This window comes from Convolutriloba macropyga, chromosome 5 (assembly GCF_964194025.1).
Source record: "Convolutriloba macropyga chromosome 5, txConMacr16.3, whole genome shotgun sequence".
Lineage (NCBI taxonomy): Eukaryota > Metazoa > Xenacoelomorpha > Acoela > Convolutidae > Convolutriloba > Convolutriloba macropyga.
Window position 1 is genome coordinate 70,244,686 of NC_134472.1, and position 144,179 is coordinate 70,388,864.

General features: G+C 36.0%; 6 protein-coding genes across 9 annotated transcripts in view; 5 read left to right on the forward strand and 1 right to left on the reverse strand.

The window, feature by feature from the left end:
- The first annotated feature begins 28,331 nt into the window (after nucleotides 1-28,331).
- On the forward strand, nucleotides 28,332-30,177 carry LOC142339602 (endoribonuclease LACTB2-like). Its single transcript, XM_075389753.1, has one exon. The coding sequence runs from the start codon at nucleotides 29,190-29,192 to the stop codon at nucleotides 30,096-30,098; it is 909 nt and encodes a 302-aa protein (XP_075245868.1). The 5' UTR covers nucleotides 28,332-29,189; the 3' UTR covers nucleotides 30,099-30,177.
- A 267-nt stretch (nucleotides 30,178-30,444) lies between these two features.
- On the forward strand, nucleotides 30,445-31,367 carry LOC142340213 (PIH1 domain-containing protein 1-like). The gene has a single exon (XM_075390730.1). It carries the CDS (start codon nucleotides 30,452-30,454, stop codon nucleotides 31,340-31,342), a length of 891 nt encoding a protein of 296 aa, XP_075246845.1. The 5' UTR covers nucleotides 30,445-30,451; the 3' UTR covers nucleotides 31,343-31,367.
- Nucleotides 31,368-33,517: 2,150 nt separating this feature from the next.
- On the forward strand, nucleotides 33,518-62,974 carry LOC142339603 (ubiquitin carboxyl-terminal hydrolase 2-like). The gene is made up of 9 exons (XM_075389754.1): nucleotides 33,518-33,724; nucleotides 34,090-34,301; nucleotides 40,160-40,339; nucleotides 46,688-46,798; nucleotides 50,997-51,168; nucleotides 51,849-51,941; nucleotides 56,506-56,698; nucleotides 57,512-57,650; nucleotides 62,390-62,974. Exons 1-9 carry the CDS (start codon nucleotides 33,587-33,589, stop codon nucleotides 62,478-62,480), a joined length of 1,329 nt encoding a protein of 442 aa, XP_075245869.1. The 5' UTR covers nucleotides 33,518-33,586; the 3' UTR covers nucleotides 62,481-62,974.
- LOC142339604 (histone chaperone asf1b-B-like) lies at nucleotides 53,765-112,777 on the forward strand. The gene is made up of 5 exons (XM_075389755.1): nucleotides 53,765-53,775; nucleotides 102,763-102,900; nucleotides 103,264-103,379; nucleotides 106,640-106,816; nucleotides 112,181-112,777. The coding sequence occupies exons 2-5, from the start codon at nucleotides 102,789-102,791 to the stop codon at nucleotides 112,511-112,513; spliced, it is 738 nt and encodes a 245-aa protein (XP_075245870.1). The 5' UTR covers nucleotides 53,765-53,775; nucleotides 102,763-102,788; the 3' UTR covers nucleotides 112,514-112,777.
- Nucleotides 98,384-100,283, forward strand: LOC142340214 (lipase maturation factor 1-like). Its single transcript, XM_075390731.1, has one exon. It carries the CDS (start codon nucleotides 98,416-98,418, stop codon nucleotides 99,988-99,990), a length of 1,575 nt encoding a protein of 524 aa, XP_075246846.1. The 5' UTR covers nucleotides 98,384-98,415; the 3' UTR covers nucleotides 99,991-100,283.
- Nucleotides 112,778-128,711: 15,934 nt separating the features above from the next.
- The window catches only part of LOC142339605 (gamma-aminobutyric acid receptor subunit alpha-2-like), a 160,507-nt gene continuing 145,039 nt past the window's right edge, over nucleotides 128,712-144,179 (reverse strand). For 2 of the 4 annotated variants that reach the window (XM_075389757.1, XM_075389759.1), the window contains 2 exons: nucleotides 143,724-143,753; nucleotides 128,712-129,284 (listed from right to left, as the gene is read on the reverse strand). In XM_075389757.1, coding sequence (XP_075245872.1) covers nucleotides 128,894-129,284; nucleotides 143,724-143,753 — 421 coding nt within the window. In that variant the 3' untranslated portion in view covers nucleotides 128,712-128,893. The remainder of the gene's footprint in view (nucleotides 129,285-143,723; nucleotides 143,754-144,179) is intronic. The other 2 variants (XM_075389760.1, XM_075389758.1) reach the window with 1 other exon arrangement.

The following is a 144,179-nucleotide window of genomic DNA, read 5'->3' on the forward strand; positions in this document are numbered from 1 at the left end:
AATTAATAGTATCGATTTTGTTCCTGCTCACAAGCAATTCAAGCGATTTATCAGTCTTTTTAGAGAGAATTTCACAGAAAAAAAACTTATCTTTTTGGATCGTCAAATGAAATTCTTAACAACCAGTTTAGTTTTGCAACGGCGTGTTAGTAAATCTTACAACGCTGTAAATTTTGGACGTCAGATGTTATTCTTCTATCAAACTGTATATGTAATAAGCTAACTTCAGATATAGGTGTTCTTCTCATAATTCTTTTTCTGTGACTTTCGGTTTTATTTATTAGTATCAGTTTTCCAACAACACGAGATACCTTTCTGTTCATCTGTTTATCGACAAATTGTTTTTGATTCTGAAAATTTGAATTTAAGTTTGTTATTAATCGCAAATTTAACAAAATTTTAACATCATAAACGAAATTGTTCTCGTGTTTCGAATCTTCAAAATTTTATTAAGCTCAATGATATCGAAAAAGATTGTGCCCATAGGTCTTCGGAATTGCCAGTGCAATGCTGCTTCGTTTTTCTTTATTAATTTTTCAATTTTTCAATTTTATTCCAGAATTCATTAAGATTTTGTATTTTTAAACAAACTTTATCCTTTGTCATTTTGTTGCGATTTTTTGCTCATTTTTGGTTCTTTCAGTTATGGTAAACGATGGAATTTCCAATGTTAGACAAGGGACAGGTCAGGAAATAGTTCTAACACAATTTAAAAATTAAGCTTCTGTTCGTTAGAATGTTTTCAAATTTGTTTTGTTTGCTACTGACTATAATTTTTTAAAAAATACAAAGGAACGGAATTGCAACCCGAGCCGGCTGATAAAATTTTTGTGAAAAAATTCTTGAACTTGACTTTTGTTATTCAATATACTTTGCGTTCTAAAAAAAGTATCGTTTGTTACTTTTTTTAATATGTTTGATGAATTTTTGTAAGGACATTGAATGGATTGCGTGACAAATTTTTCTCAAAAAAAATACCCGTGAAACATTTGAGATGCTGATATAACAAAACCAAGAAAATATAGATCTTTCATAAATATTTTCTTAGTTTCTGTAGCCTGTGATCCAATTTTTTCACCTCCTTTTTTGAGTCTTTAAGACTGTGTTGAAATATTGAGTTAACATTTGTGAGACCTTAAATATTTGTGCATTTTTAAAATTTTGTTCCTATTAAAATGTTACCAGATAACACGTTCCTACTATTGCAAAAAATGGTTTATTATTTTTTTAGCAATGTTCTCTTGTGTCTGCATAAGTAATTTCATCCACAGTTTTTTATTCTGCTTGCCAAAAAAGCATGATTCCAGAATGCAATTTTATTATACCGTTCTTGACCTCAATGATATCTGTGATGCTCCACTGGAATAGTCGGGTAATTGTATTACAATTACAGTTCAATTTGTAATGTAGTGGAAATGAATCGTGAATCCACAATCGAATGTGATGCTTGAGATCACTTCTCAGATAATAGGTGGAAGGCCGTTTCAGTTCCAGTTAAAATGATTATCTAAGAAAAGCAATGTCTTCTTACTCAGTTTGCTAAGTGAGCTCAAAGAAAGAGTGAGAGAAAAAAAACTGAAGTTTATTGCTTTTGTTGAGACATTTAACAACAGGCAAAAAAATGGGCGCTGTAAACAGAGTGATTTCCTTTAAAGAAAGAGTTAAACTGGGATGCTGTGAACAAATTAATATTTCCCAAATATGTCATGCATGATGATATAACGTCACAATTTGGTAAAGATTTCCAATCTGTAGCACATATCCGCCGCTTTACCAGATTATTGAACTCATCATTCAGATCCGTGGGTCGCATTTGCGGACCAATAATTGGAAAAATCGAAAACTTTTTCTTCTAACGGTGTTAAAGCATTTTCCAAGCAGAGTACCGACTTGTTCGTTCGTTGATCCTTATGTTGGGGAACAGTCTCAAACTCATTTACTGAGCGTACGGAGTCAGGTCTTCCAAATACATAATGAGAAGAAGAACGTCAATGACGTTTTTCTTATGAAGTTGACGGGGTTGAGGTAGAAAAGGCGGAGATGTTTGGTGTCGGGAAAATCGTCTACGAGTACTCAATGGTTGTCGCTTCGACGGTTTTTTTTCCAGACATGGATTAGGAGACGTTGCTATTTTTATAAAATTTCCGTGACATGTTCTCAGACTGTCGGTGTCTGATTTTTGGGGTCCCCACGATACCTTTTTTTCAGTCTCTGATATGCGGGCTAATTTCCCCCGTTGTTTCTTTTTATATGGAAGTGGTCTATTTTGTTGAGCAAATGTCCGGAGTCCTGTTTTTCTTTCGGCTTCAGTACGAATTTTTGCAAAGTCATTATTGCGCACTCTGACATCTGGTTGTTGTATTACTGTTGTTGCTGAAGAATTAAGGGATAGGACAGTGCCAGGTACAACTGTTTCATGCAGTCAGCGGAGAACCTTCATTGAGCGTTTAGAGATTTTCCTGTTTAATTTCAGTTCTAGAGTGTTCTCCGTCCAGGGAATGGGGGTTTTTTGCCTCCTTTTTTGAGATTGTGAGACTTCTCTGAAAATCTGAGTTTAAAATTTGTGGGACCTCCACTTTTTGTGCTTCTTTGATTTTTTGGACCCAATGAGGTGTTAAGAAATAACACATTCCTGCTATTGCAAAAACGAATGGTTGCTTAGTTTTTTATTATTTTTAGCAATGCTCTCCTGCATGAGTAACTTCTTCCAAATTTTTTTATAATGCTTGCAAAAAGCATAATTCCCTAATGCAATTTTATTAAACCGTTCTTGACTTCAATAATGTCCGTGATGCTCCACTGGAATGGAATAGCCGGGTATTTGTATTACTGTATTGCAATTACTGTTCAAATTGAAAGGGAGTGGATTTGTACCGCGAATCCATAGTCGAATGTGATGCTTGAGTTTCTCTGCTTGAATGTGATGCCACGTCTAATTCTGTCCAGGTTATTGTCTCTTCTATTTGTATGTCGCTTCTATCAGTGGAAAACCAGCCATTGTCGTCGAGTGAGTCGTCTACTGGAACTATGACTGCTTCAAAGAAATATTTTAGAACCTTTCCATACGTAAAGTTTGTGCAATTAGGTTTTGTACTATTATTGCTTAGTGGAGTTTTTGCTTTTCTGCCAAAGTGTACTTGGAAAGGTGATACTCTTAAATTTTTTTGTTTAAATTTGCCTAAATGATATACTATTGACTTTATTAGTTCTTTTATTGTAAACACGTTATGATTACTATCGTTTTTCATACATCTTAAGCGTCTTTTAATAGGTTGCATCAATTGTTCTACTACTCCAATAGCTCTTTGATCGTTTGCAGGTGCAGTGATTTGGCTAATATTACTAGTTTCACAAAAATTTAAACTTTGTATGCTATCAAACATCTGGCTTGATATAAACGCATATTTCATGGTACTTCGTGTATACGATCATAATCATCTAAATATTTATTTACTTCTAAACCGTTAGCTTGTTTGGATACTTCTAATGTTGGATATTTGTCAAAACAAACAATATATGCCGGCAAATGAATATCTTGATCTCTTTTGTTGGGTATTGGTCCTCCAAAGTCTATTTGTATTTCTTCTTTGGTACAGAGCAAATTTAACGTGGGTTCCACTTTGACGTTGGTACTACAGCTTTAAAAATGTTTTTACCAATATCAATCCAGGGTTTGCATTTTTCGGGATCTCCAGTTGCATATTAGGTCCAAAATGCATTTTTGCAGAATGAGATCGTCCCCCATCTACCCGTACGTGTCAGGTAAAAGGGACTCTGACACCGCTTCTTGAAATGGTTTAGGGATTGCGACACGTTCATCTATGCACACGTATCCCGAACGTACATGTAGATCCCGCGATAGGATTGCATTTAAAGGCTGACAACCTTAAAACTCTGCTCATCGTTTTGAAGAACTCAGTAGCGGACTTCCTTCAAAACAGCATCATTGGTCGTCAATATGTCGAGGAAGCTTTTCATAAATAATTGCGTTAAATTGATTTCAAACAAAACCTTCCATGACTATTCCAGGTTTGTAGACGTCGATCTATCTTCATTGGATGAACGCGTTACATTCACGTCTGAGTTCGGCATTGATTGAAACGTCACTCGTCTTGGGTTTTTTGCGGAGTTTGTTGCAATGTAATAGTACGACTCATGTTAGCTAAATTTTGAGAGTATATTTGCGCTGCGATTGCGGAGAGGAAATTTATCAACTGTTCTGTGAGGCAATTTAAGGCAAAAATACTTCGGTATGGTTTATTTGCCAAATATTAATGACGCGAACGAAACGTGCTTCATTTTTCACGTTTAGATGTTCCGCTAGGCAATTTGATGACGCGGCAATTTTATAAATTCTGGCAGTGCCGTCACGAATACGGTTAACTGTCTCGACGGCAATTCCGTCGACATATTTGTTTGTAACTTTTGTTTCCTGATTTGGTTGGCGAAAGTATAATCTGTTAGGCCCATTTTAGCACCTAAAATGTTTTCGATATTAAAATCATTAGAAAATAACCTGTAAACTCGACGTGTCAATAGATTATTCTAAGATTTCTTCGATAGATGGTTTTTCGTTATTGATAAATAAGTTCTATCATCGGTAATGACTCAGAACGATTTTCCAAAGATATAATATATAGAGTATTCTGCAGGCCAAACAACTCCTAAAAGTTCAATTTCCTTGACAGTTGTTTGTTCCTGATAGTTGGTAAATAAAAGTGATGCAAATGCCACTGTTTGCCAACCTGTTGGTGAACACTGTTCTAACGCAGCACCTCATCGATTGCGTGATGCATCGCATATAACGCTGGTTTCGATGTTCTGATTATAATGTGTGTTTCTGGTTGCTTCTGCTACTTGGTTTTTGAATGTGTTGAAAATTTGTTTCAGGATATTCATTGAATTCCAATTTAGTGTTTTTATAAAATTGGTCGTACAGAATAGCTTATTAGTAATCAAATTGGAACAAATTTTCCTAAAAAAACAACTGAATCTGAAACTGATCGTAATTGTGTAAGTTATTTAGGTGGTAAAAGATTAAGATTTGTAGATGTTTTTGATTCTAGTGGAGAGGCCTGATTGACTAAGTTTAAAACCCAGTTAATCAATTTATAATATACCAAAGTGGCTTTTTTGAGGTTAATTTTAGAATTGCTATCGTCAAGTTTTGATAGACTAGCTTTGGCTGACTTCTTTGGACCTATGCTAACAAAAATTATGTCATTTAAAAAGCGATATGTGTATCTAGATAAAATTAAATCCGATTAAAATGTAGTTGCTGGCATATCAGTGCGATCATAGAAACCATTAATATTTTGATAAATACCAGTGCAATCACCAATTATTATTTTAAAATTGCAATGTGACGTATGTTGGTCTAAATTCTGTTGACTGTATGCGTAATTTAAATCCAATCTTTTGAAATATGCCGTTTCAATTGATGCTTGTGATAGCTCTTTGATCTACTATCTCTTTGTTGTATGATAATTGTCGAATTGTTGATATTGGTATTGGATATTTTTTTAATGGATTTTTAAAACTTTTTAGAGTCTAGCTCAATTTTTGTGGATTTAATTTTTTTACAGTAACGACACTGATACAACAAATTTTCATTAGAACACCTTTTTACTTTTACGATATGTTTTCCTCTATTAATTTTTTAAGTTCAATATTGACTAATAATTAACGATTGATTGTTACACTTTTTTTCTGCGTTGGTCTGAAATCTTTGTCGTTTTTGTGTGTTGGCCTGAAATCTTTCTTGAATGTTATTTTTACGGTGTGTTTGTGGGACTTCCTGATTAGGGAGATGAGATCAGGGAAATTGATTGCTAATTGTGTCGTGATTGGACATTGACTTTGATTAACACTTAGAACGGGTTTTGTTTTATTTATTGAGAGGCCTAATTTGAAAAAGTGTGATGGTTTCAAAGAAAAATCAAGAAACTTAGACGTTCTTTTTATTAAGTTTTCAAAAAACAAAAGAAGAACTCAGCTGACGAACTTTGTTGCTATGTCGGTAAGTAATGGCCACAAAACTAAACTCAATTCTAATTTTGTCTTGGCGCTATCATTATCTTATTGATCTATCAATCATATGTCAGAAGTAAATTCTCCCACAAACAGAAACCTGATTCTAACATCCACTGACCTCCAACTAATGAACTCGATTGTACCTTGGCCATATATGATTCTCATGAAATATTGATGAAAATAGAAAATCACCTCCGGGATTTGGAACTAAGATCTATTCACATGTCAATCAACTAAAATATTTTTAGCTAATCTAAATTTTCTCATTATATTGTGGCACACATAACTACTATAAATACGAGCTAAATTTTATATTTTTTAGTTCCAAATTTAATTTAAAATTCAACTTACTGAATTCTTTTGACCCGTGTTTTCGACCACGACAATGGTGTCCAGAACAACTACAGACAGAAGAATTTTTGATGTACAGAATGCAGAACAATCTACTGCGTGGATTTTGTCTTTTGTGGAGAAATGTCGAGCAGAGAAGAAAGAGAACGAAATCAACACCGATGCTACTGTACAAGACTTACAGGTAACCAATCTTTTTCATAGTATGTGCGGGCAAGATGCAATTATTTAACCTAGGAGCCTAACTATCCCTAGAAAATTAAAAGACAGTCCGTATAAAGAGATCAGATTGGCGATTCGTCATTATATTTCTCTTAAAGAGAGAGAGTAGAAGCCGCAAAAAACCTAAATTTTTGTCCTTAGTACAAGGTGTAGAGGAGTCAGACGACGATTTCCTAGCACGTCTTAGAGAAGAAGCACACTATTGTGACTTCGAAAAACTCAAAACAGCGGCCAACCCCGAAGAGGAGTTGGTAAAAAGAAAGTATATCTCAGGTTTTAGGGACTCTGAAGTAAAACTTAGACGACTACTAGACTGTATTGTAGCAAAACCAACAATGTACATTACTGAAATGACCGAGTGCTTAAAGTCCAAAAGTCAAAAAATGGCTTTTGCAAGTTCTTCATCAGGTAATAGGCCTTTTACTGTGAAAAAAGAAGTTGCGTTCAACTTCAAATAGACCTTTCGAAAGCCAAATGAATCCTTTGCTGTTAATAAAAGCAAAAAAATGTGCACTAGGTGTGGAGGTAAGCAACATTCTAGTAGATCCTGTCCAGTGCTAGTAAAAAATGCAACACCTGTGAAAACTTGGGACAATTCTCAAAAATGTGTGGAAGCAAACCCCAGCCAAATTCAGGTAAGCACAATAAACAGATTAACTCTGGAGATGGGAATGTTTTATACTAAAGAACAAATCTTTAGCATGTCTGCGACATGGGAATATATCTCAATAAATTATTGCAAAGTAAAAATGCAGGTAGACACAGGTGCAGATAGCACAGTGATATCATCAAAAAAATTAACTGAGCTTGGTAAACCTCAGTTGAATGGTAAGATAAGACATCTCAAAGTTTATGATGGTAATCAATTAACGCTTCTGGGATCACTTATTTGTGACGTTGAGTGGAACGGAAGCAGGCTCACACAAAAACAACTAGCAGTTTTGCAGTCTGATAAAGAATTTGGTCTAATTGGTAGAATCCTTCTACCCAAGCACGGTGTGAACAACATCACAACCGAGCGCCTATCTGCTGTAAAGGGTTACAAAGCTCATGTGAAGCTGATACCAGGATCATAGACGATGTTCTGCAAAGCCAGAAAAATACCTCTAACTTTTCAAGACAAGGTCACAGAGAAGCTGGAACAGATGGTCAGACAGGGCAACCTTGAACCGGTACATCCAAGAGGAGTCACTAATGCAACCCCAGTGGTGTGGCAGAGAAAGAAGAGTGGAGAACTGAGAATTTGCGTGGACTTGAAGTTGCATATCAGTGACATGGTGATGGATGAGGACTACCCAATACCAGACATGAAGACGATCATCCAGAACTTACCTGGGGCCTCAAACTCTGGCAAAACTGACTTCTCAGATGCCTACTATCAAATTGAACTTGACGAGGAGGCAAAAGATATATGCACAGTCAAAACGTCTCAGGGACTGTTCAAGATGTGCCGACTAACTCAGGGATTGAAAAACTCTCCTTCAATCTTCCAGAATTGCATCGAATCAACACTCAAAGGAATCTAAGGTGTTATGATCTTTCAAGACGATGTGTTGGTGTATGGAACTACCAAGGAACAGTTCGATAGAGGAATGCTTGCAGTCAAGAGTCAACTACGTGAGAAAAATTTTCTACTAATGGGAGAAAGGCTAACTCAAAATTAGTCGATAGGGTTAGTTTTTTGGGATTCTCCATTTCAAATGAGGGAATAGCACCAGATCCAAAAAATATTGAAAAAGTAAAAAATGCAAGAGCACCAACTAACAATAAACAACTCGAATCGTTTGCCGGGCTAGCAAATTGTTACGGAAGAATAATTCCTGATTTTTCAACAAAAATACTACCCTTAAACAACATGAGAAATAGCTATTTCTCATGAAGCAAAAAGACCTTGAAAACATGAAAAACGATTTGTGCGCTAACCCAATTGTACAGCAATGTAGTTTACAAAAAAAACAACAGTTACTACTGACGCCTCTGAAAAGCCATTGGCGGGGTTCTTTCGCAAGAAGGACATCCAGTCATATATGTATCGAGAAAGTTGACTCCAGCGGAGCAAAACTCCTCCAACATAGAGCGGGAAGTACTGGTAATTGTGTTTGTGGTCACAAGATTGAAGCAATTCCTTCTTGGAGGACGATTTACCCTACAGACGGACCACAAACCATTCAAATATCTCTTTGCACCAGACAAGGAGATCCCGAAGACAGCATCAACCAGAATCACAAGATGGGCAATAGCTTTCATGTGCTTCGATTATGAGTTGAAGTACACACCAGGAGAGCAGATACCCCATGCAGATGCTTTCAGTTGAATGGATTTTGACGAAGAGGAATCCAACAACGATCAAGTGTGCTTCGTAATCAATAACATCTACTTGGCTCAGAGTGACTTGGTGAACCAAGCAGAAAAGGAAACTGAACTTGCAACAAACAGACTCTTCCAGGACATAATTAAACGAATCAAAACTGGCTATTAAAAACAATGTTCAGAAGCTGAAAAAGGATTTGAACATCACAAAGATGCGTGACCATACACAATTGAACCATCTTCAGAGGTGTTGTTCCTTTCATTCCAACCAAACAACAACACTTGGTTTTGGAAAAAGTGCATGAGACACATCCTGGGAAAAACGCAACTGAGGCACCAGTCAGATGATAGCATGGTTGCCTAGTATTACACAAGACGTTAAACATTTTGTTAGAAAATGTGAGTATTGTCAAATGAACAGCCCCAGCCTGGGAGAAACAGCCTCTGCCCGGCCAGAAGCCGACGTTTGGGGACGTCTCCACATTGACTGGGGTTTGTTTAAGGACCAAGGCAATATCTTAGTAATTTTTGACGGGTTCTGGTTGGATAGAAGCTTTCCCTGCAGGAAATAGAAAATCGGAAACAGTTAAAGTATATCTATTCAAAGACGAGGCGCAAAACTCCAGTTGAACGCACAGTGAGACTACCGTTAATAGCAGATTTCGACTTGTGCGAACCCATTCTATTCAAGGCCAATGAAAAGACAAAGACAGTTCCTGCTACCTTCATCATCAGAAAGAACATAAGCACATCTTTCTTACAACAAAACTCAACACGGACTATTCTAGTGAGTGACAATCAAATTGCGAGACTCAACTACGATAATGTGAAAACTGAACCAGTAATAAAGCAGACCTTCATATCTGAATCAGAATCACAAATTCAGGACACAGATGTGGGACCTTCACAATCAAGTGAAATAATGCTAATATAGCTAATCTAAATTTTCTCTGTATATTTTCGCACAGATAACTACTATAAATAAGAGCTACTTTTTGTATTTTTTCAGTTCGAAATTTAATTGAAAATTCATCTTCGAATTCTTTTGACCCGTGTTATCGACCACGACAAAAAAATCTAGACCAGTTAATGACCAATATCCGTCTTTTACAACTGTGCATTTAACGTACGTAACTATTCGTGACTATGAAATCAACGATAGTGATTATATCATTTGAAAACTTTTGAAGAACATGCACTGTTGAAGACTTCGCCCAATAGCTGGTTTTATTGGTCAGAGTCACCTTTGCTAAGCTTTTATGTATGAAAATGCAAACGCTTTCGTCTTTGCGTTTCTGAACTGTACTTTTTATGTTGACGGTTCTTCCTCTCTAAGGTTCTGGCCGTTCGATATTACTGCCTCATCGTTATCCGAATCATAATTAGCATCACAAAAAAATGTTGTTGTAACCTGTTATCTATTTGGTTAAGCTGATCATTGGCCGATGTTTCCACTGTTATAGCTTTGAATTTTTATCTTCAAGATGGATGACTAGAGGGCTTCGCTGACTGTTTTTTGGATTTTGAGCCAATTTAGGCAAAATGATTACGAATTCCACAATTTTTGAACTTCTTTCCTTAAGCTGCGCAATTTTGACGATGATTGAGGTTCACGAATTTTCACAAAGAGAACAATTGATTAGTTTGTTGAAATATCCTTGTTGAGCAGTGCGATGGTTGTTCCAACTACTCAAATGGGAGATCCAGATCCCTGGAATATTATTTAACAAAGGATTAGAACACGAGCCGCTTACAGTATATGCAGACGTTCCCGATAATTTTTTTTGATTTTGAATGCCCCTCTCTCTGTTATGTGGCTAACTCTTCTGTTTTTTCAGGTGTTATTTTTTCTTTTAAATAATCGCATTGTTTTGCTTCGTCCAGCAAAATGGCAATTACGACATCTCTGATATCACTCTTCGTGGTTACCGATGTCGCAATTGATGGACTGTTTGCGTGACCATCCGCAGAATTTTTCAATTGGTTTCTTTTGAGGTTTTTGTTGTTAGGAAGACATAAAGGTCTGAAGTTATGTTCTTCTGTTTTGTGAGAACAATATCAAGTGTAGTCCGCTTTTCCCACGTAGTTAAAACTTTTATATCGAGAACCGAATATTCTGCGACCTTCTCTAACACAACTTAGGTAGGATGGTGAAACTGCCTGACTATCACTGGTTTTCCAAGGACGGTCACCACACAAGATCCCGCAGCCTCACTCCTTTGGCATCTCTTAATCCAAGCGTTCTTCAGTTGTTTGTTTTGTATTCTGCAATCGTGTTCGATTTGGACAGTAGTTCCTTCAACATTTTCTTCGTAGAAATGTTCAGGTGGTAGGACTACTTTCCGCGGCAGTGTATGTCTTACGGTATCGATAAAGTTGCTGAAAGTTTAAGAATTGCAGTTGTTTCCAGTTCTAGTGGAGAGACCTGATTGACTAAATTTAATGTCTAGCCATTCATTTTCTATTTCAGCAAAAGGTTTTTAATGCTAATTCTATTATTGCCATCGTCAAATTTTTTAACGCATTGGTAGATTAGCGTTATAGTTGACTTCCATAGATCCGCTATTAAATTATTTTATATAATAAAAAAAATTATGTATATTATAAAAGACATATTATATATTATTATAAGAAGTATATTAAATATTATAAAAATTTTTATGTCATCTACAATGCAATGTGTGTATTCAAATCCGATTAAAGTGTAGTCTTTTACCTTTTGGAAAGTTGCAGGCATATCAGTGAGACCATAGAAACCTGTAATAAAAAAGTAGCATCGCATTCATCAAATAATTTATGAAAATTGCAATGGCGTAACGTATGCAGTTCAAAATTCAGTTGACAGTATGCGTAATTTAAATCCAATTTTGTGCAATCTGCTGTTGTAATATTTGCCGTTTCATTTGGTGCTTGTTCTAGCTCTTTGATGCAATATCTTTTTTCTGTAAAGGTATCTGTCAATTTGTCGATGATGGTCATTGAATATTTGATTTCTTTGAATGAAACTATATAACATGTTAGAGTCTAGAGCAAGTTTTAAATATTTATTTTTTTAAACTGAAGACAATGGGATAGATCAGATTTCATCAGAACAACTCTTTTATGATATGTTTTTCGTCTATTATTTTTTTCAAATTGAGTAGTTACTAAAGGTTAAAGATTGATTGATACACTTCGTCCCTTTTGGTGTGTTTGTATAAAATAATTGTTGAATATTGAATTAATTGTGTTTTCGGGACTTGATAATTCGGGAGATGAGAACAGGGAAACTGAATGTTAACTGTGTTTTGGTTGGGCATTGATTAACACTTATTACGGGTTTTAATAGGTTTAATGAGAAGCCTAATTGGAAAAGAGCTCCAGTTCGATAAATGACCATTGTCCGTCTTTTACTACTGTCGATTTGATGTTTTTGTCTGTCCAATTGTTACCTTTCACAGTTAGGACTTGGACGCCAGCTATCGTGATTATGTTTTTTGAAAAATATTGCAGAATGTGCACTGTTGAAGACTTTATCCAATAGCTGTTTTCATCGCTCATAGCCATGGCATTTGCTATTTCTTTTATGAATGATTGTGCAAACGCAGCTTGAATCCACCAACGCTTTTGTCCCTACGTTTCTGAACAGTATTTTTTATGTTGACTGATTCTACCTCTCTAAAGTATTGGTCGTTCGAAGTTACTGCCTCATCGTTATCCGAGTCATAGTTAGCACCATAAATTCTATGCTGTTGTAACAAATTATTTTTTTGGTTGATCTGATAATTGGCCGATGCTCCCACTGTTTTAGCCTCGGAGGATAGTTATCCTCAACAAGGATAACTAGTGGTTTTGGTTTCCAATTTTTTTTTTGGTTTTTGACAAAGATTGGCATAATGATTACAAATGCCACAATTTTTGAACATTTCTTCCTTGAGCTCGGCTATTTTGGGGGCCACGAACTTTCAAACACAGAAAATAGGTCATTTTGTTGACATTTCTTTGTTGACGAGAGCGATTGTTCTTCCAACTACTTACCAGGAAGATCCAATTCCTTGAATATTATTTACAAAATGATTAGACAGAGCCTCCTAGAAGAATTGCAGACGTTTGCGTTATTTTAAGTTGATTTTGAATGCCCCTATTTCTGTTTTGTGGCTAACTTTTTGCCTTTTAAGTTGTTGTTTTTCTTTTAAAAATCTCGTTTTATTTTTTTGTCCAGCAAAATGGCAATTACGACATCTCTGATTTGACTCTTCGTGGCTACCGATTTTGCAGTTGAAGGACTGTTTGCGTAAACATCCGTAGAATTTTTCAATTGGTTCCTTTTTGAGGTTCTTTTTGTAAGGAAGACATAGAGGTCTAAAGTTTTGTTCGTGAGAACAATATCAAGAATAGTCGGCAATTCACAGATAGTTAATTGGTCAACCTCGAAAGTTTTTTCATGAGAACCAAATATTTTGCGAACTTCTCTACCAACACTTGGGTAGGATAATGAAACTGTCTAACTATCACAGATATTCCAAGGAGGGCTTCTTCCACACAGGATTCCTCAGACTCAATCTTTTGGCATCTAATGAGCCGAGCCTTCTTTAGTTGTTCGTTTCGTTTTCCGCAATCGTGTTCAGTTTGGGCAGTACTTTCCTTACATTTTCTTCTGAGACATGTTCAGGTAATAGGACTACTTTCTCCGGTGTTGCCTCTCTTATGGAATCGATGGAAATTCCTTCTTTTGCCAGGATTGACAATTTCAGGATCATTTGCTATTGTTCCCATCGCAATTGGATTTGCAAAGTTGGCTTTTTTTCCGAAAAAAAAGTTTGACCACGAGGACACGCTATGCTGATGATGACTGCGCCATGTGACACTCCTTTTGAATAGTCTGGTAATTGTAATACATATTAAATTACAAGGGAATGGATGCGAACCGCGAATAAACCGTCGAATGTGAAACTTGAGTTTACTATTTCCTTAATTGTAGCTGGAAGGCCGTTTCAATATCGCTTAAGATTATTATCTAGGAAAAGCAATGCATATCCACTCAATTTGCTAAGTGAGCTCAGAGAAAAACAACTGATTTTCGTAGTAGTAGTAGTAGTAGTAGTAGTAGTAGTAGTAGCAGTAGTAGTAGTTGTAGTAGTAGTAGTTGTAGTAGTAGTAGTAGTAGTAGTAGTAGTAGTAGTAGTAGTAGTAGTAGTAGCAGTAGTAGTAGTAGTAGTAGTAGTAGTAGTAGTAGTAGTAGTAGTAGTAGTAGTAGTAGTAGTACAGCCCAAATTTTGTTGCAGTGCCTAGTATCCAACAGAACGTGGAGATACTCACTGGAACACATAAAGGCAAACTAGGACTCCTGGCAGAGACATCTAGCCAGTCACGACTAACCATCAGCACGGAGGTGCTGCTGGGAACGAAAAAGAAAGCGGGCTGGTTCGAAACACAAGATGGCCGGAAGTTAAGATTGAAAAGCTTAGCTGTGGCTAAGCCAGCGTTGGTAGCTTCACAACAACAATCTGCGGTAGCAGATTCAGAGTCGCTAGAAAATGAGAGTCGGTCAGTGGTGGCTGACCAAGAGTCTTTAAGATGTCAGAATTGTCAGCGGCAATTCAGTACAGTTACCGGACGCAAAGTGCACCAAACAAGATTCTGCAAAGCCGGTTTGTCAAAGAATGTCGTAGACAAGTCAAAGTTCGAGCAACTAGAGGCGAGCCTTACCTGTGACAAGTGTGAAAGAAAGTTCAAAACAGTCAATGGCCGAAAAGTTCACCAATCGAGATACTGTGGCAAACCTAAAGCAGTTGCCACACGCGTGATTTCCTGCAAAGTACAAGTTGTTCTCGGAAACGAGTTTGAGAACATAGAAGCGTTCAAGTATCTCGGATCATATGTCAGCCTCAAGCATGGAGACCTGCAGGAAGTCAATTGCAAACTTGCAGAAGGTAGACAACGGTTTGCTAACTTCCAAAATCTCTGGAAGAGCAAGCAGCTCAGCGTGCACCTCAAGTGCAATTTGTACAAAGCACTCGTTTTATCAGGGCTGTACTGCTCAGAGACTTGGACTCTTTCGAAATTAATGGAGAGAAAACTTGAGAGTTTCCACTGTGGTTGTCTTCGGAGAATTCTACGTGTGTCATATCTGGAGAAAGCAACGAACGAAGAAATTATGTCAAGATCACGAATGCCCCAACTATCCACGATGATCATGCTCAAACGGATAAAATGGTACGGACACATCCAGAGAATGGAACCAGGAAAATTAGCCCGCAGTGCTTTCGATTGGGACCCGCCCGATCAATACGTCCATGCTAGACGCGCTCCTGGGGGGCAACGGAAAACGTGGATGAGTCAAATCGAAGGAGACTGTGTACGAAACAAAGTATCGTTAACCAGATTGCAGGAGAAAGCAGCAACCGGGTCAAAGAATGCCTTCAACAATTTCGTCGTACAGCACTTCACAGAATAACCAAACAAATAACTCTTCTTGTTTTGTTTGTATTTGTGGCCAACCGTGCCTTTATTTCATATTTGGAATTAAAGTGTTGAAACAGTAGTAGTAGTAGTAGTAGTAGTAGTAGTAGTAGTAGTAGTAGTAGTAGTAGTAGTAGTAGTAGTAGTAGTAGTAGTAGTAGTAGTAGTAGTAGTAGTAGTAGTAGTAGTAGTAGTAGTAGTAGTAGTATTAGTACTAGTAGTAGTATTAGATTAGGATTCGAAATTCGTTCTTCAGGGTATTGCTCCCATTCAATTGTCCAGATTCATAAGCTCCTGATTAGTTCTGCAGTTTCCACACTTGCATACAATGCCCCAAGTGCATTTGTTTTCCTCTGTGTACTGATTGCAGAAATAATGCCAAAAAAATTTTGACACTGTATTTCTATTTACGCTTCTACCAAAATCTGAATAAACTTTGAGCCGTAAATTGTAGAGAATTCTGGCCCGGTAGAAAAAATTTTCGTCGCTTCTTACAAATCGATTTTTGTTTATTTATAGTTCTCCTCGGCTATGTTGACGAGCGCTACTTTCATGAATACTGACTAGGTTCGATAGTTCAACGTCCTATTTACCTTGTTTTAAAGGAATAAGGTACAAAAAGTCGTGCATTTCAATATAAAGGCTGAGAGGCAACAAATTCAAGGTAAAAAGTTGCTGTATTTAGCTCTGCTTTTCGCTCAAAATCCATTCTGTGGCAATTTTGGTAACTTTTCAATTTCTTTCATTTGCGATTTATTTGGAAACCATGCCTGTGAGCAATAAGTAACTATCGGTACAACGTAACTTAAATAAGCGTTCAGTTCAGATTTTTGTTCACCTTTTTGAGAAATATTTCTTCTGAGCTTGAAAAAAACACACATACCTTTTGGTTTTCTAAAAGAGCAGTTTTCATTCCAATTTAGGTTTTCTGAAACTTAGAGCCCAAGGTCTTGCTGATTTTTTACTTGATCTGGCTTATGGTTGTCAATAGACGCCGTTATATTTCCCTTGATTTTCAGGAGGTGAGTTTTGTTATCATTTAGTCTCATTTGATTTTCTTTGCACCAAGTTGACCAGCTAGAAACTCGGTTTCAGTAATTCCTTGTTTCTCACTTACCAGCTTCATATCATAAGCAAAACCATAGCAAATTACTTCAGTTAGGTGTTCAGGTAAGTTGTTGATGAAAATAAATGTGAAAAGAGGTCCTAATATGGAACCCTGTGGGACACCACTGGAGACCTCTATCAAATCAGATACCTCATTGTTGATATTCACATATCGTTTGCGATTCGTTAGGTACGACAATATCAGTTGAATTAACTTCCCTCCAACGCCAATGTTATAAAGCTTTTATATCAGAAAATTATGTGGTACAGTGTCAAAAGCCTTTGCAGAGTCAAGATATAAGATGCTTAGGTCTTTGATTGCTTCATTAGCAAACTTTTTGTACACTGTCTCAAAAAATAATAAAAGCTGCAAAGGTTGCGATCAATTTTTCCTGAAGCCAAATTGATTTTCACAGAGTTTGTGTCTTACTAGTTCGTATATTTTTTCAAAAATAATTTTCTAAAGTACGTTGGACATGCAATTTAAAAGACTTATGGGTCTGCAGCAAGTTACATCTGAGTTATTACCGTCTTTAAAAATGGGACTTATTTGGCTTACTTTCTAATATGTAGGATAGGTTCCCTTATTCATTATTGTTTGGTACAAGAATATGACTGACTTTGTGATTGAACTACTACAATTTCTCAGCAGTAAATTTTCAATTCCGTCTGGTCCAGTAGACTTGTGGATATTAAGATCTTTGCGCAGGTTTTCGACTTTTGTGGAAGCAACTTTGATGAAATTAAGATTTTGTTTTGAGCGTGTTGTTGGTATTTCTGTTTTTTGATTAAAGACGCTCGCAAAAAAGAAGTTGTAGCTCTCAGCTTTTTATTTATCTGTGGTTAGCTCAATACCCTTCCAAAACATTATAGGATATACTTGTGGATTTTTGCGAATTGATGAAAGACATTTTTGTAATTTGCTGAATTGTCGGCTTTCAAAAATTTTGGCTTCATAAACTGAGAGATCATTATCACCCGCTCTACGAACCTCTACTTCTAATTTTTTAATCTTCAGTTTGAGGCTGAGATTAGATTTTCCATTTCGCTCTTTAGTGTTATTCTTATTTATCTTATGGGATGCTACATTTGAGATCCATGGTTGTAAACTTGCCCGATGTTTAGTGAAAAGCTGTATATTCTCTCATATTTTGTTGCGTAGCCATTTGTAGAATTGTTCCAGAAGAAAATCGACACTACTGTAGCCAAAAGGAATGAAGGGATCAATTGTAAGACTGAAATTCAACTCTTTCCAGTCGGTATTTTCATAGGCAAATTTGTCACTCGCTTGAATTAATGGTGCATCAAGTAAGAGGTTTCTTTGAGTGCAAATTGGAAAACGGTCGGAGCAAGTTTTGTTACTAATACTACAATTCTTGAACAGCGAACGTTCGTGGGTAAAATTGAGAACTATTTCTGGATTGTTGCTTAGAAACACTTGTAGTTGACTTGGAGCTAGATTTGAGAGATTTTTTCTATATATTGATCAAAAATTATTTCTTCGTAGTCTTTTGTTAAAGACATATTTGCCCAAGAAGTTTCTGAAAAATTGATGTCACCTGTAAGCACAACTAAGGAATTGGTGTCCACTATAGAGTTTTTAATTTTTCAATAAGGTTTAGGAAATCATTTGATGCCCACCGGTAGTTGCTTTGCTCGGGCGCATTGTATATGCAACAAAATATAAGAGAAGACATTGAAAGCTTTATCTTAACAACAAAAAATTATCGTGGATCAAAGAAATATCCACATTTTTGTGTTTAAGGGATGATTTTACAGCAATTAGAATTCACCCATGTTTACTTTTGAAGTCAATGATTTTCCTTTTCTTTCGATATATAAAATAGGAGGACAGAAGTATTGCTTCGTTGGTGACCTCAGCAGTTAACCATGTTTCTCTTATGCACACAATGTCATAGTCGCAAGTTGAAAGAATATTAGCGAAACTTGTTCGTCTGTTTAGATCTAGCAGGCTTCGAGCATTCACGGTGTGTACTGTAGCGTTCCTATGTAGTCATTCTTTAGTCGTTTGACTTTCTTCATTGGCGTTTGGAAAGATAACCCAATTGTCGCCTTTTTTCTTCTCTGAGTTCAACAAAGTGCCGAATACGTAACAATTTTGAAACTATTCCGCTAGTGGTCAGTTCTCACCTTTTTATTAAAGTTTTGTTTTCTTTTTTGCGTCCTCGGGTGACAATTCAGGACTGATATAAATTGATCTATCGTTGTACTTATAGTCTGTCAAACGGCCTTCTGATATCAGGATGAGATCTCGATGTTTAGGTGCTCTAATATTTGCTCTACTTGGCAGAGGTCCTCTTGCATCCTGTCAGCAGTCTCCTTGGATTTTGACTCATTAATTCCCCAATGTTTTTTGACATTGAACACAACAAAATTTGTGTTTGTCGGTTTTGCTAGAGCAATTTGCACAACTGTTTCGTGTTTTTTGTTTGTTTGTTTTGCTCTTACTACTTTTAGGGAATGGCGTATTCTCATTGGGTTTTGTCATTATTGGAATGATTTTGCTTTCAAAAAATGCCTCCAAAATTTAGTCTTTGTCTTTGTGTAACCTGGAGATCGCTGCGGGCAAAGTATCACTGCAAGAAGGTCACTGGGAGCAAAAAAAGTTTCTTTCTTTGTCTCGATGTAACCTGAAGGTCACTGCGAGCAGAGATAGAAAAGGGAAAACAAACGCTTTGACTATCCACTGAAGGAACCACAATTGCAAAATCCGGAACTGTGGCACTCAATAGAAGTGTTGGTTTTGTCAACCAGGGAGAGAGAGGAAATTGAAGTTCAAAAATTCTAATTCCCGAGCTTGCGAATCGGCTATAAGTAGGTGGCTTGTGGGTGCAGGTTTGAACATATGATACCTCATTTGTTACATACAAGGCTTTTCTCTAAAACTTTCCTATTGGAAGTCTCCAGTACAAGACCTTTCATTCCAATTTTGAAAAGACACTATTTAATGTGGTCGGTGTGAACACAGTGACCTTTACAGTTGGAGGTAAACTAGGATGCTGTGAACAAATTGAAATTCGATGACAATGGCAAAACAAAACGCCGCAAAAACTTTCTTGCAAAGTTGCGGCCACTTGTCTTATTCCTTGTGTTAACTCTTACTCCCTGAGTCAGTTCAAACAGAGTCCTACTAATTTCCTGGTATCTGCCACATCAATCAAAGATTTTGAATTTGCTTATTCCTTGAGTCACTTAACAAAACGTTGCAAAAATTTCAAAAATGACATCGGTGAATGATCCTGTTTTTGTATCTGTTGCAAACAATGCATATGTGAGAAAACTGAAAAGATCTACTGTTCAGGCGTGGTCGATAAGATTTCCCGTGCTCTTCCGAAGCACAAACCAGCGCATGAACTCTCAAAAGGCTCAATCACAGCATCACTCAAGCGCTTAGCACCGAAGGAATCCTGGAGATCCAAAAAATGACATAAAGCTAACTCTTTGTTCCAACCAGCAAAGACCTCATTGAGATGCTGAACACGTGTGGTGTACAACCACTGCCCCATGTGTTTAAATAATAGACAATGGGAAGATTTGATGGCAAGCGAACTCAGTGAGGTCTTTGCTGGTTATGAAATAGATATAATTGAATGTCAGGGTAGCCGTGGTTGCCCTTTTGTATTGTTTATTGTTGGAGCTAGCGCATTACATCATTCTCTGTAGAAGTGGGATAACATTCGAAAACGACTCAAAGGGAAGGTTATCTCGAAACCAGGATACAGTCTACATCCAAACGCTAAATATAAGTACAAGATAGTTCAAAATCGATTAAAATGCGTTAAAATTAAAACCAAAATTATATTGTGGCACGATATTATCAATAACACGGTAACAAGCCCGAAAAGCGATAAGAGAACACCCCTCAACGGTGATCAATTAAAAGTTGAAATCGAACGTCTACAACGAAAGGTTGATATAGTTGGAATTGTTTATTGTGTCAGAGAAGGCGCTCCTGACGTCTACAACAAATTGAAAGAAACTAAGATACCGATGGTGCATATAGTCAAGAATCTTTTATCCCGCCGAAAGCAGAAGGATAAGAAAGTGTTGAAAAAGTACAGCAATCTTCACCTGGATCCATTTCTCGAATTGAAAACGCTCTTCTCAATCGTACGAAAGAACGGTGATTTGAAGCGAATTTGCAAAAAGAAAAATAGCAAACCCGCAAAACGACGAAAGAAAAACTCCGCCAACAAATAATCAATTTTGAGGTTAGTTTAAGTTCTGTGAAGTTCCTAGCGATTAAGTTCCTTGGTCCGGATCAGAACTTTTAACCGAAAGTCCCCGTCGTAATTTTCTTTCGAGAAATTCCTAGCGATTAATTTCCTTGGTTTTGCTCAGAAAATAATATAACACGAAATGGGGAAAAATTGTAAAACTTGCAAGAAGGCCGTTAACGCAAACGAAAAGAGTTATACTTGTGTGGCATGTAATTGTAACATGCATCTGACTCCTGAAGGTACAGCTCTTTCTTCAGCTGCAAATATTTGCATTAAAGAGCTTGGTATGGATGTGATGCTACTCTGCAATAATTGTGTTGAACAAAATGAAAGGGATAATTTTATTCGTTGTCGAACCCTGGCAAAAGTTGCTGAAAAATTTGATAGCTTGGATGTTGGGGAAAAACTGATGAATATTGAAAGGCGGCTAACGGACTTAGTGGTTGAGAAAATTGGGAACGCTACAAAAATGACGTGTGACAAAGTTGAAAAAACATATGCTGCTGTCGTTGCTGTTGAAACTACTTCAGAAAAACCTAGAGGAGTTAAAACTGATGAAAACTCGAAAAGTCACAATATCAATAAATGTGTAAGAATAAAAGGGATACCTGAGGATCCTAATAAAACGAAAGGGGAAATTTTTGTCCCAACAAACGATGAAGTTAGCGATCTGCTCAATTCGATATGTGCGAATGCACATGTCACGGAAATACAAAGACTTGGAAAATTTTGAAATGATAGAAAAAAGCCAAGGGCAGTATTAGTAAACTTGGCAAATGAACACGAAACAAGAATCACTCTTGCAAATGTCGAGAATTCAGAAATAATTTGGTCGAAAGAAACATTTAAATGCTGCCAGCGTTGACGAGGGATGACGCACTGAAAGAAAATCAAATGTTAAAAAAGCGAAGGGAGCTGCTTGACGGAGGTGTACCTAAGGAGAAATGGAAAATTCGAAATCTTGAACTTTACAATGATAGGGTCAAAGTGCAGTTGGATGTACAGAATGCCCTCTGACTAGGAGGCTTTCTCCATATCCTCCAACTATATACAAGAAGCTTAATAAATATCGAAAGAAGATCAAAATTCATAAATTCAGTAATTAACTCAAATTATAATGTTCTATGTCTTTGCGAAACCTGGTTGATCGATAAAATTCATGACTCCGAACTCTTTCTTAACGATTACAATATTTATAGAAGTGATCGGGCCTCGATTGAAGATAGAAATGCGCATGTAGGTACCCTCATTGCTGTGAAAAATACTCTGATATCGGAAAAAAATTCCACTCTACCCAACTCATGTGTAGTCGGTAAAATTACTCTCAATGACACTCAAGTACTTCTATATGCGTTCTACAGCCCACCCATATCAAGCTCATATCGATACACGATAGAGGACTTCCAACTGCTCCTGAGAAAAATTCTTAAAACCAAATCAGTTGTCATATGTGGAGACCTTAATTTTACAGAAGCAAACTGGAAGACACTGTATAGTCCCAACGAGACTGAAGACAAAGTCATCGAAATGTTTGAAGAGAAATTTTTTCGGCAAATTATCGACTTCCCGACATGTGGAAACAACATCTTGGACACTACCTTCTATCAAAATTGTCATCTATCCGCTGAATTAAACAAATCCTTTCCATCTATCTATACTCTAACTGACCACGAAGCTATTTGTCTATCCTTAGAAAACCCAGTTACTGAAACAAAACCATTAATACAGAACTTTAAAAAATTTGGGAATGTTGACTATGACGCTATAAAAGAGCATCTTGTTGAAAAACCGTTCCAGTCAATTTGTTACAACAACATCAACAAAATGAGCAAAGAATTCACAAGGTATCTCGACGGAATTTTTGATTTGTTTGTCCCGAAAAGAACAAGGCATAGACAATCACTGCCACCTTAGGTTTCCTGTGGTACTTCAAATTTGGTTAATAAGCTGAAGACACAGAAACGTTTATTGGAGAATAAACCAACATCTTACAGAAAACAATTGGTTAGTTGGTTCTAAAACTGGAAAACCAAGTCACTGATTCAGCTGGAGAAGACAGAGTTGTGTACCAAGAAAATTTACCGGGATCGAGAAATACAGACAAATTTTTAAACGTCTGAAAAGCCGAAACAAATCTGCCTGTCTGCCCAAAGTTTTGATGAATGATACCAAGCAAAGTTCACTTCAATGCAAACAAGTAAATATGTTAAATCAATTTTTTTCACTCCGTGTTCTCCCCAAAAACTAATTTCAGTTTGAAAGATTTCAAAGTACAAAAGCCCTCTCTTACAGATTTTGACATCTCGAAGAACACAATCAGAAATATAATGGATGATAATGATGCCACAGAATCAAGAGGACCGAATGGTATACCTCCGGTTTTTTACGTAAAGACGAGAAAGAATCTCTGCATCATCATGCATTCTGTCATTCGGAATTTAAAAAGGCTGCGGAAAATACCCGACAGCTGGAAAGTTGGTGCCATAACGCCTATTTTCAAAAAAGAGAAAAAAGAAAATTTGAAAACTACCGGCCTGTCTCACTATTGAACATTGATAGCAAGAGTCGGGGAAAATGTATATACATTGCCTTGCATAATCATTTTCAAAAGTTCCTAACTAAGAGTCAACATGGTTTTGTAAGGAGAAGATATGTGCAAACAAATATGCTGCTGTTTCTCAAAGCAATATATGAAGCTCTTAATCAGGACCCTCAATCAGAGACTATTGCTTTCTACACTGACTTCTCAAAAGCTTTAGACAAAGTTACACATTATGAGTTAATTCAAAAATTGATTGACATTGGAGTTGGAGGATGTTAGTTCGAAAATTTAATCGACTACTTGAGTGATCAACGACAATGTGCGTGTGGACAATACCAGTTCGAAGATACTCGATATAACAAGCGGAGTACCACAGGGGTCACTCCTAGGCCCAATACTGTTCTGTATATTTATTAATGATCTTCCAGATGTCCTGATGTTTTCTGAGCCCTTTATTTTTGCTGATGATCTTAAAATTCTGGCTGTACAAAGAATCTACAGGGAAGTCCAAGATGATCCACATGGGATTGAGAACTGGATAATCCAAAATAAAATGAAGCTGGCAATAGACAAATGTGCGTATCTGAATTTCAGAGGTAGAGACCAACAGTACAAATTTATGGGAAAAGATTTGGCGAAATCCACGACTGTCAAAGATCTTGGTATTCACGTGGCGGCTGATGTATCGTGGAAACATCATATTGAAGAAAGAATGAAGAAAGCAAATAAAGTTCTGTACATGCTTAAGCGAAATGTTGCAACTAAAGAAAACACGTTTGTGAAATTTGGATTATATAAGTCCTTAATTTTGTCGGTTTTGCTGTATGGTTTCACGTGCTTGACTGCAGGAAGAACTGCAATTCATATTCTGGAAAAGTTTCAAAAAAACGTAGTCAAATGGAAAACGGGAAATAAAGATACAGAATACAAAAGCCAGCTTCGACTATTAAACATATTGCCATTACCAATGTTTATCCAGCTTAACGATCTATTGCTGGTTTCAAAAGCTTTGAATGAAGAGAATAGCGGCATCGAGCTACCAGAAGTACATACGAAAGAAACAAGGAACAACAAAGTTTTCAAAATGACGAAAACTCGAACAGAGAAAGCGCGCTGCCAATTCACCTTTAAAACCTGTCGAATTGCAAACCGCCTAGAAAATTTAATAAACTTATGGGATCCACATGGACTGAAAAACCGAATATTACGTAGAATGTGGAATTTTTTCGAGAAGAAGTATTCTGAGCGAAATATGTGCACTTGGCAATTGGTTTGCGATTGTCAAAACTAGAAAGTATTGGACATTATTTTTTTGATGACTGGGACTTTAGACCCTTCAGCACAGCTGTAAATCCCCAACAACAACAACAACAAAACCAAGAACGTCGCTGATACCACTATAGAATAATAAAAATGCTTCTCCTAGCAATTGACAAGAAGAAAAGAAGTGTTAGTCGCAAAATTTCTTTACATTTTGCCGGGGGCAACTGAAATTAATCATCACGATGGCTCTGCAATTGCAGTCAATTCTCTCTCCCCTCAAGAAATTGCGAGAGCTCTGCCAGACAACTCCGTTTTTTGTCGATGAATATGGAAATTTCAATCACTGCCACTTATGAACATTATGGTTATTCTTAAAAGGAATTTTCTGAGTTGATGAACGCATTTTTGGCGAAAACCTTTTAGTTGTGTGCGATGATATAAATGCCTTTGATAACAATTGCAGGTCCCTTGTAAGCACAGGTGACTTTATGTCAGCCATCATCGATGCGTTTGATAACAGATTATTGAAGCAGGCAATTTTTTTCCACTTTTAAAAATGATAAACTTGACGTTGCCTACCACAAAAACTTCCTGGTTCACCCAATACTCAATATGACGTTTGATGCCATATATGACTGTTAACTGTTATTTTTCACTATATAGTTCATCTACTTGTTGAAAGCGCAGTGCAATATAACAATTCAGTTACGTAAAACTTTTGCAACTTTGGCAGTGTAAAAAACACGAAGTGGTGGAAGGGATGTGCGAATATCCATTCAAGCCCTTGCTCTAGATGAATATCGACAAAATTTGTGAACAATTCTACCAATACATTGAAAATGTCGTAGAAGCAGGTTTGCCTCGGAGAACTGTACTTAGTTAACAACTCCAACCATGGATTACCCTTTGAGTCTCACATTCTGAAGAAACTGCAGTTCTAGAGGAAACTGTTAGAATTAAAGCCCAACAGCTACGGCAGAAACATTTTCAGGAAAATGGAAAACCTCGTAGCAGAATTCTGTGACGTCGATAGAAATATCTTTCGAGACAAATTACTAGGATCAAGAAATTGTGATATGAATTCAAGCACAACAGAAGTCTGAATAAGTCAGTTACACTGCAAGGGATTATGGCAAAGGGCGAGCAAGAATCGGGTCTTTCCCATTATAGCCCCCCCCCCCCCAGCTTAGTGGTCAGATAACCTATAGCCCCCCAAACTTGGTAATTATACCATAATGGGGGGGCAATAATTTCATGGGGGGGGGGGGGGGGGGGCTATAATGGGAAAGACCCCAAGCATCAACCATTACAAATAAGAAGGTAATTAGAATCAACTTCTGGTTATATTTAGTTTATTCTGCAAAGCAAAAGTTGAGTATAACAGAAATAAAACACGAGAATCACTTACCCACGAATTTAAGTGGTTAAGCAACTTTTAATACGGCAAAGGCTGTACTCGCTGGTTTTTACAAAATCTTGTGCACAGAAAAAAAATCTCAGCAAAATTAAATCAGAATAGAAAACAGCAGCCATATCCCCAATACTTAATGAAAGATATCAGGTATCATTATGGAGCTAAACATAATTGCTCAAGACTGACAGAAAAGTTCTGGAGACTTGCATCTGTGTATCATTCTAAGATCACTTCGAAAAGTATCTCAGAGTCTACCATTATGACGTGACAAATACATATCAGTCGTCACTAATATGTGGACATAGCCTTCTAAACTGACTTTTCAAAAGTCTTTGATAAGGTACCTCACCGCAATGTCATACAGAATATGGCCAAGTTTTGCGTAGATGAATGTCTGCTTAAAATCCTGATTGACTGCTTGCAGAACGGAAAGCAGTTAATTAGAGTTGACAACGTCTCATCCTCAATTCTGGAAATGCCGCTAGCAGAGTCACACAGGGATCACTTCCCGGGTCACTAATTTTCTGTTTTTTATCAATGATTTGCATGATCAACTTCGATGCTCTGCGCCTTACATGTTTGATAACACCGTCGTACAGCGTGATTCCGTCCTATAGGAGAATAAGTCGAAAAATCTACGCACAGTGACTCGACAACGCTTGTGAACTAAAGACTTGCAAAGGCGAATACAGTATTGTTCATGGTGCGCAGAAACAGTTCTCACCTCACTAGAAAACAAGTGAAACTTTCCCTCTTCAGGACACTGTTACTCCCAGTTCACCTACGGCATGCAATGCTTTAGCTTGAACAGAGGTGATCTAAAAAAACTGAAGTTACCGAAAAAAAATTGTGATATGGACCATAAAATGAGATCAACAAAATTAATTTTGCGTTCTCAACCTTCTCTCTCTTCCACTGTTAATGCAAATGTCTAATTTGCTGCTACCTCCATCCCCCAGTGATACCTCCAACAGGATTTTGTTGTCGACAGAAAATATCCAAAGAGAAGATACACAGATCCAATACCTATTGGACCAAGAGATCGCCGGGAAATGAATAAGAAAATCAGATCAGATTTTGTCTTTCGAACATGTCGCCTGGCAAATTGATTGAATCACATAAGTCAGAACTGAAGTCTTGAATCCTAGATGTCATTTGGAAATTCGTGGAAAGAAAATTCAACAAAACTTGACATTCAACTGGCAGATCGCGATTGACTGCGACATGCGCAGAGACAGATGAACAATTACTTAGACTGATGACTGTGATAAAAACCCTTTAGCTGTAAAACTTCGACTCCTAAAATTTTTGGTCCACGAAGACATAATAATAATAATTATATAATCCTACCATCTATTAAGCCCATTGGAAATTACAGTTCTTTATTGTGCCCAAGAACAAAACAGACATCAAGTTCGTGGATACCTTGAAGGAGCTACTCCGACAAATAGCCAGAAAAAAGCAACATGCAGAGTTTGCCATCTATGCTGCCATGCTATTTCCACATCTTATACTGCCCCGCACCGAGAAGAGCAACGACGGTTTTGTCAATAAGGCCATTAGCAGACGACTCGATGTGGAGACAGGGACAATTAGATGACAACTTTTCTGAAAGCAAAGCCCTTCAGCTCCGACTACCAAAAGCTAGGAAGAACAATCAAAATGAAGTGCCCCACCTCAACCGCCTCATGTACCAAGGTAAAATCTCCAGCGCCATCCCGCAGCTAGAACCAGATCATAAAGGCGGAGTTCTATATCTCAGTCAGTCAAAAGGACCGTCCACTGTTCTAGATGTTCTCAAAGGAAAGTGCAAGCGAAGCCGACCCCACACTGAAACTTCATGTCGAAAATCCTGGTCTTCCTTATCATGCTTCAGTCTGTGAAAAAATTAAGCACAGAAAAATTAGAACAAGCTGCATTGAATACCCATGGTATCCATAAACCCTCAGGTTTTGATGCCGAGGAATTGCGTCGTCTACTTACTGCATTTGACGAATCCTCCACCAACCTTGAAAACTAAAGGAAAACTGGCATATGGAATTGCCATCAAAATTTTACCCCCACATCTTTTAGCGGCTCACAATGCCTGTCGTCTAAAGCCGCTTGACAATAACTCTGATGTCAGACCCATAGAAGAAATAGAAGTTTTGCGGAGAATGATCGGGCGATGTATTGTAGCGTAAGTCAAACAAGATATGCAAATTCTAGGAGGCAATGCTCAGGTGTCTTGGGCAAAAGTGCGGCATATAGTATGCCATTCACACGCTGAAGCTTTGCTTTATTGAAGACAATGCCCTGCCTGTACAAAAGGCGGGTAAACTCACATTTGCAATAACGAAATCCGAAACACGTTCGCGAGCCTGATGAACAAGGTTTCTTATGGTGTCGATATAGAGCCAAAGCTTCAGTCGCTTCAAGGAGAATCTTTTCGACATAAAAGCGCAAGCACTGACGACGACGCTCGACTGGACATTGAAGCTCGAATTGACTCTGGGAAACTCGATTTTCTAGGACTTCTGTCGATGTCAAAGTTTTCCACCCCTAACATCCTCATGCCCAGAAACCACTAAACATGTCTACTCATATCACGAACAGCTTAAAAAAACTAAAATATGAGACCTGCATTATCGAATTTTAACACAGATCTTTCAATCATCTAGTTTTTACCTGCACTGGTGGTGCTGGCCACTCCGTCACCAAGTTCATGAAAAAGTTAGCCGACAAGAAAAGTGAACGATACTCAAACACCATCAACGTAATCCAAACCAAGGTAAATTTAGGTGTCCTGCGAAGCTGTCTGTATGTCTCAGGGGATGTAGAGCCCGCAAGAAGTCAAACACACCCGCTGATTTTTCTTTGTTTGCAATTGTTGAAGAAGGAAGGCTGCACGGTTCATAATTCACTCGCCTCTATTTCTTGGTTCTATTATTTTTGGCTCCCTGCGATTTGTTTAACTAATTTTACTAGACAATGCTAAAAGCAGCTGTTTGATTCAGCTTAGGTGAATGACCTTTGTTATAAATCCATAGTGTTTACCTTCTGTTTAACGATGTTATGAGCAACTACTTGATTTCTGAAATCTGCTGATGCTTCATTGTTTCTTAATTTACTTTTTATACATTTAACGAATTTTCAAGCGTCTTTGTTTTGAGCATCTTTGCAAATTTCGTACTAAATGCAAATAGTCAGGAGCCTAACCTCATTGATACCTGATAAACTGATTTAACTTTTTTCTTGCCTTCGCAACAATTTTTTCAAGATTGTAATGAATCTTACAGCATTGGAGAACGTTTCAGTGCTTTCCAGCAGAGTTATAAGGATATTAGCTCAGAATCCGGGAGTCGGACCTTTACAAGGAACTAACACCTATTTGATTGGCACTGGCGCGAATCGCATCCTAATTGATTCTGGCGACCATCCTAATGTCAATCCTGCCGCTAATATAGAGAAATATCATCAACTCCTTAATGAAAAACTTACATCAGTTAATTGTAAAATCGATACGTTGTTGTTAACGCACTGGCATTCTGACCATACAGGTGGTGTTGAAGGAATTATTAAAAGCAGTCTAGGATTGGTGTCCCATAATGTGAACATTAGAAAATTCAGATGCGGGAAAGCTGAAGATGAACGACTTCCGTTTCATAATAGTTATACATCGCATCTTGTCGACAGGGAAGTTATTGAAACAGAAGGCGCAACGCTAAGAGTTTTATATACACCGGGACACGCAACTGATCACGCTAGCTTTTACTTGGAAGAAGATGGAATCTTGTTCACAGGTGATTGCATATTGGGTGAAACAAGCGCACTTGTTGAAAATCTGACCGATTATATGAAAACCTTAAATATTTACAAAACTCTTGATAAGCCGGTGAAGAAAATTTTCCCAGGGCATGGTCCCGTGGTTGAAAATGGAGCTGCAAAAGTTGAGGAGTATATACAGCACAGAATGAAGCGAGAGAATCAGATTTTGGAGTGCTTGAAGAAAGAGCCGATGTCTACAGATGAGCTGTTAGCATCAGTTTATGCGGGACTAAATGACAAGCTTAAGCCACTTGCATTGAAAAATATTGATGTGCATCTGGAGAAGTTGATCGACGAGAATATTGTTGAAGTACTGAGTAGAACCGAGCAACCACTGAAATATAAGATAGCTGATTGTAGACTTTGAACATGGTGCTTTTGGTATCAGAAATTAAATATATCATTTTGATAGATTAATATATTTTTCGAATTTACTATACAGACAGCTTGTGTTTAACCCATTTAAGTTTATTATGGCTCTCGAATCAGAAGCAATTATTGTAAACGTGTGTATTTTTATGCAAATTTTTTTGCTTGACCGTTTTGCGCTTTTCTTCTAGAATAGTCTTTGGCTTAAGTGACTTTCACGCACTTCTTGATTTTTGGGTGATTTCAATTGCTCTCACTCCGAAATAAAATTTGTTGTTGAACAAATCCGATATCTTTTCAAGATATGAAGGTTTTTATGGGATAGCTCCAGTGTAATTTCAGATAGTTGGGATGACTTCAGATTCATCTTTACTCGAAATTGACCGCAATTTGAGTGCTGAAAACAGTGAACTGTATGAATCAATATTGCAAAACCTTCAAACAAAAACTCCTACCTCGGAGGATCAGAACAGCAATGATGCGTTTTCAAAGAAAGTAATGCCTGCGGCGGGTTGTTGCATGAAGTGCAAGTCCAAACAGGGTGAAAAAGTCTTTGTCAACCTTTGCACTTCAGATTTGCTTCCGGATCCACCAGATGTAAGCGAAGATGAATTAGTTCAAATTTTGTCAACTGAGGATGCTCCTGAATTTCGAATGCCTATGAGCATTGGGGAACCTCACACGGAATTGGACAACGCTGGTAAAGGCTGTACGGTAATAGACGTGGTAGTGTCAAACGCCTTTTTCAAGCGATTGCAAGATCAAACTAAGCCAGTTTTAAATTCATTTTTCTGTACAGCTATGCTCGAAGGAATACAAGATAAATACAAGTTAGAACTTGAAAATGAAGTCAAGGTTCTTAAGCATAAGAAAGCTATGGGAACTATTCAAGAGCAACTTATTCGAACCAGAAGATTTGTACGAGAAATGGGCGATACGTCATTGAAACCAGTTCCAGATATCCAAAATTTAATCAGCACTCCAGATGTTCCAAAATATACTTTTGTCAAGGAGCCACCAACAGGACCCGTTGAATTTTTAGTTGGTGAGATTTTGCTGCCTAAATGTGCCAGTTCTAAACAGATCTTGTTGGACGTTGGGGGCGACAGAATTGTGCTGGACTGTCGACCGTTTTATTTCATGGATGTTTTCTTTCCTTACGAATTTAGTGTTGATGACGTTGGTGCTCAGTTCAATGCAGATAAACGTATTATGAGTATTACGATACCTGTAAAAAGTTGAATAAATTGTAGATAGTTTTGTTTCGTTCAAACTTTCCAACCCAGTTTTAGCGGTGATTTTACCAATTTTGAGAAAAATTTGTATAGGAAAGAAAGAATGAGAGTTGAACTTAAGAAGACTAAGAGAATCGATCTTTTGCGTTCACACCCATCAAATGATAATCAAGGTAAATGATGTAATAAATTAAAACCTACCTTCGCCCTCGATGTTAATCTGTTCCGCTAAAATAACCGAATCCGACTTCATTAAAAAGCGGTGAACCAATTTTTGTGAAGACAAATTAGGCCTCAATTTCCGAGTCCTCAATAATTACCAAAAATAGATTTTGATATTGTATATCAAGCATTTCCTCAATTTCTGAACTAAACTTAGCTATCACCCTTCTAGCGGTATTTGTCAAATAATTTTTTCTTGTGAAAGTTTCTTGTGAAAGTTGCGAAATAAATCAAGTGTTTGCGCAATTTTGTACTCAAATTGATGTTGTAACCAAAGCTATTTCACGGAAGTCTATTTCAGTGGAACAGATATTTTGATTGATTATCTGATTTTCGCAGAAAAGATATTTGCTTCTTTTTACTGTAGTTGACATCCAAAGTTTTTGAACGTATTTGAACACCCAAAGTACTTTGAGCGTGTCCTCATCTTCACGACTGTAACTACTACATTTTTTGAGGAAAAAATATTTTTGATTTTTTAATGACTTCTGAAACCAAAGTGAAATATATTTTCGTTTACAAAAACTTGCACTTTTGTGTACCTTAATTTTGTTTATTTGAACCTGTTATCAAAGCAACAAAAAACTGAGGAAGGTACTCTTGGTGGGGGGGGGGGGCAATAGAGAGGGGATAATTTCAGAGACGTATAATTTTAACCAAAGGCGCAACAAATGCAAGTAACGATCAATAATTCCTAACATTTTGTGAAAACAAATGTGTTCGATGCAAAAACCAATTACTACAGACTGGATTTTTAATAAGATTTCACTAAATAAGCATTTTGATCTGTTTATACACGAAATACGAGACCAGAAACCAAATATATTAAAAAGTACCATAAAAAATGCAAAAATTGCCTCCTTTAATCTCTCGAAATAAAAAAAATTAATAACTATCAAATAAATCAAGGTTAAGTTTCAATTTTGGATTATTAAAAAATCGTGAACTGACACCGCTAAGATTAATTAACAGAAGAACTAAAACGACAACGAAAAGAGGTGAAAGTTGAAAATCTCTGATATCCCTTGAAAGCAAGTGATCTCAGTGCTTAAGATAATTAGATTAGATAAGATTTGAAACAATCGAATCGATTGAATCATGCAATTTTTGGGAGCCAGTGAGGTCTGTGGTTCATGAGACTAAGATTTAGGACAACAAAAACTACCAAATTTATATCACGAACATTTAGAAGACAAATAGTCATATAATTCATTAGCTGCCCTTTGAGGAATTCAAAAATTTTTGCCGCATTAGAAAATATCGATCACTTCTTTGACGAAATTGTTGAAAATCAAGATGAAAAACAGCAAAATCAGAAGTTGTTGCCGCTGTTCATTGCCGCACTTGAGAAAAAAGTCCTTCAAAGATATGCTCAAACTTTGTATTCTCACTCCATTCAAAATTAGTTTGAATAAATTTTGCGCCATAAAATTACTAGTCTTTTGCTCCTTCTTATACATGAGCTTGAGGAAAATTACCACTCTATTTTGAGTTTTGATTGACATCAAATAGTCGAAAACAGAGAGATCAAGTCTTAACAAAGACATCACCTCAATAAAATTCAGTTCCTTGAGTTTTAAGAAACCAACAGAAAGGATTAATATCTCCAATCAGCTATCGCAGCCGTTAAAATAAAATTATAAAATGTACATAAAATATTAATAAAATGTGTATCTTTTGAGTATTGTTAACGAAGCTTGAAATGGTCTATCATGTTAAAAAAATTCGAAAAGTTAGCGCCTCAATGAAACCACTTTTGAATATCTCCCCAAAAGATATCAGTCGGCCAAATTCGACGTATCAAAAAAGGACTGGAATAAATTTCCTAGCCCCCATTTTATTGGGAGTTAGAGCAAAAATATAACGTGAATTCGGGACACCGGGGCGGAATGCGTGAGCACTTGTACCCTCTTAAGTCAGGTGTCATTTTGAATAATTGTTTGATATGACTTTCAGTTTGTCCTTGCTAGTTGTTGTCGAAAAGAGGTCATGATTTGTTGTGAGCACATGCCGCAGAATAATTGTGACAATGTCGTATCATAGTAGCACCTACTACCCCAGCAGCACTCTCAGTAGCCTGGGCGGTAGGGGAATTGGTGGAACTCGAACCTCCTCCGTCGGTTCCTCTACTTCTGCCGGCAGCTACACACGACACATACCTAGTGATGTTAGTTGATTAACTTCTCAAAGTTTTGGAAAGTTTATTATAGAAGCTTCCAACTTAACCCCCAATTAACAAAAGTTATACCACAAAACGGGTCTGTAATGGGAAAGGGTCTTAATTGCTTGGGACGATTAAAGGAATCTGAATATCATCATAATTAGTCTCTTTCTGTGTGTTTTACGGTTAATAAGACTGAAAAAATTTTCGTGTCCAATCGATGTAACTAGGTAATAGATGTAGGTTCTCAGACATGCCTGAGTATTGTTTATATTTTGACAGTTTCTTTTCTATTTGAAGTGGGCATTGTATTTATATTATGACAAGTTTTTTTCTATTTGAAGGAGTTTCGATTTCGATTGATGTTTCAGCGATCCTATACCTCCTCGAGCCGGACCAGCTCCATACACGGGATGCATGGCCTTAACACTGGGCTATCTCGTTTATCCCTGGACCATGGCTCGAGAGAACGGGCGAGTTACGAGAAGGAAAAGGGGACCTCTGGACTGGACAATCTGGGCAACACTTGCTTCATGAACTCAATTTTACAGTGTCTCATACACACACAGGCACTCAGGCAGAAGTAAGTTCAGGGACATTTCTTATCCACAGATATCATAACCATAAATGATTGATACTCTAACAATTTTATAGATATGTTATTGTTTGTAGTGATTTGGTACGTTGAATTCAGCCGAACGCATAGATAAGTCTCAAAAGACGGTTAGGTTTATTTCCTAAAGGAGTCTAAACAAATCAATTTTCATTTACAGCTGAAGAACGGAAAGTATGAGTACATGTTAAATTTAATGATAGGAAAGATTTTCGTCGAAATTTGAGAATTATGCCGGCAAATAGGTTGGATAAAACTTTAAGGTTTTTCGACTCCACTAGTGAACAAAGCTGAAAATTTGGGTGTTTGTGTGGGTGTGCTTAGGTTTTAATGTCTGGTCAAATAACGGGAGAATTATGATACTCATTTAACTTAAATTTGTATACAGTATTGAGAAGTTTTCGCATTTTAAAGTTAATTGAAACCAGACAGTAAAGGTTTTAAAAACTTTGCTGTTAATTTCATTGCTGTTAATTCTACCTTCGAGGTTTTGTGGGTCTCTTATTAAAAGGAAGTATATGAAAGTTCAAAATTTCAGTGATGGAGTTATCGAATAACATGTCGGCTGATTTTCAAGTTGTTGAAGTGTACCTGGGAACGGGTCTAATTAATTAAATCGTTTCAAGTAAAGGTTCAATTGCCCTCAAACAAAGTATGTAACGATAATATGGGTCCTTTAAGATTTTTTCCGATCAGAAACCGAGTACTGCTTGTCTTCAATTTAAAAAAATCCCCGAGTGTCACTGGAACAGGATGTAAGTCAAAGCTGCACGTGAAAACAAGTGTTATGGCCAATCTTCTGAGCACAATTTAAAAGCAGTAGACAAAGAAATTTGTGTATTATTCTGAGCGAGAGCAAGAAAAGGTTCCGCCCAATTGATTTTTTACAACTAATTGTGCTTTGGGAGTAGTTTTGAGCATTACCTTTATAAGCATTACTGAACTTCTCCTTTTGCCGTTTTACTGTTAGACTTTCAATTTTTGTTTTATTCTCAGCTCTAATTAGTCTGTGCGAGGGTTTAATCATTTTTTTTGTAAAATTGATAATTAAATTTGACATTTTTGAATTTTTTATAGCTCAGATGCTCTGAGCCGAACAGAGCTATATTGCGGCAATGTTTTTAATTGCTCTCAAACGAAAATTGTAGCAATTATATTAGTCCTGTCGGTCTTTTTTTATGCGACGCATTATCGGTTTTTCGTCTGACGCTTTTGACTTTTCGTCCTCAAAAACGTGATAAACAAGTAGCGCCCAGCGGGCATTAAGTGGTATAGAGCCGTTCAAGCTCTGTTTCAGCTCAAACTGTTTTGGAGACTTATATTTATGGTGTGAAGGGCGGTTCTTAGAGGTTGAAGACACCCCGACTGTTGACCACCCCCCCCCCACTATTGACCCCCACCGCGCTGTTGCCCCTCGCCCCACTGTTGCCCCCCCGCCCTGTGGCTACTGATGAACAATCGATCGCTAAAAACACGCAATTTTTTTTTATAATTTTCACAATTTTTTTCAAGCTTTTTGAAAATGTTTTTCATTTTTGAGTTCTTTCAGCCCTAGGTGTCAAGGAACCTTCTCTAGGGTTTTCTGATAGGTTACTACATAGTTTATAGTGGTAGTAGAATGGTTTCAACATTTTAACATCACATAATTTTGCATTTTTTGACAAAACATGCAAATTTTTTCAATTTTGACTTTTTATTATTCAGGTCTTTCCAGACGCAGGGGCCAGAAAACGTTCTTAAGGGTTTGATAATAAGTTACTGAAAAAAATTTATTCGCCATGGAATAGCTTTCAATTTTTAATGTAAAAAAATTTGCATTTGATAAAACCTGCATTTTTTCAAGGTTCAATTTCAAAGGAACTCAAAAGTGTAATTAAAGTCTGATGATTCTTTTACTACCTGAATTCTTGGAATTGACTTTTTCAATGACTTCAGTTACTACTGCTTTGCAGTTAAAATTTTGTGTGCGTGACGTCATTTCTGCTTTTAGGTCAATTGCGCGATTTGCCCCACTCAAAAAAATGACTTCTGAATTAACTTATGGAACTTTAAATGTTATGAACATTTACTAGATAAATATCAATAGTGTGCATCTAAGTAGTGCCAAATTTAATGCCCTAATTCTTGGGTATTAGTCTTGAGTTTTTGATTTCGAATATCAATTTTGAAAAAGCTCTTTTGGGGCTTTTTCTTTATAGACCGTATGTGTCATAAAATTGAGTCCGAAGCTAACCCGAAAATTCTAATGGTCTATTAAAGGACTAGTGGTCGATCTGACTATCTTATTTCTCTAGTTGTTTCAATTCATGGAAGACCACGAGCGTCTATCGCGGCTATTTTCCAGCAATCTGCAGGCTATGTTAGATGAATGTTTTTTACATAGCTTTTTGAGCGGCGCCGATAACTTTTTCAACTTAAAGTTATCTTTATCGATATTATACGGGACACAAGTCTATTTCGTAGCTGTTCTGGCACTCTCACGGCTATTTTTAATTGGTGAAATTAAAGCACCATTATTAAACTCAACTGTGTAAAAGAATCGAAATAAAAAGTTGTTCAGAAGTGATTGATGTCAACTCAATGGGCAATTTAATTCGTTCACTTACCTCTACAAAAGTTGAAGTTCGGCTGTAAATAAATCTCAATTTGAGCGTGATAAAATTGTAACAGTGGTGTTCGAGTAAGCATGCAGTTGTGATGAAGTTCCGACCGATAATTCGGAATTCTTGGTTGTCGAAAACGACTATGACCTTTCAGTGAACTCCGGGAAGTTTGCTCAGATAGTTGGCTGTCGTTGCCATTGGTGGCAAATAAAAAATTAATCGTGCACAAAAATTAATGATCTGCTTCACAAACAAGCAATTTGGAAATCGATAATACAGAATAAAGAATAATGTGTGTTTTGCAAAGTTGGCTTTTTGATGTAAGTTCGTGGTTTTTCAGTTCTTCCGTCATTCTGATTTCATGATCAAATATCTGAGAGCAATGATCGGGTAGCTCTTGTTGAGACTGGATTTATTTTGTTTTCATAATTGAACCTCTTCTGGGGCATTTTTTTTACCAGCCGACTTCACAGTCCCTTGATCAAGTAATCGTTAAAAGCTAAGAGTATAGAATTTCTTCTAGTATCGATAACAAATGATTTGCGGTGGCGTTCCATTCCTAACAATGGACATTGAGAAACCGAGTACTCTATGATCAGATTCCTCTAGATTCAGGACTTCAAGGTGTCCGAGATACCTTTAGTCAATGTCCTGTTGCCTTGGTCTATTCAATGCCACTTAGTCGTAATTAAATGGTCCAATATACCAACGTATTATTGCGTAGAAACATTAGCATGCTGTAATATCCCGAACTCATCGAGAAAACAACGGTAATCGAGAGTGATGTCGGTAGAGGAAGAGATTGATATATTGATTTTGCCGAGAATCAAAATTTTAATCATTTTTTACATTAAAGATATATCACTGACAAAATGCGGTATGTTTAATCTTGGCGGGCGATAAATAAGAGGCGTGCAGTTTTATTGTCGTGTATATTGCTCCTTTTGTTACTTTTCATCAAAAATTGCTCGAAATAAGCTTTAGTCCACTTTGATTAAATTTGCCGGAAGTGCACACAAACAACTAACACAATATTTTTTAAACTACTAAGGGAGGTAGTACTACTTTCGCTTCCATTGAGAGTAGTCTCAAATTATTGGCATTCGAAACATTTGGCTGTTCGCAATGGAAGAACAGCAATGGCAAGGCTGGTGCTGGTCCAATCTTGGACTGTTACAGTCCAAAATAGTTCGGATTGTAATCAGTCGGTCTTTTTAAAAAAATTGATCTTTTATGTTAATTAAAAAACAGAACAAATCAAATTCAAGCACACTGTTGATAGGTCCAATTGGCTTCCTAAGCAGTTTCAAGTTAATGTATCTAGTTTCTTTACTTGAAAGATTGTGGTCGGGTTAACTTTTAAAAGTGCTTGATTTCTCAACTTGTAGCTTAGGTCAACTTGTAGCTTAGGTCAACTTGTAGCTTATTTGGTCAACTTGTAGCTTAGGTCAACTTGTAGCTTATTTGGTCAACTTGTAGCGTAGTGGGCAACTTGTAGCTTAGTGTCAGCAACGAAAGAATGCTTCGTCTTCCTCTTCTTTCTACTGATTTAAATTTGATCTTTTTGCGGTTTTACGCGTTAAGTTATGCTTTTCTGGCTCTGATACTACTAGATTTCACAATTTTTTTGATTTTTAGTCATTGAACCATTTTTCGTTTTTCTCGCTTTGTGACATTATCACATTATTGACAGTTCAGATAAAACTTTATTGGTGTTACAAATAAGGCATAATTTAACATATAAAAGTTTTGAAGGCATGGAATATTCACGCCCCTTTTAGACAACCCTTTCTCGAAGAATTTAATTGAAGTTTTTAGATTTGTCTTTAACTGTCGTTTTTACTTTGTCTTGTTGGTCATATGAAATTTCCTGGATAATCACAGGTATCATTGGTTTTTTATTGAATAACAAATGAGCCTATATTCTGATATATCATGACAATTGTTTTCCAAAATAAAAAAAGCACTTCACATTTTTCTTTTTTTGTCTATGTGTTACATATTTTTGATAATTGCAGGTCATCTATGACATTATTTCTTTCAAGGGAAGGTGCAAGTGTGCAAAATCTAATGTTTTTAAATAACTCGTTTTGATTTTACTGGCTTCAGCGCGGTTTTTCGCAAAAAAAATTAAACTAATGTTTGATTTTTGCCTATCTTTGGCAATCTGTTTATGGACGTAAAACGTATTCTGAATAATTACGGGTCTAGGGCGCTTCCTTTGAACGAAGAAACGAACCTATTTAGTTATTCCATTTTTTAGCTAATGGCTTTCATGACTTCGAAAATGATTGTTTTCGAAAAATACAGAATTATTACTAAATTTTGCCCTTTTCTCTCCTTTTTTTGTATAATTGTTACCTATTCTCATTAATGAGAGGTCGCATACCACATTATTGGCGTTCGAGGAAGGCTCAATTGAACTTACTTTGAGGGGCAAAATCACGGCTTCGACAGCGTTCTCGCAACTTTAATTTAGTTTTCGTTTTGTCTTTGTTGTTCTTTTTGTTACCGCGTAAAAAATGAATAATGACAGGTCTTAAAGGTTGGAGGCCATCTTTTTGTTCATTATTTTTTTTTGTTTTGAAAAGTACTTGAATTTTTGGTGGTTTTATATCTGTTCCTCATTTGGTTAGACTTTTATGCGAAGAATGTGGATGAGCGGAGTCGGAACTTAATATGCGAACGCACATTACCGAGCCTCCTTGTTGCATTATGCGATTGATATCATTCTTTTCGTAGCTGTAGTGGACTTCTATAAAAGAAATAACTGCACACTTCAGCTGAGCTACGAAGGAGGCAGAACTTCGTAGTGTGCAGGGCAATATTTCTGCCTCCATTTAATGCCCTCCCTGTAACCAATTGATTTCGATTAAACTTACTTTTTCTTCGGTCTAATTAAAACTAGGCAGCGAATTTACCAATAGTTTACTAGGAAAAAACTTACTATTTTTAAATGAGCCCACACAATTGGGCGTTCAATTATAGTCTAATGGTCCACGCAATTGGGCTTTCATTCTGTACTGAGAAATCACAACACTCGGGTTTTTACAAACCCAGGCACTTGGGGTCGCAATTTTTGAAGTGAACATCTATTATGGTCAGTTTTCAACTTCGATTTTCAGCGAAGAGCACAATTTGACTCTTTTTTACGATCGTCATCGTAGCTGAATAATTCTAACTAGGAAGTTAATCATTCTGTGAACAAATTTAATTGTGCTTTAGATGTATGCTGGATTCGTCTGTGACTGTGAATTATTCCAGTACCATGAAGGGTAAATTGTTTCGCTCCTTTGCTAAACTTGTGAACAAAGCGTGGAATAACGAGACATCTGAGATATACTCTGCCTTGAGGGACTTCAGAAGCCAAATGACCAAATACGCCTCCATGTTCGCTGGCAGCAGGTCAGTTTTATACTCTTAAGTTTTTACAAGTTTTTGCATGCTTGTTGTGATACGATACTGTTCAGATTTAAGTTCAGTAAAAGACGAATCAGACTTCGATATTGCTACAAAGGGACTCCTTTTCAATGGAAGATCATTCGTTTTGCGATTGTTTGATTAATAGCCGCCCTCATCTTCTCAGCCGGCTATTATTGCGCTCGTATTTTTTTTTTTACTTCGAACTTTTTTTCGCTTTACCATTTTGCCGCTTTTTCGACATTTTGCGTGAAATCTTTTTGACTTCTCTAGGCTAGTTTCTCTCTTCTCTCATTCTGCTAAAAGTGATTTTGAACATCAGTTGCTCAGCAAAGCAATTCAAAATGAACAGAGTCGGTATAAAAAATTGAAGTCAGAAATAGAAACGGGATAAACCCATAAAGCCCAATTTTAGATGCCCGCTATTTGAACGTCGTTCCTATAAGTCTTATTTACCATCTCTAATGCTTATTGTTATTGATGGTAGCCCCTGTAGCCTCTCTCTAAAACAGAAGTATGTTCAACCACGAAATGCCATCAAAATAAATCGGACTTAAAAAATGTTTTTGTTCAAAAATCTTTTTTTTTCAATATCTTCTGTTATTTCAATCCCAATCATGCTTATTGGAATCAACGGCGGCTATTTTCCGGCAATCTGCCGGGTATGTTTAACTTTAATAGCTAGAATGAACAAATTTTTATGGTTCTGTCTTGAGAGTAGTGGATAAGAAAAAAGCTACTATCAGAGTGCCTTCTTCTCTCGCCTTCTTGTGATTTCCCGTCAAACGGATTACAAATCGTTCAAAATTGGGGGGTAACCGAAGTAACTCAAGGAAAAAACGCAGAAAACTTAAAATCTGCCCCATAGTTTTTTTTGAAAGAAGGAGCCCGCTAACAAAACCAAAAGCTAATTCAAATTAATCTGGGCACCAAAAATGTCAATTTTTTGTTTTTCCGCAAAAGCTTACACAATGGCATACAGGATCCTGCATCCAGGATGAGAATATTTTTTGAGCGAGCCATGGAGTATTTGAATAGAAGCAAAATGACTGTAGCAAAATGTACAAATTCTCCCTCATTTTCTGGCCAACATGTTTATTGGTCATTTTTTTTACAAATCACTACACAAGACCAAGAGCCTACCGAAACACACAAATTTTGATTTGCAATTGTACAAAAATTATATTCCTTTTAAAATGCCATTTGGTGTATTCGCATTTGTTAAAATAGAAATAAATTGTTTTGAACGAAAATTGAAAAATTGAGGTTTGTTGAAATTGCCGTTGATAATAATTATTGGCTTGCGAGTTTTTTTTTGCAGTTTGAGATTTTTTTGAAGTTGGCTCTGTTTTTGGGCAATTTAGATCTACTTATGTTCGTGTTAGGCCTCAGGTTTTATTGTTCCGACCCCTCTTGAGGGGGGAGGAACTATATACTCAAATGGGTTTTTTTTGTTCAGTCAATTTTGGCCGATCGATATATTCGTCGAAGAGAGTTAAGACTGGTATCATTAGAAAGCTTGTCCAGCGTAGAATATGGAATTAAAAAGATTTTTTTGATTTTCGTTTTTGACAGGGATATATCGAGGTTTAAAGTTTCGAGAAAATAGAGTGAATTCCGTTGATTTCACTCACCTTTTTTCGGAATTTTTGACTCACATTTTGCCAATTTTAATAAAGTTTAAAAAAATTTTAAAGAAAATGTTGATTTTACGTTTAAAGACAAAATATATTGTCGGCTATTTTTATTGAATTTTGTTTGGTCACAAATTCCGGTTAATTTCACAAAATTCAGACTTTTTCACCAAAAACAGCACGAAAGAAGTTTCTTTAGTCCACTCTGATTAAATTTGCAGGAATTGCACACCCAAACACCACTAACACAATCTTTGTAGACTGAAGAGGGGGCTAATTTCACTTCAACTTCCGTTGAGAAGGCTCTGTAACTAAAACTTTGCCGTTTTTTGCTAATTTTATTCGTTGATTATCAAAAACGCAGCATTTATTTTTGATTTTTTATCTAACAAAATATCTATATCAACGACATTCGAAATATTAAATTTTCCTAATGGACAATCAGCATTAGCAGGACTAGTTCTGTACCAATCTTGGACCATTACAATCCAAAAATAACTCGGATTGTCAGTCGGTTTTTTTTTTAAAAAAATCGATCTTCTTTATATTAATTAAATAACAGAACATTTCAAATCAAAGCTCACTAGTGATAGGTCTTATTGGCTTCCTAATTCGCTTGAAATTAATCTATCTAGTTGATTGCTTGAAAGCTTATGGTCGTTTTGACTTTCAAAAAGTTCGATTTTTAAATAAAAAATGGCTTTTTGAACTTTGCCTTCATTTTTCTCTTAATTTGGTCACCTTGTAGCTTAGTGCCAGCAATCAAATGGTGCTCCTTCTTTCTGCTGAAATCAAATTTAGTCTCTATTGCGGTTTTACGCCTTAAGTTATGGAATTCTGGCTTTGCTATTATTAGATTTACGTTTTTAATTTTTAGGTGTTTGCCCATTTTTCTTGTTTTCTAGTTTTGAAATTATCACGTTATTGTCAGTTCATATATCACATTTTTTTACGTTCAAATTAACTCACAATTGATAATATTTAAATCCTTAACGAAATAGATTGTGATTCTTTACCTCTTCGACTGTACTTTCGAGAAGAATTTAATTGATTTTTTTTAAATTTTGTCTTCAACTGTCGTTTTTTCTTTGTCTTTTTAGTCGTATTTAATTTCCTCTACAATGACCCGGTTTGATGACCCGATGTTCGTTCTGATATTAGAAGATAGATAATGGCTTTCATGACTTTGAAAACAGTTGTTTTCCAAAATGAAAAAAAAACATTTCAACTTCGCAATTTTGTTCCTTTTATTGTCTGTTTGTTACCTGGTCTCGTTAATTAAAGGTTAAAGATCACATTATTTTTGTCAAAAGAATGTGTCAAAAGGGATTGGTGTCACAAAATCTATTGTTTTTAAAGAATTCGTTATGACTTTACTTGCTTCCACACGGGCTTTTCACAATAAAAAGTAAATGAATTTTTGACTTTTATCATATTTGACGTTCTTTCTGTAGACGTAAGACATATTCTGGATAATTGCAGGTCTCAATTGCTTCCTTTGGAAGAATGGACGAACCTATTTAAGTTTTTCATTTTGTAAATATGGCTTTTATGTCTTCGGAAATAAACTGTTTTCGAAAAAAAACAAGAATTACATAATTTTGCATTTTTTTCTCTTTTGTCTAATTGTTGCTGATTTTCATTAATGAGCGGCCACATAATACATTATTGGTGTTTGACGAAGATGCAATTGAACATATTTTGAGTGCCAAGGTATGACTTTACGGCTTCCAAAGCATTTTCTTGCAAGTTTCAATTGATTTTTAGTTTGTTGTCTATTTGTTGTTTTTTTTTAACTGCATAAAAAACTGAATACCAAGAGTTCTTAGTTCCCTTCTATAGAAGCATTAGTAATTGTAAACCTGTGGGATATTTTAGTTGATTCCTAATGGCTTTCATTACTTTAAAATTAATTGTTTTTTTTAAAAAATTCAGCGAATTTTCAAACTTTAAAGTTTCTTCTTTTTTTTTTGTCTAATTGTTACCAAGCTTTATTATGAACTGGTGAATAATCATTTTTCTCTGGTGAATTACAAGTTATTTTGTTTTTTTCCAGTTTTATCTGAGGCTATTTTGACTTTGTTATTACGTTTTGTTTTTTAAAACGGACATAAGTTTTTTGATGTAATTAATGTTTGTTGTTGTTGTTTGATTTTGCCGTTCGTCTTCGCTGGTTTTCCTAATATCGGCATATCTCATAAATCTAATTCATCATTTTTTACTCCAGTGAGTTATTTGCTTTGGAGGCTATCTTTTCGTTCATACACCAGTTTTTTTTTGAAAAATACTTGAATTTCTTGTGTTTTTCCATCTGTTCCTCATTTGGTAGACAATTATGCAAAAATTGTGGTTGAGCGGGGTCGGAACCTTATGTGCGATCGCACATTACTGAGCCGTCTTGTTAAATATTATATCAAATTTTCATCGGGATTCAGTCTTCGAATTTAATTTTCTATTATTTATTCTAAAATAAAATTTGTGTCAATAATTTTGGGTACTGTTGGTCTTTCTTTTGCAATTTTTTGCCTGATTGTTTGTTCGAAAACGGATAAACAGGTTACATCCGTAGGGAAGAAGGTCGCTGAGCACTTCTCCACACAGAAATCCACCTCTGAGCTGTCTGAAGCTAGCCATTTCCGAAGCCAACCGCTCGCCTGTAGTTGGAGAGCAATTTGGGCGACCTTAGTTGGTTAACTGCCCCAAACGAAGCTCTTAGCAGTAATATTAGTTGTTCTGTTCTTTTTTTGTTTTTAATAGCCGCCCTCATCTTCTCAGCCGGCTATTATTGCGCTCGTATTTTTTTTTTTTACTTCGAACTTTTTTTCGCTTTACCATTTTGCCGCTTTTTCGACATTTTGCGTGAAATCTTTTTGACTTCTCTAGGCTAGTTTCTCTCTTCTCTCATTCTGCTTAAAGTGAATTTGAACATCAGTTGCTCAGCAAAGCAATTCAAAATGAACAGAGTCCGTATACAAAATTGAAGTCAGAAATAGAAACGGGATAAACCCATAAAGCGCAATTTTAGATGCCCGCTATTTGAACGTCGTTCCTATAAGTCGTAGTTAACACCTCTAATGCTTATTGGTGTTGATAGTAGCCCCTGTAGCCTCTCTCTAAGAAACAGAAGTATGTTCAACTACGAAATGCCATCAAAATAAATCGGACTTAAAAAATATTTTTGTACAAAAGTCTTTTTTTTTCAATATATTCTATTCGTTCAATCCCAATCATGCTTATTGGAATCAACGGCGGCTATTTTCCGGCAATCTGCCGGGTATGTTTGTGATTTTTCTTATTACCGACTTTTCGTCTGATAGATTTTTAGGCTGACCATTTAACTTTTTGTCCTTACGAACGGAATAAACAGGTACCACCCGGCGGGCTTTAATTCGCTTATAGTGCCTTACTAAATTTCAAGTACGCGATGCAAGGAAAATGTTGAGAGAAGTGAGGTGCAGACTAGCCTTTGACCTTCCCCCACTCTCAGCCCCAACCCCTCATTTAAGCGTAAGCTAGCTACTGACGAAACCAACCGCTCGTCAGTCGTTTAATAACAATATGACCGACGTTGGTCGGTAATGTTTGTTTTTATCAAAAGTTTCTAGATATATTTAACATCTAACATGTAGTCTCCTTTTTTCAATCGTACTTACTTGTGTAACTCGAGAAATAAACCTGTCTGACTTAAATTTATTTGGTAAGATAAACTAATGGAAAGCCAACGCAGAGCAGTTAAGATTCAGATCTATTGTTTAACAGTACTAGTTTAAATTGAGTAATACGGATGTTTATTGGTGCACGTTGAGTTACGACGTCAGTTTTTATTGGTGCACATGATCTCTATTTTTTAATCATCTTTACTAGTCGCTTATTGTTATTACAGATCTAAGGCGTGCTTTTCGTAGTTTTAATCGAGCAATCTGCACGTGACGTTTTTCATTGGGATTAGTATGTTTGTTAAGTTTTAAGTGCTGCTAACCTTTCTGTCTCCCATATATTTAACATATGTTAAGGATCCTTTCAACACTGAATAATTAACTGACCTGTTGTTTTTCACTTACTGTTTCTCAAATAGCTCTTTCTACTGTTAGGATTATCCTGTTTTGATACAAAATTATGGCAAGTTTCGGGTTTTTTTACTCTACTCCTAAAATTATTATTTCTTATATACCATATAATACCATGAATGGTTTTCTTAGGAACCATAAACTGACCATTCTGCCTTTCTTAGATACCTTGATCGTACCATCAATGGTTTTCTTAGATACCAAGGAGTTACCATTGATTGTTATCTTAGATATCATAGAGTTATCATTAATGACTATATTAGATATCATACACCCGACCATTTATGGTATCTTGGATACCATGGTAAGATCAGACACAAAAATTTTGCCCTCCCTGGATGGAACCATGAGTGATCTGAAGTAGGGAATCTAAGATGGGCCTACCCGGGAGGATTGATTTGTTATTCTTTCTTTCTTCTAGTAGGCGTGAGTTAACGGTTTGTGACATTTTTGTTCCCCTGTTTAATGTGGGTGGTGTATCGAGTGCAGCATTGTGTCTTTGTTCGCTACTCTCAAATGTATCAAAGATGTGCTTTGGTCAAAATTGTTACGCATTTTGTCTCTCCATACAAATTGCAATCATATTTTCTAAGTGAAAGTTCTGGATGTTTCTGACTGATCTCTCGTTACAGCCAACACGATGCTCAGGAGTTCCTGGTGTACCTCCTGGAGGGCATTCATGAAGATGTGAACGAAGTGAACAAAAAGCCTTATTACAAGGACGACATACCAGAAGACTACGCGTAAGTGCAAATCTTCGGTGGATATCCACTACTAACTTTTGCCATTTTAAACCTCGAGCTGGGATCTCGTTCCTTCTGCGCGCGGTGAACAAAATCTCAGTGTACTAGTGAACAAACTAATTACCGTTTGTGCATTAACAACAATTTACCCAATTCCATTTTACCCATCTTGCCATTTTACGCACTGCTATGTTACTCAATGTTTAATAGCCGCCCTCATCTTCTCAGCCGGCTATTATAGCGCTCCTATTACAATCCAAGAATTGGATTGTATTGGTGCTCTGTCTTTTTTTTTTATTTTTGTAAGATGTTTTCACACCTTTTTTCGTGACTTTGAGCTTTCAAAACGGGATAAACAGGTAACGCTCAGCGGGCATCAAGTTTCATTAGAAGCCCGTAGCCGCGTTTAGTAGTCCTTCAAGTACCTAGAGTGGTGAAGCTACTGGGAAGGCCGTTATTCAAGGTTAAAAGGTCATTTTTAGGAGTTTTTGAGCCTAAAATAATGCCATTTTTCGCTTTTTTCGTCATTTTTTGGATTTTTGTTGGATCAGCCTACAATTGAGGTTTGTAAAAGTCGATAAAGGGCTATATGAGCTATATGGGCTTTACGAGCTATATGTTTTGCTACTCTAAACATAAACATGGTAATTTATACCAATTTTTACCATTTCAAGTTTTTTGAAAATTTTTGGCGTTTTTGAGTTGCTTCAGCCGTTGGAGTCAATAAACCTCTTGTGGGGCCAAATAATAGGTCATTATAATGTTTCTAGTGGTAAAGAAATGGTTTGCAAAATTTTTACTTCACAAATTTTAACAATTTTTTTGATAAAAATTGCAGTTTTTTTCAAAGTTTCTAACATTTATTGTGATTATTCAAGTTTTCTAGCCCCAGTGGCGAAATACCTCATCTAGGGTTTGCTAATAAATTAGTTTATTGAAAATTTTTTATTGGCCTTGGAATGGTTTTATTGGTTTATTGAAAATATTTTAATATCACAAATTTTGCCAATTTTTTTTTTACTAAACTTGCTATTTTTTTTAATTTTAAAATTTTTTTGTGATTTTTCAGGCTTATCTAACCTAAAATTTGAGTGAATCTCCTCTAAATGTTGACAATAAGTTACTTCATAGTTGCTGGTGGTTAGGGGAATGTGTTTCCAGATTTTAATTTTACAAGTTCTATCGATTTTCAAATTGCAATTTTTTCTTTCAATTTCTGAAATTTTATTTTTTTTCCTCAGTGGCCAGGGAACCTCCTTTAGGGTTTGCTAGTATGTTACTGCATAATTTCTAGTAGCAATAAAATAGTTTTCAGTTTTTTTAATATTGCAATTGTAGGCAATTTTTTTAATAGAGCTTGCATTTCAAAAATTTTAATTTCTTGCCATTTTCTGAGTTTAGCGATCTGTACTGGCCAACGAAACATTAAATAATGCCGACTTGTTACAAGACAGAACTCCAGAAGACAATAAAAAATGGTTTCGAACATTTTTCCAGCCATATTTCAGTAAATTTTTCGCTTTTCATTTTTCAATATTTTGAAGCATGTGTTATATTTCTCAAGTTTATTTACCTTTTGTGGCAAATTGATCTGTTTCAAGGCTTTTGCGTGAGTTAATAAGTATATTGATTTGTGTCATATATATGGTATTCAGGTTAAAAGCTTCAAAAGTTCTGGCAGTAGTTATTTTTTTGTTTAGTACGTTTCATTCTTTTACTTTCTCAACTTTTGAGATTGTCTTTTTGGCTGGAATTGTTCAATTGATCTGCTGGTCAAATATATTGGGTCTGTTTTGCATTCAATTCCTTGGATTGTGTTTCAGGATTTGTCCTGCTATGTTTTTTTTTTTTACTTCGTCGAATAAAAAAATGTTTCGCTTTACCTCATTTTGCCGCCTTTTCAACATTTTGCGTGAAATCTTTTTGACTTCTCTAGGCTAGTTTCTCTCTTCTCTCATTCTGCTAAAAGTGATTTTGAACATCAGTTGCTCAGCAAAGCAATTCAAAATGAACAGTCAGTATAAAAAATTGAAGTCAGAAATAGAAACGGGATAAACCCATAAAGCCCAATTTTAGATGCCCGCTATTTGAACGTCGGTCCTATAAGTATTAGTTACCCCTCTCTAATGCTTATTGTTATTGATAGTAGCCCCTGTAGCCTCTCTCTAAGAAACAGAAGTATGTTCAACTACGAAATGCCATCAAAATAAATCGGACTTAAAAAAATGTTTTTGTACGAAAATCTTTTTTTTTCAATATCTTCTGTTATTTCAATCCCAGTCATGCTTATTGGAATCAACGGCGGCTATTTTCCGGCAATCTGCCGGGTATGTTCTTTGATCTTTCCGTTCAATTATCCGATATTCGGTTGTAATAGTTTTATTAATAGCCGCCATCAGCCTCTCAAACGGCTATTATTTAAGCGCTCTCTTTTTTTTTTAAAATTCAAAGAATTTGAATTGTGTTGGAGCGCTGTATTTTTTAAGATCCAATCACACATTTTCATGATTTTTTGAAGTCAAATTGGAGTAGTGATTTTGGTCACGCCGAAACAGGAAGCGGAGCGAAAAAGCGAGTGGTTTTGTGGCGTGAAATTTGTTTGCTCCAATTTTAAAGTAGAGTAAGAAATTGGTGTTTGAGCAAAAACTCGCTATCTCACTACTTTTTTCTTCTTTTTCTTTTGTTTTGAATTAGAGTGAGAAAAACGGTGTTTGAACAACAATTCGCTTTCTTGCTAGTGGTTTTTTTTGTTCACATGCGGCAATTTCACTTTAATTTTTACTGTTTTTTCGATTTTTTGGATAGGATTTTCTTCTAAATGGTTTTTCCAATCCATTATTGGTCCCTTCTAGCTCTATTTTAGTCAATGAAAATTCTTTGAATTGTACGCCAGGACTTGTCCTGCTATGTTTTTCAATTCGCTTTACCTTTTGATCACGTTTTTCGTTTTACATAAGTCACGACTTTCACGTTTGACTTCTGACTTACCACACTCAATGTTTCATATGAGTGGATTCTAAATTCTTTCACGTATTGAATTACGCAATGTAGTGAATACTGTCAATGTCAAAAGAGCAAAATCAAAAGAAACGGGATAAACCGATAAAGGCCGGCCATTAAGTCATGGTGCTTTAGGTTATCAAAGTTCATTAGAGTGTTTGCTAGCTGACATTGGTATTAATCTTATTAGCTTTCAGTTTAGAAGCTGAATTAAAAATAGTTTTAGAATCCAACTGAAACTGCACGCCGAATTAGATAGAACGTTTTTGACACTGAAAAAATAGAAAAAAAATTTGGTCAATTTATCTCTTCTTTTCTTTTTCTGTTTCAATCCCGATTTGCATCAAGTGCGTCAACGGCGGCGATTTTCCGGCAATCTGCCGGCTATGTTATCAAGTTCCACGGGCCATTTAGTATATAGTCGGCTAAATAGTTGTTCTGGTAAATTTAGCAGTAGGGTAAATTGGGCAAAATGGCCTTGGGTTAAATGGCAGGTTGGGTATAATGGCATTGGGTTAAATGGCAGCTTGGGTATAATGACATTGTTTAAGATGGAATGGGGTTAGTTGTCCTGACACCGTTTGTAAGAATGGGAATTAATGGTTTTAATAGCTTAATAAGAGATGGGATATCCCTTACATAGAAGTTAAACTGTTGATGCCTTACAGGTGTGGACGAAAATTCAGGGTTATTTTAATTATTTTGCTCCCAAAAGTTAGTGCTTTCCTCTCCTTCGTGAAAATCGATTGAATTGTTTTTAAATGACAAACAGACCCTGAATTATGTGAATAAGTTTGTTGAATTGAATGGTTCAAATTCAATTTAAAAGATGAGAGCATTTGGAGGGTATATATGTAGGAATTTATCAAATGTTGGTACGAATAAGCGAAGAATGAGAAAATTGATCGTCAAAGCCGATGTGACCTCTGATTGACCTTCTCACTGCTTTACGAGCGTTTTCTCAAAAGATACTTTTTAAAATTGACCGGCCAAGTCTAGAAATCGGGGAAAAGTCTTTGATGCTCATTGTACCGCTTTCTGCTCTACGCCCTTTCGGCTTTACCGACATCCTGCTTCTTTAATAACCCATCGATTGCCTACTACCAACAATGTTCCCAGTCGAGGTCGTAAAGTACTTGTCTAATTACTATGGTACGCCTATAGTAGTGGTGTGTCTGATATGTGATGCGTGTTTCAGTCCTCAACAGAAAGCGAAGGAGTCTTGGAAGAGGTACGAGAGCAGAGAGAAGAGCTTTGTGATCGACACCTTCGTTGGACAGCTGAAGAGCACCTTGACATGCCAAGTGTGTGGCTATGAGTCCGACACCTATGACCCCTACTTCGACCTATCCTTGCCAATACCCAGAAAAGTCAGTATACTACACAGAAATACTACACAGACAAAATAAGGGGCAGTTAGCACAGTCGGCAGTGCCTAAGGTTATGAAGCAGGAGGTCAATGGATCGAATCCTGGCGGGGATAAATGTTTTTCTACCCGCTTGTCGTCCGAGAGCAATTCTTCCGGCATTAGTCGGTTTATGTTTCTAATAAGCATCTGAATTGGCCATTAACTTGGTTATCAAACCTTAAGGTCAATAGAACAAACAAAGTCAGTTTATGGAACCGCTGAACAGTAGTTGATCTCACGATCGGGCCCACTCAATTTGAGAAAAGAAGATGTGTGCAAATGCACCCACGCAATCAGCTCTTTATTTTTTGTTCAAAAGTGGTCTAACAATCAACAACTCGAAGTCCCTATCGAATTGTAGACTTTTTCCAGACCTCGTAATTTGCTGTTTCTGACTGATTGAAAAATGAAGTATAGGTTGCAAAGGGTACAGTTGACGCGATCAATGTATTTTCAAAATTTGATGCTTTGCAAAATCTTATTAATCAATGACTTCGGTAACATTTTTGTTCTACAGGACATGATTTCTATTTGAATTAAATTTAGAGGTCTTTGGTTCTATCAAGCGGACAGTTCATGCTTAATGCAAAATGCTCAATGCTTGATCAGTTAACGGAGAGAAGAATAATTGTATGTTTCAGAGCATCAATTCTAGCACCATTTTCAACTGTAGCTTAGACGATTGTCTGCGAGAGTTCACCTCTAAGGAGACCCTCGACGGATTCGACAAACCGGTTAGTCAATCAGACACGTCTGTCTATAATAGTCACAACAGATAACTCTTAGCTCAGTAGGAACAGATGAGAACTGTTCTTCATCGTGGTATTAGTGTGGTATGAGTTGTGAGGGCTGATTTAAAGGCTACTGTTTCGAATAAATATTTGGCGATTGAAAAAGCTTTATCAGATTTAATTATTTTGGGTCTTTCGCAATATAGCCCGCTCCTCCATGCTTAGTGGTCAGAAAACCTATAGCTCCCAATCATGGTAAATATACCATGATGGGGGCTATAATGGAAAAGACCCAAATTCTTTCTAGTCGTTTCAAAGAAAGATGTAGTTACCTCAGTACTAATTTTCCTGGGCTCAAATCAATCTAACCAGAAACTTTTTCCGAGGAAAAACATTTACAAATTATGACTAGGTCTGCTAATAGTGAATCTGACCAGTTTGTAAGAATAGCTGACCCTTTTGCTGTTCCGTTATTTGAGTGGAGCTATTTTGGTCTCATATTTTTTGTTGAGACCTGTGTTGTGACGTTTTCCGCTAATCGCTGGTGTATTGTTATTTTTTTAAAAAATTGCTGTCACGTGAAGTTTTTAGCGCTTTTTAGTTTTGTGTCTGTTTATGTTTGTGTCTGTTGGTTGATCGATTCAATTTTTGGTTGATCATGCTTTACTTTGTCTGTTGGTTGATCGATTTAATTTTTGGTTGATCGATTTAAGTTTTTTCATGCTTTACTTTTTTGTCTGGAGTTTAGAATGCATCCAGCAAATTTGAGTGAATGCGTTCACGATCAAAAAGTGAAATTAAAATAAATGGCATAAACCAATTAAGCTCGGGCATTAAAACTTGATGCTTGAAGATTTAGTAGAGTAAGTTATCAAAGTTCCTTAGAGTTTACTGGTAACTGGTTGATTGCTCTAACGAATTCCGTAGCAATTGTATTTCTCCTCTGTTCTTTCTAATGCGTTCTTTCACTTGACCGATTTTTCGTCTGACCCATTTGACTTTTTGTCCTCAAAGCGGATAAAAAGCGCCCGGAAGGCATTAAATTCTCCTGGAGCCCTTCGGCTCACTAGACTAAGTATGCTGCTCACAGAAAGTGTTTGAAGATATAAATTCATGATGTAAAGAGCGGTTCTTAGTGTCCCCCACTTACTGGCCAACGAATCTTGGAGATGGTATACGTGACATAACTCCAGAGATAAAAAATGGTTTTGAACATTTTTTTTCACTGCGAAATCTGGACTCTGCTTTTAAATTTTGCACTTTTCAGTTTCTAAATGATTTAATTACTAACAAGGCTAGAAGCTGCAGAGTCGAATCTCATCGGGGGAAATGTTCCTAGCTCTCTCTCTCTCTCTGTGTCGGTTGCGGTTTCTTTACTTCTCTTTCTTGTTCACTTTATGTCTCTCTCACACTCTATCTGTCTCTTTCCTTTGTTGATGCCGCACTTCCGCTGCTGTCATGTCGCGTGCTGTCATCATCTTTTACCCCCATTAACGCTGAATTGCAGTAGAATTGTTTCAACATAAATGACTTAATTAGAACTTTTTAAGAAATCATTGTTAAATGCTCTCAAATGAAGTTTGTAGCAATTATATTTATCCTGTTGGTCTTTTCTATGCGATTTTTCTCTTGACCAATTTTTTGACCCATTTGACTTTTCGTCCGCAGAAATGAGATAAAGAGGGAGGGCCCTTCCAATGATCCTCCTCCCACCCCTCCCACTCAAAGTTTTTTTGTGCACTTGGAAATCTTGTTGCCTCTGTTAACGAGTAGATTTTCCGACGATCCCTCGGATGCTTCTGAGAGCTATTCAATAATAGCAAAATACTTATTAAATATTTCCCGAAAACTTGTTTTGTGGCCTGGTTTATACCATTTGAGATCAAAAGGGCCAATAACTGCTATGTCCCGGCAATCTGTCTTGATGGACAGCTAGATTTGTTCCGACCCTTCATGAGAGGGGAGGAACTAAATACTCAAATGCGTTTTTTTTGTTCAGACAATTTTAACCGATCGATATAATTGTCGTACAGAGTTTTGAGTGTTATTATTAAAAAGCCCTCCAGCGTAGAGTTGGGAATTAAAAAGAATTTTTTGAATTTTGTATTTTACAGGGAGTTATCGATGTTTGAAGTTTTGTGAAAAATAGATGGATTTCCGTTGTTTTTATTCTCATTTTCCGGAATTTCGCCTTAATTTTCGACAATGTTGCTAAAAATTGTTAAAAATAGTACTTTTGATTTTATTTTTAGAAACAAAAAAGTATTTTTGACTATTGTGATTTAATTTTTCTGGCTAAAATTTTGGCTAAATATTTCAACATTCATCAAAAATTGCCCGAAATTAGCTTTGTCCACTTTGATTAAGTTTGCCGATAGTACACATCCCAAAAACAACAAAAATAAACTGTGTAAACTACAATGGGAGCCAGTTTGACTTCCACTTCCATTGAGAGTAGTCTAGAATCTAAATTTTGCCGTTTTTGCTAACTTTACTCTATGATAATTAAAAACGCAGCACTTTTTTTTAATCTTATAACTAACAAACTATTAAGATATAAAGAAGTTGAAACAATTTAGTGTTCTAATTAGACGAACAGCAATAGCGGGATGGTTTTGGTCCAATCTTGGACTGTTACAAATAATTCGGAATGTAATCAGTCGGTTTTTTTTCGAGCTTATTGATGTTAGTTAAAGACCAGAACAATTCACATCAAAGATCACTGTTTATAGGTCAAAATGGTTTTCTACAGAGTTCCAAATTAATGTATCCAATTTCTTCACTCGAAAGATTATGGTCGTTTTGACTTAAAAAATATTTGCTTTTTAAATAAACAATGGCTTATTAGACTTTGCCGCTATTTTTCTTTTAATTTGGTCAAATTATATCTTTGTGTCAGCAAAGAAAGAAGCTTTTTGTTCCTCTTCTTTCAACTAAAATAAATTTTAATCTTCTTTGTGTTTTTACGCGTTAAGTTATGGTTTTCTGGCTTTGATACGACTTGATTTAACATTTTTTACTTTTTTTCTCGTTTTGTCTTAATATCACATTATTGATAGTTCACATACTAAATTATTGGCGTTCAAAATAAGGCACGATTGAACATATAAAAGTCTTGAAAGGCGAGATTATGGTTTTAAGGGCTTCGAGCCCCTTGTCGAGGAGTTTAATTGAATTTTTTTTCTACAAATGTCTTCAATTGTCGATTTTACTTTGTCTTTTTAGTAGCATTGAAAATACCTGGATAATGACGGGTCTCATTGACGATTCATGAGCGAAATAATGGGTTTTTTTCTGATTTGAGTAGATAGCTGATGGCTTTCACGACTTTGAAATCAATTTTCTTCAAAAATAAAACTTTTTAACGTTGTTTAACTTCGCAAATGTTCTTTTTTGTTTATTTGTTACCTAGTCTTGTTAATTACAGGTCACATATGACATTTTGTTGTCGAGGAAATGTGCAAGTGGTGTACCAAATCTAATGCTTTATAAGAATTGGTTGTGAATTTACTGGCTTCGACACGGGTTTTTGGCACAAAAAGTAAACTAGTTTTCGATTTTTGTCTATTTATTGTTCTTTTTGTAGACGTAAGACGTATTCTGAATAATTACAGGTCTGGAGTGCTTCCTTTGTACGAAAGACGAACATATTTATTTGTTTCATTTTGTAGCTAATGGTTTTCATGACTTTGAAAATAATTGTTTTCGGAAAAAAACGGTTATTTGTTTTGCCCCCTTTTTTCTCTTCTTGGACTACTTGTTACCTAATCTCATTAATGAGAAGGTGTATACCACATTTTTGGCGTTCGAGAAAGGCTCAATTGAACATATTTTGAGGGGCCAAATATGGCTTTACGGCTTCGACAGCGTTTTCTCGCAAGTTTTAATTGAATTTTTTAGTTCTGTTTTTTTTGTAACCGCATAAAAAATTGATAAAAGACAGATCTTAATACCCTCCTTTAGAGGCTTATGAGATCGTAAACGTTTTGGATAAACATATTGCCATCTAATGGTTTTCCTTACTTTGAATTTGATTGTTTTTAAAAATATGAGACAAATTTTTTTTATCTTCGCTGTTTTTGTTCTTTTTTGTCTAATTGTTACCGAGCTTTTCTATAGAGTGGTCTCATATCTTTTCTAGTGAAGTAAAAGTTTTTTTGATCAGTTTCAGTTTTATCCGACGCTTTTTTGAGCTTTTTAGTAAGTTTTTTTATAATGGACATAAAGTTTTGGATGTAATTAATTTTTGTTATTGTTGTTTGATTTTATTGTTCGTCTTGACTTGCTTTCTTAACAATGACTGATCTCATCATCTAATGCGGGATATTTTACTCCACTGAGTTATTTGGGTTGGATGCAATCTTTGTTCATACACATTATTTTTTGAAAAGTACTTGAGTTTTAGGGTTTTTCTATCTGTTCCTAATTTGGTAGATATTTATGCCAAAAGTGTGGATGAGCGGGGTCGGAACTTTATATGCAAAAGCACATTACCGAGCCTCCTTGTTAAAATAAATGTTCATTAATTCTCGTGGAGTGGTCAAAGTTCAGCTTTTGTTTTGTGTAGCGCTGTTCGAAGTGCAAGAAGCCGCAGCCGTGCACAAAGCAGTTCACAATAGAGAAGTTCCCTCGGATACTGGTGATCCACCTGAAGAGGTTCTCAATGAGGAACAGGTTCTCCAAGCTAGACACCAAAGTCACCTTCCCCATCACTGGACTCTGCCTCAGTGAGTTTGCCAGTGAAGAACACAAACAGAGAGGTCAGTCATTATTACATTACTATAATTAATGCATAATTGTTTTTTGTTGCATATTTTTAACGAGTTATTTGCTATACTGTGATACATATTTTGAAAATGGGGCCATATAACTCGAGGTAACGGAAAAGACCGTTGATTTCATAAACCAACCGGTGCCCGTGAAACCCGTCGTTTAGACCTGCAGAGGGTATGCACTATACATTGTCGAGGGCAACAAGGGTAACTATACTAAAGCAAGCTACCAAAAATAAGCACAATGGGTTGGGCGAATTTTCCTATTTATCCGGAGCAGGGTACAAGCTTTCTAGGTTCCTTAATTGCATAAATGTGCTTTAAAATTTAATCTTGAACTATTGACTTGTGAGTATGAGGGTGACTATCAGAAGTTGTTAGTTTGAAACCTTAAAATGATGCAGCCATCTTAGAACTGTCACCCCCCCCCCCCCCCCCCGGATGCAATAATTTCAATGCCATGTGTAAACAAACCAAATTGCGTTTTTGTGTTACGTTTTTTGTAACCTATTAAGAGGGGTACTAGCTATCACACTTCGTATAAAACATTATACTGCTGAAATATAATCAATTATTGATGGTCATATACTACTGTTGATGTAAATAAATGGAGTATACCTCTTAATAACTGTATACCTCTTATAAGTGTCTAATATTAGCAATTATAGATGGTCATATTCTACTGTGTTGATGGGGTAAATAACCGGATCCTTCCCAATTTTTCTCACCTGTCTGCAGCAAAAATATTTGATAGCGGGAAGCAGACCCTAATTATGGCAAACGTCTTAATGAATGTTTTAGCCTCTGATGGTGCATGCACGTATAACCTGTATGGAGTGGCCAATCACAGTGGGACTGCATTCAGTGGACACTACACAGCCTACTGCAAGTCAGAGGCGAGTGCCAAGAGAAACACATGGCACTCGTTCAACGACCGATCGTAAGTACTCGAAGCATCCAAAAATTTTTTCAGTGCATTGCTATTGGGTTTGGATGGCAAATAGATTATACGAAGGGCGCAACATTTTGATTTATTACTGTTTGGAGATAGGAATGGTTTAACTGGAGATAGGAATTAAAGGGTTATGAGGATCGGAATTTTTTTGCTGCTGGGAGGGTATTATAAAATGTAGGGGAAAGTTTCTCTGTTAGCAGTAAACTGAGAACGACAGAGCCTTAAAACAATTATAAGTCGTCCTCTTCGGGATTTAAAAAAATTGCTTCATTTTTTACTGATGTGTGCAAAATTCATTACGAAAATTAGTCAAAATCCATATTTTAAAAGGTAATTGCTCTAGAACGAAGTTTGAACGAAGCAATAATGGCAGCTGTGTGTCTTTAATGCAAAATTTTGCCTAATCGTTTTATTCTAAAATGTTCGTTAACTCGTGAAAACTATTTGACTTTAATCAAAAGAAAGTAGATAAACTGTTAATGACCGAGGTCACTAAGCTTTTCGTAGCTATCTTTGAGCTTCATTAAGCTCTTAAGTGTACAGTTTACCAAAGCTGTTGAGGAACTCTTGAGGAGGCAGAAGTTTATGGTATGACGGGCCATTTTAAACGAGTTTCTATGCACATTTCACCACTCACTGACCTCCCTAAGCGTAAGCTAGCTACTCCCTCACCAGTGTCTGAGAACAATTCACCTGACGTTAATTGGTTATAGGTTACATGACTAAACAGTCTATCGAGACTGTTATTTGGTATTCTGGAGGCTATGTTTGTGTGATTAATGCACTCAACATTTCTCGTTTTGTGCTGTTTATTACCTTTCTTTTTCTATAAATCAAAAGGGAGTCAGATGCGATTTTAGCAGCCCCAAGAAGCTGGTTATTGTAGAAAAGTGTATATATAATTCTTCAGCCGCTCTTAAACGAAGTTTGTAGCAATAATTTAGGTCCTGTTGGTCTTCCTATTGGCGTTAAGAAATAAGCTGAGGCAAAGCTATATTTTGATGTTCTTGGTTCCTGATAATTCAAAGAATTCGAATTGTTGGGGCTCAGTATTTTTGTTTAAGACGTGTTCACACATTTTGATGAGTTTTGAAGTCAAAGCAGAGTGGTGATTTTGATTGCGCCAAAACATGAAACATGAAAAGCAAAAAACTGATTGTCGCCGTTGAGGCACGAAAGTTTTTTGCTTCCATTTTGACAAAGAATGAGGAAACGGTGCTTGAACGACGACTTACTTTACCGATAGCAGTTTTTATTCACATGCAGTGCAGCAATTTAACTTTTGATTTGCACTGTTTCTGTAAATTTTTGGTCGCATTTTTTAAGTGATTTGTAAGGTCCTGTCGTAGTTATTCCATGGTCAAGGTTTTGTTTTATTTAAATTCTTGGTATTTTAATTGAATGCCTATGTTGTTTTAATTAGTGGTCTGACTTTCTTTTCGTTTAACGTTTTTTACGCTGCAAACATCAAAAAAGCAATTTTAGTAGGCTTTGCATGTCGCTATGTGATTGCTCTTTAGATTCATTTGTGTGACGTCATTTAAATGGCGGCGGATAGTTTTGAGGTCAATTTGCGATAATTTTCAAATCTAATTTTTAATGTTTTTTAATCTAATTATTAATTGCTCTCAAATGAAGTTTGTAGCAATTATATTTGTCCTGTGGTCTTTTTCAAAGCGATTTTGCGCTTGACCGATTTACAATCTGACTTGTTTCGCTTTTCGTCCTAAAAAACGGGATAATCAGGTAGCGCTTGGAGTGCAATAAGTGCTCTTAAAGCCCTAAGCCTTGCTGTACTCTAAGAATGCGATTCACCGAAACTGTTTTGATGACACAATTTTGTGGTGTGAAGGGCTGTTTTTAAACTTTGAAAGTTTTTAAAGTTTGACCCCCACAGTTACCTCACCTCCCCCCTCCCCGTCATCAGCACCTCCCCCCCCCCCCCCCCCAACAATCCCTTTGTCCACCACCCTCCTCCAGCTGGCGATTTCAACTCCTTCTTATCTAGCCTTCGCAACCTTACCCCCCCCCCCCAGCGCTTGAACCCACCCCCCCCCCCCCCCCCCCTAGTGCTAGCATCCATAATCCCAATCAATTTGCCCGACGTTAAACAGTTTTGTTAATTATTTTAAAACAAAGTTGACTTATTTTAACACATTATCACAGATTTCTCTTGACGTTTCTTTCAGCTTTTGTTCTTAAAACTTTCTTTCGCTAGATTGAGTGATTCTCTCGAGTGACTTACCTTGCTTTACTTTTTGAATTCAAGTTATTAATAAGCGTCCTCATCTGTTCAGCCGTCTTTTAGAGTAGCACACACAGCTCAAAGAATTTGAATTGAATTGGGTTGCTGTTTTTTGAGATCTGTTCATACATTTCGATGAATTTTGAAGTCAAATTGCTGTAGTAATTTTGATCACACCAAAAGAGGAAATGGTGAGAAATAGCGAGATGTTTTGTGGCGTGAATTTTTTTCACTGTAATTTGGAAATTTAAGTGATGAGACGGTGTTAGAACAAATTTTCGCTTTCGACCTAATGATTTTTGGTATTCATGCGGCCATTTGACTTTGATTTTACGTGTTTCTTCAGTGGGATTTTCTAAGTGGTTTACCCAATGCATTCATGGTTCAATCTAATTTTTTGCTTAGTCAGTAAAAATTAATAATTTTTATTAATAGCCGCGTCCTCAATTCCAGGCGGCTATTATAGCGCTCCTAATTTTTTACAATTCAAAGAATTTGAATTGTATTGGGGCGCTGTCTTTTTTTTAAGATCTGTTCACACATTTTCATGATTTTCGAAGTCAAATAGGAGTAGTGATTTCGGTCACGCCGAAACAGGAAGTGGAGCGAAAAAGCGAGTGGTTTTGCGGTGTGAATTTTTTTCGCTCTAATTTTAAAGCCGAGTGAGAAAACGGTGTTTGAACAAAAATTCGCTTTCTTGCTACTGATTTTCTGTTCACGTGCGGCTATTTCACTTTGATTTTTACTTTTTTTTCGGTGTTTTGGATCGGATTTTTTTCTTAATGGTTTTCCCAATCCATTCATTGCTCATTCTAGGCCTAGTTTAGTTGTTTAAACCAAGTTTCACTTTTTCGCTAGTGGTTTTTTTGTTCACATGCTGCATTTTAACTTTGATTTTTCGTTTTTTTTTAAATTTAATTTTTTTTGGAAATGGTTTTCCCATTTAGTTCATTCGTAGTCCTACTAGTTCTTGTCTTTTGTTTAGTCAATGAAAATTCTTTGAATTGTACGTCAGGAATTGTCCTGCTTTGTTTTTTTACTTCGTCTAACAGATTTTGTTTCATCTTACCTTGACTTCTTGGAATTGACTTTTTTGTTGACTTACCTCACTCAAAAGAATGACTTCTGAACTCACTTATGGAATTTTTATGAGCATTTACTTATTAAAGGTCAATATTGTGCATCTAAGTAGTGCCAAACATATATGCCCTAATTCTTGATTATTAGAGTCATTTTGAGTTTTTGATTTCGAATATTAATTTTGGGATCTTTTCCGTTTGTGCCCCCCCGGAACGTTATGCGCCCCCCAGTTACAGAGCACGTGCCATTACATAGTAAGTCCTTGTGTAAAAAATATTGCACGTGCGTCTGGGGGGTGCAAATAATATGCGCCCACTAAGCTGAGGGGGCACAAACGGAAAAGATCCTAATTTTGAAACGCCCTATTAGGGCTTTCTCCCTATAGAGCTTATGTGTCTCATAAAAATGACAGTCAGAAGCTAACCCAAGATGTCTGGTGGTCTATTAAAGGACTGGTGGTCGATGTTTGTTTTATTTCTATAGTTGTTTCAATTCATGTAACGCCACAAGCGTCTATCGCAGCTATTTTCCGGCAATCTGCCGGCTATGTTTTCGTAGACCAGAAATTTGTTGCTTTACCTTAGTTCATATTTTGCGTTAAATCTTTGTGACTTCTCTTTTAGTTCTTGACTCATTCTGGCCAAAGCCTTTTTAAACAGCAGTTGCTCATTGAAGCGATCTAAAATGAACGGATTCATAACAAACAAAATCATAAACGGGAAAAACCCATAAAGCCCAATATTAGTTGCACGCTACTTCAACTTTGTTCTCTACAGTCTTAATGCCTACCATCTAGCTGATGCTTCTTGTTATTAATACTAGCCCCTGTATTTTCTCATCAAGAAAAGGAGTATGTCCAACTACGAAGATATCAAAATAGTTTGCATTTTAAAATGTTTTTGTACAAAAATCAATTTTCGTTTTTTTTCTGTTCTTTCAGTCCCAATCGAGTTATTGGAATCAGTGGTGGATTTTTTAACGGCATTCTGACGGGTATGTTCTAAATTGCTCACCATTCATAAATTTGTGTGCGAGGGTATTAACTGTGCGTTGTCTGCAAGTTCTGAAGACTTAATATTTTAATGGTTAACGTCTCAAGGCTTTAATCACTAAGACCGCGGGTTGAAGCAACACCTCTGTAGGAGCCTTTGGAGTTTTTTGATGTTTCTAAATTTGATGTTCTAATTAGGCTACCCTACCTGTAGTCGAGCAATTCTTTTGACATTAGACGGTTTGTTTTAAATTCTCTTCGAATGCTATTCTTCAATCACTCCGTCTAACTTTGCAGTTTTTAACTCAATTTTGTCTATGAAAGCAGTTGTTGTCCATATGTTTTCTCAACTAGACCTTCAGATGAAAGTGAAATGCAGAAGATGGTATATCATTTTTTTTGTTTCAGAACTTCTGAGCTCTCGGATACGCGTCTAGTGTCATCTAGTGCCTACGTACTCTTCTACGAATTGGCCTCCTCCTCCTCCTCATCGTCTTAACCGTCTGCAATTAGCAATTACAAACTCTTCAACAACAACTAACGCCAACAGTGTGACCAATCATAGCCCAAACATTGCTCGCCTGACCCCTCTCTTTGAATCATTGCTTCCCGGTATTTTCGTATTCCCGATCTAATGGACCCATCAATGCGCATGGTCTCAATGGGTTCTCCCGCTCATTGCTTATTAACAAAAATTGTGTTTGCTATCATTTGGGAATTTTTTCAACATTAACCCACTCTACAATCAAGTATGCTGTTTTCATCTCTGTTATCCGGCAACAGCCATAAATTGAAATAACTATGCTAAGCCTTTGAGGTTCGAAAAAAAAATTATTCCGTCATATCGATCAAATTGCAATTAGATGACGTGACAATGTTAGGTCACTTCTCTAAGAACTCGAATTTCAGACGTACTCCAAATAAAGAAAATGTAGGAATGGTGCAGGGATAAATATTCAGTGTTGAAAATCTGGGTCTTTCCCATTATAGCCCCCCCCCCAGCTTAGCGGTCAGATAACCTATAGTCTGCGCAAAGTCCCCCCAATCATGGTAATTATAACATAATGGGGGGGGGGCTATAATGGGAAAGATCCGAAAATATTAAGTGTACAAATTTGGGTCTTTCCAATTATACCCCCCCCCCCCCCCCAGATTAGTGGTCAGATAACCTAAAGTCCCCCCAATCATGGTAATTATACCATAAGGGAGGGGGGGGGGGGGTTATAATGGGAAAGACGAAAATCTTAAGTTTACAAATCTTGAACTGGTCCCTATTCCCTATCTGTTGCTCCTGGTAGAAGCGACAACAAAACAATTCTCTCATTCGTGCTATTTCATCACACCACCACCTGTGCATATTGCTCTTATATCTTAGACAGAGTCAAATTAAACTGGCAGAATTAGATAGATAGATACTGTAGCTATTTCAGTTAGAAATTTAAAAGCCCACAGAACTCAAACCAAACTCGTATCGTGTGCCAGCACATTTTGAACAATCTCTTAGCTATTAAGGTTGTAATAATTTTCTCAGTCACCCGGATCTAGGATGACGTTCATTCAAGGAGTGCACAATTTAAATGATCTTTTGAAAAGTACACGCGCAATCGTTGCAATCAAAATTAACATTCGTAGAAATGACCTTGCCTTCGTGGAAGGTGCAACTTAAGAATGTTAAATATAGCTCCTGAAAGAAGCTTGAAGAATTTATTCTAGTCGTGTCTGTCTGCGCAAAATTTACGGTTCAACGTTTTTTTTTTGCGTATACGTAATTGCGCTCTCTTATTCAAAATTTGATCAACTGATTTCATTCGGATGCAGTTTTCTACTTGAAATCTAATAAGTCAGACGGAGTGGGTTCATTTGTTCAATGATTGTAGTGGACTTTATTAAGCACTATTGACATTTCGAAGTGAAGCCATCCAACCAAGTGTCCTGGCGTCAATAAGGTCGAGACACCGCCTCGCCTGTTGTTCGAAAACGATTCATCTTACGGTAGTGGTTAATGTTTTTGAATTGCTCTGAAACGTTTTGTCACCGCGTTTTCTTGTATGCGATGTTTTGTGGGACCGATTTGCCTTTTCAAAAAAAACAAACCTGATAAAAATCGAATGCATTAGGTACTGCTGCATTTTTGAAAAATTTTTATGAGTAATAGAAGAGTAATAGAAGACCAGGTTCCTGATTTTGTAGTTATGTCAAATTGTACAATAACGATATGATGGGCATGTTTTGGGTCACATTTTGATGTTTTCAGCGTTTTCATATTTTATTGTATTTATCCTCAAACTTCGCTTGTAGACTATCGAAGGCACCACCCGTCTTCTGAGAACAATTCGCTGTTTTTTAGTCGGCTGTGTTAATTTCGTGCTTTCTTGATAGCTACGGGACATGAGTAGTTAGTTAATAGGTTTTATTACGACTCGGGAACGAGCTTTTTTGCTACTTCAACGGAATTTTCTATTTTTCCATGGTTGTTATCAGTTGCATTCCTCTGATTTCAGATTGGATTCCACGAACAGATCGTTTGCGACTGATTTTCTGCAGAATAGGCAATATGACGCTTTTTAATTGATCGCTCTAACTGATTACCCTTCTGACATGCCATGAGCATTAACTGCTTCTATGACTTATGAGAAATATTTGCTAGGACTAAAACTGCTTAAAATCACTTCTCGCTACTACCGCACTACTCTTCAGTTGACCTCTTTTAGCACTTGTAAAATAACTAGGATTTAACTTAGCAGAAATCGGGTCGATTCATTTGTCTGAAATTCATTTTACAGTTATAAGAAATATTAATTTGGTCACAATTTGAATTTGGATTCATTTTCGACTTTAGTAAAATTTTTTATCGAAATTGATGTTTTCATTCCTTAAAAGTTAGTAGATCATTTTTTTCGGAATGTATGGATATTTTGAAGACCTAAGACACTAATTTGTTTTTCTGTAATTGACTGGTCTGGAGGAAGTTTTGCAAACTGTTCTTCCTTCAATGAGCGCAGTAATTGCACTGTAAAGTGAGGCTAAGTTTTGTAGAAGGGGAGGGCGAGCGAAAACATTGTCAGTTTAGATTCGAATCCAACCAATACTAGACTAAATTGCGATCAAATTTTGTCATATCTTAGTTTTTGCTAATCGATTTACCGCAACGATTATCGGAATTCACGCCAACAAAAAAAATTATGCAAAAGGTGGTCCAAACAAAGGCAGGCATATTATTGTTTGAGGTATGTGTTGAAAGGCCTTAGCTAATCCCACCTTGGTGTCATTATAGTATATTGCTGATCCGTACTATATACTTAAACGACGGGGTTAATCGCGGGACCACATGTATAACTTGAGAATTCAACGGCTAGTTCTCTTCTTGGTATATAGTTAAGGCTTAATGCAAACATGAATTAATAAACTTAAGCTGCATTAAATATTGACCACATGTATAACTTGAGAATTCAACGGCTAGTTCTCTTCTTGGTATATAGTTAAGGCTTAATGCAAACATGAATTAATAAGTTTAAGCTGCATTAAATATTGACCGAGCTTGAAGGGATAGAATAAGCAAGTCAATTGAAGTAAATACGATTGCATTAGTACAAGTTAGCACACGTTGATTTACTCTAAGTTAAATTGTAACTTAGATAGAATTTAAGAGATGTATATTGCACTTACCTCAATTCCATAGTGGTGAGATAATATTTTATTACAAAGAGAGTTCTTGGTTAAAAACTAGTCACGAAATGTTCTAATTTAACAGTTATTTCAAGTTGAATTTCGAGCAAGGGGGAATGATCAATGATTAATTGATACTCTCAAAGTGGTGTGTTTTTATCACATCAAGACTTCTCAGTCCTAGATTGTGACTTAAAATAAGAGTTGTTCAAAAATACGCAGTAATTTGTTTACTTGGACTTTGTCAAATTCGTGAGAAGTATAGTCGGTGCAAATGTGGGGGTAGGTTGTGAGACGCTTCTGATTGGCTGAAATTTTGTGTGGCTCAATAATCTTTGTAATTATTAAGTGTTTTTATTAAAACAGTACAATATTTAATTGGCGTGGGTACAATATTAATTAGTCTAATAATGTGCAGGGTAATTGTCACATCTTGAATTTTGGTTTTGAAATTTTAGGTCATATTAAATTATTGGATTAATTGGTGTGGGTTTTTAATTTCCCTGATTATCTCAGGAGTAACGATGTCACATCTTAAATTTTGGTTTAGAAATTTTAGGTCATATTAAAATGTGAAACTAATTGGCGTGGGTTTTTAATTACCCAATTATCTCCAGGGTAGTTGTCACATTGAATTTTGGTTTTGAAATTTTAGGTCATATTAAAAAATAGGGATTAATTGGTGTGAATTTTTAATTTCCCTAATTATCTCAGGAGTAATTATGTCACATAGTCAAGTATATGAATGGAATTTCCCGAAAAATCGAAACAATTTGTTCATTTCTTAACTATTGATTTATCATTGAAATTGTTTAATGTTTGTTATGTAAACAAGCCTCATCATCACTAACACAGATAGTTAAGTTGAAGTTAAGTTGTTAAATTGAAAGTCTTAAAAATACTTACTTTTATATCTCTAAATTCGCTGATGAGAGAAAATACTTGAAGATTGTCGAAAATCTGGAAAATCCTGAAACAACTTAGCAAAACTGAGCATGCAAAAATATAAAATATCTAATTGAAACAATTTGATTCTCTACATGTAAGAAAAACGAAACACGTTAGTCACATCTTGAATTTTGGTTTAGAAATTTTAGGTCATATTAAAATGTGAAAATATTTGGTGAGGGGTTTAATTACCCTAATTATCTCCAGAAGCAATTATGTCACATCTTGAATTTTGGATTTTGAAATTTAAATCATTTTAAAAAGTAGGTGATTTGGAGGAAGTGTTTGTTTATCTTCTGTTTCTGATTGTGTTTATTGAGTTACTCAAAAAGTTCGTTTCACTTTCGATTTTATTCTGCTCAAATACTGTTAAAGTCATTCTAGTTTTGTCGAGTTTTGTTAATTCTTGACTTGTCATTAAATTGTATGCAAACTCAAATTGTAAATAGTTCATTCATCTGTGTTCAAAGCTTCTATTGAGGGATTTCTTTATCGTTTCTCATCAGATACCTTGTGCAAAAACAGCAGCAGAATATTAGGTTAGTGTTATGAAGTTTTTGTTTGTTGATGATTTTTTGTGTTTGTGAACTCTGGGTTCGACAGGAGAAAAACTGATCTCATTTTTAGACATGGAAATGAAAAATGTGAAAAAGGGCGGGTTTGAGCAATAAGTTTATCTTGTCAACAAGAATCCCGATGATGTATTTATTGTACATGAAAAACTAGTGGACAACACTTGGATAATAATCGGAAAGGTTGTTATTCCTCGTATTGTAATGGAGAACTTCACTGAAGTAAACAGTAGTAGGAAAGAGACGATGATAGAGCTTCCCTACACACAAGTTGATCCCTGGTTTTATCGAATGCAGAGATCGGTTATCAATATATCTTTGGGAAATCTCCCCATTGGTTCAGCTATGTTGAGTGAGGGTGTTAGAGAGGAGTTTGCTGCATATCAACTTTCCAAATACCAATGTATGAGAACCAGTTAGGTTCTCTTCTTGATGAGGTTGATGTGAGGTTGTTATGGGGTCTTGGACCGCGAACGGAAAATGATAACGGAGACGTAAATACACCGCAAATGGACAAGAGTGAAACTTCATCGTCATCGTCTGTAACACGAGCACCCAAGAAAATGGTTCGCTTTCAAGGCGTTTCATCAAAATGGTTTTGGAGAGTTGATGAAGATCAGGAAACAGATGATGAATGTGAAAACTGGGTACAAATAGTGACAAAAGCTAGGAGAGGAAGACTTTTTGACTCGGATGATGAGCATTCAACAACCTTTTAAATAATTGAAACTACAACTGTTATGTTTATAGAGGATTGAAAAAATTGTAGATTTGAAAAAAAAAGAATTATAAATATTCAGCAAAAAATATCATTATAAAAGCATCGTCATCATTGAACAAGGACAATTTATTAACAGAACTTAGGCAAAGTAAATTGAATATAGTTCATAAATACTGTCATTTTGAAGTTTGAATGCAAAAAGTTTACGACTTTTTCTGGTGAACTTAATGTTTGCCAAGTGATTGATGTCTCTTCCAAGAGAGTCTCCCTAATAATAGTGACTGTTTTTTCGAGCTAATAGAATCCAGTGAATCCCACTTCCATTTGACACATCAGTGTTTACAATGTAGAAAATGTTTCCCGGTATGTCGTTATATATGTAGAAAGAGTTTTGCGGTAATAATTTCGAATGGTAGCAACCCATAAACTTTCATTCCAGAACAACTTTTTCTATTTGTTTGTTATCCATTTTTCGTTGCTTTTCCGTTGTTGTCGATAAAAAAGATGACGAACTATTCACCAGCTACTATTACCCCGTTAAATGTTCTCTGAAGTATAGCTCAAGTCTCAAGCTAGCTGAAATGACATCAGGATAGTGAGTCATCAGTTCCGATTGTTGTGTAGAGGTTAGATCAACGACCAAACAACAATGGTTTTCGTAATCATCAGTTTTAATGTTAGGACCGTCTTGGTAGAATTTTAAAGCTCTCATTGTTGTAATGTATGGAACACAATTTCTGCTACCCATCTACACAACTTGATTTCCTCTCGATATTTTAATTTCTCGTAAACCAAACTTTTGATAATGGAAAGGATTGCCACTTTTATCATCGGTGAAAGCACTATTTCTGTGCATTGCAATGGCGTGTGTTCAAATTGAAGCATTGTTGAAATTGTTTTCATGTATAAATTGGTTTTGACTCGCTGGAATAATAGAAAATCTGGGTTTAAAATCCAAAGGGTTAAACATGGCTGGAGTATCTACAAGTTTTTACGAATAATTTGAAAACTTCGTCGACTGTCAGGGTTCTTATTTTGAGATAGGTATTCGTTATAACTGCGTGAATTTTCTGATTTTGATGACATTAAATAGAACTGGGGTCGCGATCTGATTAATTAACTATGAACTGTAACGTTAGGTAGAAGAAGACCTCTACAGTTAAAAATTTCGATTGGTAATTACCATAAAACTCCATCTCCTCTAGATAATCCTTCTTTCTTTTCATGATTGCTGGTTCGTGTTCCAAATCGACGGTGACTGTCCATAGCGATAACCCTGACAACTGATAGATTCTTTTGTTCCCTGTGTACCCGAGAATTCGTTAGACATGAAATGAACGCTTTATGCGCGTAGAGACCGTTTGTGTAAACTTGATCGGTGTTAAATGTAACCTCACAGTTTGAAAACAGAGTGGATGAAGTTGTTAACTAAGCAAACGTCATCTTCCGCGGTGACAGGTCTCCCATCTTTTGACAAGTTTAACATTCAGATACATGCCAACTTTTCGAAGGTCGGTGAAAACATTTCTGTCAGTTACAAATGAAAAGTCAATGCTGAATTTATTGAGAGAATTTATTAGGTAAGTTTTTCGTTCATCTCTTGTAATCGAGTTCAACATTGATATTTCCTCAAAGATATCTAAGCGATCTGGTTGTGCAGAATTTGGAATCATCACTTTGTTTCAGGTAATTATTTCAAGTAATCTTGACGACTGGTTTGCTTACGTAATTTTTTTGAAGTGATCTTTTTTTTTATTTTGCGAAGTTTTTGATTTCTGCAGTTTAGATTTCTTTGCCGTTGAGGTCCTGCTACCAACTGTTTCGTTGTATAAATGAAAGGAATCAACTCTCCAGTTTGTGATCGAAGTTCTATTTTGATTGACTGAAACGAGTTTTTAAACAGATTTTGGAAATGAAGATTTTGAAATTAAGTGTAGCTCATGAATTTAGTAACCGATATATTCCCGTGTTGAGCTTTTTGGTTGAATTTTTGGTTTTCTGACTGATATTTGGACCTTTTGTGTATAGCCAGAAGTTGAATATGAAAACTAAGATTGATGCTAAATCTTGGATTGCAACAATTAACCGAAAGTTTTCTGAGGGAAGAGTTATTTTCACTTTGCTTGATGCATTATCCAAACTCCACCTGATGTTATCTTTCTTTTTCGGTCTTGTCTTTCCAAGAGCATCCTTCATCGAAAGAAGGATTTTTCTGCTAAAGACATTTCAAGACCTGGGGCAATGTAAATAGGGTCTAGCAAAATGCTTCACCTGTTTCAGGGTTGGTTTGCATCTCATCTCTAGGATCAGTTTTTTAATCAACATACCAAAGTTTACCCTCGGAAATGTTGTTGTACGCTGATGGGTGCAAAATTTCTAGAAGCGCTACTTCCCACTCACTCTCAAAGTTTAACTGTTCTGGTAAAAATTACCGTGAAGCATGAAATTGTTTTATCTGGATAAATTTTATCAGAAGCTTTGGATAGTAACTCGACAATATGGTATTCCATAATCAAATGATTGTTTTTTGTAGTTGTTGTTTGTAGTACCGTCCTTTTAAGGTTTCTCCTGTCTCATCTTTTGCTAAATCACGACAGGTCTGATAGTTGTTATCCGAACAATTTCTTACACATCGTTGCGGATTGTGCTTGGTACCCTTTGCGGAAACTTTTTTCTGCATAAGCTAAGCGAACTTTGTCACTCGGTTGTAACTTTGGTTTTCTTTGCTTCGGAATATTCATTTGCTGTCGACTGGATTGAAGAACTTGTAAATAGTGATAATTCCTAGCATCTTTTTGTGCAAGACCTGTTGTGTTGTTGACTCGACTGTTCTTAGTGTTCACAAACTCTTGATGTTTTTTATAGTGAGTGGTTTAGGGTTCCTCCAAGAAACGGTACAAAATATTTTTGAAGGACTGAATGTACCTCCCAGCAAACAATGCTCTCTTTTCTGTGTGAGTACTATATACTCGAATACCTGCATCCTTACAAAAGTTCTCAAAGTATGCCAAAAACTTTTCCTGAGTCTACCCAAAGTTTCCGCGGGAAAATGAGATCATTTTTCTCTGAACAAAGGTTGATGAAACAAGCTTTAGCTGTCTCTGCGCTTTTGCTTCGCATTGTGCCGAAACGTACAAATCGAGAAAATACATCAACAATTAGCATTAAATGTCAACCTGTGCCAAGTCCATGCACCAAATTTCATTAAAAAAAGTTTCTTTCTTAGTTAACCATTTGCTTTGTTTCTCCCATTTTTCAAGATCTTCTTACGGAAAAAGGGCGCAAAAAGAGAGTCCAATAGCCGTACCATTTCTTTTCATCCCAATTTCTTTAACGATACCGTTGGGGAATTGTTCCACATCAACAACTACTAACAGATTCATTTTTTCGGCTCTACGAATTATCAAATATCAAGTTGGTTGAATGAATAGTTTTGAAATGTTTTAAGGTATAGACAGTACAGGACTCCTGTCACGTGACCAAATACACACATATTCATCCAGTCAGGAGCATTCGGAATCATAGCAGTAACCGAGTCCTTCGTCATAACTAGATTTCGTAAAACCACATGCGCCGTGAATCATGGCATGCGTTCTCAAATTATTTGATCACCCAAAAATTTTTTCGAGCTGTGAATTCCCAACACCAATCATTCCTCCATGGGGACGTAATTTTTTCACCTGATCAATATCAACATCTGCTTTTATTGAAACAGAAGTTGCAAGAAAATAAAGCTTGCGTGGGCCCATGTCTAACCCGATATAGTCATTACTCAGTTTTCGTTTGTTGTAGAAAACTGTTTCGAGATTCATGTGATAGATTTATCTAAATCAATTTCGTTACTGAAGGTGTCTTCCTCAGGAATTTGATGGGTTTGAATGTACTTGTACAAATTCTTATACTCACTCTGTTAAAATAACTTTTTCGAAATTATCTTTTTTTGCACTGATAAACTATGAGTTTATACTGATTTTTGTTGAGTTTATTTAACTCAATCAATCATCTCCTGTTTTAGAAAGATCATTTGGTGAGACATTGTAACTCTCCCAGGAGATTTTTAGCCTTCAGAAATGTTAGTTGTAAGGTTTTTCGATGGTTTGCTAACTCAAAAGCTCTTAAATAGAATAGATTTTTTCACTAACGTTTTAAAAGTAACTATACGATTTTCTCCGATGTTAATCATACTACAATATATGAAAGAATGTTTTGGAATGAATATTTTATTAGTTTGTACACAAAGTCATTAGCATCAACAATGACAAATTTGTAATGTTCACATAGTTTATTCTTCTCCGTTGTTTAACAATGTTGTTGATGTTCTTCTTCGGATAGATTTACGCGCCATCTGCTCAATCATTGCATCTGAATCGTCAATCATTTTGTATTTCACCACACGAATGGTGACACATACCTTCTTTGCGAATTGAACATACACCGACTTTCTCGTAAACAGTTTGATTTAAAAGTATGTCCTGGAGAAGTCTTGTTTTTCGTACCAAACTGTTGACACTCGTAGTTTTTGACCAGCAGTCTCCAAGACTTCCCAATACTGATCACAGGACTCTGCATCCTGCTCTGGTGTTGGAAATCCGGAATCTACAGCTGCGTTACCCTCCTGTGCAATGTTGTTTGGATTCCTTCGGAATGATTCTTCAGCAAAACGCATTATTCCCGGCAGGTTGTGAACAAGTTTTTGTACCTCATAGATAGAGGAACCTGATCTGATGTAACATCTTTTTTTCTATTGTCCGACGATAAGTTTCAGATGAACCCAATTAGTGGGTAGATTGTTTCCATCGACTGGTTTGGGTAATGAAAGTTGGAAAAATCTTAGGATAAGCAATGAAATCAGCAATTTAGTCAGATTCATGGGCATCTTGTAGAAATTCAACATAGCGATATTTTTCCAACATCGATTTAGTATGGAAATAATTAACTTATCTCAATTTTTATTACCAGTATCCAAGGAAAACAGAATTAGGAATGAGATTCGAGTGAAAGATTGAAGAAATACTTTTTGTTATTCTGATTGGTTGATAAAATTAGAATGATGTTATTAACTAATTACCGATTGGCTATCGGAATCGGTTGCGTAATTATAGTACATCTTCCTCGTTAACCAATAATCTATCAGGTCATGACATCATCCTGTTTTTATTCATAACGTCATTAGACGTAAACAAAAATTCATGACCCTTTTAATCTATTGTATCATTACAAAGAAATTTAATATAAAAAAGAAAACAATTGTTGAAATGTTCTCAATAACTTATTATGGCTTGTGGACACTCTGAATTGTTCCCAGCGTTTTTCCTTCTTCAGTGATAAATGTGTTCTTCTCTGCACAGGTCTGAGACGTCCCATGTTTCTCGAAAGATTTGAACAGTTCTCATTATCTTCTCATTCATCATCTTCATGTAAAAACAGGAACTGTAACTTCCATACGCTTTTGTACGATGGATTAAACTCTATTCTTTCATCAGAAAAATTTGATCTTGTAGAATTTAGATATCAGACAGTTGATTGTTTGTTTACGGTTTACCATTACTATTTCAGAAACGTACTCAAACTGTTCCAAAAGTTAACTGAAGCCTCCGAATTTCATCGAAGTTTACCGGTTATAGCTTTGAAAAGGCCAAGTGTTGCTAAGAAAAGACTTCTTGTAAACGTTTTTAATTTTACCAGAAGTAAAGCAGATATCTATCATCCTCGAACACATGCAATCATCTTACTAGTTCAACTGAAGCTATTCCTATCTCCTTTTGTGACCTGTCAAAAATTTTACAATCAGAACTTGGAAGTGAGTTTCTGCAATTATTTTGGTCTACTTCCCAAGGTCAGAGAACGTTTGAGACTAACCATCTTTCTTTAACTGTCAAAGAATAATCATGGTCAAAAGTTTGGAAACGAAAAACTAAGAGCAATGTCGGACGCGGGCCCTTGTAAAAAAAAAACTTAACAAGACACCTTGCTTCTCATAGTCACCCTTTCAAATCTTTGTCCTGTACTTCCTCCTTCAATACGAAAGAAAGATTACTGACTCATGTACGAATACATGTCACGAACAAAAAATCCTCGAGAAATCGAAACGTTTTCAATTGTAGCAATTGTACGAATACGTAAAGCACGTTTTATCAATTTCGCAAACACATTTCAGAAACTCATAAGTTAACTATGAGGTCAGAGAATTTGGAACCCGTCGACTTGTCCGAATTGGATGACAATCCCAAACTAAAGTTGGAAATGTGCAGTGTTCAACATTTCTTACGTGACAGTGAAACGGAAATGATTCGTAAAAAATTTTTGTAAATTTAGAATCAATGAGACCGATACTAATGTCTTGAAAGAAAAAGTTGAATTTATCTACAATGAACTCTCATGTTCTGCAAATGGTATGTTGGCCTTTGGCTCCGTGCTACAAAATGTAAACGAAGAAAATACTTTCAAGTATTTTTACCCTGATAACAACACCATATTCCCCATTCCGGTAATGTTATCGAACTTCTCTGATTAGCTGTTATTCAAAATGAGATTGATACAAGCGAAATTTTTGAGAGTTTGATATCAAGACGATCAGATACGAAGTTGATTTTCCATTCCGTTACTCCTGTATCATTCTTCGTTTATCTTTTATTTGATGAACCGTTGGCTCATAGTCAAATCCACTTACCTGAATCGCTCCTAAGACACAAAGGAATAAAGTGTTTACCTCGAGACTGTAACAAGAAACCATTCCATGGTAAGTTTTGTTTTTTCCGTGCCGTTGCTTACGAATTGTCTGGTTCCCAAATTTTAGCAACAGAAACCTTCAAACTCTGAGTCTTTCATAAATTTAACGAATCAAAACCTATTCAATTTTCCCGGGGGTCTGTTCCAATCAGATATCAATTGTTGAAAGTCTAGTGAAGCGTAGTATACAGATGTTTGAAATTTGCTATGATTAATCCGGAACGCTCTGTGGATAACTCATTAGGAAGTCAGCACATACTTACCTGTAATCAATCTCTGTTTTAAAGTCTGATGATCACATCTGTTGGACGAGCCATATCGATACAGTTCTGAAGAGGTTCAGATGTTTGACTTGTGATCATTTCTTCAGTCAATCTCATATTCTTTTTAAACATGTTCCTAAGTGCCAGGAAAACATCAAACATTTTTATCCTCCAGTATCCTATCAACTTGAATCAACAATTTTTGAACGTTTACAGGATGTGGGTATAGATGCTGAAGCGGAGCATAAAATATTTAAAATTTAGCTGTTTTCGATTTTGAGTCTATAACGGTTAAAGATGATCAACTTTTTGACACTGAGAGAACGAAATGGATTGGTCGCCATATTCCAGGTAGTGTTTCTATAGCTTCCAACCTTCTACAAAAAACGGTTTTCTTGCTTATCGTATGCTCATTTTTAACAACCCTGGTGGGATTATCAAATCAAAGTTCAAACCACTATCGTAACCTCTTCAGAACACAGTTTGACGTCCTTGAAAGTCGATATCAAGATTTGAAAAATCGTCCTCCATCAGAAAACGATGGAGAGCATTCAAGTGAAACATCAAATTTTTTGAACTCAATGCCTGAAGTTGAAGATACTCTCGAAGTTAAGGAAGAAGATCGTGAACTGAAAATATTACGTTATGAACAGAGGACTTTGCAAAACTAAGGGACGATTTAATTGATTATGTTGAAACTGTACCAGTTTTTGATGTTAACAGTTCTCGCTACGACCTAAATTTAATCAAAGAGTACCTGATAGATTTTCTTTTGCGAGAGTATCATTGCACTCCTTCTGTTGTTCAGAAGAGTAATCTAGGCTTCAAGTGTCTTGGTATTCAATTTCTTAATATTTTGAAGTTCTTGGGAGGAACAACTAGTCTTGACAAGTTCCTCAAAGCCTTAGGGTTGTGAAGAGTCCAAAGGATTTTTCCCTTATGAGTGGTTTGACGATGTTGATAAGTTAAGTTTAAACCACCTTCCTCTCATCGAATCATTTTACAGTTAATTGTAATGTTCTTGAAAGCGATTTCAGGGAGTTTGAACGATAACTCCGGTGTGGGATCTGTGAACATGAGGTTTCGAAGAAACTCAAGTTAACATCAGTTCCCCTAACCAAGGAATAAAACTATGAGAAGTTACAATTTTTTTGGAGGGAACAAAACATGACATCTTTTCTTGATTTCCTACGTTGGTGCGATAACAAAGATGTTCGCGAAAACAGGAATGATGCGAAAAATTTTGTCCGAAAATTTTCCACATGTTACTTCCATGCGAGAAGATCGATTAGCTAACAAGATTTTGAGGAAACATTTTTTGGTGTGGTAGATTGTAAGGTCCAAGTACCGATTCATTTGATGAAGTTTTCAAAGTTTCCCCCTATTTTTAAAAACTGTAACGCGCCTCTGGATGATGTTGGTGATCATATGCTCAATTTTGCAATGGAAACGAAAATCATATCCCAACCTAGACGTATGTTCATTTCAAGCGTGAGATTACACCGTTGACCTCTCATTACTCCATTGCTTCTATTCTATTTAAAACTTGAACTCATTTTGAAGAAAGTTCACTTCTTTCTACAGTACGCACCTGTTAAGTGTTAACTCTTTTGTCCAATCGGTTGTTACTGCTCGGCGTGAAGGCGACAAGAACAAAAACTCGACAGTGATGGCAGAAACGATAAAACTTATTGGGAGTAGTGCTTACGGGTATCAAATTATGGATAGGATTCGTCTTAGTCGAACAAAATTCGTCCTTTGAGCAGCAGTCGACAAACTGATCAATAATCATTTCTTTCAGAAATTTAACGATCTTTCTAGAGAGATTTATAAAGTAGAATTGGGGAAGAGTCGAGTTGTGCACAGGGAACCTATAATTGTAAGTTTTTTTGTCCAATACGCCAAATTAACAATGCTCCAACTTGTATATGAGTTTTTTGACAAATTTTGTGATCCCTCCAAATATGGATTTATCGAGACCGAAACTGACTGTCTTTATTTAGCTATTTCGCAGGAAACAATTCTTGAAATAATCACATCTGATAGATAAGATGCGTGGACTTCGCTACGTTTAGCAGATTGTCGTCTTGACTTTCAAGGTGATGTACAATACAACCTTTTCCCTCGAGAATGCTGTGCGGAACACAACTACTTTAATCAGAGGACCTCTGGCCTGTTCAAAGAAGATTTTCGCTGGACGGAAATGGTGGCTCTGTGTTCAAAGACATATTGCTGTTTAGATGAAATCTCTGGAAAAGTAAAGATTAGTAGCAAAGAAATAAACAAAAACACTTTGTTGAACAATACGCCAATGGAGAAGTATTTGAATGTTCTGTTACACCAAACTAAAATTGAGACAGTAAATCGTAGTTTTGTATCATAAGTAAAATGTTCACTCACGAACTAAAAAAGAGTGGATTATCTAACTTTTACCCCAAACGAAAAGTAAAATATGATGGAATACACACTGGACCATTACATATTTTTTATGTTTGTAACATTTAAATTAAATTAATTTCGGAAGTTTACTTTTTAAGTCGTTAGAGATCAAGTACACTGTTCACGCTGACGCGTAGCACTCTAGTTAAACACAACCTAGCCTGAAAAGTAAACGGCTCTATCAGATTTGCTTTAAAAGTTAATTGAAGAATCATAAATCAAAGAAACATCTGGAAACCTGTTTCAAGATGTTTCTTTGGCAGTTATGGAATTTTTTTATCATTTTTTAAATCAATTTTTTATCAATTTGTTTTTTTCAATTTTTGATCAATTTTTACCCAAAAAATTAATTACAAAACACCCCGGAATCATGCGTGTATTATATACACTCAAACATGCCCATTTCTAGACTCAATGTTCAATTTTTTACATGATTTTTCAGCAGTTTTTACCCAAGAAATCTTTTAGAAAACATCCCGGAATCATGCTCTTATTATATGCACTCAAACTCATTTCCAGATTCAATCTCTAATTTTTGCATGATTTTTCAGCAATTTTTACCCAAAAAATCACTTTGAAATTACCCCGGAATCATGCTTGTATTATATGCACTCAAACGCTCATTTCCAGATTCAATGTCTAATTTTTACATTTTTGTGGAGTGATTGTTTATCTCCTTAATCAATTAAGAACCTTCTCTCTTTCTCTATACTACTATCTCTCTCTCTCTCTCTCTCTCTCTCTCTCTCTCTGTCTCTCTCTCTCTCTCTCTCTCTAAAGTAAAAACATCAAAATAAGTCAACGATTTATAAAGAAATATAAATTAATACAAGTCCGGGCAACTCTCCGAGCTTGCCTCCGCTTCAGATAGCGACTTCTCCTTTGGGGCCCTCTTCTCGGTTGATAAACCGGCGCCAAAATCCTAGCCACTATCCGAAGCTGTGGTGCACGTCAGTTGGGAGGTTCCTCTCGAAATGTTGCAGGAGAGTCGGAGGGAGGAATGTCCGTGGCTGACTCCCGACGCTCAACCACTGTCCCGCTCCTTCATGTCAATTCTCGGGTGTAGTGGACTCCCCGCTGCTGGGTTGTACCACCATATTCCCAACATGGGGATCCACAACCAAACACCAAATGGTGCACATATTTGGCAATAACAATCCTCCAAATCGTTAACCTTTTCGTGGAAAGTTCTCATTTTTAGTAATTTTTATCTTACTAACTTTAAAATCTATAAGTAACACAATGAAACTCTTTGTACCAAAATCATGATACAATCTATCACAGAAACATCTGCAACTAACTTACTGGGTTTCAAAAATTTCATATTACGCTTTCTTTTGTTCATCTAACCAGCTTTCTGTTTCGAACATAATCTGATCGAAATTGTACCCCCTCTTTTGTTTTTACTTTAAATAAAATTTTTGACACCTTCAGAGTAATCAAATCCACTCAAGAAACACTATTTCATTTTTTTTTGTGTAACCCATATTCTTTTTTTTACTTTAAATAAAATTTTAACACCTTGAGAGTAATTAAATACACTCGAGAAACTCATATAATTTCTTTGTATAAACAATGTTCGTTTAAATAACACACACGCGCAACAATTATATCCATAATAAATTTAGTTCACTTAGAGCATAATTTTGAAGCATAAGATTGTCTCACACAAACTTCAGACAAAAGTTCAGCCAATCAGAAGCGTCTCCCAATCTACCCCCCCCCCCACATTTGCACCGACTATACTACTTTTGTGTTAACTTAGACTTTGTCCAATTCAGGTTTGTGCTTCATGCACTATAACATAATTCTCAAAATAGCACTTAAGGTTAATAAGTTATGTTACTGAGTGTAGTACACTTCAGTACACCTATTCCCGGTCAATAGTTATCAATTCAAAACATAAAATTTTACACGGATAAATTCATTTAACCTAACTTCACAATACTCAAGTGCTAAAAGTTTTCGAGGTTGAACTGTTGGTTAAAGTTAATCGTTACTTCTTTTTATTGGGAGGCGTTCTCTTGGAGAAGAAGTAATGATGTCATATGAGTTACATAGTCGTACAAAATAGTATGCCCAATTGTTTGAGTGGCCTTTGTAGTGGACCGTTAGTAGATTTAGTAGTGGACTACTGATAGTGCACCATTAGTATATCTCTCTTTCTCTCTCGATAGAGTAAAAACAACAATATAATAAATTACTGATGATTTATAAATAAATACAAATTAATACAATTATATTTATATATATATATATATATATATATATATTTTTATATATAAAAATAATATATATCTGCATATATAAGTTTGTTTAGTTCTGTTGGGAAGATGCTGGGTTGTTCCACTATCTTCCCAACAGGGGGATCCACAACCAAACAGCAAATGGTGCACATATTTGGCAATAAAAATCCTCCAAATCGTTAACCTTTTCGTGGAAAGTTCTCATTATTAGTAATATTTATCTTAATAACCTTAAAATCTATAAATAACACAATGAAACTATTCGTACCAAAAACATGATACAATCTATCACAAAAACATCTGCAACTAACTTACTGGGTTTTTTAAAATTTCATATTACTCTTTTTTGTTCATCTAACCAACTTTCTGTTTCGAACATAATCTGAGCGAAATTGTACCCCTTATTTTGTTATTACTTTAAATAAAATTTTGACATCTTCAGAGTAATTAAATCCGCTCGAGAAACACTACTTCATTTTTTTGTTTAACCCATATTCTTTTGCTATTACTTCAAATAAAATTTTAACAACTTCTGAGTATTTAAATAAACTCGAGAAACTCTAATTTTTATATACACAATGTTCGTTTAGTTAACACACACGCGCAAAAATTATATCAATAATAAATTTAGTTCACTTAAAGCATAATTTTGAAGCATAAGATTTTCTAAAACCTTACACAAAATTTCAGCCAATCAGATGCGTGTCACAACCTACCCCCACATTTGCACCGACTATACTACTTTCGTGTTAACTTAGACTTTGTCCAATTCAGGTTTGTGCTTCACGCACTATAACATAATTCTCAAAATAGCACTTAAGATTAATAAGTCATGTTACTGAGTGTAGCACACTTCAGTACACCTATTCCCGGTCAATAGTTATCAATTGAAAACATAAAATTTTACACGGATAAATTCATTTAACCTAACTTCACAATACTCAAGTGCTAAAAGTTTTCGAGGTTGAACTGTTGGTTAAAGTTAATCGTTACTTCTTTTTATTGGGAGACGTTCTCTTGGAGAAGTGATGATGTCATGAGTTACATAGTCGTGCAAAATATACCCAATTGTTTGAGTGACCGTTGTTGTGGACTATTAGTAGATTTAGTAGTGGACTATTAGTAGCGGACCATTAGCATATCTCTTTCACTCTCGCTAAAGTAAAAACATCAGAAAAATAAATTACCGATAATTTATAAAATATATATAAAATTTGATCACGCTTGGAACAATTGCCGGATTAGTCACCTGGCATTTGTCCGAGCTTGCCTCCGCTTCGGATAGTGACTTCTCCATTGGCGACCTCGTCTCGGTTGAGATACGCGCGCAAAAGTCCTAGCCACTATACGAAGCTGTGGTGCTGTTGAGTTGAGAGGTTCCTCTGGAAATGTTGCAGGAGAGTCGGAGGGAGGAGGATCGGTGGCTGACTCCCGACGGTCAACCACTGTCCCGCTTCTCGATATCATATCTCGGGTGTAGTGGACTCCCTGCTGTTGGGTTGTACCACCATCTTCCCAACGGGGGATCCACAACCAAACACAAATGGTGCACATATTTGGCAATAACAATCCTCCAAATCGTTAACGTTTTCGTGGAAAGTTCTGATTTTTATCAAGTTTTAGCTTACCAACTTACCAACTTTAAAATCTATAAGTAACACAATGAGACTATTCGTACCAAAAACATGATACAATCTATCACAAAAACATCTGCAACTAACTTACGGGGTTTCGAAAATTTCATATTGCTCTTTTTTGTTCATCTAACCAACTTTCTGTTTCGAACATAATCTGAGCGAAATTGTACCATTCCTCTGTTAGTGCTTTAAATAAAATTTTGACATCTTCAGAGTAATTAAATCCACTCGAGAAACACTAATTCATTTTTTTTGTTAAGCCCATATTCTTTTGCTATTACTTCAAATAAAATTTTAATCTTCAGAGTATTTAAATACACTCGAGAAACTGTCATATATTTTTTTATGTACACAATGTTTGTTTAGTTAAGACACACGCGCAACAATTAGATCAATAATAAAGTTTGTTCACTTAAAGCATAATTTTGAAGCATAAGGTTTTCTAAAACCTCACACAAAATTTCAGCTAATCAGATGCGTCTCCCAACCTACGCCCCCTCATTTGCACCGACTATACTACTTTCGTGTTAACTTTGACCATGTTACTTAGTGTAGCACACTTCAGTACACCTCATCCCGGTCAATAGGTATCAATTCAAAACATCAAATTTTACAGGGATAAATTCATTTACCCTAACTTCACAATACTCAAATGTTAAAAATTTTCGAGGTTGAACTGTTGGTTAAAGTTAATCGTTACTTCTTTTTATTGGGAGGCGTTCTCTTGGAGAAGAAGTGATGATATCTTGAGTTAAATACTCGTAAACAATATGCCCAATTGTTTGAGTGGCCGTTGTAGTGGACCATTAGTAGATTTAGTAGTGGACTATTAGTATTGGACCATTAGTATATCTCTTTCTCTCTCGCTAATGTAAAAACATCAGTATAATAAATTACCGATGATTTATAAAATAATACAAATATATATATATATATATATATATATATATATATATATACATATATATATACATATATATATATATATATATATATATATATATATATATATATATATTTATATATATAACGCTCGGTTCACGCTCGGAACAATTGCGGGATTAGTCTCCGGGCAACTGTCCGAGCTTGCCTCCGCTTCAGATAGTGACTTCTCCTTTGGCGCCCTCGTCTCGGTTGAGAAACCCGCGCAAAAGTCACAGCCACTACACGAAACTGTGGTGCAGTTGAGTTGAGAGGTTCCTCTGGAAATGTTGCAGGAGAGTCGGAGGGAGGAGGATCGGTGGCTGACTCCCGACGCTCAACCACTGTCCCGCTCCTCGATATCATATCTCGGGTGTAGTGGACTCCCTGCTGTTGGGTTGTACCACCATCTTCCCAACGGGGGGATCCACAACCAAACACCAAATGGTGCACATATTTGGCAATAACAATCCTCCAAATCGTTAACGTTTTCGTGGAAAGTTCTCCTTTTTATCAACTTTTAGCTTACCAACTTTAAAATCTATAAGTAACACAATGAGACTATTCGTACCAAAAACATGATACAATCTATCACAAAAACATCTGCAACTAACTTACGGGGTTTCGAAAATTTCATATTGCTCTTTTTTGTTCATCTAACCAACTTTCTGTTTCGATCATAATCTGAGCGAAATTGTACCCCTTATTTTGTTATTACTTTAAATAAAATTTTGACATCTTCAGAGTAATTAAATCCGCTCGAGAAACACTACTTCATTTTTTTGTTTAACCCATATTCTTTTGCTATTACTTCAAATAAAATTTTAACAACTTCTGAGTATTTAAATAAACTCGAGAAACTCTAATTTTTATATACACAATGTTCGTTTAGTTAACACACACGCGCAAAAATTATATCAATAATTAATTTAGTTCACTTAAAGAATAATTTTGAAGCATAAGATTTTCTAAAACCTTACACAAAATTTCAGCCAATCAGATGCGTCTCACAACCTACCCCCACATTTGCACCGACTATATTACTTTCGTGTTAACTTAGACTTTGTCCAATTCAGGTTTGTGCTTCACGCACTATAACATAATTCTCAAAATAGCACTTAAGATTAATAAGTCATGTTACTGAGTGTAGCACACTTCAGTACACCTATTCCCGGTCAATAGTTATCAATTCAAAACATAAAATTTTACACGGATAAATTCATTTAACCTAACTTCACAATACTCAAGTGCTAAAAGTTTTCGAGGTTGAACTGTTGGTTAAAGTTAATCGTTACTTCTTTTTATTGGGAGGCGTTCTCTTGGAGAAGTGATGATGTCATGAGTTACATAGTCGTACAAAATAATATGCCCAATTGTTTGAGTGGCCGTTGTAGTGGACCATTAGTATTGGACCATTAGTATATCTCTTTCTCTCTCGCTAATGTAAAAACATCAGTAAAATAAATTACCGATGATTTATAAAATAATACAATTATATATATATATATATATATATATATATATATATATATATATATGTATATTATATAATATATATATATATATATATATATATATATATATATATATATATAACGCTCGGTTCACGCTCGGAACAATTGCGGGATTAGTCTCCGGGCAACTGTCCGAGCTTGCCTCCGCTCTCCGCTTCAGATAGTGACTTCTCCTTTGGCGCCCTCGTCTCGGTTGAGAAACCCGCGCAAAAGTCCTAGCCACTACACGAAACTGTGGTGCAGTTGAGTTGAGAGGTTCCTCCGGAAATGTTGCAGGAGAGTCGGAGGGAGGAGGATCGGTGGCTGACTCCCGACGCTCAACCACTGTCCCGCTCCTCGATGTCAATTCTCGGGTGTAGTGGACTCCCTGCTGTTGGGTTGTTCCACCATCTTCCCAACAGGGGATCCACAACCAAACAGCATATGGTGCACATATTTGGCAATAACAATCCTCCAAATCGTTAACCTTTTCGTGGAAAGTTCTCATTTTTAGTAAATTTTTGCTTACCAACTTTAAAATCTATAAGTAACACAATGAAACTATTCGTACCAAAAACATGATACAATCTATCACAAAAACATGTACAACTAACTTACTGGGTTTCATATTTCTCTTTTTTTGTTCATCTAACCAACTTTTTGTTTCGAACATAATCTGAGCGAAATTGTACCCTTTCTTTTGTTATTACTTTAATTAAAATTTTTACATATTCAGTGTAATTAAATCCACTCGAGAAACATTAATTCATTTTTTTGTTTAACCCATTTTCTTTTGCTATTACTTCAAATAAAATTTTAACACCCTCAGAGCATTTAAATACACTCGAGAAACTCTCATATAATTTTTATACAATATTTGCTTAGTTAACAAACACCCGCAACAATTATATTATAATAAATTTAGTTCACTTAAAGCATAATTTTGAAGCATAAGATTTTTTAAAACCTCACACAATTTCAGCCAATCAGATGCGTCTCCCAACCTACACCCCACATTTGCACAGACTATACTACTTTCGTGTTAACTTAGACTTTGTCCAATTCAGGTTTGTGCTTCACGCATTATAACATATTTCTTAAAATAGCAGATAAATAAGTCATGTTACTGAGTGTAGCACACTTCAGTACATCTCATCCCGGTCAATAGGTATCAATTCAAAACATCAAATTTTACAAGGATAAATTCGTTTACCCTAACTTCACAATACTCAAGTGTTAAAGGTTTTCGAGGTTGAACTGTTGGTTAAAGTTAATCGTTACTTCTTTTTATTGGGAGACGTTCTCTTGGAGAAGTGATGATGTCATGAGTTACATAGTCGTGCAAAATATACCCAATTGTTTGAGTGACCGTTGTTGTGGACTATTAGTAGATTTAGTAGTGGACTATTAGTAGCGGACCATTAGCATATCTCTTTCACTCTCGCTAAAGTAAAAACATCAGAAAAATAAATTACCGATGACTTATAAAATATATGTAAAATTTGATCACGCTTGGAACAATTGCCGGATTAGTCACCGGGCAACTGTCCGAGCTTGCCTCCGCTTCGGATAGTGACTTCTCCATTGGCGACCTCGTCTCGGTTGAGATACGCGCGCAAAAGTCCTAGCCACTATACGAAGCTGTGGTGCAGTTGAGTTGAGAGGTTCCTCTGGAAATGTTGCAGGAGAGTCGGAGGGAGGAGGATCGGTGGCTGACTCCCGACGGTCAACCACTGTCCCGCTCCTCGATATCATATCTCGGGTGTAGTGGACTCCCTGCTGTTGGGTTGTACCACCATCTTCCCAACGGGGGGATCCACAACCAAATGGTGCACATATTTGGCAATAACAATCCTCCAAATCGTTAACGTTTTCGTGGAAAGTTCTCATTTTTATCAAGTTTTAGCTTACCAACTTTTAAATCTATAAGTAACACAATGAGACTATTCGTACCAAAAACATGATACAATCTATCACAAAAACATCTGCAACTAACTTACGGGGTTTCGAAAATTTCATATTGCTCTTTTTTGTTCATCTAACCAACTTTCTGTTTCGAACATAATCTGAGCGAAATTGTACCCATTCCTCTGTTAGTGCTTTAAATAAAATTTTGACATCTTCAGAGTAATTAAATCCACTCGAGAAACACTAATTCATTTTTTTGTTAAGCCCATATTCTTTTGCTATTACTTCAAATAAAATTTTGATCTTCAGAGTATTTAAATACACTCGAGAAACTCTCATATATTTTTTTATGTACACAATGTTTGTTTAGTTAACACACACGCGCAACAATTAGATCAATAATAAAGTTTGTTCACTTAAAGCATAATTTTGAAGCATAAGGTTTTCTAAAACCTCACACAAAATTTCAGCTAATCAGATGCGTCTCCCAACCTACCCCCCCTCATTTGCACCGACTATACTACTTTCGTGTTAACTTTGACCATGTTACTTAGTGTAGCACACTTCAGTACACCTCATCCCGGTCAATAGGTATCAATTTAAAACATCAAATTTTACAGGGATAAATTCATTTACCCTAACTTCAAAATACTCAAATGTTAAAAATTTTCGAGGTTGAACTGTTGGTTAAAGTTAATCGTTACTTCTTTTTATTGGGAGGCGTTCTCTTGGAGAAGAAGTGATGATATCTTGAGTTAAATAGTCGTAAACAATATGCCCAATTGTTTGAGTGGCCGTTGTAGTGGACCATTAGTAGATTTAGTAGTGGACTATTAGTAGCGGACCATTAGCATATCTCTTTCACTCTCGCTAAAGTAAAAACATCAGAAAAATAAATTACCGATGATTTATAAAATATATGTAAAATTTGATCACGCTTGGAACAATTGCCGAATTAGTCACCGGGCAACTGTCCGAGCTTGCCTCCGCTTCGGATAGTGACTTCTCCATTGGCGACCTCGTCTCGGTTGAGATACGCGCGCAAAAGTCCTAGCCACTATGCGAAGCTGTGGTGCAGTTGAGTTGAGAGGTTCCTCTGGAAATGTTGCAGGAGAGTCGGAGGGAGGAGGATCGGTGGCTGACTCCCGACGGTCAACCACTGTCCCGCTCCTCGATATCATATCTCGGGTGTAGTGGACTCCCTGCTGTTGGGTTGTACCACCATCTTCCCAACGGGGGGATCCACAACCAAACACCAAATGGTGCACATATTTGGCAATAACAATCCTCCAAATCGTTAACGTTTTTGTGGAAAGTTCTCATTTTTATCAAGTTTTAGCTTACCAACTTTTAAATCTATAAGTAACACAATGAGACTATTCGTACCAAAAACATGATACAATCTATCACAAAAACATCTGCAACTAACTTACGGGGTTTCGAAAATTTCATATTGCTCTTTTTTGTTCATCTAACCAACTTTCTGTTTCGAACATAATCTGAGCGAAATTGTACCCATTCTTCTGTTAGTGCTTTAAATAAAATTTTGACATCTTCAGAGTAATTAAATCCACTCGAGAAACACTAATTCATTTTTTTTGTTAAGCCCATATTCTTTTGCTATTACTTCAAATAAAATTTTGATCTTCAGAGTATTTAAATACACTCGAGAAACTCTCATATATTTTTTTATGTACACAATGTTTGTTTAGTTAACACACACGCGCAACAATTAGATCAATAATAAAGTTTGTTCACTTAAAGCATAATTTTGAAGCATAAGGTTTTCTAAAACCTCACACAAAATTTCAGCTAATCAGATGCGTCTCCCAACCTACCCCCCCTCATTTGCACCGACTATACTACTTTCGTGTTAACTTTGACCATGTTACTTAGTGTAGCACACTTCAGTACACCTCATCCCGGTCAATAGGTATCAATTCAAAACATCAAATTTTACAGGGATAAATTTATTTACCCTAACTTCACAATACTCAAATGTTAAAAATTTTCGAGGTTGAACTGTTGGTTAAAGTTAATCGTTACTTCTTTTTATTGGGAGGCGTTCTCTTGGAGAAGAAGTGATGATATCTTGAGTTAAATAGTCGTACACAATATGCCCAATTGTTTGAGTGGCCGTTGTAGTGGACCATTAGTAGATTTTGTAGTGAACTATTAGTATTGGACCATTAGTATATCTCTTTCTCTCTCGCTAATGTAAAAACATCAGTATAATAAATTACCGATGATTTATAAAATAATACAAATATATGTATATATATATATATATATATATATATATATATATATATATATATAACGCTCGGTTCACGCTCGGAACAATTGCCAGATTAGTCTCCGGGCAACTGTCCGAGCTTGCCTCCGCTTCAGATAGTGACTTCTCCTTTGGCGCCCTCGTCTCGGTTGAGAAACCCGCGCAAAAGTCCTAGCCACTACACGAAACTGTGGTGCAGTTGAGTTGAGAGGTTCCTCTGGAAATGTTGCAGGAGAGTCGGAGGGAGGAGGATCGGTGGCTGACTCCCGACGCTCAACCACTGTCCCGCTCCTCGATGTCAATTCTCGGGTGTAGTGGACTCCCTGCTGTTGGGTTGTTCCACCATCTTCCCAACAGGGGATCCACAACCAAACAGCATATGTCGCACATATTTGGCAATAACAATCCTCCAAATCGTTAACGTTTTCGTGGAATGTTCTCATTTTTAGTAAATTTTAGCTTACCAACTTTAAAATCTATAAGTAACACAATGAGACTATTCGTACCAAAAACATGATACAATCTATCACAAAAACATCTGCAACTAACTTACGGGGTTTCGAAAATTTCATATTGCTCTTTTTTGTTCATCTAACCAACTTTCTGTTTCGAACATAATCTGAGCGAATTTGTACCCATTCCTCTGTTAGTGCTTTAAATAAAATTTTGACATCTTCAGAGTAATTAAATCCACTCGAGAAACACTAATTCATTTTTTTTGTTAAGCCCATATTCTTTTGCTATTACTTCAAATAAAATTTTGATCTTCAGAGTATTTAAATACACTCGAGAAACTCTCATATATTTTTTTATGTACACAATGTTTGTTTAGTTAACACACACGCGCAACAATTAGATCAATAATAAAGTTTGCTCACTTAAAGCATAATTTTGAAGCATAAGGTTTTCTAAAACCTCACACAAAATTTCAGCTAATCAGATGCGTCTCCCAACCTACCCCCCCTCATTTGCACCGACTATACTACTTTCGTGTTAACTTTGACCATGTTACTTAGTGTAGCACACTTCAGTACACCTCATCCCGGTCAATAGGTATCAATTCAAAACATCAAATTTTACAGGGATAAATTCATTTACCCTAACTTCACAATACTCAAATGTTAAAAATTTTCGAGGTTGAACTGTTGGTTAAAGTTAATCGTTACTTCTTTTTATTGGGAGGCGTTCTCTTGGAGAAGAAGTGATGATATCTTGAGTTAAATAGTCGTACACAATATGCCCAATTGTTTGAGTGGCCGTTGTAGTGGACCATTAGTAGATTTAGTAGTGGACTATTAGTATTGGACCATTAGTATATCTCTTTCTCTCTCGCTAATGTAAAAACATCAGTATAATAAATTACCGATGATTTATAAAATAATACAAATATATGTATATATATATATATATATATATATATATATATATAACGCTCGGTTCACGCTCGGAACAATTGCCAGATTAGTCTCCGGGCAACTGTCCGAGCTTGCCTCCGCTTCAGATAGTGACTTCTCCTTTGGCGCCCTCGTCTCGGTTGAGAAACCCGCGCAAAAGTCCTAGCCACTACACGAAACTGTGGTGCAGTTGAGTTGAGAGGTTCCTCTGGAAATGTTGCAGGAGAGTCGGAGGGAGGAGGATCGGTGGCTGACTCCCGACGCTCAACCACTGTCCCGCTCCTCGATGTCAATTCTTGGGTGTAGTGGACTCCCTGCTGTTGGGTTGTTCCACCATCTTCCCAACAGGGGATCCACAACCAAACACCAAATGGTGCACATATTTGGCAATAACAATCCTCCAAATCGTTAACGTTTTTGTGGAAAGTTCTCATTTTTATCAAGTTTTAGCTTACCAACTTTTAAATCTATAAGTAACACAATGAGACTATTCGTACCAAAAACATGATACAATCTATCACAAAAACATCTGCAACTAACTTACGGGGTTTCGAAAATTTCATATTGCTCTTTTTTGTTCATCTAACCAACTTTCTGTTTCGAACATAATCTGAGCGAAATTGTACCCATTCCTCTGTTAGTGCTTTAAATAAAATTTTGACATCTTCAGAGTAATTAAATCCACTCGAGAAACACTAATTCATTTTTTTTGTTAAGCCCATATTCTTTTGCTATTACTTCAAATAAAATTTTGATCTTCAGAGTATTTAAATACACTCGAGAAACTCTCATATATTTTTTTATGTACACAATGTTTGTTTAGTTAACACACACGCGCAACAATTAGATCAATAATAAAGTTTGTTCACTTAAAGCATAATTTTGAAGCATAAGGTTTTCTAAAACCTCACAAAATTTCAGCTAATCAGATGCGTCTCCCAACCTACCCCCCCTCATTTGCACCGACTATACTACTTTCGTGTTAACTTTGACCATGTTACTTAGTGTAGCACACTTCAGTACACCTCATCCCGGTCAATAGGTATCAATTCAAAACATCAAATTTTACAGGGATAAATTCATTTACCCTAACTTCACAATACTCAAATGTTAAAAATTTTCGAGGTTGAACTGTTGGTTAAAGTTAATCGTTACTTCTTTTTATTGGGAGGCGTTCTCTTGGAGAAGAAGTGATGATATCTTGAGTTAAATAGTCGTACACAATATGCCCAATTGTTTGAGTGGCCGTTGTAGTGGACCATTAGTAGATTTAGTAGTGAACTATTAGTATTGGACCATTAGTATATCTCTTTCTCTCTCGCTAATGTAAAAACATCAGTATAATAAATTACCGATGATTTATAAAATAATACAAATATATGTATATATATATATATATATATATATATATATATATATATATATAACGCTCGGTTCACGCTCGGAACAATTGCCAGATTAGTCTCCGGGCAACTGTCCGAGCTTGCCTCCGCTTCAGATAGTGACTTCTCCTTTGGCGCCCTCGTCTCGGTTGAGAAACCCGCGCAAAAGTCCTAGCCACTACACGAAACTGTGGTGCAGTTGAGTTGAGAGGTTCCTCTGGAAATGTTGCAGGAGAGTCGGAGGGAGGAGGATCGGTGGCTGACTTCCGACGCTCAACCACTGTCCCGCTCCTCGATGTCAATTCTCGGGTGTAGTGGACTCCCTGCTGTTGGGTTGTTCCACCATCTTCCCAACAGGGGATCCACAACCAAACAGCATATGTCGCACATATTTGGCAATAACAATCCTCCAAATCGTTAACGTTTTCGTGGAAAGTTCTCATTTTTAGTAAATTTTAGCTTACCAACTTTAAAATCTATAAGTAACACAATGAGACTATTCGTACCAAAAACATGATACAATCTATCACAAAAACATCTGCAACTAACTTACGGGGTTTCGAAAATTTCATATTGCTCTTTTTTGTTCATCTAACCAACTTTCTGTTTCGAACATAATCTGAGCGAAATTGTACCCATTCCTCTGTTAGTGCTTTAAATAAAATTTTGACATCTTCAGAGTAATTAAATCCACTCGAGAAACACTAATTCATTTTTTTTGTTAAGCCCATATTCTTTTGCTATTACTTCAAATAAGATTTTGATCTTCAGAGTATTTAAATACACTCGAAAAACTCTCATATATTTTTTTATGTACACAATGTTTGTTTAGTTAACACACACGCGCAACAATTAGATCAATAATAAAGTTTGTTCACTTAAAGCATAATTTTGAAGCATCAGGTTTTCTAAAACCTCACACAAAATTTCAGCTAATCAGATGCGTCTCCCAACCTACCCCCCCTCATTTGCACCGACTATACTACTTTCGTGTTAACTTTGACCATGTTACTTAGTGTAGCACACTTCAGTACACCTCATCCCGGTCAATAGGTATCAATTCAAAACATCAAATTTTACAGGGATAAATTCATTTACCCTAACTTCACAATACTCAAATGTTAAAAATTTTCGAGGTTGAACTGTTGGTTAAAGTTAATCGTTACTTCTTTTTATTGGGAGGCGTTCTCTTGGAGAAGAAGTGATGATATCTTGAGTTAAATAGTCGTACAAAATATGCCCAATTGTTTGAGTGGCCGTTGTAGTGGACCATTAGTAGATTTAGTAGTGGACTATTAGTATTGGACCATTAGTATATCTCTTTCTCTCTCGCTAATGTAAAAACATCAGTATAATAAATTACCGATGATTTATAAAATAATACAAATATATGTATGTATATATATATATATATATATATATATATATATATATATATATATATATATATATATAACGCTCGGTTCACGCTCGGAACAATTGCCAGATTAGTCTCCGGGCAACTGTCCGAGCTTGCCTCCGCTTCAGATAGTGACTTCTCCTTTGGCGCCCTCGTCTCGGTTGAGAAACCCGCGCAAAAGTCCTAGCCACTACACGAAACTGTGGTGCAGTTGAGTTGAGAGGTTCCTCTGGAAATGTTGCAGGAGAGTCGGAGGGAGGAGGATCGGTGGCTGACTCCCGACGCTCAACCACTGTCCCGCTCCTCGATGTCAATTCTCGGGTGTAGTGGACTCCCTGCTGTTGGGTTGTTCCACCATCTTCCCAACAGGGGATCCACAACCAAACAGCATATGTCGCACATATTTGGCAATAACAATCCTCCAAATCGTTAACGTTTTCGTGGAAAGTTCTCATTTTTAGTAAATTTTAGCTTACCAACTTTAAAATCTATAAGTAACACAATGAGACTATTCGTACCAAAAACATGATACAATCTATCACAAAAACATCTGCAACTAACTTACGGGGTTTCGAAAATTTCATTTTGCTCTTTTTTGTTCATCTAACCAACTTTCTGTTTCGAACATAATCTGAGCGAAATTGAACCCATTCATCTGTTAGTGCTTTAAATAAAATTTTGACATCTTCAGAGTAATTAAATCCACTCGAGAAACACTAATTCATTTTGTTTGTTAAACCCATATTCTTTTGCTATTACTTCAAATAAAATTTTAACCTTCAGAGTATTTAAATGCACTCGAGAAACTCTCATATATTTTTTTATATACACAATGTTCGTTTATTTAACACACACGGGCAACAATTAGATCAATAATAAAGTTAGTTCACTTAAAGCATAATTTTGAAGCATAAGGTTTTCTAAAACCTCACACAAAATTTCAGCCCATCAGATGCGTCTCCCAACCTACCCCCCACATTTGCACCGACTATACTACTTTCGTGTTAACTTAGACTTTGTCCAGTTCAGGTTTGTGCTTTACGCATTATAACATAGTTCTCAAAATAGCACTAAGATTAATAAGTCATGTTACTGAGTGTAGCACACTTCAGTACACCTCATCCCGGTCAATAGGTATCAATTGAAAACATCAAATTTTACAGGGATAAATTAATTTTACCCTAACTTCACAATACTCAAGTGTTAAAAATTTTTGAGGTTGAACTGTTGTTTAAAGTTAATCGTTACTTCTTTTTATTGGGAGGCGTTCTCTTGAAAAGAAGTGATGATATCATGAGTTACATATTCGTACAAAATATGCCCAATTGTTTGAGTGGCCGTTGTAGTGGACCATTAGTAGATTTAGTAGTGGACTATTAGTATTGGACCATTAGTATATCTCTTTCTCTCTCGCTAATGTAAAAACATCAGTAAAATATATTACCGATGATTTATAAAATAATACAATTATATATATATATATATATATATATATATATATATATATATATATATATACATATATATATATATGCATATATATATATTTATATATATATAATATATATATATATTTTTATATATATATATATATATATATATATATATAACGCTCGGTTCACGCTCGGAACAATTGCCGGATTAGTCTCCGGGCACCTGTCCGAGCTTGCCTCAGCTTCAGATAGTGACTTCTCCTTTGGCGCCCTCGTCTCGGTTGAGAAACCCGCGCAAAAGTCCTAGCCACTACACGAAGCTGTGGTGCAGTTGAGTTGAGAGGTTCCTCTGGAAATGTTGCAGGAGAGTCGGAGGGAGAAGGATTGGTGGCTGACTACCGACGCTCAACCACTGTCCCGCTCCTCGATGTCGATTCTCGGGTGTAGTGGACTCCCCGCTGCTGGGTTGTACCAACATATTCCCAACTGGGAGATCCACAACCAAATGGTGCACATATTTGGCAATAACAATCCTCCAAATCGTTAACGTTTTCGTGGAAAGTTCTCATTTTTAGTAATTTTTATCTTACTAACTTTAAAATCTATAAGTAACACAATGAGACTATTCGTACCAAAAGCTTGATACAATCTATCATAAAAACATCTGCAACTAACTTACTGGGTTTCGAAAATTTCATATTACTCTTTTTTTGTTCAGCTAACCAACTTTCTGTTTCGAACATAATCGGAGCGAATTTATACTCCTTCTTTATACTTTAAATAAAATTTTGACACCTTCACAGTAATTAAATTCACTCGAGAAACACTAATTCCTTTTTGTTTAACCCATATTCTTTTGTTATTACTTTAAATAAAGTTTTAACACCTTCAGAGTAATTAAATACACTCGAGAAACTCTCATATATTTTCTTTTGTATACACAATGTTCGTTTAATTAACAGACACGCGCAACAATTGTATCAATAGTAAATTTAGAGCATAATTTTGAAGCATAAGATTTTCTAAAACCTACCCTCACATCTGCACCGACTATACTACTTTCGTGTTTATTTAGACTTTGTCCAATTCAGGTTTGTGCTTCACGCACTGTAACATAATTCTCAAATTAGCACTAAGATTAAGTCATGTTACTGAGTGTAGCACACTTCAGTACACCTAATCCCGGTCAGTAGGTATCAATTCAACACATCAAATTTTACAATTATAAATTCATTTTGCCTAACTTCACAATACTCAAGTGTTAAAAGTTTTTGAGGTTGAAGTGTTGCCTAAAGTTAATCCTTACTTCTTTGCATTGGGAGGCGTTTTCTTGGAGAAGAAGTGATGTCATGAGTTACTTAGTCGTACAAAATAATATGTCCAGTTGTTTGAGTGGCCGGTGTAGTGGGCCATTAGTAGATTTTCTCTAAAAGTCGTTACTGTTATTACATCAGAATTTAGGTAGTTAAGTTTATGTAGATCGTAAAGCTCAGTGAAGAGTATAGTCGCTATTTTAATTGTCTATAGTGACAAGTAAGATAAATTAATAAAGAAATCCACAACACCATAAGAGTTGTTGTTTCGGAATTGATTTCCCAAATAAAGATTTGTTTCATAAATCATCTTTTTTTTGAATAAATGCTAAATAAGAATTCAATCGTCATAAGTTTTGAAACTGTATTTCAGGGAATTAAAGTTTAATGTTTTTTTATCTATTTGGAATGGTTTTTTAGAAATTGATTCATTTTGCTATTGGTAATCATTTGTAATGAATAACAATGTCTGTTCGGAATTCTTCGAATTGAAGTGACTTAAATGGAAAATCGGAATAATGTAAGTTAGAGACCGTGTAAGCTTTATTTGTAAAATTAATTTACTTATATACATTTATACTTGCGGATTCAATATGATCAGAAAGTGATCAATAATCTCTAATCCATTCAATGTCAACACCTCTGTTGACATATTTATTCGTCTTTGAAGGATAATAATCTCAATGTTAGCAATTGGGTGAGCAGCTATTGTGAATCGCGGTAATATTTAAAGTAATCTTTGAAAGAAACGATAGAAAAATTCAAACAGAAGTATGAGTACCGTAATATATATATATATATATATATATATATATATATATATATATATATATATATATGGTGGATGAAGATCGGAAATTTCTGTTCATGCAATGTTTTAATGGGATATTGGAAGAGTTTTTGGTCCGTGATTTGTTCATCTCCAGGATGCTGAAGACGTATGTTAATATTAGCAATCGTTGGAAGGTCATGATAACTTAAAATTTCGGATTTGTTATCCCTTCAAAAATAATTGTCTCGGTTTCTTGAATAGAGAAGTAAAAATCAGTGATAAGTTTAACGGAGCTATTAAAACGAATTATTTTGAATTGGGCAAACGTGCCTAATATCATGTGATTTGAAAGGTTAAAAAATGTTCTAAAGAATTGGATGTTCAATTGAGAAGGTAGCATTACTAGTTCTAAATTATTCAGGTTGAGTTCTCTCAGTATTGATATCAATGACATATATAGCGAATGGAGATCAAATTATCGGTCGTGTTGGAAATCGTGTGACAAAGTGTGTAAAAGTTATGCGTTTTAACGAGTTTGTTTAACGAATGTTTTTCCTCACCGCCGGAGAAAGAACAAAGAGTGCAGGAGTTACTGAACATCAACAACCACAAAATTATCTATTCCATGCACTGTGCTCAACGTCATGAGCGGAGGGTGTGATGATACTTCAGATTTACTATATCCAGTTGGAGCTGAGTGATTCGTTAATCTAGCTGTTAAGAACGTAGGCTTTCTTTCGGAAAACTCTGGCAGTATAAATCATTGGTGGAAAATATTAATTTTTAACTTAGTCAAGTGCAATGTATTGTTCAAAATATGCGGCACATTGTGAATTATTCGAACTGATAGATTTTCGGTTTACAGCTTTTGTGAAGACGAAAGTGGAGATTGAAACAGGGCCTGTCTCATAAAATCCGAACAGAAGCAAACGTTTCAAAAGTACTGGACGAAGATTACAAGGCTAACTTCAAAATTCTAATATGGATAAGGTCTGATAAGATGGAGCTAAACCGAAAAATCTTTGGCAAATAAATGACAACATTGATGCTCAATTACATGTCTGACGTTTTTGAAAAGTGTGCTTCTTTTTCAATATTATAAGACCGATACTACCGTAGTCAGCACCATAAAGTTGCAACACATGCGAACGTTTTAAGCTTTCTAGATATTCCTCAATGGTCTGAGATCAAATTTAAGCCATGCCTAAAAAGTTGGTGTGATAGACATCTTAATTATTTGTCTTTTATATGAGAATGTTGCAATTTGTTGCTGGAGTTTGAAAACTTGGTTGGATTTGCAGCTTTAGGAGGCAGTCTATACCACAACGATACAATCGTATGAAACCAAACACCAACTCTGCACTATGTTAACAATGGGTAATCGTTGATTGATAACTGAAGGTTTCCATACCATTATAGAAATAAAAGTTGCCGCACTTTGCCTTGTTCTCTGATAGCTACTGCTACGGTTATGCTTTTGCAATAAAATCAAATCGCATTAAATTCTTCAAACTAGTTTCTCGGATCACTGCAAACGTTAATGCCAACATACTTTAATGGGCATCAGTTTATTTGTTCTAAATGTGACAGCTGTGAATTCCCAGTGAAACGAAATTTGATACACCTTGATAAGACATGCATGATCTTGACATCTCTTGCAAAACTTGAAACAACCATCTTGAATGCCCGTACATATCTTGACGTTTTCTTACCAAGAATCTTACACAGATCTTATCAAGATTTGTCATGTGTTATCATGTTGCTTATCAAAATGTATCAAGTTTCGATTCACTGGGTTCCTTCACAATTGAGATTTCGTTAAATTATTTTCTCAAAAAGGGCTTATAAGTTTCATTAAATTTCCTGTCTCATGAAATAATGTCCGGTTTTGCAATGGTTCTGTTTGAGCTGCTAAACTTCATTACTTAGTTTTAATTTCATCAGCCTACAATTCAATGCTATAATTCTAGCTTAGTAACACTTAACCGTAAAGAGTTGTATTAACTCAGCAAAACTTTAATCTCAGAGTTGAGCTACTAAAAGCAAAGTTTTCTGTCGTTTTAGTCAGTTCTCATAAAAGTTTCAAAGTATTGTAAAATAAATTTTGTCGATCTCTGAATTGATTTGATAATCAGGATGTTGTAGTAAGATAAAAACCGTGTTTATCGAGACAAATAGATAAAAATGCGACTAAAGTGGACGAAAACTTTGCATTTTGTCAGCATTTTGTAAATAGTTTCTTCAATCGCAATTGCTTTCAACCATTTGTTATACAATAACACAAACAATTTTTTCTCTGCTCGAAGCTGTTGCTTGTTTGTTAACTCATGTTTTTGTATTATAAATTAAATTCATTTTTAAGTTAGATGATTTTATGAATGTTTAATTGAATTGAAGTGTACTTATTTTGTAAATTCCCAAGTTTAAATATATTTACGCTTTCATCAGCTACTACTCTTTTTTCCAGTCACAAGTTTTCAGAGTCATCGAGAAAACTAAGTGAGATAGTAGTTCTGAACCCATTTATTGTTGTTTGGTATTGTTACCAGTAAGCAGAAACCAGGAATCCGCTCTTTTTTGTACAGTTCCATGAAATATATCGGTAAGAAAAATGTTTTACTCATTTTTTCCAAGTCTTTTTATGGTCCTTCCAACTAATATAACAATTTTTAAGCTTTTTAAATGTCTTCCAACTGGGCGTAATTGTTGAAATAAGCGAGCGCATATTTTCTGGCGTTCATTTCGAAGCTGTTTGTGCTATAGCAAATCATGCATAATGCTGTGTTGTCCCTCAAATAAGCTCTGAAAATGCTTCCCGTTATTCGTGCAACGTTTCTTAGCCCTAATCTGCTGTGCTTAAACTGTGTTTTGTTTTCCTTTGGTGTGTTATTGATTACCGAATAACGTTTTCCAGATGTAGGCTATGCTGCATGAGGGACGTATCGTCCTGTTTCTGATCGAGAGAGGGGTCGGGTTGGTCAACCTGCTCGCCTTCCTCTCTTTCCTCACACAATGGAGAGGCCTCATATCTTCCAACGGGTTATCGCCTTTGAAACTGTTCCAAAAGAAAGTACTCAGAGCCTGCTGGGGCGATAACGACCGAAGAACTGAGGAAAGTTCTGCCAGAAGTTGGAGGGAATGGATGGCGGTGTTCTGCACTGTACCGAGTCTAACTTGGTTCTGCGCGGAGGATTGGTTTTTAGCTGGGCTGATATACTTAGGAATTTTCAGTAGTTTACTCACTATTATCAACTATTATGCCAAGCTTTCATTTCTGCTCTGTGCTGTATGTTATTTATCGTTGAAGTCAGTATCAGAACCATTTCTTAGCTTGCAAATGGATGGGAATTTAATCGAGCTTGATTTCCTATTTTGGCTCGGAAGTCTGTACGACACTTTTTATCCGTTTGTTCAAATCATGACGTTGCGATTCCATTTGTTCCGAATAATGGTCGCATGCGGATTGGTGAAAATTTTTGGAAGTCCATGTTGGCGAGATTTAACAGCTATGTGCTACCATTATTACACACAACCTCTACCGAATCCGTTATCACCAATATTTCACGCGTTGCCATCCTGGTTTCACAAACTATGCACTTTAATGACTTTCATCGTTGAAATTATGGTTCCGTTTCTTTACTTTGGACCAACTTGGGCCAGACTCGTTGGGCTTATTTTCTCAATGGGTTTACTAGTTATGATTAATATCTCAGGTAATTATGGCTTCCTAGGACTTATGACGGCCTTTGTAACTTTGAGCCTGACCAACGATTCGCATTGGCAACTTTTACTTACACCCAGCGATATTACCTCAATCACATTTTTACAACACCTCACCGGAACTTTTGGGATATTCGTAGTGCTTCTGTATAATTTCGTATGTCTGGCACCTTTAATACAGAGTACCAAGTACATTGACCCGCCATACTTTATCAACAAGTGTCATCAAATGCTGAAACCATTTCGTGTCACAAATTACTATGGCAAGTTTGGTTCTATGAGAACGGAGCGTTACGAGTTAGTTATACTGGCTTCGTCAGACGGAGACAACTGGAGTGAAATTGACTTCAAATTCAAACCGGGAAAACTTAATCAGCAACCCAAATGGGTTCCATTGGGTCATCTACCTAGGCTTGATTGGCGTACCTGGTTCCTACCCAGTCTCGCTGCACGTAATAGTGAACCCCCTGATTGGTGGAACAATTTGCTAATTGGAATACTATCACACAACACAGACATATTAGCCCTTTTGGACATGTCAAGCTACCCATTCTCTGCAAAGAAACCTCCGACGAAGTTGCGTACTGCAATTTTTATATACAATTTTGTCCAGCCGAACTCAAGTTTGTCGGTGGCCACTGTTGCTGATGATCAAAAGCAGGTTGAAGGCACTACAAATGCTGGTAGCTCAATCGAATCAAATAAAGTCTACTGGAAAAGAGAACTAATTGGATTTTTTGGAAATCAAGTTACCCGGACCGACCAAAATGTTGACTGAGTTTTGGGTTAATATCTGGAAGCGTTTCAATGCCGATATTGCTTGTTGCATTCTGAGATAGAAGTTTTTGTTTCGCAGCAAAAAAAAAAACAAAATTGCATCGAATGCAAGTAAAAATGTGCAATATATTTTATAGTTTTGATTTATTATTCTGCGATTTTGCAATGAAGTTTTAAATAGATGTTGTCGGTGTAGTATAAGTAGTTTTACACACTAATGAAATATATTTATTATATTAGAATTGTTATGCAACGTTGTTAAATGTTTCAACACAATAAAATTTTCTAAGCTAAGTTATTTTGTTTTCCGCAGAGGGTGTGATAAACTGAAAGTAGAGACGTTTACGACACACATTAGTTTAATAACAAGACGGCACGTGCTAGGCTGTACCCGATGCTGAATGTTTCAACATACGCCTCAAGTTTGCCGAAAACTTGTCTGTGCCATGAGAGGAAAAGTTCTTTTGACTATCGTTTGTTTGAAGCTCAAATTGAATCAATTTGACCGGAGCAACTTTGTGCGACTGTCTTTATTATGAAAAATAATAAATTCAGAACCCTAATTTTCGAATTTTAATTCATTCCTTGTCAATTATTTCGCAGCTTTTCACAGAAACTTTTTCTATTTTTTTCTCAACTAAATCAGTTTGACTCAGATTTACTTAAAAATTTTTGTGAATTAATTTTTTTTCCAAATGAATTAGTTTTTTTTCCAAGAAGTCATCAAAAATAAGTTTATTTCAAGCTATTTCAATTTCTTTTATCCGAACTTCTTTCAATTCTGTATAATTTATATCAAACCAATCATTTTTTTCCGCGTTAACAATAAATGAAAAAAAAATTGTCTTTATTTATGCAAAAATTTCGCGTGACTGTTTGGAGTTTTTAGCTCGATCATTCTCCTATATTTTTTCACTTGAGCAATTTAAGTTGACTTTCCGTCTTCAAAACGGAGTAAACAGAAGTGATAGGGCATTAGGTATCGTCCTCTCATGGTAGACTCTCCATTATTGAACTAACCAACACAAGCCAAAACCTCACCTGTCATTCGAAGAAATTCGTCCGACGTTAGGAGGTTACGTTTTTCATAGCAATGAAATGACGCTGGTGGATTGTATTTTGGTTATTCATCAATTTGGAGAAATTATGTTTTTAAGTCCACATGGGACATCAATTTAGAAAAATGGCACAGTCTTCAAAACGATAACATTTTTTGTTTTTCTCAATTTTTTGTTTTAATTAAAGCTTTTCAATGTGATTTATTCAAATTTTTTTCACAAAGTAAAGCAACCCTGCATTAACTGGAGGACATGTTCTGACGACTTTTTTGCAGTAATTTATAAAAATGTACCTAACTGAAAAATTATTTTAACCTGTTTTTATGATACGTAAACATAAAAATGACTCCCTTAGAGGTTTTGTTCAATGTGATTGCTAATCAAAATTATACGAACTGAACAGCGCAAGAATAATACTCACGTTAAATATCTGAATTCAAAAAGGTCAAAAGTTGAAAAAAATTTATTAGTTGGCTGCAATTTTTGCTATGCTTTTGAATGCATGCGCCTTTAAGAATCAACTGTGTTAGTCTACTGTCAAAGAAGTTAGATGCTTTTCTTATCAAATTTGTGCTCTTTACCATTTGTCGATTCCCATGTTTAATGAATTTTTCCTTCTTTGATTGTATTCGAAAAATATTGAACAAAAAATTGAAAACCTAAATTAGGTATTAAGAATCGGATAAAAAACCTGTGAAAATTAAAAACAAAATTTCAGTTTTATCTTTTGAATAGTTGTTTTTGTAATAGATATAATGTGAGTTTTATTTTGATTGTTTTTAAAACATTTTTTAATGTAAACCAATACAACTACGTTATTGTATTGTACCTGACGCTTTTGTAAAAATATGTTTTATATAGTTTTATAACCCATTTCTCCTGAACTCCCCAACTCCTTTTTTCCTGTTTCGTACAATTTTTTCTAAACAGCTCTGCTTTTTGAACATGCGATATTATTTGTTGTTTTGAGTTTTGTAACTTATTAATCAAAAGTATGTTCAAAGGGCTACAAAAATCATTTTTCTTTTTTCTCTACAATCCATGAACAAGAAATTCGATTGAATTGAAGAGGAGAAAGCCAGGCTCGCATAAATGTTCCCCAATTTTGAAAAATCGTTGGAACAATTGCCCTCAAAAGTGATTGCAAAAAATTTAGGATCATCGTGATCCCACTATTCTAATTCTATTTTTGTGACTATTTTCATTTCTTTACTGAATTCGTTATTTTAACCTCTACTAAGATTAATGTCGAGTTTCATAAAGTTTAAATGCAAGGGATATTTCAAAAACCTCTTGGCATGCATATGAACATCAATATTCCGATACATCTGCATGTTATTTTAATTTTAACTTTGACCCTTGAAGCGGTCGCCAGCGTGTCAACTTTATGATACAGACTACAGACCGTAACTGATCGATGTTAAGATAACCGCTAAGAAAAATTTTGGGAATTTCATTTACCTTCATGTAATCTTTGATGAGTTGTCGATTGAAACTCTCAAAATGGCAGATTTCAAACTGGCGAAGTGCGTATTTCAAGCAAGGTAATTTGACTGAAATCTATTCGAAATTCAGAGTTAGATCTCGAACCGCTTCACTGCTATTGATGAATGACAGTTTCTTCAGTGAATTAGATTCACGTAACCTATACTTAAATTTTGGTCTGTGGGTGAGTGCAGGAGTGTTGTCGGTCAGTTGACGTTGATGACATTTTCAGATAAATTTTTACTAAGCTGACAAGATGGTAAAGGGAGTAAACATCTGTGACGTCAAGGTGCTGAACAACCCAGCACCCTTCTTGGACCCTTTCTCCTTCGAGATCACATTCGCCTGCCATGAAAATCTTCCGGATGGTAAGTTTGGTTTTATAGCATTAGGGAAATTTGAGCCTCAATTGTATAGCTGTTTGTTCTGAAAAGGACTACTGCGTGGTCGTAAAAAATTTTTGAGATGCAAAATTCTCGAAACGATTTTTTTGGATTTTAAATTTTGAAATTGAAACATTCTTGGACTCGACGGGGTGGAGCTTAACAGCTTCGCAATCTCGCTTTTGATTCGAAAGTAATCATTTGGTTTCATTACGAACAAATTACTCTGAAACTGCTTAAATTCAGTAGTTGAATTCTGCTTTCAATGCTTTTTCATAGCGGTGCTTGTCAACTAGCTCAAGTTATTTAGAAATTCATATTTTTGATGGCAATTGTGTTTGATTGCAGATATTGAGTGGAAGATCATCTACGTTGGATCCGCAGAGAGTGAGAAGTTGGATCAGGTTTTGGATAGTGTCCTTGTGGGACCTGTACCCGCTGGCAAGCACATGTTCACATTAGAGGTGAGAGCGCATAGCGAAAGTCTTCACCCCCCTGCACCCCCACAAACGAACCAATACATGCTCTCTCTCTCTCTCTCTCTCTCTCTCTCTCTCTCTCTCACACACACACACACACACCTCTATAGTTTTCCCTCCCTCCTGAATAAAATTTGCAGCCTTTAGCCTGCGTGTGAAAACAGAGTAATATTGTAGTGCTAATTGTTTGTTAATAGCCGCGAAGCCATAGCGGCTATTATTGGGGACAAAGTGGTTTTTTAAAATCCAAAGAATTTGCATTGTGGTGGTGCGCTGTTTTTTTTTTACTATTCAAAGAATTTGAATTGTATTGAGGCGCTGTCTTTTTCGTTCACACAAAAAAGATCCGTTCGCACATTCGACTTCGAGTCGTTTCCGGAATTCTTTCGGCTATGTTTTTTTAAAGACCTGTTCACACATTTTCATTTGTGAAGTCAAATTGGAGTAGTGATTTTGGTCACGCCGAAACATGTGGAGCGAAAAAGCGAGTGGTTTTGCGGCGTGAAATTTTTTTGTTCCAATTTTTAAGTAGAGTGAGAAAACGGAGAAAACAAAACTTAGCTCACATGCGGATTTTTACTCTTTTTATTGATTTTTTTGGAAATGTTTGTTTGCTAATTAATTTTCTCAATCCATTCATAGTTCATTCTGGGCCTAGTTTTTTGTTTGAACCAAATTTCCATTTTTCGCTGTGGTTTTTGTTCGCATGAGGCATTTTGACATTAATTTTCTGTTTTTTATTTTTTTATCTGATTTTTTAGGATTGGATTTCCCAATTCACTCACAGTACATTTTAGGTCTAGTTTGTTGTTTAGTCAATGAAAATCCTTTGAACTGTACGTCAGGACGAGTCCTTTTGTTTTTTTTAAGATATTCTTAGAACTTCTTTCATTCTGTTTTTCTTGCCTCAAGAGCCAGGTAACCTCGAGGGTGTGATAGTATGTTATTACATGATTGCTGGGGCACTGGAATGGTTTTCAACTTTCCAAGAGAGCGAATTTCTATTTTTTGGATAAAATTTCAAATTTTTTTCCAAAAAAAATGCCCTTTGCCTCGTTTATCGATCTTTATGAGCCATTGAATTTAGAATTGGGTTACTGGATAGCCCCTAGAGACACAGAAATGGCTGGAAGATATTATTATCACAATTTTCAGCAACATATCATTAAAATTTGCAATCGATTTCAATTTTTTTGAGTTTTTCTCTCATTTTCTGAGGTAATCGATATTCAAGGGCTAACTAATTTTTTTCGTGTCTTGCAGTTATAATACTGGAGGGATTGCAGAAACAGAAATTGGTTTTTAACATAATTTTGAAATAGATATATTTGAAGGGATCAAATATACTTATTTCAAAAGTATGTTCTAGTTTTTGCAATGAGTATATAATTGTTTGTTTGTTTGATTATTTTAGTTTCTCATCTTTTTGCGATGAAGTTGTTTGAGTTTTGACCGGCATTGTTCTACTGATCTGCTGGTCAGGTAGAGTACTTCTACGTTTTTGATTCGTTTTTTTTAGATTGCATTTCAGGACTTGTCCTGTTAGGTTCTTTTACAATTCAAAGAATTTGAATTGTGTTGGGGCGCTGTCTTTTTTTTAAGACGTGTTCACACATTTTCATGATTTTTGAAGTCAAATTGGAGTAATGATTTTGGTCACGCCGAAACAGGAAATGGAGCGAAAAAGCGAGTGGTTTTGCGGCGTGAAATTTTTTTGCTCTAAATTTAAAGTGAGAAAACGGTGTTTGAACAAAAATTCGCTTTCTCGCTAGTGGTTTTTTGTTCACATGCGGCAATTTCACTTTAATTTTTTACAGTTTTTTCGATTTTTTGGATCGGATTTTTTTCTAAATGGTTTTCCCAATCCATTCAGAGTCCGTTCTTGGTCTAGTTTTCCGTTTAGTCAATGAAAATTCTCCGAATTGTACGTCAGGACTTGTCCTGCTATGTTTTAATTCTTCTTCTCCATTGATATTCTTGCAACCTGATTTCTTGGAGTTGACTTTTTCAATTTCAGTCATTTCTACTGCTTTGCGGTTATAGTTTGCGTGCTTCATTTGTTCTGCTTTTAGGTCAATTGCGTGACTTTGCTCGCTCAGAAAATGACTTTTTTGAACATTTACCAGTTAAAGGTCAATATTGTGCATCTAAGTAGTGCCAAACGTATCTGCCCTAATTCTTGAGTAAGTGTTTTGAGTTTTCGATTTCAAATAGTAATTTTGAAAGAGCTCAAATAGGATTTTTTCCTTATAGAGAGTATGTTTCTCATAAAAATGACGGTCCGAATCTAACCAAAAATTCTAGTGGTCTATTTAAGGACTAATGGTGAATCTATCTATCTTATTTCTCTAGTTGTTTAATTTCATGAAGGCCAAAAGAGGCTATCGCGGCTTTTTTCCGGCAATCTGCCGTCTACGTTTAATGTAGGCCAATGAGAGGACCATACATTAAATGTATTACCGGCGTAAGTTAACAGTTATTTTTACCTGGAGAAAAAGGGTTCCTAAGTACATTCCGAATATTGGTAATATGTTAACATTAAGTAAGGATCCATGTAGATGGGTAAAAGACATTGTATCAAGAATAGATGACATGGTCCCCATTAATGAAGAGGAAATATCCAAAAATAGAAAACAAATTGCAGTCGAGCTTCGAACTAGCAAGTATTGACCTGGCTACACATTTTATTCGTTGAGACTTTAACGCAAAAATTGAACTTCAGTAACAAAATCCTCTCAAGCCAAGGTTTGAGCTCTTATGATTTATCGCCAAAATTGGTTTAGACGGCTTTGTGGAAATGTTGAAAGCATGGAGTAATTATTGGCTGTTGATAATTTTATTAGATTACATGTTACGTTGACTTGCATGTCGTTCCGCATGCTTTTTGTTACAAATTGTTATTATTCAGGAACTATATTGCTAATTTCTGGACTCCGGAATTGAGCAAAATCGTCCTCAAAGAATTGCATAGTTGGTGACAAAAACTACATGGAACGACATGCAAGTTAACATAACATATAATCTATTAAAATTATAAGCAGCCAATAACAACTACTCCATGCTTTTAAAATTTTCATTTGTTTGGACTCTCATTTCTCGTTACCAATAAATTTGCATTGGTGTTAATTAAAATGTATCAATTTTGAGTTGATTATTTGCTTCTGCTACGTTGAGGGTGTCTACGAGTGTTTATTTTTTGTTTTTGTAACTATAAGCATTGTTGAAACGTGTGTTTGTTTGTTCAGGTGCCTGGCCCCGATCCCTCTCGCATCCCAGACCATGACGTAGTTGGAGTGACTATAGTGTTGATCACGTGCTCCTACAGGGAGAAGGAGTTCATCAGAGTGGGATACTACGTCTCCAACTCCTACTCAGACCCAGAGATGCTGGAGAACCCACCAGAGAAGCCAAAATACGAATTGGTGCAAAATTATTTTGTGTTAACGAAATCGAACACTAAGATAACATCGAATGAATTTTTGGAAGATTACAAAATTCATCTTCTATAACTGATAATACTGATCAGGGCAATCGTTTAGGCTAGCTTGTTGGTGTGATTAAATGCTGCTCATCAATTTGTTAGAACCTTGACTTATCTTTGGATTTTTGTAACTACTCTTGCAAAAAATTCTACTACCCATTTTTGTATTTCTAACCCCCTACAGCCACACATTACGTCACAGAGCAATTTTATTTTCAGAATCTTGTGAATTTTTTAATTCGTCTGATTTGCTGGGCGGTAGTGCATTCATTTGTTTTTGCTGTTTCTTTTTGTATTTAATTGCTCTCGAACGAAGTTTGAATTGTAAACGTGTGTGTCGTGTAAACTTGTTTTATGCAAATTATTTGCTCGACCGCTTTCGCTTTCTAGAACGTTCTTTCGATTTCACTTCGTGAGTGACTTTTTCACGCTTGACTTCTTGATTTTTTTTGAGTGATTTGAATTGCGCGCATTCTGCTTTAAGCGATCACTGTTTATAGTCCGTGTAGCGTTAAGTTAATGTCCGCGACTGTCATCCGAGTGGTTGCTAATTCGGAGTCGTCAACAGTCAAAAGTTTTTGCGCCTTGAAAGTTTCTCTAGCCTATGCCCCTTCAAAATTGGTTTTCGTCGACAGTTGTTCGAGAGCCATTTGTCCGACGTTAGTCGGTTTATGCTTAAATACGCATTTTTGCTGTTTAATTGCTCTCAAAAGAAGTTTGTAGCAATTATATTAGTCCTGTCGGTCTTTTTTACGCAATTTTTTGCCTGACCGATTTTTTCGTCTGACGCTTTTGAATTTTCGTCCTCAAAAACGAGATAACAGGCAGCGCCCAGCGGGTATTAAGTGCTCTTATAGCCTTTCAGCTCTGTTTCAGCTCAAACTGTTTTGCAGGGGTTATACTTATGTTGTGAAGGGCGGTTCTTAGATGTTGACGTGCATATTTTTTCAATTTTTTGACACTTTTTTTTCTATTATTCACGTCTTTCCAAACGCAGGGGCCAGAAAACGTCGTTGAGGGTTTGATAATAAGTTCCTGAAGAAAAATTAATTGCCTGGGAGTAGCTTTAATTTTTTAATATGACAAATTTTAGCAATAAAACTTGCATTTTTTCATCGCTAAAATTTTTGTCGGTTTTTTGGTTTCCCCATCCTCAAAAGCCACATAACCTCCTCTAGGGTTTGATTATAGGTTACTGCACAGCTTCTAGATGTACTGGGATTTTTTCAAAATATTTTATCATTTCCCGTCACCAGGGTTTTAAGGACCTCCTACAAGGTTTGATGATAAGCTGTCGCATAGTTCATAGAGTTAGTTAACAGAATGCTTATCAATATTTTAATAGTTTAAAATTAATATTTTAAATTGTTATCATGTTCTAAATTTATGGATCTTTATGAGCCAGTGAAACCATTTAAAGCTTAAAATATGGATACTGGATAGTCTCTTAAGACAATGAAATGTTTTTGAAGATTTTAATATCGCGAATTTTTGCAATATTTTGTTAAAATTTGCTATTGTTTTCAAAATTTTTGAATATTTTTGTCCTTAACGATCATTACCGGTCCTCGAAGCTTTTCAAGTCTTGCAGATGGGTGAACTGACATAGCTCCAGAGACAAAAACTTTGAACTTTTTCTGGAAATCTGGAAGCTTTCCTTTTAAATTCTGCAATATTTTGCAAATTTTTATCAGTTTTTTATTTGATTTATTTATTACTACAAGGCTAGAAAACTAAATGCTGCAGAGGTGAATCAGGCTAAAGCTAGCCTCACTAAACTGTGGCTAGCTACTGACGAAGCCAACCTTTCACCGGTCGTTTGAGAGCAATTCGCCCGACGTGAGTCGGTTAAGTTTTTTTTGTGTCTGACCAGTTTTGAATTTGACTGGAGTTGCCTCAAGTTTTGATCCGTTGCGATATTCTGTCGGAACGTTAATGTTCTTCAAGTTAACGCTTCACCGGAACTACTCCTTATTAGGCCTTTATTAAGCAAATTTTAGGATTTACGGATAAAGGATTGTCCTATTAAAATCGCAAAATTCTACAACTAACTTAACGTGTTGTGATTGGTTTAATTTTGTTTTTACTATTACGATTTGCTCCCTTCGCCTATATGACATCTTCATGATAAATATTGTGTGTGCTTTTGGTTACTACAATTGACGATTTTTTCAATAGCTGATTGGAGCTCCTATAGGCTTTCTCTGTGTGGAATTTGTATGAGTTTCTCTTTTTTCAGATTTTGAATTGCAGTGGGCGCTGTCCTCTCATTAACAGCCGCTGGGCGATAGCTGGGGCTATAATTGGCCTTCTCTTGGTTTTTAACAATACAAAGTGTTTGGATTGTATTGGTGTGCTGTCTTAAGATCTGTTCACACTTTTTTTCGGCTTTTTCATGTCATTGAGAAGTCAAATTTTAGTCACGCGGATTTTTTTGATTTTAGTCACGCGCAAGTAGTAAAGAAAGCGAAAATGAGAGTAAGTCTGAGGCGTGATTTTCAAACTACCTGTAAGGTGGATTGTCAATTTTTTGTTTGAGCAAATTTTTGTTTTTTGAGAGATTTTTTTTCATGAGTATATTTGACTTCTGTGTCAGTGTTTCTTTTGCTTGAGTGCTTTTAATATGATACAAATTTGCTCTGATTGCGCCTGTTTTCAATTACTTGAATTCATCAATGGTAAGTCAATTTTTTGTCGTAAAATATTAATTAATATTTGATTTTGCCCCCTTAAAATTGTTCCCGTTGTCTTATCACTTAGTTATCATCAATGACAGATGTGATTGGTTGATAATGAGGCGCTAACGAATCTTATTACCGGTTGCAGTTATTAGCTTAATAGTTTTAATGTCTTTGACACTACTTTTCTCAAAAATTTTGTGGTAGTTTTTGGGATCTTTTCCTTTTGCTCCCCCAGTACGTTATGCAGGCCCCAGTTACAGAGCACGTTTGTTCGTGTAAAGACATGGCACGTGTGTCTGGTTGTGCAAATTATGTGCACCCACTAAGCTGGGGGGCACAAACGGAAAAGATCAAGTTTTTGAGTTTTGGTTATTTTTGTATATTTTGTCTTATCGTTTATTCTTATTAAGGAGAGGACTCATAGCTTGCTAATAGGGTTTTTAGTCGACTTAATCATTTTTGTTCAAAGCTGCTTTCCATGACTTAGACGCTAATTGTTTTCAATAAATTTTACAGAGCGTGTTTGTTTGCGAGTTTTTTTTAAAATCTTAGTCTGAATAATGACAGGTTTCATTAGTTTCTCAGAAAGTTTTAATTAATGCAAATAATCATTTCAGTTCATAGATATTGCTTTTTTTGACTTGAACGCTGTCCGTTTTTGAAAACTATTAGTGAATTTGAGAACTATTAGAGTTTCGCAAGTATTTATTGCTGTCTTATCACTTAACCCCATTAATGACAGGTTTCATCGGTTCCTAAAGAGAAACAAGGGAATATTGTTAGCGGCTTGAGTTCGTAGAGGAAATTTTTTTGGTTTTGACCATGTCTTTTCAAAAATTAAAAGTTGGTTTCTTTTAGTCTTGGTCGTTTTTGCTGTTCTTGTGGTCTAATTGCTTAATCTATTTGGCGTCAAAACTAATTATTCTCATTGGAATTCTAACGCGGCGTAATTAATTGTGAGTTCAAACTTAAATCAATTCTTAGGATTGTAATTCAGGACTTGTCCTGCTGTTTTTTATTTCGTCGTCAGGATTTTTGTTACAACCATATGACGTCACAATCGCGTGAAATCTGCTTTTTATTCATTCGGACATGCAATTTGACTGAATTGCGTTGCTTTTTATTCATTCGGACATGCAATTTGACTGAATTGCTTGCTTCGATGTCATTTTTCAATCTTTTTAGAGCGAGTTTTCTTCATTTGCGTTAATAAGTTTTTGGTCACAAGTATACATACCTCACTCTCAAAAATAACTTCCTCACTCTGAAACTGACATTACTTTAATTCAAAAGATAAGCTAAAGTGAGCATGTGTAACTCTATTTGAATGTTATTTGAGAGCAACTGTTAGAAGCATCAATAAGTTAAATAGATTTTCGATCAAATTATAACATATCAATATTTAATGAAAAGTTATCTTTATTGTATGTTTCTTTTATTATGGTTTTCGAGACTGCAGATCTACAAAGCTATTGCGGCTATTTTCTGGCAATATGTTTTAACATCTGTTTGCACATTTTCATGGTTTTTATGGTCAAAGTAAAAAGATCGTCGAAGTGACGATGATTGATGGTCACGTCAAAACAGGAAGTGGAGCTAAAATGCCAGTAGTTTGTGGCGTGAAATGTTTTCACGCTAATTTTAGAGTGTGAAAACGGTGTTTGAACAGAAATTCGCTTTATCTCTAGTAGTTTTTTTTGTTTTTTATGGTTTTTTTTTCAAATGGTCTTTGTGCGTTTGCATCTAACGATCTTCTATGTTTTTTTTTGTTTTGTAAATGAAAATTTTTTGAATTGTATGTCAGGTTTTTTATGGCATCAAGATTTTTGTTGCCACCATGCGCCATACTTTACCCCCAACGTCAAACGTTACGAGCAACGCCTGAACTATTTGAGCAACAACGTGTGACTTTCAAAGTGACTATAATTAATTTTTGCTCTGAGGACTTGAGTCAATCGATGATATCTAATCAGTTTGATTGTTATTTGAGAGCAGCTTTACAGTACATAAGTTTAATTCAATTTCAGATATCACAACATTTTGGGTAGAAATCTAGAAGTTCTCTTTATTTCAAGTTTTGATTTGGGACAACAGGTCTATGAAGCTATCACAGCTATTTTCTGGCTATCTGCCAGCTATGTTTTCTAAAAGCTGAGCCCGCTTCGCATAATTTTATGAAAGAGTTTGAGTTTATCGATTATTTTTTGGTACTCGTTTCGATTATTGGGGTATTAGACTCATTTTTTGTTTTTTTTTGTTCCTGGTAATGGTTATGTCCTTTTTCATTGCTCAATCTGTTAAGTCCGTTTTCAATATCAGCAGTATCTTTGAAGCGATTTTGTACATTGATCCGGCTATATAAGTTCTGTAATCTTAACTGCGTTATTTTGGCTATGTATATGCTTATTTTCTTGGACGAATTGCTCAGAGATCGTGTGGATGACTGATTTTTGTTTTTTTTTTGTGCTGCTTTTGTTCCTGATAAAAAAGGTTTCTGTTTTATATCAGAAACTTCCGATTGCACTCATTTAAAGCCTATATAATAAATTAAAGAGCTGATTATTTTGAACAACTGTCTATTTTTGATTTAGTTTTTTTTGTTTTGACTGCTGGTAATATTTAAGCTGGAGAGAAATGTCCTATCGACCAATGCTCGGGTCACCCGATTCGCCATTGACTGGGGAGATTCGGAAGTAACTGCGGAAGCGGCCGCAAATGGACTAGCACCCAACGACGCAGAGGCGCAGAAGAGTCTAGAAACTGATTTCGAAATCCAAAATAAAGAAAATAAATTGCAACAACCCATTAATGCTGTTTCCCAGCAAACTACATGTGACCAACAGCACAGTACGAATCCCACTGGGAAAGTTGTGGAAAATTCTGAGAAAACCCCAAATGAGGAAAGCGAAGCTGTGGAATTAATGGAAACAAATGCTCAAGCGGCAGAAGTTGCGTAAAAAACAGTTTTTTAAGAACATTTACGGGAGGGTAACTCAAATTGTGAAAGTAGCTACTTTCTAAGTAACTTTTGAGTAGCAATTAACTTGACTTTGTTGTGATGTAGTGATTGTTGGGTGTTTCAGTTCAGTTTTGTTGATTTGCATTAGATGTTGCTTTGTAATATGCTTAAATTGACTGAATTAATAGTGATAATTTCTTATTTCATCACTAATTTTAAAAGCTTTTTGTCCTTTTAATTGAATTTGAATTTTGGAGTGTTACACGATTTTTGAACTGGGATAGTTCATAAGAAACGACGAAAACCAAGGTGCCAAGTTTAAGGATATCAATATATTTGTCTGTTTAATAGCCGCCTCAGCTTCTCAGCCGGCTATTATAGCGCTCCTATTTCTTTTACAATTCAAAGAATTTGAATTGTATTGGGGCGCTGTCTTTTAAAGATCTGTTCGTACATTTTCATCGTTTTTGAAGTCAAATTGGAGTAGTGATTTTGGTCACGCCGTTAACAGGAAGTGGAGCGAAAAAGCGAGTTGTTTTGCGGCGTGAATTTTTTTGCTCTAATTTTTAAGTAGAGTGAGAAAACGGAGTTTGAACAAAAATTCGTTTTCTCGCTAGTGGTTTTTTCACATGCGGCAATTTCACTTTGATTTTTTACTGTTTTTTCAATTTTTGGGATTGGATTTTTATCTAAATGGTTTTCCCAATCCATTCATAATTCATTCTAGCTCTAGTTTTTTGTTTGAACCAAATTGCCATTTCTCGCTAGTGGTTTTCGTTCACATGCGGCATTTTGGCATCGATTTTTTTTTAGTTTTTTTATCTGAATCTTTTCGAAATGGTTTTCCGATTCACTCATAGTCCGTTCTAGGTCTAGTTTTTTGTTTAATCAATGAAAATTCTTTGAATTGTACCCCAGGACTTGTCCTGCTATGTTTTTTACTCCGTCGAATGAAATTTTTTCGCTTTAGTTTAGTTCACAGCTTGTTCAACTTTTTGCGTGCAATTTTTTGACTTCTCTAGGCGTGTTTCACAAGTGTTTTTATACAGCAGTTGCTCAGCAAAGAAATTCAAAATGAACAGAGTCAGTATCGAACAATGAAATCAGAAATAGAAACGGGATAAACTTACAAATCCCAACTTTGGTGGATGCCCGTTACTCGAACTTTGTTCTTAGTTAACATCTCTAATCCTTATTGGTATTGATACTAGCCCTTGTGTTTTCTCGCTGCGAAACAGGAGTAGGTTCAGCTCCAAAATGCCATCAAAAAAGTTCGCACTTCAAAAATGTTTGCACGAAAGTCAATTTTTTCATTAGATGTTTCTTTTCTTTCAATCCCAATCTTGGTTTTGGGAATCAACGGCGGCTTTTTTCCGGCAATCTGCCGGGTATGTTTTTAATGGAAAGGCAGTTGCAGAATTCTTTGGATTTAAAATAAGTCAGACGACTAAACGGTTTTTGAATTGCTGAACTCTGAAATGGTTGTTGGCCCCAGTTGCTTGTTGGTCTCAAACGAATTTTGTAGCAGTCTATATTAGTCGTGCGGTCTTCTTTTAATGCGATTATTCGCTTGACCGTTTTTTGCCTGACGTTTTTGACTTTTCGTCCACCTCCCTCACCCCCCCCCCCCCCAACAACTTCTCTCCTCCATCCCACCCAGTAATTTGAGAGCCATTCGCCGACGTTAGTCGCTTATCTTAGTTCATTCAATACAAACGCCCAATGACACGTAAAAGTCCATTAACAGAAACGAAGAGCAAATTACGCAGTACATCATTTAAATTAACTTGAAGTGCAAATTGAACCTAATTGGTGAATCGTGTTTGCCTCAGCGCTTACTGTAATGAGCTGTAAACTATAATATTGTCAACTAGAATCAAATTTTTAGCATCGTTTTTAAAGATTTGACCATTGATTCATGAAAAAAGTGAACTGTGGCTACATTTGTTTATATTTCTTCCAGCGAACGGTAAAAATTAACAATTTTCGGCTCACTAACGCAAGTTGAATTGACATCCAAATACGGTCTAGTTGCAGCTCAGCAGATTATAATAAACTAAAATCTTGCTTTAAGCTAGTACTATTTTATCAATTTTTTCTTATCAGTTGTAATTATTTTTATAAATGTTGCCAGTGCTTGATTTTTAAAAAGTATGTTGGATGAATACAGTGCTGATGTTGTTTTTAGGTCATAGTTTGGTGCGCATCTTCGATCTGTTTGTTGAGGCAGCCTTACCGCCGTCTTTTAACAATTTTGTAAGTCGTTTAAGCCGTTTTTTCCAGAATATTCTTCTGGTGCAAGTGATTTCCTGGTGCTTGAAGAAACGGAATACACTGGTGAAGGCCAAAGGTATTAATTTTCTGAACAGTTCTTTGGGCTTTGCCAGGCTAAGTTTAAGGTTCAACGAAGCTGCTGAGAAACGATTAAGGAAGCTGATACTCGTGGTTTGAAAGGCATTTTTGATGACTGGAACCTTTCCTGTTTTTATCCCCCGCGATCAGATGACAACAAAAGGGCCATGAGAACTTCAGAAATGTTAACATTTTTTTTTCAGTTTTTTGGCATTTTTGTTTGGTATCTTTTTACTTTTCAGTTAATGCTAGTTAAAACTTTTTATAGAACTTCAACGTTTTTGAGATTACTCTTACTTAATATTTGCAGTGGTTTCAAACTTCCGTAACAATTTTTTAGACAATTGAGTTGTTTTTACTGCTAATTGGGAGAGATAATATTAGAAAAGTAGGAACGATCTAACCATGTAAACGTGAAAGTTTAATTTGTTATTGTTGTTTTCATTTTTAGTTTGTTATTGATCCAATAGGCCAATAAGTTTCGTCGGAAACCTTTCTTTCCAAGCTCTATTAAAATAAAAAAAACGAATGGATTTATTACAATTATTCTCCTAGGACACAAAGCAGTCAACACATAACCTGTTTTCAAGCCTAACTTCATTAACCATTTTTTAATCGAACAATTTTCAGCAAATTTGATCGCTACCAAAGTTGAAAAATGCATACCAAAATACCACCTTAAAGACATCTTCCATTTTGAAGAATTTGACCAACCTTTTATTGTTCTCAGTTCTTCAATTTGGAACTGCTTTTAAAGAAAACACGTGGAGGCGACTATAAGCTCATTTAATCAAATTACTGGCTAAGGCTATTTTTGACTTTGAATAAAACTTGTACAAAAATTTTGCTGTTACTGATTTCACATATCTGATAAAATGAGGCATTGTATCTGCTAGAACAAAAAATATATTGCACACATAGCCTTGCACCAATCTCATTTTCGATAGATACCAATTTATGGTATTTTATTTTATACCCAGGTCATATTCTAATGACAATATGCGTTACTTGTAAGTCTTCGAGAAGCGTGTTTTCAATTTCGTTCGGGATGCCGAATTTCTCATCCATTCACTTGCATACTGAAGGAACACTCAAGTCTCTCCAGTGTGAGTGGATGGATCTATGGGCGTGGTAGCCGAGAGGTAAGGTGTGGTTTACACGCCAATGATTGAGAGTTCAATCCCCTGCCTCCGTGAAGCTGTCTGTGTAAGGATGAGCTCTTACTTAACCATAGCTTCAGGTTGACCATAGCCTGACCAATTTTGGCTGCAATGATGGTAGCGCGTGAAAGTTTCAGACGCAAAAATAGTCACCAAAATGAGCAATGCTGCTAATAAGAGAAGAAAGGACAACTGAGAACAGGCTACTATAGGCCTAATGATGTTCCTCTGCGATTACGCATTAACGACAATTATAACCTTCAATTGATCTTGGTTTTCGGTTTCTCAATAAACGATTGGGAGAAAATTTCTCCAACTATGTTTTGGTTGCACTCACTCTTCTTTCTTTGATGGCAATGCTTTGATAAAAATGCCTCTAGTTGAGGCTGTTTTGAGTTTGAGAGGATGCTCGGTGAACCATTTGTTGTAATGCTTTTTTCGTCCAATTGAGTGAAATTTTTTGAAGTAGAATGAAGCTACTAATCTTTTGGAGTTTTAGGGAAAACGCTGATAATGAGTTGTCACGCGAGGAGAAAATTTGTTTGCGAAATCGGCATTTCACGCCGAAATTTTTCTGTATTAAGTGATTAAGTATATGACGTTAAGTATATGTTAGAGTATAGTTCTGGGAAGCCTCAGGCAATTAAAGCTAAGGCTGAGTTCGAATTGCGGAAGGCTCCCCGGAACTATACTTATTTAGACCCCAATTTCGCTGTTCAAAACTCAAAGAGAGAATTCAATTAAAAATTATAGTAACATTGAAATTCTCGTGCAGGGAATCAATCCAACAATTGAATAATCGTTTAACCCAAATCATTTTTTGTGAACTCCTTGATATTATTCTAGGAGCGAATGGATCGCAGAGGTCGTCAGCCGGCTCTTTTGTGTCACTCTCATTGTCACTCTTTATGGTATTTAGAAAAAATGAGCAATTTTTAAAAAATGTTGCTTTATATTGACTGAATTATAGACCTTAAAAAGTCCTCTTTGCCGAAAAAGTCCTCGTTATATTTTGTGACTGTTTCCTGTTTTCAATTATCCCCTTTAATTATCTTTGAAAATTGTATGCTTTGTCTCGTGAGAAAAAATTGGGCTTCCAATAAAAATTTTGAAGAAATATTACTTAAGGTTTCCAAGAAGTTTGCTCAGTGGATTGCTCATTTTATACCATTTTGTAAGGTTGAACTCTTCGAGACAAATGTGAAAAGTGAGCGAAAAACTGATTAAGTTCAAAGTCTAGTGTGATATGAAACGTGAAATCTTGAGAAAAAAGTGTGGGACGCTACAAAAGTATGAAATAATGTCTTCTTGCTTCATAAACTTTCAAAATTAGTGATCGAGCCTAACTTTATTGTTGATTTTCTATAACAGCGAAATTGAGGTCTAATACCAGTTTGTAACATTGAGGTCTAATACCAGTTTGTAATGTATTAATAAAGTGGCATCATAATGTATTTCGTGTTGCTATTCCCGCCAAAATTTGAATTCGAGGCGAGATTCGTGTAGCTACAATTGACTGTACTCTTTTCTTTGTATTTTTAGGCGTTACTCGTGATAACATTCCTGTACTTTCGGAATTATCAATTACAAATTTTTCATCATGTAAAGATGTTTGTCTTGCTTTTTGAAGTCGATCACAAAATTTTTAGCCTATGAGACATTCTTTTGCGCCTGGCAAACGTTCACTTGAAACGTAACGGCAATAGTCTATCAATCTACCTAACAAGCGGTTTTCAGTTGTCCACAAAAAAATTTTAAGCTTGTTCTTTTGGTCAAACAATAACGAGTAACTCTAACTCGTTCACCGAAAAACGCTCCTCATTAGAGCCAAAGAAACACCCCGCTAAACTTTCCGGTTTCGAGTCACGTTTGGTTAGCTGTTCAAGTGAAAAACACACGGCTGCTCTAAATGTGCAAAACCCTAAAATGTTGATTATTTAATTTTGTTTAAATGAATTAAGTTGATTTTTTCGTTCTTGGTCGAATTTGACGTCATAGTCTGGTCTAAATATGAATAAGTGATTTTGTGAACCTAGAAAAGATTGCGACTTTTTTATTGTACTTAATTCTTGGCTGATGTTTTTCTTTTGATGAGCAAATTATCCCTCGGTAAAATTTTGTAACCTATTCTTTCAATTCCAGTTTTGTTCAAGTAACAAGCAGATCATCTATACGCAATACTTAGATAAATGAGTCCAGTAAGTCAAGTCCAGTAAGAAAAAGCATATCATCTATAATGAATACTTAGATAATTGAGTCCAGTAAGAAAAGTCCTAAGTTTTTGGAAATACAGCGCGCAGTTTTGTTCTACAATAAAAATCCGTTTTCAAAGTGTATGTGCCAGCTGATTTGCCACAAATAATTTAAAGTGACAATGTTGTAATGGTTAAGTGACTGTGCTTCAAGTCAGTGAGAACTTCTGGCGTTTATCGAGAACGACGAAGCGGTTCGAGATATTAAGTCAGAATTTCGAAGTGACTTCTGCAGAGTTACTTAACCATGCTTAAAACACGAAACGCGCACGTTTTAAAATGACGAAAGTCAATGAAATTCAACTTCTGGCTAAGTAGCAACCTCTGGCATTTTAACTTCTGGCACTGCAGAGTTTCGGCATTTTAAAATGTGCACGTGAGTGTTTTAAATTCACTTTCGTCATTTTTGTCTGAATGCCCTTTCTGGGATTTGTCCGCTTAATTGACTGTGATACCCGTGGATTTTTTACATCTCATTTATTTATTTGGTGCAGTAAAATTACATATGATGTATTTAATTTAGTTCAATTTATTTGCCCTTCATCAACATTTCATGTTCGTTCATTCGTTGTCTCAATTTGTTCATATTCATCCTTTCTTGATTTCCCGCTTCGTGATCAGACATGTCTGATGGCACCTTCTTCAGTTGCTTACAAGCACTCGAGTTTATACTTGCAGTTTCTTAATTCAAATTCAGTTGCTCCTCTCTTTGTATCTCGCACCGCAAGTAAGCGAAAGCAAATTAATTTCAGATTTTGCTCCGCGAATCATACTTTTGAAAAAAGTAAGCTCACGCGCATCGCAAGTGACCGTCGAATTCAAATAGTGTATGACATGGCGCAGCCAGCAAACAAGCTTACACCGCTCAGGATAGACGCTTTTTGGGACAAGCCGGCACCCGATCCCCCTCTTCGTTGGGGAAAAATGGAAAGTGCAATACAAATTGGCACTGCTCGCAAAGGATAATATAATCCTCGACACTTTACTGGACCAAAACCTCAGATGGTGGATCTCCCGTTGGAACCCATATATGAGGAAACAATAATGGGTTCATCGGCACAATCGGAAAGAGAAAGAAATGCCCGCAACGCTCAGCTGAAAATGAAATGGCAAAACAAGTGTCAACGTCTAATCGAAATCGGCATAATGTGTGGAGACAAGCTATGGTCACTCGCGGATAAAAAAAAAACAGTCTCCCTTGTCTACTTGAGCATCGGGTTGGAAGGACGTTGGATTCTGAACTGCAAAAACCCGCATATAATGAACGATACATTGTCCACCGCAGAATTTTGGAAGATTGTGGAAGCCGCATTCATTTGCCCTCGAAACACCACTTTCGATCGCCACATCTTTCTAATAGCAAAACAGCTTCGAAGTGAAACTGTCAAACAATTCTATGGCAAGCTAAAAAGAATCAGCCGAAAATTGCGATTTTGAAAAATAATAGAGGAATCCCTGTTACGTGATGTTTTCATCACCAACTTGATTGATCCGGAGATTCAAAAAGAACTTCTCAAACAAACAGTAGAGCCGCGTCAGGCATTAGAGTTGGCCGACAATATGGAACTCGAGATGCGAAACCAGCATCAAATTCAACAGCATAACAAGACACTCATCCCGGAGGGCGTGAATGCAATTCAGTTTCCGAACAACCCCCGATCATCAAAATTGGTCATTCTCGAACAATTTCCAGAAGCCGAACAGTCGACCTCCACTATATTGCTCAAATGGTGATAAGAACTGGCTATCCAATCATCGTGATAAATGCATCGCGAAGGTCTAAACATATAATAACTGCGGGTTAATGAACCACTCGCTAAAGTCTGCAGGAAACAAAAGAACTCAAAACCCCAAGAAGAGAACCGTGAATACAGTGGATGAAGAACGGCACCCGGAAGATTCAGTAAATTTTCTTCAGTCGACCAAACTCTACGAATCTGACTACAGTAGTGGGGAAGATAATATGGTTGCACTAAGCGAGAATGACGTAGCAAAGATCGAACCTCTCAATATGCCCATCAAAATCGGTAACATTTCAACTACTCTTCTTGTGGACTCCGGGAGCGCCTGCAGTATTCTCAATCGATCATTCGCGTCGCAAGTAGTGAAGAGCAGTTCATATGCTGTCTGGATTCACAAGAAAGTCAGTGCACAACTTAGAACATTCTCAAACGGACCAATTCATATTGAAGGTAAAATACAGACCCCCATTACAAGCAACGGATGGACATCAAACTCGGAATCATTCACCGATGTTGCGGACGGTCTAAAAAAATCAATACAAAAGCAACAAAGGTAATCAATGCAAGAACCTTTCTTCATTGTCAGAATTCAAAGAAAATATTGTAAAAAAATTTCCTAATCTGATCTCGCGCATGGGAAGATCAATAAATCATGTGGCTAAATCTAACTTTCACAAATATTTTCAACCTATACACCATAAGGGTAGACGCATACCTATTAATCTTCAAGATAAGGTCAATAAAGCACTCAAAATATTATTAGACGAAAAACACATAATAAAACTCTCTAGTTGTCCTGACAAGTATTTTATATCTCCCATTGTAGTCACCGTAAAGAAAGATCAGACAATTTAACTTGCACTGGATTCCAAAATATTAAAAAAAGCTATCCATAAAAACAAATATCAGATGCCTAATATTGATACGCTTATTAAATCTATTTCTCAACAAATCAGTGCTCCCGCACCGCAGAACACAACATATTTTTCTACATTGCATTTGAAGTACGCGTATAGCCAATTAAATCTAGATCCTAACACAGCAAATCAATGTAATTTCAATGTAATAAGCGGAGACCTTACAGGCACGTACAGATTTAAAACAGGATTTTATGGCCTAACAGATTAGCCGACAGAATTTCAAAAAGCTATGTATTATACTCTCATTCGTTTAAAAAATACCTATTGTTTTCTCGACGATATTCTGATTGTAAGTAAAAGACCGGAGGAAGATTATAAACAGTACGTTTTGAATTGTCTTAAACGTTTAGATGACGAAAATCTTAGGATCAACCTTCCAAAATGTCATTTCTCTAAACTAGAAATTGATTTGCTCGGTTACCACATTTCACAATCAGTTATCTCGCCTATCGAGAGCAAGACCTCAGCTATATTTGGGACTCTTGAGGCTCCAAAGACTCTAAAGAAACTTGGTTCTTTTCTGGGTTAAGTACACTACATCAGTAAATTTATACCAAATTTAGCTCAATTTAGCTATCCACTCCGGCCTTTGTTGAGAAAGTCATCAAAATTTATCTGGACTGAGGTGCATGAAAACTGTTTTATTGAAATAAAGAACCGCATCGCGAATGCCACGAAAATAGCTACTATAACCCGCAACTCGAGATGCGCGTAAAATGTGACGCCTCCCGCTTCGGTCTCGGGGCAGCGCTTGAACAATTAACAGTTGATGGGGGGGGCAACCAATTGTTTTTACATCCCAATTCTGAAACTCATGTGAAGAACGTTCTGGTGTCAATGAACTCGAACTTCTTGGGGTAGTTTGGTCTATTGAATATTTTAAATATTATCTGTATAGCAAAGATTTTACAGTAATTACAGATCACAGAGCTCTTCTTTCTATATTGAAAGAAAGTCGATCCAATAAATCATACAACAGTCATTTAACCCGTTGGATCGATAGGCTACTCCCATTTCAATTTGATAATAAACATTTTTCTGGGGCGAAAATGGGACTAGTGGATTACATTTTCCGGCATCCAAATCAGAAAGCTGAAAAAATTTGCCTAACATGAAGAATTTATTGTGGAAAAATCAAAACTTATCTCTGCATCAGTTAATTCACTCAATTTAAAACTTACTGAATCTGCTGTTCATTTAAACAAATTAATACAAGCACATGATACCGCACATCAAATCACACCTAAATCCGATAAATTTAATTAGCACACACGCTACCCCCGTATTTAAGCATGATTCTCACTTATCACCCGCGCCACAAAATTAGATTGCAAAAACTAGCGGTAAAATCAATTTAAAATATGCATATCCCGCGTCGCAAATAGCAATAAACACTTCACTCGCTAAGCAAAATCCAACTCATTGTAAGCAATCCTTCCAAAATCGGAATGAATTATCTCTTGCAACGCGCGAAACTCAATTTACTAAGTCTAGTTTTCTCGTCAATTAGGAGACATTCCACAAATATTTCTTAAAGTAACCACCCAGAAAAAGAACGAGTGCTTTTTGCCTCAAATCATCTTGGAAATCAGTTGCCTACTCTTTTATCAAATAATTCTCCTCAATTCAAACGCACTTTAGGCATTAACTATATTAACAAAATTAATACAGCATGCCTTCTAAAGAACGCATCACAAGAGTTCGCTTTACTGACTCCTCGCGCACTGCGATTCAACCCTCTACGCCTCCAACTACATCTCGAGCCGCAAATCAACGCTCTAATACTCCCCGTGATACTCGCGCCGCAAATTCTACCCGAATCACAACACCATCCCCAGCCCCATCTAACGTCAGTACCCCCTAACACCTAGCCCACAGATCCCAACATTCGATCATATTGTGAATAAAAATTTCATTAAGTCTCTAATTGCTTCCTTAACTAGCAAAAAGACGCTGTTTTAAAAGAGGTACGTGATTGTATACTCACAAACAACGAAAGCCGCCTAAAAGAACTCAACCCGTACATTCGCTCATATTGGAGAGACCTCCACGTCCGTTCCGGCAGCGTGTGTGTTGATGAGAAGGTCGCTATACCAAACATCTTCCGAGAAGCGCTAAATGATGACATCCACGCAAGCCACGCAGGTACCGGGGGAATGATTTGCATGGCCACGTACTGCTGGTGGCCATACATTAATCGCGAACTCATAGTTAAAGCGACGGAGTGCATACCTTGCGCAGTAATCGGTTAGAACCTTAAGTCTATAAATCCTGCTAAACAATGTCGACCCCATGTACTGTGTGTTGAACCAAATCAAGAAATTTAAATTCATTTTGGAGGTCCAATTGTTGATGAAACGGGTAACGAGGTATATTTCTTAGCAGCTTTTGATCGTTTTTCTAAATACCCCACTGCATGTATTTATGACAAAGCTAATGGACCAAATGTTTTGAAGTTTTTGGACATGTGAATTGAAAATCATGGAATTTCCCGATCTATTCGTCTGGATCAAGCTAAATGTTTGGTTGGCAATGAAGCTCCAGTAAATGATCATTGTGCTATTGGCTTGGTAGGACGACTCATTCAAACGATTAAGAGTAGACTTGCTTGTATTAAAGAAGAAAAATTGGCTAATAACGCATTTCATGTAAAGTATGCATTAATGTAATTATCATTCATCAATTCCGGATATGTAAGCACAAAACAACAAAGATCTCTCCCTTCGAAGCACATTTTGGCCAAAAACCTAATACCCCGCTGAGCGTAATTTCCACTAAGCTTAAGTTATCTAATCTCTCATATGAAAATATTGTGAACAACTATTTAGACGAAGACACAGTCACGCCGGAGGAAATTCTACCGGACGAGAAGTTGATAAATGGTTACAGGAGCTACATAGAGATAGAATCTGGAATGACTCGGGCTACGCGGGAGGCTCATGAAAGAGAAAGAGAGAGCACGGACGGCGAGTGTCGCTTTCTTCGGTCAGGTGCATGCCGGCCAATTCCACTCAAAGAACGAGCTGTTCAGCTCAAATTGGCCAAAAGAAACACGACAAGCGGCGCTCAAAGAAAAACTTAGAGGGCTTATACGAGGTTCTTGCTCCAGGCTCTCATATTTTGAAAGTGAGCCCCACAACATCGACAATAAAAGAGCCTGGGAAACCCATCGTCACTGTAAGAAATAGTGACATAGCAAAATTTGGAATCTTGCAAGAAAAATAGACTCTATTGAAAGTCTATGCAGATCGACTGCGACCACGAATAGGCGAGAAATTGGTGGAGGAACACATCCAAAGCCATATTAAACAATTCACTCGGAAAATCAAGGGTGATAAAAAGATGAAACACCGCAGGCGTGAACCAGGCAGTGGAGTATCATCTTCAAGATCAAACATCTCACGCGCGATGCGGGGGCGCATCCCAGAAATACCAAATTTCCTAGCCCTCCAAAATCAACGACAGGAAGAAAATGCCACTTCAAACAGCGAGATGACAATTCTTCACCAGTCTGAATCATCGTCCGCTCCAGCAACTTCCTTTATGCAGGCTAAAATGTCCTCGGATAGAAACCGCCGTAGCCCTGCTTATTACGGTTTCGACAATTCGTCCTCCGATTCTACAATTGCAGCTCCACCTAAACGTCTATGCCGAGCGGGAGACGTCGAGATTTTTTAGCCCCCACTGCATCAGTTGTTGAAACTGTACAAAACATTGCTGTCCAACAGCCTGCAGAAACTAACATTTCTCCAATTATCGAAAAAGTCTTGCCACCTGTTCCGCAGTTGGCTCTACCAATTCTCGAACAAGATAGTCCGACATTGGTGAGATCAATGACGTTTTTCGAAGCTGAAAATCAAGAGATGTCTGACTAGTTAATTTTGCAACCAAAACTGCATAAACTGTAAACTCATAATTTAGTATTAATATCTTTTTAAGCTATGATAACCAGTGCATATATTGTTGTTATTTATTTAACGGGGAACCAAGTTTTAATTTGTAAATATTGTTACTATTATTATCAACAAGAAAAATTGCTAATATCACAATTTTTCCTTTGTCGCAACAAGGGTTATGTGATACAGGTGGACATTTTACATCTCATTTATTTATTTGGTGCAGTAAAATTTCATAAGATGTATTTAATTTAGTTCAATTTATTTGCCCTTCATTAACATTTCATGTTCGTTCGTTCGTTGTCTCAATTTGTTCATATTCATCTTTTCTTGATTTCCCGCTTCGTGATCAGACATGTCTGATGGCACCTGCTTCAGTTGCTTACAAGCACTTGAGTTTATACTTACAGTTTGTTAATTCAAATTTATTCAGTTCTCCTCTCTCTTTGTATCTCGCACCGCAAGTCAGCGAAAGCAAAAGTTCGGATTTCGCTCTGCGAATCATACTTTTGAAAGAAGTAAGCTCACGCGAATTGCAAGTGACTGTCGAATTCAAATAGCGTATGACAGACTGAATGCGTTTTTAAATCAACTGTTTTTTTCTATTGCTGTATCTGTTTAGGTGAAATCAGTCGAAGTTTGATGGGATCGATAAGTGTTGCTATGTTAGGTATTATTTGGCATTTTTTGCTGATCAATTTGATAAATTATTTAGAGTTAAAATAGAGCCTGAATTGAGTGTTTGGTGGCAATTAACCGTGATACCACTGTGAAATATGAATGTTTAATGAGAAAAAACACAGGTACAAAATGTTTCAATTTTACAGGTGTTTTTGGTTTGCCAATTCTAAAAGAGATTTTGAAAACCTGTTACTTTTCTTTGTTTTTGATTGGATATTGATAAGAAGATACACTGAACCTTATAGCCTTTAATAATTGTGTCTGTTTGTAAAGGTTGCCATAATGGAAAGGCACGAGTTCTGAGTTTTTACACGAGATCGGGGCTCGTTTTGTGGACGATCTTTTCAGTGGTTCCGCTTGCTGGCAAATTTAACAATCGGAAGCGCTGCGTGGAATAACATAAGCTAATTCATAGCCAAAAATTTTACAAAAGTTTCCCGATTCTAGCAGAAGTTAATAATTGCTCTTGAACGAAGTTCATAGCAATTATTGTAAACGTATGTGTCTTTTTTATGCAAATTTTTCGCTTGACAATTTTGCGCTTTTCTCCTAGAAGATTCCTTGACTTCTCAAGTGACTTTTTCACACTTTCGTTCTTCATTTTTGAGTGATCTCTATTGCTCCGAAGTAAAGTTTGTTGCTAACAATTTTTGGTGGCAGCATAGCAGGAGTAAGTGATTCATAGCGCAGTGGTTAGTGCGGGTGTTTAAGGATCGGGGGTTTGAATCTCCGTAGGGGTAGGTTTTTTGCACCCATAGAGAAAAATTGATCTAGGCTACAGCCCTTGAATTAAATTGCCTCGCCTGTCGCTCAAGAACATTTCTTCCGACATTTGTCATTTTATGTTATCTTTCGCGGCAGTTGCAGCAAGCACTTTCAAGGGTTCAATCTTCTATTAATTATGGTTCTTGTCGTCATTTGATTTCGTTTTTGATAGTTTGAAAAATTCTAGGATTGGTACAAACCCATGGAAATTGGTTCTACGATCAACAATTGTTGTATTTTTTTTTACTTAACAACTCTTCTTATGAGTGATAAAATGAGTCAATTCAGTATTTCTAGTTGTTTTTGCTGTGCAGGCTCTTTTCATTTTAATCGCGAGTTCCAAGGTGCGCCGCGGTTCCCGTGTTTCGCATAAGTTTTCTTTGAATCTCTTTATCCGAGAAATTTGCTATTACGACATCGTGGCCAAAACTCGTCTTCCTTATAAAGGTGACAATTTTTTTTCAATTTAGCATAGAAACGTTCAATATTTTCTCCTTGCTGCTGTTCCGTTGATGATGGGCAATCAATTGTAATGTTACGAGGTCTATTTTAGGCTTCAGTCATGAGATCACCAAGTTGTTTAATTGCAATTGAACGAAATTTATAGCAATTATTGTAAAAGTGTTGGTCTTTTTATGCAAATTTCTTGCTAGACCATTTTGCGCTTTTCTTTTAGAACATTCTTTGATTTCTCAAGTGACTTTTTCACGCTTTCGTTCTTCATTTTTGAGTGATCTCTAGTGCTCTCACTCCGAAGTAAAGCTTGTTGCTAATATAAAGTCGGTTACAGCAAAGCAAAAATCAGGGTCTCAGGGACGAGTGGTCTGTGCATCTGGCTATGGAGTGGGAGGTCTTTGGTTCGAATCCCGGCGGGGTGAAATGTTTTTCTACCCGCCTGTCGTTCGAGAGCAATTCTTCCACCCTTAGTCAGTTTATGTTTGATAGATAACAACTTGTGGTATCTTATTGCAAACATTCTAATGAGACAACTTGACCTGGGAAACTTTTCTTCACCCAGTTTTCTTTTAAGGTTTTGCTCTGTACTTTGGAGGTTATTCATTAATGAAAAAATACGGGTTCAAAAAAAATCAGTCCTTTTTTATGCGATTTTTCGCTTGACCTATTTTTCTTTCAACCCATTTGACTTTTCGTCCTCAAAAACGGCACAAATAGGTAGCGCCCAGTGGGCATTAAGTGCTCTTAGTACTTTTCAGCTGAAACTGTTTTGGAAACTTATTCTTATGGTGTGAAGGGAGGTTCTTAGAGGTTGAAGACACCCCCAATGTTGACCCCCCCCCACTATTGCCCCCCACCGCGCTGTCGCCCCCCACCCACTGTTTCCAACCCCCCCCCCCGTCCCATCAGCCACCCGGTGCACCTCCCCCCCCCCAACCCGCGTGGCTACTGATGAACAACCGATCGCTAAAAACACGCAATTTTTTCATAATTTTCACAATTTTTTTCAAGTTTTTTGAAATTTTTTTTGTCATTTTTGAGTTTCATCAGCCCTAGGTGTCAAGGAACCTCCTCTGGGGTTTGATAATAGGTTAATGCATAATTTCTGGTGGTAATGGAATGATTTCAACATTTTAACATCCTGAATGTTGGTTTTGACAAAACGCGCCTAATGCGTTGATTTTATTTAAGATCAAAGCTAAATGCTTTGAAAACAAAATGAGCTTTTTTATAGTTGATCTCTAGCATTTATTTTGGCATTCGTTTTTCACAATTAAACCTTCATTTAGCGTTAAGGTAACATAATATCAACTCTAAATGTTCAGCATCGACTTGCTAAGGTTATTGTTTATATATTAGCGATAATCTTACGTAATAATATAGGGCGCTATATTTTTGCAGCGGGGATTAGATTCAAAATTGATTTTAATTTGAAGGAATAGAAAAATTGTGAACGAGTTGAGTTCATCAATTGCGTTTATCAAAAACAGGTAAAGCCAAGCTAGTCAACTAGTCAACTAGAAAGCGTTCGATATGAGGTACGATCAGAGTTACTTTAAGCTATTAAAATTGGTGTTTTCTTTGTTGGTGAGAAAAAATTGTGATTTCCGTTGCTCGAAAAGTCCATTTATTGTTATAATTACTGAAAACTTTAACGTGTGATCATATCTTCCAGATTTCTCAATTTTCGCAAGGTCTGCTCTTTTGCAGTTTCAGATGTAGATTTTCTCCCTTTAGGACACTATGCGGCGAATAACTTGCTTGTTTAGAAAACCGAAATTGAAAATTTAAGGAAACTTCTGTTTGACACTCAAAGTCGTTGCTTCCGGTAAATTTTTAACTTCGCCCAATTTTAATGTGTTTTATATCTTGACATTGACATGGCAAAATCCGCAATAACAAATTTTAAATTAGACTCGATCCTCAATTTTAATTTGCTGTACAAACAAATATGAAAAAATGGAAAAGAAAATAAACAAAATACTGAATTGGCTGCTGCAGTGATTCATTGCTCAATTAATCTACAAAAAAACAATTTGTTTGTGAAAGATAAATCGAGAGACAAAAAAGGAATGAGTTTCAGATTGTACTAAACAGTTTTTTTATGAATTATTATAATTCAACCCACTGGCTTATTATAAATCGATTAATAAGTTAATTATCCGGTTCTGTATGAAGATGCCAGTAAATAACTACCCAGTACAAAACGTTGAAGATGAAGAAAGAGGTAGGAAATATCCAGCGCGCCATAAGATCAATTTTGGCTGATTTTATGCTCGGACTTCGATTTCGCCTCGACGACCATTGTCGGTTTGTAAAGTAATCAACGTTATTAATTGTGGCCGTTTCTTGATGGTACTGGGCAGGTCTGTGATTTGCAACGTTCGGACTGGGTTTGAAGTTTGCAGTGTCGTTTTGGTAAGTTGTTTGGATGCTGTTGTTGTTTGTCAATAAAGTTGCCATTTCCTTCTCAGGTGGGTCGCAGTTGGAACAGTTATGATGCACGATTCCGCTTCCATGGTCATCAATGTTTCGGGACAGATACCTGAAATTTTAAACAATTTTCATGAGCAAAGTTCAGAAACAAATATAGCGAAGAGAAAATAATGGTTTATTATCTAGTCGACATAACCTTTGGGTTCCTGCGCTGACCCACCTTACTACCCTAGTGCAGGCCAAAAGTTTATCTTGCAAGATTCTTGAAAGAAAAAGAAAAACTATATCTTGTAAGATTCTTACAAGATTTTGGAAAAAAATCTTGTAAAACGATGCATCGTCCAGAATCTTGCATGATCTTACAAGATAAACTTTTTTCGACCAGGGTAACCAATGGTTATTAGAGGCTGTACAAAATTTAGTTTTTATGTATTTCCATTTTTAGGCACAGATTGCAGAAATGGAGTTTTCGCCGAAATATAGATTTTCTGTAATCATTGAATGCTTAGTAAGTTTCCGAAAAGAAACAATGGTTAGTAACGACGCGTTTTAATGGTTGGTGAGTTTCTTGTAGTCTGCTATGGATGGAAATTGATGGCTATTCTATTTAATGAAGGTTGTGAGGAAAAATATTGGAAAAATGGGAAGAGAAAGTTGAATACCTGAGAGTGGATGCACAAAGTTTTTTTAAAAAAAAACCTTTTTCAGTTCACGAAAAATTGACAATATGAAAACCAAATGACATCGGTGGAGAGTATCAGGAACTATATTAGTTATCAAAAAATTTACTTTCAGTAGCGAGTGGTCAAATAGTCCTATAACGATATTTACGCTACCATATCATATTGTGTATAATATCGCAGAACTGCTTCCTCCCCCTCCCCCCCCCCACCCCCGTGGAGGGGGGTATAATAGACATTTCACACCTTCCTCAAAATGGTGTTTTATTAATTTTTTTAAATTTTAACGACCAGTCTCGTCTCTTAGACTTTGCGGATCTATTCCATTTCAGCCCCCCCCCCCCCCCCCCCCGGCACCAGCTTAGTGAGCACATAACTTTTACACCCCTAGGTGCAAGTGCTAATTTTTAAATGGTAGCGTGCTATCTAACACAACATTAATTGTAGGTGGGTCATTAAAAACACAGGAGGTTGCGGAATGAATAGATCCTGCTTTCCAAGCAATTAGTTGAGCAAAAAGGGGGCATGAATCTGTTTATACAACCCTTAATACAAAATTTTCGGTCATGGGGTGGGTTTGGAGGCGCAAGAAATAGTTCCACAACCGTTTTATCGCATGATATCTGTCTAAGTTCTACAAAAAACACTAAAATTGAAATTAACATTATTAGTCTCACCTCTCCAAGACTATAACTAATTTTTATTTTATCTGATTGAGCAGTTGTTAAACGCTGAGATTTTGTCGCGATGCCATGAAACGATTTAAAGTTAATTGAGAAGATTAATCTCGTGGAAGGTTGTTAGCAATCAACTTCAATAATTTTGTCCTAAAACTTTCGCCAATGCCTTTTATAAAATTTATTCAACGCTTTTCATTGCCATCGAGAAGTTGTCAAACTCAGATGTGAAGTCAAGTTGCTGAGAAACTTTCAGAAAGAAAAAAACCGTGCGGTTATGTCCATAATCAAATCTCGTAACTTCACGATTCCAATAGCAGCATATCTAACGTCACGGTGAAAGTGTTTCAACTGTATTACAATAAAAGTAATAATTAAAACATAACCGACTAACGTCGGGCGAATTGCTCTCAAACAACCAGCGAGCGGTTGGCTTCGTCAACAGCTAGCCAAGGTTTAGTGTTATCAGGGCGCTACCTCTTTATCCCGTTTCTGAATACGAAAGTCAAATGGGTCAGACGAAAAATCGGCCAAACGAAAAATTGCATAAAAGACAAACAGAATTAATATATTTGCTACAAATTGCTTTTAAGAGCTATTAACAATTGTTTCCTAAAAGTGCCTGTTAGATCATGTATGATTAAAAACATTTCAACTATAACTCATTGATAATGAGGATCAGAGATGGTGACATTACGCAACATAACAGCAGCTGAAGTACGGAATGAACAAGAGAGAGAGAGAGAGAGAGAGAGAGAGAGAGAGAGAGAGAGAGAGAGAGAGAGATAAAACGTGAACGAGAAAGAGAAGGAAAGGAACCCCAACCAAAAGAGAGAGAGAGAGAGAGAGAGAGAGAGAGAGAGAGAAGGAGACAGGATTATCTCCCATTATTGGATTCGACACTGCAACTTCAAGTTTTCTAACTTGGTTAATAAGTAAATCATATAGAAAAAAACTGAAGAAGGCAAAATTAAAGAAAAAAAAGTTTTGAACTCCGAAATAAAAAGAAAATCAAAACCAATTTTGGTCTCGAAAGTTCTGTCAAGTAACCCATCTCCGAGACTTGCAAAATTTTCTTGGACAGTAATGGCCGTTCAACTCAGAAAAGGACAAAAAATATTGAAAAATCTGGAAAAAATTACAAATTTTAACAAAATCTTGCTAAAATTCAAAACATAATATCTTAAGAACCAATACATTGTCTCAAGAGACTATCCAGTATCCCTGTTTCAAGCCTGAAATAGTTTCACTGGCTCATAAAGATTGATACGATTGGAACATAAAAAATTTCCAAAAATTTGAAAAGTTTAAATTTTATTACTTTAAAACTAAAAGTTTCAAGTTTTTAAATAATGCTAAAACCTGAGTAAAAAATGTTGATCACAATCCCATTAACACGAGAAACTGTGCAGCAGCTTTTTATCAAACCTTGGAGGAGGTCCCAGGGCCTCTGTTGCCGGAAAAAAATTCAAAAACATGAAAGAAAGCAAATATTTTTAAAATTTGCTTAAAATCGTGATATCAAAATCTTGGAGAACATTCCATTACATCTATAAACTATGCAGTAACATATTAAAAAACCCTAGAGGAAGTTCCGTGGCCCTTGAGGCTAGAGAAACTTAAAAATCGACAAAAATTTTCAAAAAATTTCAAAAAAAAAAGCAAGTTTTAAAAAATTGCTAAAACTTGATATCATAAAATTGAAAATTAATCCATGACCAACAAAAATTTTCAATCACTTTTTATTTAACCCTAACGGACGTTTTGTTGACCTTTGAGGCTCAAAAAATCTGAATAATGTCTATAAATGTTAAAAAATTGGAAAAAATGGCAAAAAATATCAAAAATATGCTAAAATTCGAGATGTTTAAATATTGCAAGACTTTCAATTCAATCTAAAAATTATTCAGAAACCTATTTTAAAACCCTAATGGAGGTTACTTGGCCCTTAAGGCTGAAGAAACTAAAAAAATGGTAAAAAAATTTCAAAAAAACTTGAAAAAAAGCAAGCTTTGTCAAAAAAATTGCTGAAATTTGTGACATTAAAGAGTTTAAAAACAATTCCGTTACCATTAAAAATTTGTCAGTAACTTATCATCAAACCCCATAGGATGTTTTCTGGCCCCTGGGTCTGGAAAGACCTGAATAAGGAATAAGGAAAAAATGTCTAAAAATTTGAAAAAATTGCACATTTTGTCAAAAAAAATGCTAAAATTCGTAATGGTAAAATGTTGAAACCATTACATTACCACTAGAATCTACCCAGTAACCAATTTTTAAAAACTTAAGGAGGTTTCTCGACACCTAGGGCTGCTAAAAATCAAAAACTGTCAAAAATTTTCAAAAATCTTGAAAAAAAATGCAAAATAGTATAAATTTGCGTTTTTAGCCAGCGGTTGTTCGTCAGTAGCTAGCCACTGGAGGGGGGGGGGGGGGGGGGCGGTTTGCGCCCGGGGCTTATTGGAGTGGGCAACTCTGAGGTGGGAGGCAACAGCTCGGTGGGGGGTGGGGGCAATATTGGGGTCAACAGTGGGCTTGTCTTCAACCTCTAAGAACCGCCCTTCACACCATAGTATAAGTATGAGTCTCCAAAACAGTTTGAGCTGAAACAGAGTTGAAGGGCTCAAAGAGCACTTAATGCCCGCTGGGCGCTACCTGTTTATCCCGTTTTTGAGGACGAAAAGTCAAAAGCGTCAGACGAAAAATCGGTCAAGCGAAAAATCGCATAAAAAAAGACCGACAGGACCAATATAATTGCTACATACTTCGTTTGACAGCAATTAACCATAACTTTTAAAATAATAATAATATTAAACAAAACATGATTTTTTCAATCTTAATTTGTCCCCATGTGGGGAGACTCAGATTCAGCTCAAGTCTCCTAATCGATTTCAGCCCGAAAACTGGAAATAATACTTGAGTTTTTAACGCTTTTGACTCCGAGAATGCTTTTACCTCTCTTTTAAACTGCATTAGACTAACCACTGGCGAGTTTTGAGAACAACAAAAGCAAGAAACTGTACTCCAACTTTAATCCCTGGCATACTCCAATAATTTACGGCTGAAGCGAGCGTGTCTTAGAATTGTTGCCCAAAAACGATATGAGTTTAGAATTGATTGCCCGACTAAAACTTTGTTGAAAAAAAAAGATCGAAAGGAGCCAATGTATGAAAAAGCGAGTTATTTTGCTCAATAGTTTTCATCCTTATTCCGCAAAGAATATTTTCATGAAATTAAAATTTTTTGGAGTGTTCAAATAAAGACCATTGTGTCATGTTTTATTCATTGCATTATTTATGAGGTAATTTTTCAAAAAACAATAATTTTTGCTTGCTCGGCAAGTGAAAAACACTCGTTAAAAAGGACTTCAGGTATATCATCTCGGTAGATAATGAGCAAGAAAAGAGAAAAAACTGATCTTTTTGGTCCACAATTGCCGATGTGTACACATGTTGACAAACCATTTGACAAAACAATTCTTTGTTGCCGATCTTTTACGTATTGTTTGAAAAGTGCAGAAGATTCATCATCGCTATAATAAGTTTTGGGATAACGATACTGATTCTTATTAAACCTTTGGCTATATCCAAAAAATACTTTATCGTCTTTCTTTTCAACTCTGAATAGAATTTGTCTCAATATATCACAAATGAGCTATTGTAGATGGAACGGCGACAAAATCAGGCTCTTTCATTATTTATTGGACACGAGGTCAAAAGTTTTATACTCAAGTTTTTCAAGTACTAATGAAAATTGTGTAAGCATCGCTAGGTATAGGTAACTTTTTTTTATCAAGACAGCCATTGCTTTTCAAAAAAGTTGTAAGTTTTTTTCCACAAATTACGGAACGGGTACTTGTTTATCAACCAACTAATACATACACAATAAGGTAAACCATATATGCTGATTTTGAATTTAGAAGTTAAGCATAAACTCGCTAATATAGTTTGAGCCTGTTTTCATTTTGGATAGTTCCACTGGCATATTTTTGGAAAAAATTACATAAAACAAATTAAATTGTTACTTTTTTTGCACATCATTAGGTGACTTATCTGGAGTAATTGCCCTATGTTTTGGTATTCATAGACTTGATTACTGCTGTGAACCATGTTTGTCGGAATAAATTTTTTTGAAATACATCTAAGAAATTGAAATGGTTTGAATTTCAGCTTCTAAAGTTTTTCAGAAGGCTTTGCCGATCATTGCAGAGGGAGATTTTTAAATAGAGTCGAATTAATTTTAATACAACTTTATTCTGTCTGGTCATTGGGAGCTTCTTTTCAAGATGAATTGAGTCAGAGGACATCTCTACAGGAGCCAATTCTCTCGAATTAACTTTCATGGGTATCGCAGACTGACTTGCTAACTAAACTTTTCTATAAAAGATTCAAAAATGTCATCTATATATTAATTCTAACTCGAATGCTATACCACCATGTTTAAGCGCCTATCTTCACATGTTTTAGCGTCCCTTAAACATGCAGCCTAGCGTAATGCATGCATCCTATACCACCATGTTTAAGCGCCAATCTTCACATGTTTTAACGGTCCTTAAACATGCAGCGTGTTCTGTGACTCGGTTTTATGTGTGTGCGTGCGTGTGTCCGTGAGCGTGCATGCGTATGTGTGTGTGCGTGTGTGTGCACGTAGGCATTCAAATGACCATTTTGCTCTTTTCGGTTTTGGTACGTTCAATTCGTTTTCGAACGTTTGATTAGTTTTCGAACGTTTGCCTGCTTTTCAAACGTTCGATTTGTTTTCGAACGTTCTTTTAACTTGACCGCTTACGTCTATGTGACTGTGTTTGTGTGTGTGTATGTGTGTTTGTGACCTTCAACTGATAAAATTTAACTGACGTTATCCATGGCTTGGAGTACAACCACTGAATTTTATCCTTGTGCGTTTGTGTGTGAACCTGTTTGCGTGTGTGTGTGTGTGTGTGTGTGTGTGTGTGTGTGTGTATGTATGTGTGTTTGCGTGCACGCGTGTGAGACCTTGAGCTGTTGACATTTAACTGAGGTTAACCGTTACATCGAGTTGCTTTAATGCAATACTGATTGTTCTTTTTACATATTATCATTCCTTTTTGCATATCCCAGATGGCCAACGATTTGGTAAGCATCCATTGGTGATTAAAATTAATTTGGGCGGGCAGGTTTGAACTGGTCTAAAGGTTTGTGAGGTTTTGCTCAGATTTTTTTTATTTTCTCAGACTCCTATCCTGCAATTCAGTTATCCTCCTGACTTTTCTTCGCTAAAACTTTTCTTCGCTTTTCTTGGCTAAAACGTTCTTCGCTTTTCTTCGTTAAAGATAACTTTCAGAAAGGAATGCTTTACCAATAAAAGGACTGCAGCAAAGCTTTAAAGCTGAGATCAAAAAATTTGAGCAACAAATTATGGTTGCTGTTGAGGGGTTGCAGATGGCATTAAAATATTCTGTCTATAAAACGAAAAGCCAAGAGTCTGACAGAAAGAAACCTAAAAAGTTGAGCAGGGCCTTAAGAAAGTGCCCCGAAATAGATAGATTGAGAGCAACTATCAAAAAGACCTTCTTTTGCTCACTTTCCCCACTTTCTTTTCTCACTTTCTTTTTCTTTTCTCACTTTCTTTTCTCACTTTATTTTTTCACTTTCTCTTCTCACTTCCTTTCTCACTTTATTTTCTCACTTTCTCTGCTCACTTTTTTTTCTCACGTTCTTTTCTCACTTTCTTTTCTCACTTTCTTTTCTCACTTGCTTTTCTCACGTTCTTTTCTCGCTTTCTTTTCTCTTTTTCTTTTCTCTTTTTCTCTTCTCTTTCTTTTCTCACTATCTTTTCTCACTCTCTTTTCTAACTTTCTTTTCTCACTTTCTTTTCTCACTCTCTTCTCACTTTCTTTTCTCGCTTTCTTTTCTCTTTTTCTTTTCTCTTTTTCTCTTCTCTTTCTTTTCTCACTTTCTTTTCTCACTTTCTTCTCTCACTTTCTTTTCTCACTTTCTTTTATCACTTTCTTTCTCACTTTCTTTTCTCACTTTCTTTTCTCACTCTCTTCTCACTTTCTTTTCTCGCTTTCTTTTCTCTTTTTCTTTTCTCTTTTTCTCTTCTCTTTCTTTTCTCACTTTCTTTTCTCACTTTCTTCTCTCACTTTCTTTTCTCACTTTCTTTTATCACTTTCTTTCTCACTTTCTTTTCTCACTTTCTTTTCTTACTTTCTTTTCTTACTTTCTTTTCTCACTCTCTTCTCACTTTCTTTTCTCACTTTTTTTTCACTTTCTTTTCTCACTTTCTTTTCTCACATTCTTTTCTCACTTTCTTTTCTCACTTTTTTTCTCACTTTTTTTCTCACTTACTTTTCTCACTTTCTTTTCTCACTTTCTTTTCGCACTTTCTTTTCTCACTTTCTCTCTTTCTTTTCTCTCTTTCTTTTCTCACTTTCTTTTCTCACTCACTTTCATCACTTTCTTTTCTCACTTTCTTTTCTCATTTTCTTTTCTCACTTTCTTTTCTCACTTCCTTTTCTCACTTTCTTTTCTCACTTTTTTTTCTCACTTTTTTTTCTCACTTTCTTTTCTCACTTTCATTTTTCACTTTCTTTTCTCACTTTCTTTTCTCACTTTCTTTTCTCACTTTCTTTTCTCTCTTTTCTCACTTTCTTTTCTCATTTTCTTTTCTCATTTTTTCCTCCCTTTCTCACTTTCTTTTCTCACTTTCTTTTCTCACTTTCTTTTCTCACTTTCTTTTTTCACCTTCTTTTCTCACTTTCTTGTCTCCCTTTTTCTCTCACTTTTCTCGCTTTCTTTTCTCACTCACTTTTATCATTTTTTTCTCACTTTCTTTTCTCACTTTTTTTCGCTTTTTTTTCTCACTTTCGTTTGTCACTTTCTTTTCTCATTTTCTTTTCTCACTTTCTTCTCTCACTTTCTCTCTTTCTTTTCTCACTTTCTTTTCTCGCTTTCTTTTCTCACTTTCTTTTCTCATTTTCTTTTCTCAGTTTCTTTTCTCACTTTCATTTCTCACTTTCTTTTCTCACTTACTTCACTTTTTTTTCACGTTCTTTTCTCTCTTATTTTCGCACTTTTCTCACTTTCTTTTGTCACTTTCTTTTCTCACTTTCTTTTCTCACTTTCTTCTCTCACTTTCTCTCTTTCTTTTCTCACTTTCTTTCCTCACTTTCTTTTCTCACTTTCTTTCCTCCTTTTCTTTTCTCACTTTCTTTTCTCACTTTCTTCTCTCACTTTCTCTCTTTCTTTTCTCACTTTCTTTTCTCACTTTCTTTTCTCACTTTCTTTTCTCACTTTCTTTCTCACTTTCTTTTCTCGCTTTCTTTTCTTACTTTCTTTCTCACTTTTTTTCTCACTTACTTCACTTTTTTTCTCACTTTCTTTTCTCTCGTTTTTTCGCACTTTTCTCACTTTCTTTTGTCAATCACTTTTTCTCATTTTCTCTTCTCACTTTCTTTTCTCACTTTCTTTTCTCACTTTCTTTTCTCACTTTCTTTCTCACTTTCTTTTCTCGCTTTCTTTTCTTACTTTCTTTCTCACTTTTTTTCTCACTTACTTCACTTTTTTTCTCACTTTCTTTTCTCTCGTTTTTTCGCACTTTTCTCACTTTCTTTTGTCAATCACTTTTTCTCATTTTCTCTTCTCACTTTCTTTTCTCACTTTCTTTTCTCACTTTCTTTTCTCTCTTTCTCACTTTTCTCACTTTCTTCTCTCAATTTCTTTCTTTCTTTTCTCACTTTCTTTTCTCACATTCTTTTCTCACTCTCTTTTCTCACTTTCTTTTCTCACTTTCTTTTCTCACTTTCTTTTCTCACTTTCTTTTCTCACTTTCTTTTCTCACTTTCTTTCTCACTTTCTTTTCTCACTTTCTTTTCTCACTTTCTTTTCTCACTTTCTTTTCTCACTTTCTTTTCTCACTTTCTTTTCTCACTTTCTTTTCTCACTTTCTTTCTCACTTTCTTTTCTCACTTTTTTTCTTACTTTCTTTCTCACTTTTTTTCTCACTTACTTTTCTCACTTTTTTGCTCACTTTCTTTTCTCTCTTTTTTTTGCACTTTTCTCACTTTCTTTTGTCACTTTCTTTTCTGACTTTCTTTTCTCACTTTCTTCTCTCACTTTCTCTCTTTCTTTTCTCACTTTCTTTCCTCAATTTCTTTTCTCACTTTCTTTCCTCACTTTCTTTTCTCACTTTCTTTTCTCACTTTCTTCTCTCACTTTCTCTCTGTCTTTTCTCACTTTCTTTTCTCACTTTCTTTTCTCATTTTTTTTCGCACTTTTCTCACTTTCTTTTGTCACTTTCTTTTCTCACTTTCTTTTCTCACTTTCTTCTCTCACTTTCTCTCTTTCTTTTCTCACTTTCTTTTCTCACTCACTTTTATCACTCACTTTTTCTCACTTTCTCTTCTCACTTTCTTTTCTCACTTTCTTTTCTCACTTTCTTTTCTCACTTTCTCACTTTTCTCACTTTTCTCACTTTCTTCTCTCACTTTCTCTCTTTCTTTTCTCACTTTCTTTTCTCACATTCTTTTCTCATTTTCTTTTCTCACTTTCTTTTCTCACTTTCTTTTCTCACTTTCTTTTCTCACTTTCTTTTCTCACTTTCTCTCCCACTCTCTTTTCTCACTTTCTTTCCTTACTTTCTTTCTCACTTTTTTTTCTCACTTACTTTTCTCACTTTTTTTCTCACTTTCTTTTCTCACTTTTTTTGCACTTTTCTCACTTTCTTTTGTCACTTTCTCTTCTCACTTTCTTTTCTCACTTTCTTCTCTCACTTTTTCTCTTTCTTTTCTCACTTTCTTTTCTCACTTTCTTTTCTCACTCACTTTTATCACTTTCTTTTCTCACTTTCTTTTCTCACTTTCTTCTCTCACTTTCTCTCTTTCTTTTCTCACTTTCTTTTCCCACTCACTTTTATCACTTTCTTTTCTCACTTTCTTTTCTCACTTTCTTCTCTCACTTTCTCTCTTTCTTTTCTCACTTTCTTTTCCCACTCACTTTTATCACTTTCTTTTCTCACTTTCTTTTCTCACTTTCTCTTCTCACTTTCTTTTCTCACTTTCTCTTCTCACTTTCTTTTCTCACTTTCTTTCTCACTTCTTTTTCTCGCTTTCTTTTCTCATTTTTCCTCCCTATTTTCTAACTTTCTTTTCTCACTTTCTTTTCTCACTTTCTTCTCTCACTTTCTCTCTTTCTTTTCTCACTCACTTTTATCACTCACTTTTTCTCACATTCTCTTCTCACTTTCTTTTCTCACTTTTTTTCTCTCTTTTCTCACTTTCTCACTTTTCTCACTTTCCTCTCACTTTCTCTCTTTCTTTTCTCACTTTCTTTTCTCACATTCTTTTCTCACTTTCTTTTCTCACTTTCTTTTCTCACTTTCTTTTCTCACTTTCTTTTCTCACTTTCTTTTCTCACTTTCTTTTCTCATTTTCTTTCTCACTTTCTTTTCTCACTTTCTTTTCTTTCTTTCTCACTTTTTTTTCTCACTTACTTTTCTCACTTTTTTCCCACTTTCTTTTCTCACTTTTTTTTGCACTTTTCTCACTTTCTTTTGTCACTTTCTCTTCTCACTTTCTTTTCTCACTTTCTTCTCTCACTTTCTTTCTCACTTTCTTTTCTCACTTTTTTTCTCACTTTCTTTTCTCTCTTTTTTTTGCACTTTTCTCACTTTCTTTCTCACTTTCTTTTCTCACTTTCTTTTGTTTCTTTCTCACTTTTTTTTCTCACTTACTTTTCTCACTTTTTTCCCACTTTCTTTTCTCACTTTTTTTGCACTTTTCTCACTTTCTTTTGTCACTTTCTCTTCTCACTTTCTTTTCTCACTTTCTTCTCTCACTTTCTTTCTCACTTTCTTTTCTCACTTTTTTTCTTACTTTCTTTCTCACTTTTTTTCTCACTCACTTTTATCACTTTCTTTTCTCACTTTCTTTTCTCACTTTCTTCTCTCACTTTCTCTCTTTCTTTTCTCACTTTCTTTTCCCACTCACTTTTATCACTTTCTTTTCTCACTTTCTTTTCTCACTTTCTCTTCTCACTTTCTTTTCTCACTTTCTCTTCTCACTTTCTTTTCTCACTTTCTTTCTCACTTCCTTTTCTCGCTTTCTTTTCTCATTTTTCCTCCCTATTTTCTAACTTTCTTTTCTCACTTTCTTTTCTCACTTTCTTCTCTCACTTTCTCTCTTTCTTTTCTCACTTTCTTTTCTCACTCACTTTTATCACTCACTTTTTCTCACATTCTGTTCTCACTTTCTTTTCTCACTTTCTTTTCTCTCTTTTCTCACTTTCTCACTTTTCTCACTTTCCTCTCACTTTCTCTCTTTCTTTTCTCACTTTCTTTTCTCACATTCTTTTCTCACTTTCTTTTCTCACTTTCTTTTCTCACTTTCTTTTCTCACTTTCTTTTCTCACTTTCTTTTCTCACTTTCTTTTCTCACTTTCTTTCTCACTTTCTTTTCTCACTTTCTTTTCTTTCTTTCTCACTTTTTTTTCTCACTTACTTTTCTCACTTTTTTCCCACTTTCTTTTCTCACTTTTTTTTGCACTTTTCTCACTTTCTTTTGTCACTTTCTCTTCTCACTTTCTTTTCTCACTTTCTTCTCTCACTTTTTCTCTTTCTTTTCTCACTTTCTTTTCTCACTTTCTTTTCTCACTTTCTTTTCCCACTCACTTTTATCACTTTCTGTTCTCACTTTCTTTTCTCACTTTCTCTTCTCACTTTCTTTTCTCACTTTCTATTACTTTCTTTTCTCACTTTCTTTTCTCACTTTTTTCTCACTTTCTTTTCTCACTTTCTTTCTCACTTCTTTTTCTCGCTTTCTTTTCTCATATTCCTCCCTTTTTTCTAACTTTCTTTTCTCACTTTCTTTCCTCATTTTCTTTTATCACTTTCTTTTCTCACTTTCGTTTCTCACTTTCTGTTTTCACTTTCTTTTCTCACTTTCTTTTCTCATTTTCTTTTCTCACTTTCTTTTCTCATTTTCTTTTCTCATTTTTCCTCCTTTTTCCTCACTTTCTTTACTCACATTCTTTTCTCTCTTTCTTTTCTCACTTTCTTTTCTCACCTTCTTTTCTCACCTTCTTTCCTCTTTTTCTTTTCTCACTTTCTTTTCTCACTTTCTTTTCTCATTTTTTTCTCATTTTCTTTTCTCACTTACTTTTCTCACTTTCTTTTCTCATTTTCTTTTCTCACTTTCTTTTCTCACTTTCTTTTCTCGTTTTCTCACTTTCTTATCTCACTTTCATTTCTCACTTTCTTTTCTCACTTTCTTTTCTCACTTCCTTTTCTCGCTTTCTTTTCTCATTTTTTCTAACTTTCTTTTCTCGCCTTCATTTCTCACTTTCTTTTCTCACTTTCTTTTCTCACTTTCTTTTCACACTTTCTTTTCTCACTTTTTCTCACTTTCTTTTCTCACTTTCTTTTCTCACTTTCTTTTCTCACTTTTTTCCTCACTTTCTGCTCCCACTTTCTGCTCCCACTTTCTTCTCCCACTTTCTTCTCCCACTTTTTTTTCTCACTATCTTTTCTCACTTTTTCTCACTTTCTCTTCTCACTTTCTTTACTCACATTCTGTTCTCACTTTCTTTTCTCACTTTCTTTAAGCACGAATTTAAGTTTACGTCGTATGTGACGACCTCATCTACTGTAATAGATTGTTAATATTCACCTCCAATTATGATGGAGGAAGATTGGCCAAGTCCTTCACTTGGGCACGTTTGGACTTTTCATCTCCAGCTTTCGCGCTCCCAGTTGGTCGGCACTTGCAGCACATGTAATCCCCTCGGGGCTTTCATCTGTAAGTGCCGCAGCTCTTTTGAGTATGGGGGAGATGAATCGTTCATTCGTGTTTGGGTGTTGGAATTGGAATTTATAGGTAATTTGGGAGTATAAAATGTGATCTCGAAAGATTCGATTTTTTTTTCGAAAAATTAGGATGTAATTCTCATCCGCTCTTCGCCTGTTTTACCGCACCTTAAACCTGTAGATTAATGTTTTTTTATGAGTTGCGCTCTGCCAACATGTAGAAATTCGTTATCTGTACAAGTCTTAGCGGTACTTAAATTTGCAAGATAGCTCAGCCAATTAAGTCTTTAATCAAAAAATTGGTGTTACTTGGCGTAATATACTAAACCAAACACATCGGTAACGTAACGTAATACCTCTGGCTGTTGAAGGATGGGCATGGCTAACAGCCCGAGCTGGTACGAAAAAAATCTCAATTTTAAACCTATTCTTTTAAATGATTTTCTTGCGATGCTTTTGCGGGCCTGCTAGTTAAAATTAAAGTTTATCTTGATGAATTAGTAAAAAGGCAATTTGCGTGGTCAGGAAATTTTTTAACCTTTAGAATACGCGTAAGGGCTGCTTCTCTGTAAATTGAATTCATTTTATGCAACTGAAAGTTTGTGGCTCGACAATGATAGTGCCTCAGAAATTTCAGAACAGAAACTCAAGTTGCTGCAAAGAAATATCGCGAGAGGAGCTCGTTTTTGGAAAAACTTATAAGTTGAACGGATTAAATTTGTGAAGGAATGGTCTAGTTTTTTTGTGAAGGAATTAGTGAAAGAGTGGTCTCGTGACTCTACAAGTGGCATCATTGGAAAGAGAAGAGAGGCGGAAAAAGTAACAGAATGCCAGAGTTTTACAATTGGTCCTGGTTTTCGCAGTACACGTCGGTTGCAAAAAAAATTATTTCAGCAATAAGTTGTTACTACTGTTGCTATCACAACAAGATTTGATTCAAAACTACTTAAATATCAGCTTTTCTTTTACTAACCGCTTCCATCGTCAACATGTTTTTGGTTAATTTTCAAATGATCAAGTTAAAATTGCATTCAAACATAATACAATGTAAAATTACCATGAAGAACAATAAAATTTGTTTTCTGAGGCTAATAGAACGTTTGCAGATTAGGGACACGGCGATTTCTAATTTAAGGAAAATAGGGAAATTCTAATTTCAGGTCTTTCCAAGTACATCCCAAACGCCCACTCTGGCGAACATAGAGCTATGTCACCCCACCCACCCAAACACCTCCCCCCACCCCCACCCCCCACCCCCACCCCCACCCCCCCCCCATTAAACCATACCACCCATAGAGAGTATTCCCCCCAGAGCATATGCTGACAAACGATAATTGTCGGGTACAAACTCTTGTGATGGGGGCTATAATAAGAAAGACCCATAAACTGTTAGTGTTCTACGATTGTTACCTGGGCAGGAGTTTCCTGTTTGAAGGGACTCTAAACATTATTTCAATCAAGGATACGAACGACTTGCCTGTAAAAAAGGTATTGAAATTATTATGCAAAAATATTTCTTTGAAGTACGACAGGGTTCGAGTTTGTGAGGAACATTTCTTAAAACACTCACGTGCACATTTTAAAACGCCTAAAGTCTGCAGTGCCAGAAGTCAAAGTGCCAGAAGTTGCTACTTAGCCAGAAGTTGAATTTCGTTGACTTTCGTCATTTTAAAACGTGCGCGTTTCGTGTTTTAAGCATGATTAAGTGACTCAGAAGTCACTTCGAAATTCTGACTAAATATCTCGAATCGCTTCGTGGTTCTCGATAGACGCCAGAAGTTCTCAGTGACTTCAAGCAGAGTCATTTAACCATTACATAACGTGTAAAATGTCGCACCCCCACGTTATAGTAAATTTAACAATAAA

Bases quoted from the DNA above. Each gene is read 5' to 3' on its own strand.
- LOC142339603 (XM_075389754.1), top strand. From the start codon at position 33,587: ATGTCGTATCATAGTAGCACCTACTACCCCAGCAGCACTCTCAGTAGC. The intron at 51,942-56,505 runs GTTAGTCAATCA...TGTTTTGTGTAG, and splicing joins TCGACGGATTCGACAAACCG to CGCTGTTCGAAGTGCAAGAA. The intron at 56,699-57,511 runs GTCAGTCATTAT...TGAATGTTTTAG, and splicing joins TGAAGAACACAAACAGAGAG to CCTCTGATGGTGCATGCACG.
- LOC142340213 (XM_075390730.1), top strand. From the start codon at position 30,452: ATGACTTCAGATTCATCTTTACTCGAAATTGACCGCAATTTGAGTGCT.
- LOC142340214 (XM_075390731.1), top strand. From the start codon at position 98,416: ATGCTGCATGAGGGACGTATCGTCCTGTTTCTGATCGAGAGAGGGGTC.
- LOC142339604 (XM_075389755.1), top strand. From the start codon at position 102,789: ATGGTAAAGGGAGTAAACATCTGTGACGTCAAGGTGCTGAACAACCCA. The intron at 102,901-103,263 runs GTAAGTTTGGTT...GTTTGATTGCAG, and splicing joins CCATGAAAATCTTCCGGATG to ATATTGAGTGGAAGATCATC. The intron at 106,817-112,180 runs GTGCAAAATTAT...GTAATATTTAAG, and splicing joins AGAAGCCAAAATACGAATTG to CTGGAGAGAAATGTCCTATC.
- LOC142339602 (XM_075389753.1), top strand. From the start codon at position 29,190: ATGAATCTTACAGCATTGGAGAACGTTTCAGTGCTTTCCAGCAGAGTT.